General features: G+C 49.0%; 1 protein-coding gene across 1 annotated transcript; it reads right to left on the bottom strand.

The window, feature by feature from the left end:
• Window positions 1–57382: 57382 nt before the first annotated feature.
• LOC140428200 (von Willebrand factor A domain-containing protein 8-like) lies at window positions 57383–141028 on the bottom strand. Its single transcript, XM_072514384.1, has 8 exons — window positions 140918–141028; window positions 131749–131905; window positions 113438–113546; window positions 106412–106537; window positions 80271–80429; window positions 64323–64421; window positions 61947–62185; window positions 57383–58793 (listed from the first exon to the last, which is right to left on the bottom strand). Exons 1-8 carry the CDS (start codon window positions 140964–140966, stop codon window positions 58685–58687), a joined length of 1047 nt encoding a protein of 348 aa, XP_072370485.1. The 5' UTR covers window positions 140967–141028; the 3' UTR covers window positions 57383–58684.
• Window positions 141029–144179: the final 3151 nt, after the last annotated feature.

Here is a 144179-nt window from a genome sequence, read left to right as displayed (position 1 = left end):
AGTTTTAGGGTAAGGGAGAATGAGAGTATAGAGGTCAGGAGCACAGATTTGACGTCGCAGGAGGGGGCCAGTGTTCAGGTAGGTGGTTTGAAGTGTGTCTACTTCAATGCCAGGAGTATACGAAACAAGGTAGGGGAACTGGCAGCATGGGTTGGTACCTGGGACTTCGATGTTGTGGCCATTTCGGAGACATGGATAGAGCAGGGACAGGAATGGATGTTGCAGGTTCCGGGGTTTAGGTGTTTTAGTAAGCTCAGAGAAGGAGGCAAAAGAGGGGGAGGTGTGGCGCTGCTAGTTAAGAGCAGTATTACGGTGGCGGAGAGGATGCTAGATGTGGACTCTTCTTCCGAGGTAGTATGGGCTGAAGTTAGAAACAGGAAAGGAGAGGTCACCCTGTTGGGAGTTTTTTATAGGCCTCCTAATAGTTCTAGGGATGTAGAGGAAAGGATGGCGAAGATGATTCTGGATATGAGCGAAAGTAACAGGGTAGTTATTATGGGAGACTTTAACTTTCCAAATATTGACTGGAAAAGATGTAGTTCGAGTACAATAGATGGGTCGTTTTTTGTACAGTGTGTGCAGGAGGGTTTCCTGAAACAATATGTTGACAGGCCAACAAGAGGCGAGGCCACGTTGGATTTGGTTTTGGGTAATGAACCAGGCCAGGTGTTTAAGGCCAGGTGACGTTTACGTTAATGATGGAAAGGGATAAGTATACACCGCAGGGCAAGAGTTATAGCTGGGGGAAGGGCAATTATGATGCCATTAGACGTGACTTGGGGGGGATAAGGTGGAGACGTAGGCTGCAAGTGTTGGGCACACTGGATAAGTGGGGCTTGTTCAAGGATCAGCTACTGCGTGTTCTTGATAAGTATGTACCGGTCAGACAGGGAGGAAGGCGTCGAGCGAGGGAACCGTGGTTTACCAAGGAAGTGGAATCTCTTGTTAAGAGGAAGAAGGAGGCCTATGTGAAGATGAAGTGTGAAGTTTCGGTTGGGGCGATGGATAGTTACAAGGTAGCAAGGAAGGATCTAAAGAGAGAGCTAAGACGAGCAAGGAGGGGACATGAGAAGTATTTGGCAGGAAGGATCAAGGAAAACCCAAAAGCTTTCTACAGGTATGTGAGGAATAAGCGAATGACTAGGGAAAGAGTAGGACCAGTCAAGGACAGGGATGGGAAATTGTGTGTGGAGTCTGAAGAGATAGGCGAGATACTAAATGAATATTTTTCGTCAGTATTCACTCAGGAAAAAGATAATGTTGTGGAGGAGAATGCTGAGCCCCAGGCTAATAGAATAGATGGCATTGAGGTACGTAGGGAAGAGGTGTTGGCAATTCTGGACAGGCTGAAAATAGATAAGTCCCCGGGACCTGATGGGATTTATCCTAGGATTCTCTGGGAGGCCAGGGAAGAGATTGCTGGACCTTTGGCTTTGATTTTTATGTCATCATTGGCTACAGGAATAGTGCCAGAGGACTGGAGGACAGCAAATGTGGTCCCTTTGTTCAAAAAGGGGAGCAGAGACAACCCCGGCAACTATAGACCGGTGAGCCTCACGTCTGTAGTGGGTAAAGTCTTGGAGGGGATTATAAGAGACAAGATTTATAATCATCTAGATAGGAATAATATGATCAGGGATAGTCAGCATGGCTTTGTGAAGGGTAGGTCATGCCTCACAAACCTTATTGAGTTCTTTGAGAAGGTGACTGAACAGGTAGACGAGGGTAGAGCAGTTGATGTGGTGTATATGGATTTCAGCAAAGCGTTTGATAAGGTTCCCCACGGTAGGCTATTGCAAAAAATACGGAGGCTGGGGATTGAGGGTGATTTAGAGATGTGGATCAGAAATTGGCTAGCTGAAAGAAGACAGAGGGTGGTGGTTGATGGGAAATATTCAGAATGGAGTACAGTCACAAATGGAGTACCACAAGGATCTGTTCTGGGGCCGTTGCTGTTTGTCATTTTTATCAATGACCTAGAGGAAGGCGCAGAAGGGTGGATGAGTAAATTTGCAGACGATACTCAAGTCGGTGGTGTTGTCGATAGTGTGGAAGGATGTAGCAGGTTACAGAGGGATATAGATAAGCTGCAGAGCTGGGCTGAGAGGTGGCAAATGGAGTTTAATGTAGAGAAGTGTGAGGTGATTCACTTTGGAAGGAATAACAGGAATGCGGAATATTTGGCTAATGGTAAAGTTCTTGAAAGTGTGGATGAGCAGAGGGATCTAGGTGTCCATGTACATAGATCCCTGAAAGTTGCCACCCAGGTTGATAGGGTTGTGAAGAAGGCCTATGGAGTGTTGGCCTTTATTGGTAGAGGGATTGAGTTCCGGTGTCGGGAGGTCATGTTGCAGCTGTACAGAACTCTGGTACGGCCGCATTTGGAGTATTGCGTCCAGTTCTGGTCACCGCATTATAGGAAGGACGTGGAGGCTTTGGAGCGGGTGCAGAGGAGATTTACCAGGATGTTGCCTGGTATGGAGGGAAAATCTTATGAGGAAAGGCTGATGGACTTGAGGTTGTTTTCGTTGGAGAGAAGAAGGTTAAGGGGAGACTTAATAGAGGCATACAAAATGATCAGGGGTTGGATAGGGTGGACAGTGAGAGCCTTCTCCCGCGGATGGATATGGCTGGCACAAGGGGACATAACTTTAAACTGAGGGGTAATAGATATAGGACAGAGGTCAGAGGTAGGTTCTTTACGCAAAGAGTAGTGAGGCCGTGGAATGCCCTACCTGCTACAGTAGTGAACTCGCCAACATTGAGGGCATTTAAAAGTTTATTGGATAAACATATGGATGATAATGGCATAGTGTAGGTTAGATGGCTTTTGTTTCGGTGCAACATCGTGGGCCGAAGGGCCTGTACTGCGCTGTATTGTTCTATGTTCTATGTTCTATATTGTTCCTCAACTGTTCTACCCTCAATTATTTGTGCCCAGTCTACTTGGGCCAACTCTTTCCTCAGGCCTGTATAATTACCTCTGCCCAAGGCTAAAACCCGAGAATGGCACTCTGTCTTCTCCCGCTCAATCTGCATTTGAAATTCTAGCATGCTGTGATCACTTCTTCCAAGAAGTACCTGAACGACAAGACTATTTATCAACATTTCTTTGTTACATAATACTAAATCTAAAATAGCCTGCTCCCTGGTTGGTTCCATAACATATTGCTCTAAGAAACAATCCTCCACACTCTATGAAATCTCCCTTGAGGCTATCCTTGCCAATTTGATTAATCCTATCAATATGCATGTTAAAATCATCCATGATTACCCTTCTGCCCTTCTTACAAGCCCTTATGGTTTCTTGGTTTATGCTGTGCCCCATTTTTGAAGTATTGCTCGGGGGCCTGTAAATTACTGAGTTTTTTCCCCTCGTTCTTTATTTCCACCCATATCAATTCACCATCTTGGCCAATATCAGTTCTTAATCCAGTCTTGATGTCACCTTCAACCAAGAAAGCAAATCCACCTCCGGTTCCATCCTGTCTATCTTTTCAGAATACGGTGTACCCTTGGACATTTAACTCCCAGTCCCGGTCCTCCTGCAACCATAGAACATTACAGCGCAGTACAGGCCATTCAGCCCTCGATGTTGCGCCGACCTGTGAAATCACTCTAAAGCCCATCTACACTATTCCCTTATCGTCCATATGTCTATCCAATGACCATTTGAATGCCCTTAGTGTTGGCGAGTCCACTACTATTGCAGGCAGCTTATCTATGTCCCTCTGTAACTTGTAACATGTTTCAGTAATCCCCACCAAATCATACCCATTTGTCTCTATTTGTGCCGTCAGCACATTGACCTTATTCTGAATACTGTATGCATTTAGGTACAAGGATTCTAAACATACCCTATTGATTTGTCTTTCCCTTGCAGGATTTACTTGTGCACTATGCTTTTCACACATTCTGACCTCCTTTATTAAATCTCTGATAACACTCAGCCTCATCCCCAAGTTTCACTCCCACAGTCATCTTACATTTTGATTTTTAGGTTTCCTTTCCCCTCCGTAGTTGTTAGGCTGGCCTTGCCTGTTTATCCTATTAACCTCTACCTTCTCCTCACATGCCGACCTGCTGCTTTGGCTCCCATTAACCATCATACTTCTTGTCATTTTACCATTAGCTGCAGTTCCTAAAGTTAGGTTTCTATTTCTTGTATTTATTTGTATTTCTGATACTTGTATTTGGAACTATATTGAGTTCCCCCGAGGCCTCCCCCACACCCCATCCATTTGCTGTTGTTTTGAGGGAGTGCTGCACTGTTGGAGGATCATTACTGATAGAGTGCTGCACTGTGGGGGGGTCCACACTGAGGGAGTGCCGCAATGTTAGAGGATCAGTGCTGAAACAGTTTGGTAATTAGGAGCAGAATTGTCCCACCCATGAGTTAATTAAAAGGTTCAGTGCTTCTGATATCTGTGTGCGTGTGTTATTATTTATCTTAATTATTATTTTGGTTTAAAATACATTGAACATAATAAACACCAAACCTACAGAAGAATAAGTAAACATTGGAAACCTTTTTTCCCCCAAATTAGACAGAGGAATCATTTACAGCATCCTGTAGTTGTATTTATCAACTGTCTTTCCCACTTATTTAGTTGTTTATTAACTCGAATCAAAGATGATGGAAGGATCAAGGTTGAGCCGTCGGCAGGTGAGAAGTGGGAGGTATCACTCGGAATACAAGAACAGGGTATTAATTCTACTGCGTGTCAGTTGCATATTTCCCTTGAACTCTAATAGTGTGTCAGACAGCTGGGAGCATTGTTAATTAGGCAGTGATAAATGCTGCAATAACGTGTACTCTCTACAAATGCTGATCAAATACTACAGAAAGTTAATCAATTGCTATCTATGAACAGTGGTCAAATACAATGGGCAGAATTGAATCCAGATGATGAGGGTCTTGCCCACTAGTTGGAGAGCTGGCAAGTACCCTGCGTTACCTCCTTTGAAGAAGGCCCACCATATTAAATGCCTTAAAGTGGCTTGTGGTGGTCTTTCCCATGGATCAAGAACCCAGGAGACTGGGGGGAATTTCCAATTGCGACCAATCAGAGCCCAGCAGCTCGCCTTTGCAGGTAGTGCCACCAGGAGCTGTGGTAGCTGCCGGTATTGCACATACACAGAGGTCCAGGGCTGGTGAGGGACACAGGCCACAGATGGATGGGGGTCATGCTGGCTTGGCAGTCATGTTAGGGCAGGGTGCGGCTCTCAGTGTGACCCACCTTCCCAATGCTGGGCCTCTCAATCAGGCACTGGGGGACTGACTGCTCCACCCTCACCAGGAACCCACAAGTGACCTTGGCAGGGTATTCCTTTTTGGGCTTCCTGCGTGGCAATTGTCCATCTCCCACTGATTGATTGTACCGGTGCCAATTGAGGCCCTTAAGTGGGCATTAAATACCCATTCAAGGGCCTCAATTGTCAGCGGGGTGGGAATGCCGTCCACCAGGCAGGTGCGGACTCCCCCACATGCTACCCTCTAGCCTGATTAAATGCCCCTGCCACCAAACACACGTTGGGGGAGGGTATTACATTTTGCCCCATGTATTCTCTAGAAATAGTGACAAATACTGCTGGTTCTCTTTACACAAAGTAATCAAACAATTCTCTGTTATCTATTGTAGTGGATTTAACCAACTTACCAATTTCAAAATTTGACAAAAGGCCCTTGGCTTGAAAGGCCTGGCTGAATTTTCAAAACCCATTGACAGTGGCAATGGATAGGGACAATCCCACACTTTCCCACCAGAGGCCATAATTCCTGTTCACCGGCGTTTTCCCACTTCTCGGTTCTCCCTCCACAATCGTGGTCAGTTTTAATTTCATAGCTTTTGAAAGGTCCTGAGAAGGCGCTGCCATCTTAAAGCACAGGGGGCGGGATTCTCTGATCCTGAGGCTAAGTGTTGACGCTTCAGGAGCAGCAATCCTGCGCTGCACAGGGGGCCAGCACAGCACTGGAGTGCTTCACGCAGTTCCAGCTGCCAATACCAGCGTCAGGATGGGCACCGCGGGTCCGCGCTACGGCGGGGGCGAATTCACGCATGCGCGCTACGGCCGGCGCGAATTCGCGCATGGGTTACCATCTCCGCGCCGGCACTGACGCAACATGGCAGAGAGCTACAGGGGCCGGCGCAGAGGAACATAGGCTCCCACCAGGACAAGCTGGCCCGCCGATCGGTAGGCCTCGATCATGGGCCAGGCCACCGTGGAGGTCCCCCCCCCAGGGTCGGATCCCCCCCCCCCCCCCCCCCCCCCCCCCCCACCTCCACCAGGCCGCCCCCTGCAGCATGAAAGCCAAGGTCCCGCCGGGTAGGACCACATGTGAATGGTGAGACTCGGCCTATCTCGGCGGGCACTCGGCCCATCGCACGCGGAGAATCGCTTGTGGGGGTCGCATAGAGCGGCCCCTGACCGGCGCCACGCCGGCGCCAATGGCGCCGATTCTCCGGTGACTGGAGAATCAGTGGGCCGGCGTCGGAGTGGCGTCGCGTGAATTGCGCCCAGCACCCCCCCCGGCGATTCCCCGGCCCGGGGTCGGAGAATCCCGCCTGTAACCATAAGACCATAAGACAGAGGAGCGGAAGTAAGGCCATTCGGCCCATCGAGTCCACTCCACCATTCAATCATGGCTGATTTCAATTCCATTTACCCGCTCTCTCTCCATAGCCCTTAATTCCTCGAGAAATCAAGAATTTATCAACTTCTGTCTTAAAGACACTCAACGTCCCGGCCTCCACCGCCCTCTGTGGCAATGAATTCCACAGACCCACCACTCTCTGGCTGAAGAAATTTCTCCTCATCTCTGTTCTAAAGTGACTCCCTTTTATTCTAAGGCTGTGCCCCCGGGTCCTAGTCTCCCTTGCTAATGGAAACAACTTCCCTACGTCCACCCTATCTAAGCCATTCATTATCTTGTAAGTTTCTATTAGATCTCCCCTCAACTTCCTAAACTCCAATGAATATAATCCCAGGATCCTCAGACGTTCATCGTATGTTAGGCCTACCATTCCTGGGATCATCCGTGTGAATCTCCGCTGGACCCGCTCCAGTGCCAGTATGTCCTTCCTGAGGTGTGGGGCCCAAAATTGCTCACAGTATTCTAAATGGGGCCTAACTAATGCTTTATAAAGCTTCAGAAGTACATCCCTGCTTTTATATTCCAAGCCTCTTGAGATGAATGACAACATTGCATTTGCTTTCTTAATTACGGACTCAACCTGCAAGTTTACCTTTAGAGAATCCTGGACTAGGACTCCCAAGTCCCTTTGCACTTCAGCATTATGAATTTTGTCACCGTTTAGAAAATAGTCCATGCCTCTATTCTTTTTTCCAAAGTGCAAGACCTCGCACTTGCCCACGTTGAATTTCATCAGCCATTTCTTGGACCACTCTCCTAAACTGTCTAAATCTTTCTGCAGCCTCCCCACCTCCTCCATACTACCTGCCCCTCCACCTATCTTTGTATCATCGGCAAACTTAGCCAGAATGCCCCCAGTCCCGTCATCTAGATCGTTAATATATAAAGAGAACAGCTGTGGTCCCAACACTGAACCCTGCGGGACACCACTCGTCACCGGTTGCCATTCCAAAAAAGAACCTTTTATCCCAACTCTCTGCCTTCTGCCTAACAGCCAATCGTCAATCCATGTTAGTACCTTGCCTCGAATACCATGGGCCCTTATTTTACTCAGCAGTCTCCCGTGAGGCACCTTATCAAAGGCCTTTTGGAAGTCAAGATAGATAACATCCATTGGCTCTCCTTGGTTTAACCTATTTGTTATCTCTTCAAAGAACTCTAACAGGTTTGTCAGGCACGACCTCCCCTTACTAAATCCATGCTGACTTGTCCTAATCTGACCCTGCACTTCCAAGAATTTAGAAATCTCATCCTTAACAATGGATTCTAGAATCTTGCCAACAACCGAGGTTAGGCTAATTGGCCTATAATTTTCCATCTTTTTCCTTGTTCCCTTCTTGAACAGGGGGGTTACAACAGTGATTTTCCAATCCTCTGGGACTTTCCCTGACTCCAGTGACTTTTGAAAGATCATAACTAACGCCTCCACTATTTCTTCAGCTATCTCCTTCAGAACTCTTGGATGTAGTCCATCTGGGCCCGGAGATTTATCAATTTTTAGACCTCTTAGTTTCTCTAGCACTTTCTCCTTTGTGATGGTTACCATATTCAACTCTGCCCCCTGACTCTCCGGAATTGTTGGGATATTACTCATGTCTTCTACTGTGAAGACTGACGCAAAGTACTTATTTAGTTCCTCAGCTATTTCCTTGTCTCCCATCACAAAATTACCAGCGTCATTTTGGAGCGGCCCAATGTCTACTTTTGCCTCCCGTTTGTTTTTAATGTATTTAAAGAAACTTTTACTATCATTCCTAATGTTACTGGCTAGCCTACCTTCATATTTGATCCTCTCTTTCCTTATTTCTCTCTTTGTTATCCTCTGTTTGTTTTTGTAGCTTTCCCAATCTTCTGACTTCCCACTACTCTTTGCCACATTATAGGCTTTCTCTTTTGCTTTGATGCATTCCCTAACTTCCTTTGTCAGCCATGGCTGCCTAATCTCCCCTCTGGTAACCTTTCTTTTCTTTGGGATGAACCTCTGTACTGTGTCCTCAATTACTCCCAGAAACTCCTGCCATTGCTGTTCTACTGTCTTTCCCACTAGGCTCTGCTCCCAGTCGATTTTCGTCAGTTCCTCCCTCATGCCCCTGTAGTTACCTTTATTTAACTGTAACACCTTTACATCTGATTCTACCTTCTTTCTTTCAAATTGGAGATTGAATTCTACCATATTATGATCACTGCCTCCTAAGTGCTCCCTTACTTCAAGATCTTTAATCAAATCTGGCTCATTACATAACACTAAGTCCAGAATGGCCTGTTCCCTCGTGGGCTCCATCACAAGCTGTTCCAAAAAGCCCTCCTGTAAACATTCAATGAATTCCCTTTCCTTGGGTCCACTGGCAGCATTATTTACCCAGTCCACCTGCATATTGAAGTCCCCCATGATCACTGTGACCTTGCCTTTCTGACATGCACTTTCTATTTCGTGGTGCATTTTGTGCCCCCGGTCCTGGCCACTGTTAGGAGGCCTGTACATAACTCCCATTATGGTTTTTTTGCCTTTGTGGTTCCTCAACTCTACCCACACAGACTCCACATCATCTGGCCCTATGTCATTTAGTGCTATTGATTTAATTTCATTCCTAATTAACAAGGCAACCCCGCCCCCCTCTGCCCACCTCCCTGTCTTTTCGATAAGTTGTGAATCCCTGGATGTTTAAATGCCAGTCCTGAACCCCCTGCAACCATGTCTCTGCCACATCATACCTGCCAGTCACAATCTGGGCCACAAGCTCATCTACCTTGTTCCGTACACTGCGCGCATTTAAATATAGCACCTTTAATTCTCTATTGACCGTCCCTTTTTGTTTTCTTAGTGTGGTGGACCTTGGTTTACTGAGCCTTTCCATACACTGTGTCATATTTTGTGGGATGGGGACTATCGTAACCTCTCCTGAGTTTTGTCTTTTCGTGCTTTTTTGAATACCTAAGCAGCTACGCTTCCCACTGATTACTTCACCTCTTGGTTCCCTGACTTTCCCTTCCCCCCCCCCAATCTTTAGTTTAAAGTCCTATTGACCACCCTATTTACTCTTTTCGTCAGAACACTGGTCCCAGCTCGGTTCAGGTGGAGACCATCCCAACGGTATAGGCCCCCCCTGTCCCAAAACTGATGCCAGTGTCCCATGAAAAGGAACCCTCTTTCCCACACCACTCTTTCAGCCACGTGTTAACTTCCCTGATTCTTGCCTCCCTATGCCAATTTGCACGTGGCTCGGGCAGTAGTCCGGAGATTATGACCCTTGTCATAACGTTGTATATTGATTTAATTTCATTCCTAATTAACAAGGCAACCCCGCCCCCTCTGCCCACCTCCCTGTCTTTTCGATAGGTTGTGAATCCCTGGATGTTTAAATGCCAGTCCTGAACCACCTGCAACCACGTCTCTGTGATTTAAATCAATAAGTTGACCCTTATGTAACGTTGTCTCTCTCTCTCTTCCATCTCCTGACGTTGGGGGCAGCTAGGCTCTCAGTGCTGGTGAGCCTCCTCTTGGCACGTGTGGCACCAGGAATCCACTCACTGCCTCTATATTGGACAGCGAGTGATGCCTCTGGCCATCCATTCGTCCGACATTCAAAAACTGCTGTCAGGTATGTCAAGCTGTTTGGGATCTTTACCTCAGATGTAATGTCGGGATCCCCGCCCCAGAACAGAAATCCAGCCCATTCACTCTGTTTCTCCTTCCACAGATGCTGTCTGACCTGCTGAGTACTTCTGGTGCTTTGTTTTTATTCATGATTATGGTCAAATTCACAAATTCAATTCAAAAAAATGATGTGAAGAAGTGCTTTTGTTCCACAGATTAAACACTCTCCACTATGAATTGTAATTAAAGAACAGAACATTCAGCCCAACAGGTTAATGTTGGTATTTATACTTCACATTAGCCTCCTCCCACCTGACTTCATCTCATCCTATCGGAATCTCCTATTCCTTTCTTTCTTCTGTGTGTATCTAGTTATTCAAAGATGTACAGGTTAGGTGGATTGGCCTTGCTAAATTGCCCCTTAGTGTCCAAAAGGTTAGGTGGGGTTACGGGAATGGGGGGGGGGGGGGGGGGGGGGGGGGGGGGGGGGGGGGGGGGGGGGGGGGGGGGGGGGGGGGGGCAGCCTCGGTGGAGTGCTCTTTCAGATGGGTCAGTTCAGACAAAGAAAAGTACAGCACAGGAACAGGCCCTTCAGCCCTCCAAGCCTGTGCCAATCATGATGCCCTCACTAAAAAAAAAACCTGCCCTTATTTGGTCCTCTATTTCCTCCCTATTCGTGTATCTATCCATATGCCTCTTAAATGTTGTTAATGTGCCTGTTTTCGCCACATCCACTGGCTGCGCGTTCCAGACACTCACCAGTCTCTAGGTGTGAAACATACTCCGCACATCTCCCTTAAACTTTCCCCTCTCACCTTGATCCTGTGCCCCCTGTAATTGACACTTCCACCCTTGGAAAAAGTCTCTGACTAGCCTCCCTGTCTATGCCTCTCATAATTTTGTAGACCTCTATCAGGTCTCCCCCTCAGCCTCCATCTTTCCAGTGAAAACAATCCTAGTTTTTATTCAACCTCTCCTCATAGCCAACACCCTCGAGACCAGGCAACATCCTGGTGAACCCTTCTTTGCACTCTCTCAAAAGCTCAGGGATCAGGGGTGAGCTGGCAAGGTGGATACAGAACGGCTAGGTCATAGAAGGCAGAGAGTAGCAATGGAAGGATGCTTTTCTAATTGGAGGGCTGTGACCAGTGGCGTTCCACAGGGATCAGTGCTGGGACCTTTGCTGTTTGTAGTATATATAAATGATTTGGAGGAAAATGTAACTGGTCTGATTAGTAAGTTTGCAGACGACACAAAGGTTGGTGGAATTGCGGATAGCGATGAGGACTGTCAGAGGATACAGCAGGAGTTAGATTGTTTGGAGACTGGGGCGGAGAGATGGCAGATGGAGTTTAATCCGGACAAATGTGAGGTAATGCATTTTGGAAGGTCTAATGCAGGTAGGGAATATACAGTGAATGGTAGAACCCTCAAGAGTATTGAAAGTCAAAGAGATCTAGGAGTACAGGTCCACAGGTCACTGAAAGGGGCAACACAGGTGGAGAAGGTAGTCAAGAGGGCATTAGCTATGAGGAGCGGTTGAATAAACTCGGTTTGTTCTCATTGGAACGAAGGAGGTTGAGGGGCGACCTGATAGAGGTCTACAAAATTATGAGGGGCATAGACAGAGTGGATAGTCAGAGGCTTTTCCCCGGGGTAGAGGGGTCAATTACTAGGGGGCATAGGTTTAAGGTGAGAGGGGCAAGGTTTAGAGTAGATGTACGAGGCAAGTTTTTTACACAGAGAGTAGTGGGTGCCTGGAACTCGCTACCGGAGGTGGTGGTGGAAGCAGGGACGATAGTGACATTTAAGGGGCATCTTGACAAATACATGAATAGGATGGGAATAGAGGGATACGGACCCAGGAAGTGTAGAAGATTGTAGTTTAGTCGGGCAGCATGGTCGGCACGGGCTTGGAGGACCGAAGGGCCTGTTCCTGTGCTGTACATTTCTTTGTTCTTTGTTCTTCCATGTCCTTCTGATAATGTGGTGACCAGAACTGCACGCAATATTCCAAATGCTGCCTAACCAAGATGTTATACAGCTGCAACATGATTTCCCAACTCCTGTACTCAAATGCCCCAGCTGATGAAGGCAACCATGCCAAATGCCTTCTTTAACATCATGGCCACCTGTGTTGCCACCTTTAGGGTAGACCTGAATGCTCAGATCCCTCTGCATGTTAATGTTCCTAAGGGTTCGGTCATTTACCTTTGATCCTCCAAAATGCATCACCTCGCACTTGTCTGGATTAAACTCCATCTGCCATTTCTGTGCCCAAGTCTCCAATCTATCTCTATCCTGTTGTATCCTCTGACAATTCTCGGCACTATCAGCAACTCCGCCAATCTTCGTGTCATCCGCAAAATTACTAATCAGACCACCCACATTTTCCTCCCGATCATTTATCTGTACTTGATGGGCTCAATGGCCTCCTTTTGCACTGTAGGGATTCCATGATTCCCTTCAATGTATTGATACTCAACGACTCCATGTGATACGGCGGCATAGTGGTTAGCACTGCTGCCTCACAGTGCCAGGGGCCCAGGGTCGATACCGATTTTAGATCTTTATGGTGTTTGCACATTTTTCAGTATCTGCGTGGGTTTCCTCCGGGTGCTCCAGTTCCTTCCCATATTGCAAGGATGTGCAGATTAGATGGAGTGACCATGCTAAATTGCCCCATAGTGTCCAAAGGTTAGATGGGGTTACGGGAATAAGGTGGGGGACTGGGCTTGGATCGGGTGCTCTTTCAGAGGATCGGTGCAGACCCGATGGATCAAATGACCTCCTTCTGCACTCTAGATATTCTATGTAAAACTAAAGTAAGTAAGGGGGCCAGTTTAGCTCAGTTGGCTTGACAGCTGGTTTGTGATGCAGAGCAAGGCCATTAGCACGGGTTCAATACCCTTAGCGGCTGAGGCTATTCATGAAGGCCCCGCATTCTCAACCTTGCCTCTCGCACGAAATGTGGTGATCCTCAGGTTAAACCACCACCTGGCAGCTCTCCCCTCAAGGGGAAAGCAGCTTATGGTCAAGGGAGACTATAGCGACTTTACTTACCTTTTATTCTATGTAGTAGTGAGTTCAGAATCACACCAGGCTCTGGGGTAAGTTCCTATTGAATTCATTACTGGATTTCCTGGTGTCTCTTTTATATCGATGACCCCCACCTCCACACAAGTGAAATAACCCCTATGGGCATCAACTCTTTTATCAGGTCAACTCTCAGTTTCTCTTTTCTTTCATTGACTTCTGATTCAGTGAGAAGATCAGGCAGTTGAATTTAGCTGCTGGTTGTTTTGCTGAGTTTCACTATGGGTGGACCATTTAGGACTGAGGTGAGGGAGAATTTCTTCCCTCAGAAGGTGGTGAACCTGTGGAATGCTCTAGCACAGAAAGCTGTGGAGGCCAAATCAGTGAATGCATTCAAGAAAGAAATAGATAGTTTTGTGGATTTTAATGGCATCAAGGGGAATATGGCATTGAGACAGAGGATCGGCCATGGTCATAATGAATGGCAGTGCAAGCTCGAAGGGCCGAAAGGCCTCCTCCTGCTCCTAGTTTCTATGTTTTCCTGAAGGGTGTCTATATGTCACATGCAAAAAAAACGTTTTAAAGTTTTCATTTTATTAACTTTAAACTCTAACAGGTAAGCATCATCTTTTAAGAGATGCAAAGTTCTAGGTTAATGTTTCTGCCTTAAACTGATGGAGTCCTTAGGGTGGCACAGTGGTTAGCACTACTATCTCACAGCACCAGGGACTTGGGTTCATAGAACATAGAACATACAGTGCAGAAGGAGGCCATTCGGCCCATCGAGTCTGCACCAACCCACTTAAGCCCTCACTTCCACCCTATCCCCGTAACCCAATAATCCCTCCTCCCCTTTTTGGTCATTACGGGCAATTTATCATGGCCAATCCACCTAACCTGCACGTCTTTGGACTGTGGGAGGAAACCGGAGCACCCGGAGGAAACCCACGCACACACGGGGAGGATGTGCAGACTCCGCACAGACAGTGACCCAGCGGGGAATCGAACCTTGGACCCTGGCGCTGTGAAGCCACAGTGCTATCCACTTGTGCTACCGTGCTGCCCAATTCCAGTCTGTGGAGTTTACATTTTCTCCCCGTGTCTGCGTGGGTTTCCCCCCCCCCCCCCCCCCCCCCCCCCCCCCCCCACAGTCACAGATGTGGGTTAGGTGGGGATAGGTTGGGGGTAGGGTGCTTTTTCAGAGGGTCGGTGTAGATTTAATGGGCTGAATGGCTTCCTTCTGCACTGTGGGAATTCTATGGAACATGTCCCCGAGAATCCTCAATGGGCCAATACAGTCTTGGACAATTCTGTAATCCAAAAAACTTTTCCATTCACTACTGCAATACTTTACAATTCTCTTTCCCATGATCCTTTAATTGATCTAATAGTTCTCTTAACTTTCTTTAGCTGTTCCCAGTAATTAATTCTGTTTAGTTGACATTGAGACGCCTTTTGGTTTGTATCTCACCTGCCATTGTACATGATCATTTAGTTAATGAGACTGTACGTAACCACACTCTCATCCTTCTGAGCAAATCCATTTTTTAAAAGTTGCTCTTGGGAACTATTGATTTAATACTGTGCTCTAAAATTCTGAAGGGGGTGGCACAGTGGTTAGCACAGCTGCCAACAGCACTGAGGACCCTGGTTCGGTGTGTGTGGAGTTTGCACATTCTCGCCATGTCTGTGTGGGTTTTACCCTCACAACCCAAAGATGTGCAGTTTAGGTGAATTGGCCACACTAAATTGCCCATTAATTGGAAAAAAATAATTGGGTACACTGAATTTATTTTAAAAACAAATAAATAAATAAAATTCTGTAGGGAGAGGGAGAAAATACAAGATGAGTCACCCTTGTATTTCCAGCGCGCAGACAGTCATATCGGTTACACAGCAGAGGAGTCTCTGCATCATGAGCCTTGGTTTTACTGCAATGAGAACAAGTATGAGGTATTGAATACCAGGCTTATTTAAAAACTCTCTGGCACCCCCTTTTCTGTGTGGTGTAACAGATGACCTAATGGATCATTTTTGGCCCAGTCCGATCATGTGCTAGTGAGGTAATGGTAACTGTATCGATTGTGGGGAACTTTAAAAGCAGCTCGATAGACCTGTGTCCAGGAATATATTGTCCGTAGCCACTTGTTTGGCAATGATGCTCTTCCCCTGTAAATGAAATCCTGAGGCAAGGGCCTGTGCCATGCTATGGTTACCTTGTGGCTATGGTACCAAGCCAGAAACTGAAGAGGCTGAGTTTGTATCCCATTCAGAGCAAATTGTGAAACTCATTCCGGCAAATTTGTTTACTTTTAGGCAGGCACCAGAAAATTTACCATTGAATCTGCCAGGGTGTTTACAAAGACCAACTGGTTCACCAATTCCCATCAGAGGAGGGGAACTGTCACCCTTACCTGGTCTGGTCGACACATGCTTCCACTCTAATGCCAGTTGATTGATGTTTGATGACCTCAATACCAAACAACTTTGAAACGTAATTCAAATAGGAGGGAAAAAACCTTCAAAACAAAAGAAATACTGGTGACACTGACATTATTCGACCTGTGTCATTGGGTGCCAGCCCCGGCTCAGTGGTAGCACTCTCACTTCAGAATCAGGAGATTGTGGGTTCAAGCCTTATTCTGGAGCCTCAAGCTCAAACTCTTGAGCCCTTTGGATTTCGGCGGCAGCGGTGCGCAGGGGCCTTCTTGGAGGTGAGTAGTGAGTTTAAAAGCTCTTACCTTTACAGGAGCAGCCCTTTGGATTTCGGCGGGCAGCGGTGCGCAGGGGCCTTCTTGGAGGTGAGTAGTGAGTTTAAAAGCACTTACCTTTACAGGAGCAGCCCTTTGGATTTCGGCGGCAGCGGTGCGCAGGGGCCTTCTGGGAGGTGAGTAGTTAGTTTAAAAGCTCTTACCTTTACAGGAGCAGCCCTTTGGATTTCGGCGGCAGCGGTGCGCAGGGGCCTTCTGGGAGGTGAGTAGTTAGTTTAAAAGCTCTTACCTTTACAGGAGCAGCCCTTTGGATTTCGGCGGCAGCGGTGCGCAGGGGCCTTCTTGGAGGTGAGTAGTGAGTTTAAAAGCTCTTACCTTTACAGGAGCAGCCCTTTGGATTTCGGCGGCAGCGGTGCGCAGGGGCCTTCTTGGAGGTGAGTAGTGAGTTTAAAAGCACTTACCTTTACAGGAGCAGCCCTTTGGATTTCGGCGGCAGCGGTGCGCAGGGGCCTTCTGGGAGGTGAGTAGTTAGTTTAAAAGCTCTTACCTTTACAGGAGCAGCCCTTTGGATTTCGGCGGGAACCGGAAGTTCGACCTCTGGCAAGTCCCCCCCCCCCCCCCCAATAAATTCTGGTGGAGAGGAAGCCCGAGACACTACACGTGTAGTGTCTCCCACCCACCCTCCTCCTCTAACCTAATAATAAGACCCATTGGTGGAAGGTAAGTGCCATATTATATTATATATTATTAGCATTGTGCAGGCCAAGGATTGGAGGTGGAGGAGCAGTCTCTGTCAGCGAGAGAACCTGAGAACATCTCAGAAGGTAAGCAAGTGATTTTTACTTTTATACCTTTTTTCAAATTGTGTGTGTCGGGGGGGACAGAAAAGCTGTGACCTGAGTGGCTGGTTGGGATTCTAACCTAAATTTTTTTGACTATTTGGGAACTAATTAAACATAATAACTTAATTATAATTTAGAGGATATCTAAGCCAGAGATCGGAGGATATTATAGTTAGCTATCGCATTTCTATTAGAAATCTAGTGCTAGGAAACAGATAGTTGACAGTAACTTTGTAATTTAAAAAAAAAAAGTATTTATAAAAAAAAAGACAAATTTTAATTTTAATTAATTGACGCAATGTCAGTTAGAGGGGTGCTGTGCTCTGACTGTGAGATGTGGCAGGTCCGGGAGGCTTCCAGCGTCCTGGATGGCTTCATCTGCAGAAAGTGCACCCAACTGCAGCTCCTCACAGACCGCATGGTTCGGTTGGAGCAGCAATTGGATGCACTTAGGAGCATGCAGGTGGCGGAAAGCGTCATAGATCGCAGTTATGTAAGTGTGGTCACACCCAAGGTGCAGGCAGAGAAATGGGTGACCACCAGAAAGGGCAGGCAGTCAGTGCAGGAATCCCCTGTGGTTGTCCCCCTCTCGAACAGGTATACCCCTTTGGATACTGTCGGGGGGGATAGCCTATCAGGGGAAAACAGCAGCAGCCAGAGCAGTGGCACCACGGCTGGCTCTGATGTTCAGAAGGGAGGGTCAAAGCGCAGAAGAGTAATAGTTATAGGGGACTCTATAGTCAGGGGAACAGATAGGCGCTTCTGTGGACGTGAAAGAGACTCCAGGATGGTATGTTGCCTCCCTGGTGCCAGGGTCCAGGATGTCTCCGAACGGGTAGAGGGAATCCTGAAGGGGGAGGGCAAACAGGTAGAGGTCGTTGTACATATTGGTACTAACGACATAGGCAGGAAGAGGCATGAGGTCCTGCAGCAGGAGTTCAGGGAGCTAGGCAGAAAGTTAAAAGACAGGACCTCGAGGGTTGTAATCTCGGGATTACTCCCTGTGCCACGTGCCAGTGAGGCTAGAAATAGGAAGATAGAGCAGACAAACACGTGGCTAAACAGCTGGTGTAGGAGGGAGGGTTTCGGTTATCTGGACCACTGGGAGCTCTTCCGGGGCAGGTGTGACCTGTATAAGATGGACGGGTTGCATCTAAACCGGAGAGGCATAAATATCCTGGCCGCGAGATTTGCTAGTGTCACACGGGAGGGTTTAAACTAGTATGGCAGGGGGGTGGGCACGGGAGCAATAGGTCAGAAGGTGAGAGCGTTGAGGGAGAACTAGGGAATATGGACAGTGTGGCTCTGAGGCAGAGCAGACGGGGAGAAGTTGCTGAACACAGCGGGTCTGGTGGCCTGAAGTGCATATGTTTTAATGCAAGGAGCATTACGGGTAAGGCAGATGAACTTAGAGCTTGGATTAGTACTTGGAACTATGATGTTGTTGCCATTACAGAGACCTGGTTGAGGGAAGGGCAGGATTGGCAGCTAAACGTTCCAGGATTTAGATGTTTCAGGCGGGATAGAGGGGGATGTAAAAGGGGAGGCGGAGTTGCGCTACTTGTTCAGGAGAGTATCACAGCTATACAGCGAGAGGACACCTCAGAGGGCAGTGAGGCTATATGGGTAGAGATCAGGAATAAGAAGGGTGCAGTCACAATGTTGGGGGTATACTACAGGCCTCCCAACAGCCAGCGGGAGATAGAGGAGCAGATAGGTAGACAGATTTTGGAAAAGAGTAAAAACAACAGGGTTGTGGTGATGGGAGACTTCAACTTCCCCAATATTGACTGGGACTCACGTAGTGCCAGGGGCTTAGACGGGGCAGAGTTTGTAAGGAGCATCCAGGAGGGCTTCTTAAAACAATATGTAAACAGTCCAACTAGGGAAGGGGCGGTACTGGACCTGGTATTGGGGAATGAGCCCGGCCAGGTGGTAGATGTTTCAGTAGGGGAGCATTTCGGTAACAGTGACCACAATTCAGTAAGTTTTAAAGTACTGGTGGACAAGGATAAGAGTGGTCCGAGGATGAATGTGCTAAATTGGGGGAAGGCTAATTATAACAATATTAGGCGGGACCTGAAGAACATAGATTGGGGGCGGATGTTTGAGGGCAAATCAACATCTGACATGTGGGAGGCTTTCAAGTGTCAGTTGAAAGGAATACAGGACAGGCATGTTCCTGTGAGGAAGAAAGATAAATACGGCAATTTTCGGGAACCTTGGATGACGAATGATATTGTAGGCCTCGTCAAAAAGAAAAAGGAGGCATTTGTCAGGGCTAAAAGGCTGGGAACAGACGAAGCCTGTGTGGCATATAAGGAAAGTAGGAAGGAACTTAAGCAAGGAGTCAGGAGGGCTAGAAGGGGTCATGAAAAGTCATTGGCAAATAGGGTTAAGGAAAATCCCAAGGCTTTTTACACTTACATAAAAAGCAAGAGGGTAGCCAGGGAAAGGGTTGGCCCACTGAAGGATAGGCAAGGGAATCTATGTGTGGAGCCAGAGGAAATGGGCGAGGTACTAAATGAATACTTTGCATCGGTATTCACCAAAGAGAAGGAATTGGTAGATGTTGAGTCTGGAGAAGGGGGTGTAGATAGCCTGGGTCACATTGTGATCCAAAAAGACGAGGTGTTGGGTGTCTTAAAAAATATTAAGGTAGATAAGTCCCCAGGGCCGGATGGGATCTACCCCAGAATACTGAAGGAGGCTGGAGAGGAAATTGCTGAGGCCTTGACAGAAATCTTTGGATCCTCGCTGTCTTCAGGGGCTGTCCCGGAGGACTGGAGAATAGCCAATGTTGTTCCTCTGTTTAAGAAGGGTGGCAGGGATAATCCCGGGAACTACAGGCCGGTGAGCCTTACTTCAGTGGTAGGGAAATTACTGGAGAGAATTCTTCGAGACAGGATCTACTCCCATTTGGAAGCAAATGGACGTATTAGTGAGAGGCAGCACGGTTTTGTGAAGGGGAGGTCGTGTCTCACTAACTTGATCGAGTTTTTCGAGGAGGTCACTAAGATGATTGATGCAGGTAGGGCAGTAGATGTTGTCTATATGGACTTCAGTAAGGCCTTTGACAAGGTCCCTCATGGTAGACTAGTACAAAAGGTGAAGTCACAAGGGATCAGGGGTGAACTGGCAAGGTGGATACAGAACTGGCTAGGCCATAGAAGGCAGAGGGTAGCAATGGAGGGATGCTTTTCTAATTGGAGGGCTGTGACCAGTGGTGTTCCACAGGGATCAGTGCTGGGACCTTTGCTCTTTGTAGTATATATAAATGATTTGGAGGAAAATGTAACTGGTCTGATTAGTAAGTTTGCAGACGACACAAAGGTTGGTGGAATTGCGGATAGCGATGAGGACTGTCTGAGGATACAGCAGGATTTAGATTGTCTGGAGACTTGGGCGGAGAGATGGCAGATGGAGTTTAACCTGGACAAATGTGAGGTAATGCATTTTGGAAGGGCTAATGCAGGTAGGGAATATACAGTGAATGGTAGAACCCTCAGGAGTATTGAAAGTCAAAGAGATCTAGGAGTACAGGTCCACAGATCACTGAAAGGGGCTACACAGGTGGAGAAGGTAGTCAAGAAGGCATACGGCATGCTTGCCTTCATTGGCCGGGGCATTGAGTATAAGAATTGGCAAGTCATGTTGCAGCTGTATAGAACCTTAGTTAGGCCACACTTGGAGTATAGTGTTCAATTCTGGTCGCCACACTACCAGAAGGATGTGGAGGCTTTAGAGAGGGTGCAGAAGAGATTTACCAGAATGTTGCCTGGTATGGAGGGCATAAGCTATGAGGAGCGATTGAATAAACTCGGTTTGTTCTCACTGGAACGAAGGAGGTTGAGGGGCGACCTGATAGAGGTATACAAAATTATGAGGGGCATAGACAGAGTGGATAGTCAGAGGCTTTTCCCCAGGGTAGAGGGGTCAATTACTAGGGGGCATAGGTTTAAGGTGAGAGGGGCAAAGTTTAGAGTAGATGTACGAGGCAAGTTTTTTACGCAGAGGGTAGTGGGTGCCTGGAACTCACTACCGGAGGAGGTAGTGGAGGCAGGGACGATAGGGACATTTAAGGGGCATCTTGACAAATATATGAATAGGATGGGAATAGAAGGATACGGACCCAGGAAGTGTAGAAGATTGTAGTTTAGTCGGGCAGTATGGTCGGCACGGGCTTGGAGGGCCGAAGGGCCTGTTCCTGTGCTGTACATTTCTTTGTTCTTTGTTTGTTTGTTCTAGGCCTAGTCTCCAGTGCAGCACTGAGGGAGTGCTGCATTGTCGATGGTTCTGTCTCAGGTGGATGTAAACAATCCCATGACACTATTTGAAGAAAAGCAGGAAGTTCTCCCTGGTATTCTGTCTAATATTTATTTCTTAACCAATCTGATCATTATTACATTGCTGCGTGCAAGTATTTTGCCACATTTTTTGTCTGGGGCACAGTTGTTTCAAGAAGAGTGAAGGTCTTCTGAGTTCTTGGCCAAGCCTCATTATGTATTCTTGGCTGAGAGTCCAGACATGAATATTGCACCCTTTAAAGGCATTCCTGAAAATCAGACAGCCTGGCAATGGGGCCAATCCCAGAATTGGGACCAGCATGCCATTTTAAAGGGCTACTGAGTTATCCCGATTCAATAAAAATCCTGCCTTTCAAGTATGAATTACAGTTCCCGATCCATCATTTATACAATTTTACAGCACAGGAGACCATTCTCCCTGTGCTCATTGGTAGAGCTATCTAACTCCCTGCAAATCTTTCCTTTTCAAATTTTTATCCAATTTCCTTTTGAAATCACCACTGAATTTGCTTCCTTTTCAGGCTGTGCATTCTAGAACATAACAACTCGCTGCCTAAAGAAACCTCTCCTCAGCTGCAACGTGGCCATTCTATTGTTAGTGCAAAGAAGGAATGAGCTGCTCATAAAAATGTGATATTCCATCTATTTATGCTCAGGACGAAGTATGGTGTATCATTCTCTGGGTTCAACCAAACATATCCTAACTCACTGAAAACAAACCAACAGTCAGTGTCTGTGGAACTGAAACACATTCCACATGGACTGAGTCAAGAATAAAGCTATCCTATTTGGAGATACAACAAAACCCTGCAGGCATGAACATATTGACCGCATCCAAAAAATAGAATCATGAAATCACACAGCACAGGAGACGGCCATTTGGCCCATTGAGCCTGACGGTTGACTCTCTGATAAAGCTGTCCAGTTAATTCCACTGCTCTGCTCTTCGATGTCACCCTGCAGATCTCTCCTTGTCAGCATTTTTCAAATTTTCTTTTGAAAGTTACTATTGAATCTGCTTCCATCATCCTTCAACACGTCATTGATGACGATGAACATCTTGCCAAGGTCATCCCCACACCCCCACTACTTGCCTTCAAACAACCGCGCAACCTCAAACGAACCATTGTTTGCAGCAAACTACCCAGTCTTCAGAACAGTGACCACAACACCACACAACCCTGCCATGGCAATCTCTGCAAGACGTGCCAGATCATTGACATGGATACCACTATTACACGCGAGAACACCACCCACCAGGTACGTGGTACGTACTTGTGCGACTCGGCCAACGTTGTCTACCTCATACGCTGCAGGAAAGGATGTCCCGAAGCGTGGTACATTGGCGAGACCATGCAGACGCTGCGACAACGAATGAATGGACATCGCGCGACAATCACCAGGCAGGAATGTTCCCTTCCAGTCGGCGAACACTTCAGCAGTCAAGGGCATTCAGCCTCTGATCTCCGGGTAAGCGTTCTCCAAGGCGGCCTTCAGGACCCGCAACAACGCAGAATCGCCGAGCAGAAACTTATAGCCAAGTTCCGCACACATGAGTGCGGCCTCAACCGGGACCTGGGATTCATGTCACATTACATTCATCCCCCACCATCTGGCCTGCGAAATCCTACCAACTGTCCTGGCTTGATGCAATTCACACCTCTTTAACCTGGGGTTACCCCATCTCTGGATCTGTAAAGATTTAATCACCTGCTAATGGTCGCATTCCAAGCATTGTTTGGCATCTTTGAATTTGTCTATATATGTGTTTCTGGAACATACCTCTTCATTCACCTGAGGAAGGAGCAACGCTCCGAAAGCTAGTGACATCGAAACAAACCTGTTGGACTTTAACCTGGTGTTGTAAGACTTCGTACTGTGATCATCCTTTAAGGCAGCACTCTCCTGGTCCTAACAACTCACTCCCATCAATCATTTTAAATTATGTCTCTCTCTAGTTACTGACCCTCCTTCCATTCAAAATAGTTTCTGAAATGAAATGAAAATCGCTTATTGTCACTGATCTATCGGATACTGATCTATCCGATAGATGAGAATATTTATAGTATTAATTGATGGCAGTACTGTTGTATAACCAGGTTGTACGCCTGGTTTATTTGCTCCTGTTTGAAGTCCTTGTGTCTTTGTTGTGAATTTCCCTGAGCAACAAGTACACAATACTCAAGCCAAACTGGCTGAACTGTCATCTGTAACAGCTCCGAGGGAAGGAATGCAACTGACTGTAACTCTTCAACTGCAGCCTGGGACCAGAACTAAATTCTTCCACCCTGGATCTCTTCATTCTGACGCCTCCATACCCTTGAGCGCATCCAAAACTGTTGCTTGTATCCTTTTTAAAAAAAATAATTTTTATTGAAGTTTTCACAAAATATCAACAACAAAATGAAAAAGGAACCCAATAGAATTAAATACAAAACAAAATAAAACCCCCATGCCCCCCTCCCCCTATACATAAATAATAAATTAACACCCCGAATTAACACGTAGCAAACATAGCAAATATATACACCCCCTCCGATTCGCCAGTGTAGACAAACAAAAATAAAATAGAACCCCCCCCCCCCCCACACCGCTGCTGCTGCTGACCATTGTCTACCGTTCTGCCAGGAAGTCCAAGAACGGTTGCCACCGCCTGAAAAACCCTTGCACCGATCCCCTTAAGGCAAATTTCACCCTCTCCAATTTAATAAACCCCACCATATCGTTGATCCAGGATTCCACGCTTGGGGGCCTCGCATCCTTCCACTGAAGGAGAATCCTTCGCGGGCTACCAGGGACGCAAAGGCCAGAATATTGGCCTCTTTCGCCTCCTGCACTCCCGGCTCCTCTGCCACCCCAAATATTGTGAGCCCCCGGCCCGGTTTGACCCTGGATCCTACCACCCTCGACACCATCTTTGCTATGCCCTTCCAAAATTCCTCCAGCGCTGGGCATGCCCAGAACATATGGGTGTGGTTTGCCGGGCTCCCTGAGCACCGAACACACCTGTCCTCACCCCCAAATAACCGGCTCATCCTTGTCCCGGTCATGTGTGCCCTGTGCAGCACCTTAAACTGTATGAGGCTGAGCCTCGCACACGAGGAGGAAGAGTTCACCCTCCCAAGGGCATCTGCCCACGTCCCCGCCTCGATCTCTTCCCCCAACCCCTCCTCCCACTTACCTTTCAACTCCACCACCGAGGCCTCCTCCTCCTCCTGCATCACCTGGTAAGTTGCCGAGATCTTCCCCTCTTCAGCCCACCCCCCCCGAGAGCACCCTGTCCTGTACCGTGTGTGGCAGCAGCAGCGGGAATTCCTCGGGGGGAGCCCATACTTCTTGTCCAGCTCACCCAGGCTCGCGAACTTCCATCCACAAACAGGTGCCCCAACTTTCTTATCCCTGCCCTGTGCCACCCCAAAAACCCTCCATCTATTCTCCCTGGGACAAACCTGTGGTTCCCCCGTATTGGGGTCCACACCGAGGCCCCCACCTCCCCCCTGTGCCGAGTCCACTGCCCCCAGATTTTGAGGGTAGCCGCCACCACCGGGCTCGTGGTATACTTCATTGGAGGGAGCGGCAGCGCCTCCAGACTCGTACCCTCACAAGACGCCGTCTCCAGCCTCTTCCATGCAGCCCCCTCCCCTTCCATCACCCACTTGCGCACAATCGCCACATTGGCGGCCCAGTAATACCCACAGAGGTTGGGCAGTGCCAGCCCCCCATCCCTACTCTGCTCCAGTAACACCCTTCTCACCCTCGGAGTCCCTCGCGCCCACGCATACCCCGTTATGCTCCTGCTGACCCGCCTAAAGAAGGCCTTCAGGATAAGAATGGGGAGGCACTGGAACAGCAACAAAAACCTTGGGAGCACCGTCATCTTAACTGACTGCACTCTACCCGCCAGGGACAGCGGCAACGCGTCCCACCTCTTAAACTCCTCCTCCATTTGCTCCACTAGCCTCGTGAAATTAAGTCGATGCAGGGCCCCCCAACTCCTGGCCACCTGGACCACCAAATACCGTGAAGCTCCCCTCCGCCCTTTTTAGTGGGAGCTCGCCAATCCCCCTCTCCTGGTCCCCTGGATGAACCACGAGCAACTCGCTCTTCCCCATGTTGAGCTTGTACCCTGAGGAATCCCCAAACTCCCTGAAGATCCTCATTACCTCCGGCATTCCCCCCACCGGATCCGCCACATATAGCAGCAAGTCGTCCGCATAGAGTGACACCCTGTGCTCCTCCTCACCCCGCACCAACCCCATCCAGTTCCTCAACTCCCTCAGTGCCATAGCCAGGGGTTGATGCACGATCAATTGCACAAAGACTAAAGTTGGGTACAACTGTGGCTTTATCACAGTCAGATGCGTGCCCTCCTGTTGCAGCTGGCGAAATGGCAGGGCACTGGAGGTCATGCATATTTATACAGTTCTCCGTGGGCTGAGCCAGCCGGTAGGAGCTACCGGCGAACCTGTAGTGCAGGTCCTACCTTACATCTCCTATTACAGTGGTTCACCACGTTCACCCCCTGTTAAAAATGAGTCCGGCGGGGGTGACGTGAAACTATATACAATTAGTGCAATTATGTACAGTGGTAGGGAAAGGAAAGTCCATGTTGACGGTCCGGAGTCCGTCAAAGGTTCAGCCGGTCCGGTGCTTTGGTGCTTCGTTGGGAACGGCGTAATGGTGGCGGCGAAGTCGGTGGTGGAGGTGGCACCGATGGCGGTGGTGGCGGTTCTGGCCAGTCATCGGGGAACTCCGGGAGTTTGCAGAAGTCCTCTTCGTCCTCTTGTGCGGAAAATGGGAGGGGTGGGGGGGTTGGTCTGGTGAGGTCAATATTGGCGGCGTGGTGGGAGGTGGGGGGGGGGGCGCATTGGTGGGGTGGGGGTGTTGGGGTGGAACCTGACAGTGCCAGGTCCCTGAGTGAGACAGTATCTTGGCGGCCGTCGGGGAACTCAACTTAGGCATATTGAGGGTTGGCGTGGAGCAGGTGAACCCTGTCCACCAAGGGGTCCGCCTTGTGGAGTCGGACGTGCCTACGGAGAAGGACAGGTCCTGGAGCAGCGAGCCAAGTCGGGAGCGACACCCCGGATGTGGACTTCCTGGGGAAGGTGAAAACACGTTCATGAGGTGTATTATTAATGGCGGTGCACAATAGTGACCGGATGGAGTGTAGAGCATCAGGGAGGACCTCCTGCCAGCGAGAGGCTGGGAGGTTCCTGAACCGTAGGGCCAGCTGGACGGCGCTCCAAACCGTCCCATTCTCCTTCTACTTGCCCGTTTCCCCGGGGGTTGTAGCTGGTCCTCCTGCTGGAGGCTATACCCATGCTGAGCAGGAACTGACGTATCTCATCGCTCATGAATGAGGATCCTCTGTCACTGTGGATGTAGGCGGGGAAACCGAACAGGGCGAAGATGGTGCTGAGGGCCTTGATGACGGTGGCAGACGTCACATCGGGGCATGGGATGGCGAAGGGGAATCTGGAATACTCATCGACCACACTGAGAATGTACGTGTTATGGTCGGTGGAGGGGAGGGGCCCTTTAAAATCCATGCTGAGGCGTTCAAAGGGGTGGGAAGCCTTCACCAGGCGTGCACGGTCCGGCTGGTAGAAGTGCGCCTTGCACTCCGCACAGACCTGGCAGTCTCTGGTAACTGTCCTTACTTCCTCGACCTGGTAGGGCAGATTGCGAGCTTTGACCAGATGGTACAATCGAGTGACCCCTGGGTGACAAAGGCTGTCGTGTAGGGCCCGGAGTTGGTCCACTTGTGTGCTGGCACACGTACCTCGGGAGAGGGCATCTGGGGGCTCGTTGAGTTTACCGGGCGATACAAAATCTCGTAATTGTAGGTGGAGAGCTTGATTCTCCACCGCAAGATTTTATCATTTTTGATCTTGCCCCGCTGTGTGTTATTGAACATGAAGGCAACCGACCGTTGGTCCGTAAGGAGAGTGAATCTCTTACCGGCCAGGTAATGCCTCCAATGCCGCACAGCTTCAACGATAGCTTGGGCCTCCTTTTCAACGGATGAGTGTCGAATTTCAGAGGCATGAAGGGTGCGGGAAAAGAATGCCACGGGTCTGCCTGCCTGGTTTAGAATGGCGGCAAGGGCGACGTCTGAAGCCTCGCTTTCTACTTGGACGCTACTCGTCCATTGCGTGCATCCCGGCCTTGGCGATGTCTGCTCTGATGCGGGCGAAAGCGTGTTGTGCCTCGGCCGGGAGGGGGATTTGGGTGGACTGGATGAGTGGGCGGGCCTTGTCCGCGTAGTTTGGGACCCACTGAGCGTAGTAGGAAAAGAACCCCAGGCAGCGTTGGAGGGCCTTGGGGCAGTGGGGGAGGGGAGGTTCCGTGAGGGGGCGCATGCGGTTGGGGTCGGGCCCGAGAAGTCCGTTTTGGACTATATAGCCGAGAATGGCTAACCGTGTCGTGCTGAACACACACTTCTCTTTGTTGTAGGTCAGGTTGAGAAGAGTGGCAGTGCGGAGGAATTTATCGAAGTTGGCATCGTGGTCCTGCTGGTCATGGCCGCAGATGGTGACATTATCTAAGTACGGAAAGGTGGCCCGCAAACCGTACTGGTCGACCATTCGGTCCATCTCTCTTTGGAAGACCGAGATCCCATTTGTGACACCGAAAGGGACCCTAAGGAAGTGGTGGAGGCGACGGCCCGCCTCGAAGGCAGTGTATGGCCGGTCCAACTTCCGGATGGGGAGCTGGTGGTAGGCGGATTTCAGGTCAATTGTTGAGAAGACCCGGTACTGCACAATCTGATTGACCATATCAGATATGCATGGGAGGGGGTACGCGTCGAGCTGCGTGTACCGATTGATGGTCTGGCTGCAGTCCACGACCATCCTGAGTTTCTCCCCAGTTTTAACCACTACTACTTTGGCTCTCCAGGGGCTGTTGCTGGCCTCGATAATACCCTCCTTAAGCAGCCGCTGGACTTCGGACCTGATGAAGGTCTTGTCCTGGGTGCTGTACCGTCTGCTCCTAGTGGCAACGGGCTTGCAATCCGCAGTTAGATTGGCAAAAAGGGAGGGGGGATCGACCTTGAGGGTCGTGAGGCCGCAAACGGTAAGGGGGGGTAAGGGCCCGCCGAATTTGAGGGTGAGGCTCTGGCGGTTGCACTGGAAATCCAGGCCCAACAGGAGTGCAGCGCAGAGATTAGGAAGGACATAGAGGCGTAAGCTACTAAATTCTACGCCCTGGACCATGAGGGTGACTGTACAAAAGCCTCGGATCGGGACGGAGTGGGATTCGGAGGCTAGGGAGATCCTTTGATTGGCAGGGTGGACCGCGAGGGAGCAGCGCCTTACCGTATCTGGGTGAACAAAGCTTTCGGTGCTCCCGGAGTCCAGCAGGCACGAGGTCAAATGGCAGTTGATTTTAACTGTCGTCGATGCGGTGGCCAAGTTGTGCGGGCAAGATTGGTCCAGCGTCATCGAAGCGAGCTGCGGGTAGCCATCGGATGCTTCGGGTCGTGTGCGTGTGCGGTTCCGATGTCGGGATGTCCGGGGAACCTGTGGGGAACAAGATGGCGGCGCCCATAGTGCGCACATTGCGGGGTCGGGACAAGATGGCGGCGCCCATGGTGCGCACATTGCGGGGTCGGGACAAGATCGCGGCGCCCATGGGGCACAAGTGGCCGAAGGGGGACAAGATGGCGGCGCCCATGGTCGCACATGGACCCGGGAGGAGAAGATGGCGGCTCCCATTGTGCGTCTGGCGTGGGGGAGGGGGCGATAGCGGGCGCGATTGCAGCAACTACGCAGGCCTGGCACACAGCCGCGAAGTGGCCCCTTTTACTGCAGGCTTTACAAACTGCAGTGCGGGCCGGGCAGTTTTGGCGGGATGCTTCTGCTGACCGCCAGAAGTAGCAGCGAGGACCCCCGGGGTGCGCGGATCGGCGTGCAGCGCAGGCATATTGGGAAGGCAGGGCCCCGGCTGAGGAGGTCGTCGGCGGGGTCCAGGAGCGGTCGGAAGAGGTAGAAGGGTGGGCAGCGCGGCGGGAGAGGTAAGATTGTGCGTTACGGGATGTGACCGTCATGGAGAGCGCCAAGGTTTTCGTCTCCAGCAGTTCGAACGTGGCCCCTTCCAGTAATCGTTCTCGGGTGCGGTCCGACGCAATCCCCGTCATGAAGGCATCGCGCATGAGGAGATTCGCGTGTTCGGCGGCCGTGACGGCCTGACAGTCACAGTACCGGACGAGTGGAATTAGGGCCCGCCAGAAGTCTTCAATGGACTCACCAGGTAGTTGCGAGTGGGTGGCAGGTACATGCCTGGCGAAGAGCATGTTCGCCTTCTGCGCGTAGTGTTCTTTGAGGAGTTCCATCGCTTTTGTGTAAGTCGTGGCGTCTTGGATCAACGGGAACAGGCTGGAGCTCAGTCTGGAGTACAGGACGTTGATCTTCTGAGCCTCCGTTGGCGCGGGGGGACCGCCGCGTTGATATAAGCCTCGAAACATGCTAGCCAGTGAGTAAAGTCTTTCCTGGTGTCGGGCGAGTGAGGATCCAGCTGCAGGCGATCGGGCTTAATTCGGATATCCACTCTGTGGAAAATCTGATTGTAATAAATTGATGCACGATTAATTGCACAAAGACTAAAGTTGGGTACAACTGTGGCTTTATTACAGTCAGATGCGTGGCTTCCTGCTGCAGCTGGCGAAATGGCAGGGCACTGGAGGTCATGCATATTTATACAGTTCTCCTTGGGCGGAGCCAGCCGGCAGGAGCTACCGGCGAACCTGTAGTGCAGGTCCTACCTTACATCTCCTATCACAGTGGATCACCACATAGCAGCAAGTCGTCCGCATGGAGCGACACCCTATGCTCCTCTCCACCCCCCACCAACCCCTCCAGTTCCTCGACTCCCTCAGTGCTATAGCCAGGGGTTCAATCGCCAGTACGAAGAGCAGGGGGACAGGGGATACCCCTGCCTCGTCCCTCGATGCAACCGAAAGTACTCAGACCTCCTCTTGTTCGTGGCCACACTCGCCATCGGGACCACGTACAACAGCCTAACCCACCTGACGAACTCCTCCCCAAACCCAAACATCTTCAGCACCTCCCACAAGTACCCCCACTCTCCCCTATCGAAGGCCTTCTCAGCGTCCATCGCCACCACTATCTCCGCCTCCCCCTCCCTCGCCAGCATCATGATAACGTTCAGGAGCCTCCGCACATTCGCGTCAACTGCCTCCCCTTCACGAACCCCGTCTGGTCTTCGTGGATCACCTGCGGCACCCAGTCCTCAATTCTCATGGCTAAGACCTTCACCAGCACCTTGGCATCTACGTTTAACAACAAAATCGGCCTGTAAGACCCACACTGCAGGGGATCCTTATCCCGCTTCAGGATCTGGGAGGCAAAGCCCCCCCCTCCCTTGCCTCAGTGAAGGTCCTAACCAGCAACGGGCCCAACAGGTCCACATATTTTTTGTAGAATTCGACCGGGAAATCATCCGGCCCCGGTGCCTTCCCCGCCTGCATGCTCCCTATCCCTTTGGCCAGCTCCTCCAGCCCAATTGGGGCCCCTATTCCCGCCACCAGTCCCTCCTCCACCTTCGGGAACCTCAATTCGTCCAGAAAGCGGCCCATCCCTCCCTTCTCCAGTGGGGGCTTGGCCCAATACAGTTCCTCATAAAAGTCCCTGAAGGCCCTATTGATGCCAACCCCACTCCGCACCACACACCGTCCCCTATCCTTAACTCCCCCGATCTCCCGAGCTGCGACCCGCTTCCGAAGCTGATGCGCCAGCATCCGACTTGCTTTTTCCCCATATTCCTAAATCGCCCCCTGGGCCTTCCCCACTGCGCCTCCGCCTTCCTGGTGGTCAACAGGTCGAATTCGGCCCCCGGCCTTGCAAATCTCCAAGGGTCCACCCCTCCCATCTGGGCCATAAACCCCCTCAGCACTCTAGCAGCCGCCGGCTTCCTACCCGTCCTAGACCTGGAGCGGTCCAGTGCCGGATCCAACACCGTGTTCAAGTTCCCCCCCCAATTATCAGGCCCCCCACTTCCAAGTCCGGGATCCGACCCAACATGCGCCGCATAAAACCCGCATCGTCCCAGTTCGGGGCGTACACGTTGACCAGCACCACCCTTTCCCCTTGCAGCTTACCACTTACCATTACGTACCTGCCGCCATTGTCTGTCACAATGCTCGACGCCTCGAACGACACCCTCTTTCCCACCAAGATCGCCACTCCCAGATTTTTGGCATCCAGCCCAGAATGAAACACCTGACCTACCCAGCCCTTCCTCAATCTTACCTGGTCTGCCACCTTCAGGTGTGTCTCCTGGAGCATGACCACATCCGCCTTCAGGTGCGCGAACACCTGGGCCCGCTTGACCGGCCCGTTCAGTCCCCTTACATTCCAGGTTATCAGCCAGATGAGGGGGCTACACGCCCCCCTCCCCCGCCGACTAGCCATAATCCCTCCTCCGCCAGCCACGCGCCCGCACCCCACGCCCGGCCCGTTCCCCACGGCGGCAGATCCCCATCCCAACCCCCTCTACCCGCTCCAGCTCCCCCTTGACCATGCCAACAGCAACCCGGTTCCACCTCCCCCCCCGCCCCGACCCCCCCCACCCCCACCCCCAGCTGGGACCCCTCCTAGCTGCATTGCTGCCCCCATTGCGCTCCCGCAAGTCAGCAGGCTCTCCGCCTCCCCCTTCCATCCCAAGCACGGGAAACAACCCTCGCTTCCCCGCCCCGGCCCCACCCCCTCCAGCCTTCAGCGCGGGAAAAAGCCCACGCTGTCCACTTGCCCGGCCCCGCCACCTCTGACACAGCTCCTTTCACTGCCCCAGTCCCCTCACCCCCGACTCGGGCCTCCCCCTCCCCCGCGGGGCCCAATCCCCTCTATCGGCCATCCACCCCTACTCCTTTTACTTTCCCCCCTCCAAGAGCCCACCCGACAGACCCAACCAAAACAGTGTCCAACCCACCCTAACCACCCACACCGAATCAAAAAGAAACAAGAGCAAAGAACACCCCTCAAAATGTAACACACCAACAGCAATCCCCGACCACCCATCCCGACCCTCAGTTTGTGTCCAGCTTCCCAGCCTGAACAAAGGCCCACGCCTCCTCCGGGGACTCAAAATAATGGTGCCGGTCCTTGTAGGTGACCCACTGTCGCGCTGGCTGCAACATGCCAAACCTCACCCCTTTCCTGTGCAGCACCGCCTTCGCCCGGTTGTACCTGGCCCTCTTCTTCGCCACCTCCGTGCTCCAGTCCTGATATATTCGAACCTCCGCGTTCTCCCACCTGCTGCTCCTCTCTTTCTTGGCCCATCTGAGCACACGCTCCCGATCGGCGAACCGATGAAACCGCACCAGCGCCGCCCGCGGTGGCTCGTGAGCCTTGGGCCTCCTCGCCAGCACTCTATGGGCCCCTTCCAGCTCCAGGGGCCCCTGGAAGGACCCCGCTCCCATCAGCGAGTTTAACATGGTGACGACATAGGCCCCCACGTCCGACCCCTCCAGCCCCTCCGGGAGGCCCAGGATCAGCAGATTCTTCCGCCTCGACCGATTCTCCATCTCCTCGAACCGTTCCTGCCATTTCTTGTGGAGCGCCTCGTGCGCCTCCACCTTTATCGCTAGACCCAAGATCTTGTCCTCGGTATCGGAGATCTTCTGTCGGACCTTGCGGATCGCCACCCCCTGGGCCGTCAGGGTCTCCAGCAGCTTATCGATAGAAGCCTTCATCGGCTCCAGCAGGTCCGCTTTGAGCTCGCTGAAGCAGCGTTGGATAACCTCCTGCTGCTCCTGCGCCCACTGCATCCACGCTGCCTGGTCCCCGCCCGCTGCCATCTTGCTCTTCTTCCCTCGCACTTTCTTTCGGTTCACCACCACTTTTTTAGTCGCCCCGCTCCTGGTCCAAGCCATACACTGTCGGGGGAATGTTGCAGTCTTCTTCCCACACCGGGAAATGTCACAAAAATGCCGTTGGGGGCCCTGAAAAGAGCCCAAAAGTCCGTTCCAAGCGGGAGCTGCCGAACGTGCGACTTAGCTCTGCATAGCCGCAACCGGACGTCTGTTGCTTGTATCCTAACTCACACCAAGTCCCCATTCACCCATCACCATCACTGTCATGATCGACAAGGCTCCTTGATTTTAAAATTCCAATCTTTCCCTCCAAAGCCTCACCCCTACTCATTCAGCCTTCGCCAGTACTACAATTCTCCGCGATCTCTGGGTCAATCTCATTTTGGTCTCTTGCCCAACCCTGGTTTCCAATGCCCACCATTGGCGGCCATGCCTTCAGCTACCTGGGCCTCAAACTCTGGAATTCCCTCCTTAATATTCTCTCATGTCTTCCATAAAATCTATCTCTTTAAGCAAGATTTTAGTCCTAATATTTCCTCAGTGTCAAATGTTGCACAATAGTGTTCCTTTGAAGGGTTTTAGGGTGATTCTCAAAGGTGCTGAATAAATTCTGTTTTGTGATTGTACTGGTTACCCATCAGGACATTGTGGTTTTTGGGGGGGGGGGGGGGGGGGGGGGGGGGCATTGCCCATGTCAGCCTGGACGGTGACCATCACCATGGTGATTGGAAGTTCCGACACCTGCTCGGCAACTTTCCGGAAAATAATTAACATCAACAATCAGAAAGAAATGCTGAGTGGCTTACTTTCTTGAAAAATATCTCACTTCTGAAGAGTTGCCAGAGTTAGCGTTGGGGTCAGATTTAGAACATGACAGATGTGCGTTTTCTGTCACTACTCAACCAGCCCATGTTATCCCAGACGGGAACTTGTCAATTGGTTATTTTTAATTTGGGAGTGATGTCACACAATGTTTCACCTTCCAGCCCTATTTATAACTCCAATTCCCAACACTTCATACTGACAGTGACAATTGTCCTTGACAATCTTTGGGAGTAGTGCGGAAAGTAGACAACAACAGCTTGCATTTACATAACCTTTAAGGTACTGAGACCTCTCAACTTGATTCACAGGAGGATTATCAGACAGGATTTCACACTGAGCTACACTAGGCATATTAGGACGAGATAACCTAAAGCTTAAACCTTATATCTTAAAGAGGTTGGTTTTAACCTTAAAGGAAGAAACAGATGTTTAGGGAACAATTTCCAGAGGTTAGGGCCCAGCCTACTGACGGCATAATCTCCAATGGAGGAACAATGAAAATCAGCTAAGATTGGAAAAGTGCAGAGAACTTGCAGGGTTGGAGAAGGTGACTGAGATAGAGGGGGGAGGGGTCTGTGTGACTTTGCGGTGCACAAATTGGCTGTTGTGTTTTCCACATTACAACAGGGACTACAGAAGTACATTACGTAGTTTAAGGGTCTGGAATGTATAGCGTTAATATGGTACTGTGTACAGTACTGCCCATTCAGTAATGTAAGAGGCACATGACCTGCACCTAGGGTCCAGTCGCGTGTACAGACCGAGCCGTGTGTACCAGCAAACATGGAGACAGCTCCTGGCTTCTCCTACTTACTGTGTATTTGTAAATACTTTTAAAAGTCAATAGAGCCTTATAGTTAATCGACATATGACGACAATGACTTCTTCAGGTTGACCGAACTGGAACCAACATCCTACAACTCTTTATTGGCTGTAAAGCACTTTGGGAAGGCCTGAGGTTAGCACAGTTGCTATGTAAACACAAGTTTTTCTTTCTTTGTATCTCTCTGAACTGTTTGCACATCTCTCATTCATTATCGTTTAATTGCCAGGAATGCCCATTGTGAATGTTTCTTTCTTTTTTAATGGGACGTGGTCATCACTGGCTAGGCCAGCATTATGAATTAAACCATTTCTGTTCCTATTGCTTACCTCTATCCATGGTGGATTTAGTCTTTGGGCATCTTTATCTTCTCGGATAGCTCATGCCAAGTTGGACAAGAGGCTGTTTGACAAAAAAACAATATAACACTATGTAATGCAGAACGTTTGACCAGTGGTCTACCCTTTAAGGCCAGACAGCCTAATCGATAAGGAGATGGCTGTGTGGTCATTCAGAGTTTAATTGCTTTTTGGCCAGGAAATGTGGTGATTGGTTTTAGTTTCCAGTTGAGAATAACACGAAGATAAATTTATATTTGAAATGAAGTATGCTACCTGAGTGTTCAGAACAAATATTTATAGCGGTTCTCTCGCGAACTCAACTTGGCAAGACCAAAGTATGTTGTGTCCTAGTCTGTGAGTTGCTGTTGGCTGATGACCCTGTGCTGCTATCCCATGCTGAAACTGACTAGCAACACCTTATAGACCAGTTCTCTTGGGCCTGTGAGGAATTTGGACTGACAATCCACATCAGAAAGGCCAAAGTTATGGGCCAGGACAGAGAGACAGTCCACTATCAACATTAGTAACCTCACTCTGGAGGTTGTCAACAGCTTCACATCTCTTGGATCAACAATTACCAACAACTTGTCCTTTAGAACATAGAACATAGAACGATACAGCGGAGTACAGGCCCTTCGGCCCACAATGTTGCACCAAAACAAAAGCCATCTAACCTACACTATGCCATTATCATCCATATGTTTATCCAATAAACTCCTAAATGCCCACAATGTTGGCGAGTTCACTACTGTTGCAGGTAGGGCATTCCACGGCCTCACTACTCTTTGCGTAAAGAACCTACCTCTGACCTCTGTCCTATATCTATTACCCCTCAGTTTAAAGCTATATCCCCTCGTGCCAGCCATTTCCATCCACGGGAGAAGGCTCTCATTGTCCACCCTATCTAATCCCCTGATCATTTTGTATGCCTCTATTAAGTCTCCTCTTAACCTTCTTCTCTCCAATGAAAACAACCTCAAGTCCATCAGCCTTTCCTCATAAGATTTTCCCTCCATACCAGGCAACATCCTGGTAAATCTCCTCTGCACCCGCTCCAAAGCCTCCACGTCCTTCCTATAATGCAGTGACCAGAACTGTACGCAATACTCCAAATGCGGCCGTACCAGAGTTTTGTACAGCTGCAACATGACCTCCTGACTCCGGAACTCAATCCCTCTACCAATAAAGGCCAACACTCCATAGGCCTTCTTCACAACCCTATCAACCTGGGTGGCAACTTTCAGGGATCTATGTACATGGACACCTAGATCCCTCTGCTCATCCACACTTCCAAGAACTTTACCATTAGCCAAATATTCCGCATTCCTGTTATTCCTTCCAAAGTGAATCACCTCACACTTCTCTACATTAAACTCCATTTGCCACCTCTCAGCCCAGCTCTGCAGCTTATCTATATCCCTCTGTAACCTGCTACATCCTTCCACACTGTCGACAACACCACCGACTTTAGTGTCGTCTGCAAATTTACTCACCCACCCTTCTGCGCCTTCCTCTAGGTCATTTATAAAAATGACAAACAGCAACGGCCCCAGAACAGATCCTTGTGGTACGCCACTTGTAACTGAACTCCATTCTGAACATTCCCCATCAACCACCACCCTCTGTCTTCTTTCAGCTAGCCAATTTCTGATCCACATCTCTAAATCACCCTCAATCCCCAGCCTCCGTATTTTCTGCAATAGCCTACCGTGGGGAACCTTATCAAACGCTTTGCTGAAATCCATATACACCACATCAACTGCTCTACCCTCGTCTACCTGTTCAGTCACCTTCTCAAAGAACTCGATAAGGTTTATGAGGCATGACCTACCCTTCACAAAGCCATGCTGACTATCCCTGATCATATTATTCCTATCTAGATGATTATAAATCTTGTCTCTTATAATCCCCTCCAAGACTTTACCCACAACAGACGTGAGGCTCACCGGTCTATAGTTGCCGGGGTTGTCTCTGCTCCCCTTTTTGAACAAAGGGACCACATTTGCTATCCTCCAGTCCTCTGGCACTATTCCTGTAGCCAATGATGACATAAAAATCAAAGCCAAAGGTCCAGCAATCTCTTCCCTGGCCTCCCAGAGAATCCTAGGATAAATCCCATCAGGCCCCGGGGACTTATCTATTTTCAGCCTGTCCAGAATTGCCAACACCTCTTCCCTACGTACCTCAATGCCATCTATTCTAATAGCCTGGGTCTCAGCATTCTCCTCCACAACATTATCTTTTTCCTGAGTGAATACTGATGAAAAATATTCATTTAGTATCTCGCTACCTCTTCAGACTCCACACCAACTTCCCATCCCTGTCCTTGACTGGTCCTACTCTTTCCCTAGTCATTCGCTTATTCCTGACATACCTATAGAAAGCTTTTGGGTTTTCCTTGATCCTACCTGCCAAATACTTCTCATGTCCCCTCCTTGCTCGTCTTAGCTCTCTCTTTAGATCCTTCCTCGCCCCAACTGAAACTTCACACCTCATCAAAAATCAGCACCAGAATTGTCAAGGTTGCCGTGTCAGGTCAAAGTTGAGAAGTCGACTGTGGGCCAACAGCAAACTGACCGAAAATGCAAAGCTCCATGTACACCAGGTCTGTATTCACAGTATCCTCCTTTACGGTAGCGAAGCATTGACAACTTATGCAGGCTAAGAAAAGCGACTGAACAGCTTTCAACTCGACTGCCTGAAATGAACGTTGGGTACCTCGCAAAAAAGATGAATTGCTGAAAATGAACAGGAACCCTTACTATTTTTGCCCGCTCAAGTCAGTGGCAACTCTTCTATCTGGATCATGTGAGTCGAATGGATGACTGCCGAATCACCAAAAACATGCTCAATGGTGAGCTTGCCATCAGCATGAAGCCAACAAGCCTTTCATGTCTACAATACTGGCATATACCCGGCAATGTGACAAATTGCGCAGGTGTGTCCTGTACACAGGAAGCAGGTCAAATCCAACCCGGCCAATTACCGCCCCATCAGACTACTCTCGATGATCAGTAAAGTGATGGAAGGGGTTATCAGCAGTGCTATCAGGCGACACTTTCTCAGCAATAATCTGCTTCACGGGTGCTCTGTTTGGGTTCCGCCAGAATCACTCAGCTCGTGGGCAGCTCGGTGGTGCAGTGGTAGCACTGCAGTCTCACGGCGCTGAGGTCCCAGGTTCGATCCCGGCTCTGGGTCACTGTCCGTGTGGAGTTTGCACATTCTCCCGGCGTTTGCGTGGGTTTCGCCCCCACAACCCAAAGATGTAGGTGGATTGAATATGCTAAATTGCCCCTTAATTGGAAAAATTTAATCGGGTACTGTAAATTTATATAATAAAAAAAGAATCACTCAGCTCCTGACATCATTACAGACTTAATTCAAACATGGACAGAAGAGCTGAATGCCAGAGGTGAGATGCGAGTGACTGCCCTTGACATCAAGGCAGCATTTGAACAAGTATGGTATCAAGGAGCCCAAACTAAACTGGAGTCAATGGAAATCGCGTGAAAACTCTCCGTTAGTTGGAGTTATACCTGGCACAGATGAAGATAGTGGTGGTGGTTGGAGGTCAATCATCTCAGCTCCAGGATATTGCTGCAGAAATTCCTCAGGATAGTGACCCAGACTCAACCATCTTCAGCTGCTTCATCAATGATCTTCCTTCCAATGTAAGGTCAGAAAGGGGATGTTCGCAGATGAATGCACAATGTAGTTCATGTCAAAATGCAGCATGACCTGGACAATATCATGGGCAGACAGCTGGCAAGTAACATTTGCCCCACACACGTGTCAGGAAATAACCATCCCCAACAATAGAGGATCTAACCATCGTCCCTTGACATTCAATAGCATTACCATCACTGAATGCCTCACTACTAACGTCCTGGGGGGTTACTATTGATCAGAAACTGAACTGTCCTAGCCATATAAATACTGTGGCTACCAGAGCAGGTCAAAGGCTAGGCATCCTGCGGTGAGTAAGGCGAGGAATCCTGTGGTAACTCACTTCCTGACTCCCCAAAGTCTGACCACAATCTAGAAGGCACAAGTCAGGAGTGTGATGGAATACTCTCCACTTGCTTAGATGAGCGCAGCTCCAACAGCAACAAGAAAGTGGACATCATCCAGGCAGAGGCAGATTTAGAGTTCATGAGGTAGCGGCGGCACGGAAGCACAGTGGTTAGCACAGTTGCCTCACAGCTCCAGGGTCACAGGTTCGATTCCCGGTTTGGCTCACTGTCTGTGCGGAGTCAGCACATTCTCCCCGTGCCAACATGGGTCTCCTCCGGTTTCCTCCCACAGTCCAAAGATGTGCAGGTTAGGTGGATTGACCATGCTAAATGGCCTTGGTGTCCAAAAAAGATTACTTTTAATGTGGTTAGGTGGAGTTTTAAATATCTAAAACTCAGTTATGGGATAGGGTGGAGGTGTGGGCTTAGGTAGGGTGCCCTTTCCAAGGTCCGGTGCAGGATCGATGGGCTGAATGGCCTCCTTCTGCACTGTAGATTTTATGATTCATTTCTTGGAGTCCCCCAGCCTCAGGCCCCTCCACCCCACTCACCCTGGCCCCACAGAGTGCTGAGGCGCACGTCACAAAAATACAGAAATTGATCACGGCATTAACTTCTTTTTAACATATAGAAACAAGCCTGCATGAATGACGGTAAACAGTCAAAATTGCGATGTGAGTGTCTTCAGGCGAACCAAGACGAGGATGCATTTATCCTTTTCAAGGCTTTTTCCCACAGTTCAGTTTCCAGCTCCCCTCCTAGCTCCTCTTCCCACTTCCTTTTCACCTCGCTGATAGGGGCCCCTTCCCACTCTAAAAATTCCCTGTATATCTCCAAAACCCTCCCTCCCCCAACCTCTGTTTTTGACAGCACTTTATCCTGTAGTCCCTCAGCTTGGAACCTGCCTCCCAACGAAGTCGCCCACTTGAAGGTACCGAAACCCATTCCCACCCACCAAATCAAGCTCTTCCTCTCCTGCCCCCATGGTCGGAAAGCCCTCCTGGATGAATAGATCCCCAAATCTCTCAATTCCTACACGCTGCCATATCTTAAAGCCCCCATCCATCCCCCCCGGGGCAAACCGGTGATTGCCAGATTGGTGACCACACTGACACCCCCTCCAGTCTCATGTGCTGCTTCCATTGCCCCCACACCCTTAGGGCTGCCACCACAGGGCTTGTAGAGTACCGAGCCAGCAAAAACGGCAGGTGTGCCATCAGTAAAGCCTCCAAACTCGTACCTTTGCAGGATGCCGCCTCCATTCGCTCCCAGACCGACCCCTCCCCCACTACCCACTTCCTGACCATCGATATGTTGGCCACCCAGTAATACTTAATAAAGCTCAGAGGGCCAAACCCCCTCTCCGCGGATCCGTTCCAGAAGTGCCCTCTCGAGGTTTTACCTGGTCATACAAATCTCGATATTGCCGCGTTCATACTTCTGAAAAAAGCCTTTGGGCCAAAAATTGGGAGAGATTGAAAAAAGAAAAGCACTCTCGGAAGGACCGTCATCTTCACCGTCTGAATCCTCCCCACCAGCGTCAGTGGGAGCATGTCCCATCTGCGGAAATCCTTTCTCATTTGATCCATTGCTTTGCCCAAATTTAGCTTGTGAAGCTGCCCCCAATCCTTAGCCACTTGAATCCCCAGATATCTAAAACTCCACCCAACCACATTAAAAGGTAACTCCTTCAGTCTCCTTTCTAGCCCCCATGCCTGGATCATGAACATCTCTCTCTCTTCCATATTTAGCTTATAATCTGAAAATCGCCCAATTTCTCCTAATACCTCCATGATTTCGGTCATACCCCCCCCCCCACCGGGTCTGTGACATAAAGCAGCAAATCGTCCGCATAGAGAGAGACCCTGTGTTCCACCCCCCCACTATACCCCACCAGGCATTCGCTGCTCTCAGGGCCATTACTAAGGGCTCTCTGGCCAGGGCAAACAGTAATGTGGAGAGCGGGCATCCCTGCCTTGTCCCCCGACATAGACTAAAATATTCTGACCGACCTCTTACATTTGCCACCGGAGCCTGGTACAACAGCCGAACCCATTTCACAAATCCCTGCCCAAACCCAAACCTGCCAAAAATATCCCATTGGTACTTCCACTCCACCCGGTCGAAAGCCTTTTCCGCGTCCATGGCAACTACCACCTCAACCTCTCGCGCCCCTCCGCTGGCATCATTATATCATTGAGAAGCCGTCTAATGTTGGATGTCAGGTGCCTGCCCTTTACAAATCCCGTCTAATCCTCCCCAATTACCTCCGGGACACAATCCTCTATTCGAGTGGCCAGGATCTTTGCGAATAACTTAGCATCAACATTCAAAAGGGAAATTGGCTTGTACGATCCACAGCTTTCCGGATCCTTGACCCGCTTCAGGATGAGAGAAATTGATGCCTGTGATAACGTTGGGGGGAATACTCCCAGCTCCTTGGACTCGTTAAAAGCCTTAACCATAAGTGGCCCCAGTAACCCAGAGAACTACTTATAGAATTCCACTGGGAATCCATCAGGTCCCGGAGCTTTACCCGATTACATCGCCCTCAATCCGTCTATCACCTCCCCAAACCCAATCGAGCCCCCAAGGACTTCCACCAGCTCCTCATCTATTGTTGTGGGAAAAGTCAACCACTTCAAGAGTCAGACTTTCTGTGTTCAAATAAGTGCAATTTTATTGTTACACGAAGCTTCGGGAGAAAGCGTACGTACCCCACGGTACAGTAGCCAGCCTTTCTCCCGGTTTGAATGGCAGTCTTTCATTTTATACTTTGGGTTCACAATGAGCCCAGATACAAAACAATTATCACCTTGTTATCTTTAAACATTTTATAGATTGTACATCGCTATTTGTAAGCGTTTTGCCATTTACGCATGGCCACAGTCAAAGAGGTTTTACAGGTTACAGGCAGCAGCAGGAAAGTAGTATTGATTGTCCCTTTGTTTTAGGAAATGGCCCAAGACATTCGTATTAGCATATCATTGTGTACACCTTGGCTGAAGTCAGCTTTATTCAAGTGGTGTCCCGCATTTATGCATTTCTTAATCTTCCTGTCTGACTCCCTTTGTCCTGGATCTGTTCCTATCTGTCCTACTGGTACCCCGCTGGACTCCAGGCATCAGTTATGTCTGCTTTATTCTCTGTGTTTCCATCTTGTGTGTCAGTGTCCTTCTGAACCATTTCCCCCTTCATCTATCTTTGGAAACTCTAGCCTCCCCAGGAATTGATTCATGCCCTCCTCCCCAACGGGGAGTTCCGACTCATAAAGCTGGCTCTAAAATTTACGGAACACATCATTCACCACCCCCAGGTCCATCACTATCTTCCCCCTCATGTCCATTATTTTCCCTATTTCTCTCACCGTCTCCTGTTTCCTCAGCCGATGTGCCAGCATCCTGCTAGCTTTCTCCCCATGTTCATATATTGCCCCTTTTACCCTCCTCAGCTGACCCTTTGCCTTACCTGTGGAAAGGAGCCCAAACTCCATTTGAAGTCTCTGATGCTTCTTCAGGAGCTCCTCATTTGGAGACTCTGAATATCTCCTGTCCACCTGTAAGATTTTTCCTACCAACCTGTCCAGCCCCGACCACTCAGTTTTATCCCTGTGGGCTCGAATCGAAATACATTCCCCTCTAATAACCACTTTCAATGCCTCCCAGACCACCCTAGCTGCAGTTTCTCCCCTGTTGTTGAGCTTTATGTACCCCCGAATGGCCTCTCTCACTCGCTCACAGATCTCCTCATCCGCTAACAGCCCTGTGTCTCGTCTCCACTGTGGGCGCTGGGACATTCCCGTGTCTGCCCGTAGGTCTATCCAGTGTGGTGCATGATCTGAGACCACAATTGCTGAGTACTCCGTGTCCTCACCCCTGCTAACAGTGTTTTATCCAGTACAAAGAAATCGATCCTGGAGTATACCTTATGTATATGGGAGTAGAATGAATATTCCCTACTCCTTGGCCTCACAAATCTCCATGGATCCACCCCTCCCATGCGCTCCATGAACCCCCGCAGTTCCTTCGCCATTGCTGATAGTTTCCCCAACCTAGAACTCGACCGGTCCAATCTCGGATCCAGGACCGTATTAAAGTCACCCCCATAACCAGCCGGTGCGAGTCAAGGTCTGGGATCTTTCTCAGCACCTTCCTGACAAACGCTACATCATCCCAGTTTGGGGCGTGTATATTCACCAGCACCACTGCCATTCCCTCCAGCTTCCCGCTAACCATAATGAATCTACCTCCCGAGTCTGCCTCTATCCTCCCCACCTCGAATGTCACCCTTTTGTCAATCAGGATAGCCACCTCCATTGTTTTAAAGTCCAGTCCCGAATGAAACACTTGCCTGACCCATCCCTTCTTAAATCTAATTTGGTCTCCCAGCTTCAATTGTGTCTCCTGTAACATAGCCACATCCGCTTTTAACTGTCTCAGGTGTGTGAACACACATGCTCTCTTGACTGGCCTGTTCAGTCCACGAACATTCCATGTAACCAGTCTGGTCAGGGGGCTTTTTCCTCCCCCCCCCCCCCCCCAACCCCCACCACGTCGATCAGCCATGACCTTTTCTCTGCCAGCTCTTAGCCCATGTTCCACCCCTTGGCAGCGATTGCATCTGATCTTCATCTCCAGTCTCCTAGCTGTCTTACCCATCAGCAGTCCGCCCCCCCCCCCCACTTTGTCTCTCCTCAGCTCTCCCCCACTTTGGTCCCGTGAACCAGCTATCCAGCTAGCCGAGCAGCTCTCACCCCCCGGCGCCAAGAAACCTGCCATCTGCCAGATCCTACCTCCCCTAAACTTAACACAAGTACTCAACACAGTAACAATCCCAAAAAGCAAACAAACCGTCCCCCCAAAGCGCAGGCCAAACTGCCAACCCCTCCCCCTTTAACTGAATCTTATCAGTCCCATCACCTTCAAACAGAATCAAACACAATAGAAGAAGCCTCAAGCAGCTTAAGCAAAATTATGCATGTAAGAACTCAACCATCTTTTTTTAAACCCCCCCCCCCCCCCGGTCGCAACATAAACGTTTTTTCTCTGTGACCCAGCACATACAGCAATAAATCGAAATCAAATCACACAAGAAAAATCCTTTTCTTCCCGAACATCGCAACTTAGCTCACAGAATTGAAAGACTGAAATTTTAAACAAACAAAATACAGAACTACATTTCTCTCACCCTGCTTTTTCCCTTCCCCCAAACTCAGTCCACCACAGTTTGGATTTTGAAGTCATTCAGCCAGGTTATTGCCTTTCATGAAAGCCGCCACATCTTCCAGTGAGCTAAAGTGCAGCTCCCGGTTCTCGTAGGTCACCCAGAGACAGGCCGGATATAGCAATCCAAATTTTATGTCTTTCGCAGAGACGCCTTAACTTTATTGAAACTTGCCCTCCTCTTTTCGAGTTCTGCTCCCCAGTCTTGGTACACCCGGATCTCGGATTCTTCCCAAATGCATTGTTTCGTCTGCCTGGCCCACTTCATAATGCGCTCCTTGTCGCGGAATCGATGTAGCCTCACCACCATCACCCTCGGGGCCTCACAACCCTGGGTTTTACGCATGAGCACCCTGTGTGCCCGGTCCACCTCCAGCAGCTTGTCAAACACATCGGCCCGATCATCTTCTCTATCATCTTCCCCGCGTACGTACCGGCATCTGATCCCTCTTTTCCTTCTGGCAGACTGACGATTCGGATATTTTGCCTGCGAGATCGGTTCTTCACCTTCTCCAGCAGCTGTGTCTGGCTGTCCTGTAGAATGCTCATTTCCAAAGCCATCGCAGTGGACTCCACCTCTCGTTCAGTCGGCAGCTCCTGCAGCCTTTGGGTCTCCTGTCCCTAGGTCGTCATTTTCTCCACCCAGTCGACCACCTCCTTAATCGAGGCTACTGCCTGGGTCATGTCTTCTGCACACTCCTTACGATGCCGGGCGAACTTCTCATCCAGGTACTCAACCCTTTGCTCCATCGTCCATTGAGCTGGCGTGGGCGTGCTTTGGCTTGTTGCCATTGCACTCAATAACCTCTGAACCTTGCTTTCACTCATCTTTCGGTTTCTTCTTTTTCGACACTTTTTTGAACACGATTCCATCAATTGGGGGTCACCTCCTTTTCCTCTCACTTCTATCAACTTATGTTGAGAAATTTCCAGAAAAATCCAGCTTAAAAGCGGTTAAAAGACTACTAAGGGCGAGAGCTGCTAAATGTGTGACCGTTCACTCCATGGCCACCACCGGAAGTCTAAAGACGTACTTTCAATTGTCAATACTTCTGAACTTGTCAAATGGTCCTGACTCATCATACTTTGCAAATAATTTTCACTCTTTTCAATACAGGAAAAAAACGTTCCCCGGAAACATTGTGAGAACAGGTTTTTTGGGTCGGTCTTCACAGTGGAAGACACAAATAACATGCCAGTGACTGATGGAAATGAGGCTATGACAGGTGAGGACCTTGAGAGGATTGATATCACCAAGGAGGTAGTGATGGGCAAGCTAATGGGGCTAAAGGTAGACAAGTCTCCTGGCCCTGATGGAATGCATCCCAGAGTGCTAAAAGAGATGGCTAGGGAAATTGCAAATGCACTAGTGATAATTTACCAAAATTCACTAGACTCTGGGGTGGTCCCGGTGGATTGGAAATTAGCAAACGTGACACCACTGTTTAAAAAAGGAGGTAGGCAGAAAGTGGGTAATTATAGGCCAGTGAGCTTAACTTCGGTAGTAGGGAAGATGCTGGAATCTATCATCAAGGAAGAAATAGCGAGGCATCTGGATGGAAATTGTCCCATTGGACAGACGCAGCATGGGTTCATAAAGGGCAGGTCGTGCCTAACTAATTTAGTGGAATTTTTTGAGGACATTAACAGTGCGGTAGATAACGGGGAGCCAATGGATGTGGTATATCTGGATTTCCAGAAAGCCTTTGACAAGGTGCCACACAAAAGGTTGTTGCATAAGATAAAGATGCATGGCATTAAGGGGAAAGTAGGAGCATGGATAGAGGATTGGTTAATTAATAGAAAGCAAAGAGTGGGGATTAATGGGTGTTTCTCTGGTTAGCAATCAGTAGCTAGTGGTGTTCCTCAGGGATCAGTGTTGGGCCCACAACTGTTCACAATTTACATAGATGATTTGGAGTTGGGGACCAAGGGCAATGTGTCCAAGTTTGCAGACGACACTAAGATAAGTGGTAAAGCAAAAAGTGCAGAGGATACTGGAAGTCTGCAGAGGGATTTGGACAGGCTAAGTGAATGGGCTAGGGTCTGGCAGATGGAATACAATGTTGACAAATGTGAGGTTATCCATTTTGGTAAGAATAACGGCAAAAGGGATTATTATTTAAATGATAAAAAATTAAAACATGCTGCTGTGCAGAGAGATCTGGGTGTGCTAGTGCATGAGTCGCAGAAAGTGGGTTTTCAGGTGCAACAGGTGATTAAGAAGGCAAATGGAATTTTGTCCTTCATTGCTAGAGGGATGGAGTTTAAGACTAGGAAGGTTATGCTGCAATTGTATAAGGTGTTAGTGAGGCCACACCTGGAGTACTGTGTTCAGTTTTGGTCTCCTTACTTGAGAAAGGACGTACTGGCACTGGAGGGTGTGCAGAGGAGATTCACTAGGTTAATCCCAGAGCTGAAGGGGTTGGATTACGAGGAGAGGTTGAGTAGACTGGGACTGTACTCGTTGGAATTTAGAAGGATGAGGGGGGATCTTATAGAAACATATAAGATTATGAAGGGAATAGATAGGATAGATGCGGGCAGGTTGTTTCCACTGGCGGGTGAAAGCAGAACTAGGGGGCATAGCCTCAAAATAAGGGGAAGTAGATTTAGGACTGAGTTTAGGAGGAACTTCTTCACCCAAAGGGTTGTGAATCTATGGAATTCCTTGCCCAGTGAAGCAGTAGAGGCTCCTTCATTAAATGTTTTAAAGATAAAGATAGATAGTTTTTTGAAGAATAAAGAGATTAAGGGTTATGGTGTTCGGGCCGGAAAGTGGAGCTGAGTCCACAAAAGATCAGCCATGATCTCATTGAATGGCGGAGCAGGCTCGAGGGGCCAGATGGCCTACTCCTGCTCCTAGTTCTTATGTTCTTATGAGACAGGTATTGTTAAAAATATTTTCAGAACAGGGCAGCACGGTGGTGCAGTGGTTGGCACTGCTGCCTCACGGCACGAGGTCCCAGGTTTGATCCCGGCTCGGGGTCACTGTCCGTGTGGAGTTTGCACATTCTCCCCGTGTTTGCTTGGGTTTCGCCCCCACAACCCAAAGATGTGCAGGATTGGTGGATTCGCCACGCTAAAATTGCCCCATAATTGGAAAAAATGAATTGGGTACTCTAAATTTATAAAAAAATATATTTTCAGAATAGTTTCCACATTTGGAAAAGTTGCCTGAAAACCATCAGGTACAGGTCTGTACAAATCAACTGGTGATCGCGAAGCACAGAGATCATCATGTCAATGAAATGAATGAATTGTTGCACTCATCTACAAAAAGATTGGTGTCTATGTCCTCCTGGTAGAATTCACTTAATTTCTTATTGCAGTGGCTTTCAGCATTTTCATCCAAAAGTCTCAAAAAGCATGCATAATAAATCAACAGTTTTATTCAAAGGTTCACTTCTACACTGCAATTGCACCATTATTGTGTCACAAATAATATTGGCAGTCTCAACAATGGTCTTCTGTTCTCCCTTTAAAGTGCTTTCAGTGTCTTTGGTTTAATAGAAAAATAATTTTCTGAGTCCTGTATCCTTCTCATCATCAGAGGAACCTGTATTTTTTGTTAATATTAGTGCCTCTGCTTCCACGAGGTATAGCCATTTCGAACTTCCATGACAAAACTGAGGCTAACAATTGTGCAGCATTCAATTCGGTTGTATCAACGTTTGTCAGTGATTTTCTGATGGCATTAATTCTTTGAAGTAAATGGTACCACAAAAGAGTAAAAACAGCAATATCATGCTTTTTGTGGCATTGACGAGAGAGTTGAGGGGGTTCATGGAGCGCATGGTGTGGGGGGGGGGGGGGGGGGGGGGGGGGTGGCGGCACCGACCATAGAGCTTTGCGATATGCGGTTGACTTGTTATATATCTCGGACCCGGTGGGCAGCGTTGGAGGGATCTGGGGGGGGGGGGAATTTGGCTCTGGGAATGAGCAAGGTGTTCCCGATCAATGCTAAAGGGTAGGAGAGGAGGTTGGAGGAGTTGCCGTTTTAGGTGAATCCAGGTAGCACGGAGCAGGGCCCAGTTACACAAACTGAACTTGGCACAATTAGTAGAGGGAATGAAAGTGATTTCAAGAGGTGGGACATGTTGCCACTATCACTGGCTGAACACATGCAGATAATGATAATCTTTGTCACAACTAGGCTTACATTAACACTGCAATGAAGTTACTATGAAAGGCCCCTAATCGCCACATTCCGGCGCCTGTTTGGGTTCATTGAGGGAGAATTCAGAATGTCCAAATTACCTAACAGCAGAGATGGTGAAAATGACGGTGCTGCCCAGGTTCTTGTTCCAGAACCTCCCTATCTTTGTTCCCAAGGCTTTTTCAGGAAGTTAATGGCATAATTTTGTGGTTTGTGTGGGGAGGGGGTGGGAGAAGACTGCGCGGGTGAGACGGGTGTTCCTGGAGAGGGGAGGAGGGGGGCTGGCGCTGCCGAATCTGATAAATTACTATTGGGCGGAAAATATTGCAATGGTGAGGAAATGGGCTGTGGAGGAGAGATCGGTTTGGGGGTGGATGGCGGCGGAATCGTGTAGGAGAATGAGTTTGAGGACTCTGTTATTGTCACCTCTTCTGTTCTCAACACTCAGGTACTCCATGAGTCCAGTGGTAGTTTTGGCACTGCTGGGGCGGGTGCAGTGCAGGCAACATTTTGGGCTGGAGGGTATGTCGTTGTGGGCACCGATATGCGACAATCATAGGTTTGTGCCGGCAGGGCTGGATGCGAGGTTCCGGGGTTGGCGACAGGTGGGGATAGAGTATTTTAGGGACTTGTTTATAGAGGGTAAATTCACGGGCCTGGAGTTGAGGAATTGTATCAGTTGGCCAAAGGGAGCGGCTTTAGCTATCTGCAGCTGAGGACTTTTGTGAGGAAAGATGCTATCCTTCCTGGAGCTGCCGCCTCCGATGTTGCAGGACAAGTTGTTGTCGGAGGGTGAAATAGAGGAGGGTAAGGGTGTCGGATATTTGCAAGGAATTAATGGAGAGGGAGGGCGCTCCGGTGGAGGAGATTTGGGGGAGGAGTAAGGGGGTAAAAATTGGGTAGGCCAGGATGTGGTGGGGTGTTGGTAATGGGGAGGTTGGGGATTTGTAGTTGTTTGTTCAGGTTGATGTTTTGGTCTTCTGATATTTTGCATAAAAACCTTGAATAAAAATATTTTTTAAAAAGTTCATTTTCAAACCAAAACACCATCTGCACGAGCGGACCTCCTGGTGTCACAAATTCCTCTGACTGTCAAATGTTTTCCATTTGCCTGCTCCAAGTGTGGGTGCAACATATTCCACTGATGCGAAGAAACCGAAAAAAAGGCATAGATGTTTTAAACAAAGTGAAAAAAATGTATGGCTGCCTCATATGATTCAGCTACAGCATTGTTGACTAAATTACAGGATTCACTGGGACACGGGATAATAATACACAGGGGCTTGCCTGTTCATTGTTACATTGTTCAGTCTTGCTTCGAGTCCTGAATATTTTCCTGCCATGTTGGCGACATTATCGAAGCTCTGCCCACAATTTTTGATGTCCAAACTTAAATTTGCAGTGATTTCCAAAACTCTTGTTTCCAGAGTCTCAGAAGTGTGGAATTGTAGCTGGACAACACAAACATTTCTCCACAAATTCACGTTCACTGGTCACGGGGTAACACGGTAGCACAGTGGTTAGCACTGTTGCTTCACAGCTCCAGCGTCCCAGGTTCGATTCCCGGCTTGCGTCACTGTCTGTGTGGAGTCTGCACGTTCTCCCCGTGTCTGCGTGGGTTTCCTCTGGGTGCTCCGGTTTCCTCCCACAGTCTAAAGATGTGCAGGTTAGGTGGATTGGCCATGCTAAATTGCCCTTAGCGTCCAAAAAGGTTAGGTAGGGTTAATGGGTTACAGGGATAGGCTCTTTCCAAGGGCCGGTGCAGACTCGATGGGCCGAATGGCCTCCTTCTGCACTGTAGATTCTATGGTACCTTAAAATTAATGTTAACTGGTCCAAATGTCTCACTTTTCGTGTTGAATCTCCTATTCTGGAATAGTATTTGGCATCTTTTACTCTTTTCGTGAATTGATTTCTGAATCGCTCTGCCATTGTAGTGATGGAGTCATCGCAGATTCTGAGCATGTTATTATTAAAAAGTTGGTCCTCCCTGAGCCACAATACTGATAACTCAAATGATCGAAAAGCTCATCAAATTCACGGAGATATTCAAGGCAGGCTAAAAAATTACCTCTTCCAGGTGACACTGATGACTCATCATGTCATCTTCGAGGAAGTCCCAAGAAGACAGCAGTTTGACCTTGGCTGCAACACATCTCAACATTTTCCTCCAATAAGAACACTTCCTTTCAAACTGAGCCGATAACACAGAATCAATTGTTCCAGATAATTTACATCTTTGAACGAACACACACAAAGCTTTAATAAGAGCTTTGGAAGTTTCATGATAAGCAGCATCTCTTCCAACATTTCTCCAGTTAGAGTACCTGTCGACAAATGATTATTTCCCCTTACTAGGGTCAGGGAATAATCTGCAAACACTACAGTAAACTGCCTTAGTGGTTTCCCCAAAAAATCAACCAATTTATAATGTCTGTCATCCCATTTCTCTTCACCCTCAGTAAATGGGAGTTGTGAAGACGTCTAACCTGATTTCGGCCCTCAGCTTTTATCTTTTCAAATTTTCCATATTACCCAAGCTTTCTGCGTTATTTAGTACAAAATATTCTATCATACCCAGTGGAACAGATTTTGGCCATAGGGCAATGTCTTCAGGGTAGGTTTCTTCCCTCACTTCAACAATAGAATCAGCAATATCTTGTAGTTCTTTTGCATTTTAGAGTCCATTTCTTGTTCAGGCAATTTGGTATTTCTGGAAATCGTCAGGTTTAAGTCATCAGATAATTCACCCATACTTTCGGATGAGGACGAATGTGCAGTTTGTGCACTGTTCAATGCTTTGAATTTTTACAAGTTGAATGACAAACTGTATTTTTGCTTTGCTTCGTCCTCTTGCCTCATCTTTGATTGTCTGCGTTTTTGATAGCCAGATTGATCGCGTTGCTTCTTATTGCCAAATAAACTAGATCTTGATTTTAATGACGTGTCTGAAAAAGCAGACGCTTGCACAGTCAATCCCACATTTTCAGCAAGTTCAATTCAGGCTCTGCAAAAATTGGGAGTCATCTTTTAACTATGAAGCTGTGATTCTGGAACTCAAACAATGCTCACTCTATTCTTCAACTACCCATTCCGCCCTCACAAACTCTCCCTCCCCGTGAGCCACCAACCACATTACAAATGCTCTCTCCCTCCAAAATGCAACCTGGTCCTCACACACTTCCCCTCGCTGCAAGTCTGCAACTCTGGCTAACACCCTCATACACTCTGCTCCCCTACACCCTCACACTCCTCCCCTCAATCCCCTATCCCCTCACAGTGTCCCCCCATTCCTCACACTCTCCCAATCCCATTGCCCTCCCTCGCCTGGGGTCTTCAAGGCAACCTCCTGCCTCATTTGGTGTCTCGTGGTAGAGGCTTGATCTGGGGCATTGCACCTCACTGTTGGCCTGCTGTGGGTCAAGTCGGAAATCTGCTTGCCTTTCACAAAAATGGTAAAACCTCAGCAGCCTCTACCTCTCCCTCCTCGCCGAGTCACTTCTCCTCGTTCGCGCCTCAAGTTAACCGTTCGTACGGTTTGGTTTTCCTGCTCTTTCAGACTCACCAATCAGAGTCTGATTTCACTCTACATTGCCTGCTGACTCAAAATACAAATGAGACATTCAGCAAATGCAGAGCAATCGGGCTTTGGTTGGATGCCCAGTGCACTGGCTGGCGAGCTCCCCACCCGCATTGGTCAGGGCCCTTTATCAAGGCACAGTGTTTTTCATTGTAAATTCACTTCTACATCCAGGACAAAGCAGCCCGTTTGATTGCTACCCTTTCCACAAAGATTCACTCCCTCCACCACCGAGGCACTGTAGCAGCCATGTGTACCATCTTCAAGATGCACTGCAAAGACTCACCAAGGCTCCTTGGGCAGCACCTTCCAAACCCACAACCTCTACCATCTAGAAGGACAAGGGCAGCAAATATATGGGAGCACAACTACCTAGAGATTCTCCTCGTGATTTGGAAATATATCACCATTCCTTCCTGGAATTCCCTCCCTGACAGCACAGTGGGTGTACCTTCACCACATGGACTACAGCAGTTCAAGAAGGCAGCTCACCACCACCTTCTGCAGGGTAGCTTGGGATGATCAACAAATGCTGCCTTTGCCCGCTACACCCACATTCCGTAAATGAATTCTTAAAAAATCCAAGGAAGCCTGCAAGCAAGACCCCAAGTTAAACAGCACTGGAGTTAATACATGGAAAGTCCTCGCAGCAGATTGGAGTGCCACAAGACAAACAATCAGGAAGGACATGGAAGCAGGGGACAACAGAAATGACCAAGGTGGGAAGAGAGATCCAACCGGGAGGGACTACCACTCACAAATCAGTAAGAAGTCTTACAACACCAGGTTAAAGTACCACAGGTTTGTTTCAAATCACTAGCTTTCGGAGCACTGCTCCTCCCTCAGGTGAATGAAGAGGTGGGTTCCAGAGACATGTATATAGACACAGTCAAATCTGCAAGACGATACTTTGAATGCGAGTCTTTGCAGATAATTAAGTCCACAGGTCCAGACGGAGCAACTGGAGAGAGGGATAATCACAGGTTATCCCGCTCTCCAGTTGCTCCATTTGGACCTTAGACTTAATTACCTGCAAAGACTTGCATTCAAGTTATCCTCTTGCATCTTTGACTTTGTCTGTATACATGTCTCTGGAACCCACCTCTTCATTCACCTGAGGAAGGAGCAGTGCTACGAAAGCTAGTGATTTGAAACAAACCTGTGGTACTTTAACCTGGTGTTGTAAGACTTCTTACGGTCCAACGTAAGTCCAGTCCAACGCCGGCATCTTTACATCGTGACTCACAAATCAGCCACTGCAGTCACAACAATGTTCAATCCACAAGTGACAAACACCCGAGGCTCAGTCCATCATCTCCTATGATAGATGGATGCCGCACCAGTCATGTTCTGTAGACTGGCCAAAGTGAATGAACTACAGAACATCTAGTTTAAATAGTTTTTTATGAAACTTCTGCTGATAAAGATAACTAGGGTAAATAAAATAATAAACTCCTAACACTAATTAACTATTGTAGAGCTACAACAAAACACGTCTATCCTCCAACACGACCTACTCCCAACTCCTCAGCCACAGGTTCACGTGGTGGGTTCACACTATGGCAAATGCCGTTTGCCACATCGCAGACATAAGATGGAGGATCGGGTCAGCCTCTCAAAATGGCCGCCCTCACTGGGAGCAGTTTTTTTATACAGCTGCATCACCACACTAATGGCGTCTGCCGCCTCTTCTGCCACAATGCCGTGGATTTAGTGTGCTGATCTGCTTTGCTGCAAGCCCACTAGCGTGATATATTTGCAACGCACTTTCGAGTTGCAGGTCTGTTTCCTGCAAAAGCCGCTCGCACACTTTATCATTGGAGATCCCGAAAACTATTTGATCGCGTATCACTGACGACTAAAGTGGTGCTGAAGTTGCACGACCGCGGCTTCAATCGAAAGTCAGTGAGTAAGCCATCGAATGCCCCATTCCGTGTTCTGAGTGCGCTTCCGGCATATATAACGTTTGAATGTTTCATTTTTTGGGCTTTCGAAATCCTACCAACTGTTCTGGCTTGTGAAAATTCACACCTCATTAACTTGTGATTATCCCTCTCTCCAGTCGCACCGTCTGACTTGTAAAGACTTAATTTCTTTCAAAGACTCGCATTCAAAATATCATCTTGCATCATTGAATTTGTCTATATATGGGTTTGTGGAACCTACCTCTTCACTTACCTGATGAAGGAGCTGTGTTCCAAAAGCTAGTGACTCCAAACAAACTTGTTGGGACTTTAACCTGGTGTTGTAAGACTTCTTATTCTGCCCACCCCAGTCCAACGGCGGCATCTCCACACTTTTTTTTAAGGAGAGCAATGCCGGTCGAATTGTTTGAGAACTTCGTCGAAGCTTTTGCTGTTGGCCTCGTTTTCAAAAACAAAACTGTTGAAAATTTCAATTGCTTGGGGAACTGCTGCAGTGATATGCCTCTCGTCAGTCTTTGCCTGCAGACCAAGAGCTGAAACAGAGTTAAACTGTTGCTTAAACACCCTCCAATTCTCGTCTATGTTACTGGTAATCCGAAGCTATTTAGGTGCCATGATGCCTTCCATCCCTGGCTTTGAAGTTCTACCACGTGTTGAGCATCAGATGCCGGCCTCCTTCTGCACTGTAAATTCTATGATTCTATGAGTAGGTTGCAAGGTTAGGAGCAAAAAACACATTTTCTTTCTTTTCCTTCAAAGTTATCTTTAGTGGCTCGGAGTTTGTCTAGCAGGATCTTCGAGATCTTCATAAATCAACCATCCTGGTACCATGTCATGTTATGTAGACTGGCCAAAGTGAATGATGAATTACAGAACATCTAGTTTAAATAATTTATTATGAAACAACTGTGTGATAAAGGTAACTAGGGTAAATAAAATAATAAACTGCAAACACTAATTAACTGTTGTAGAGCCAAGGGGCGTAACAGTGATTATTACTGCTGCCTCACAGCTCCAGGGTTCAATTCCAGCCTCGGGTGGAGTTTGCACTTTCTCCGTGTCTGCGTGGGTTTCCTCCGGGTGCTCCGGTTTCCTCTCAGTCCAAAGATGTGCAGGTTAGATGGATTGACCATGTTGAATTGCCCCTTAAGAGTCCAAAAGATTAGATGGGGTTACTGGGATTTGGTGCAAGTATGGCCTTAAGTAGGGTGCTCTTTCTGAGGGCCGGTGCAGACTCGATGGGCCGAATGGCCTCCTTCTGCACTGTAAATTCTGTGATACTACAAAACATGTGTATCCTCCAACCCGACCTACTCCCAACTCCCCAGCCGCAGGGTCACATAGTGGGTTTACATTGCCATCTCGTGGTCGGAGGTCTTGTATAACATTATGTACATAATTGCTTTATACACATCATCACAACACCCACCTCTCCCCAGCCCCCCAGGATTTAGCATTTGAGACAGCCAAAGGTAACCAATACCGCACCTAGTGAATGTTTATAAGTGTTCCAACTTTCTAATTCCCTTGCCCATGGCATAAGAATTACTCAACATTTGATAATATTACGACAGTGGGACCTCCCAACGGACTAAGATGATTTTGAGTGGCCGAACTAAAGTCCTTAATTCTTCCGGAAAGAGGAATATTTATTGGCCAAACTAAGTTCTCCATAACTTCATAAATCTAAAACAGTAAGATTAATAATGACATCCAAAGGCAGTGAGATTGGGAATGGAGGTAAAACTTTTGTTATCTCTAGACTAGATAGGGGCCTGATGGCTGGCACAGACACGATGGGCCAAAGGGCCTATTTCTGTACTGTGAAACTCTGTGGCTGTATAACCCCTGACTGGTTCTCCCTTAATCTGTTCTCTGTGAACTTGACGCCATCAGAAAATCTGCTGTCATGTCTGAACTCACACCAAGTGCTGTTCGTCTATCATCCCTGTGCTCACTGACCTATGCTCCAAGTCAAACAGACCCATCTCAGACCCAATTTCTCACTGTATCTGAAATCTCCTTCAGCCCGAAAACCCTCCAGGTTATCTGTGCTCATCTGTGGTTATCTGTGCTCATTCCAGCCTCTTCAGCATCCCCGATTCTTATCACTCCATCATTGGTCACTGTGCTTTCAGCTGTTCTAGTCACAAGGCTCTAGTGTCTCCTCCTTAATCTCTCAGCCTCAATTTCTTCCTTTTAAAAAAAATAAATTTAAAGTACTCAATTCTTTTTTTTTCCAATTAGGGGCAATTTACTGTCGACAATTCACCTATCCTGCACATCTTTAGGTTGTGGGGGTGGAATCCTTGCAGACACGGGGAGAATGTGCAAACTCCACACAGACAGTGACCCGCGGCCGTGATTGAACCTGGGTCCTCGGCGACGTGAGGTAGTACTACCCACTGTGTCATCGTGCTGCCCATCAATTTCCTCCTTTAAGATGTTCTTTAAAACCTACTTCTCTAACCAAGATTTTTTAGTCATTTGCCGTAATATCTTCCTATTGAGCTCGGTGTCAAACGTGAATCACCCCTGTGAAGCACGTTGGGGCATTTTACTACATGAAGGCTGGGATTCACCATCTGATCACGCTGGCAGGATTCTCCGGTCCCGCTATCATGAATGGACTTTTGGCTGAGCGCCAAATTCGCCTTTCTCACTGGCAGCTCAAACTCAGAAAGGAGAATTCCAACCTAAAGTAGCTACATAAATACAGGTGTTGTTGTTGGACTTATAGGAGGGTAAACACTCCCTATATTGGTTGGTAATAGGGAGCCATTGATTCCAGAAATAAAGAGTTGCACTTTTGATGAGCTCAGGATGATTGAGGGCCCTCTTGCAGCCAGTGAGATACTTCATGGATCGTAGTCGCTGTTGTAATGTGGGAAAGGCGAGGATCGATTTCTACACTGCAAGACTATACAAGCAGGAATGAGATAAGAGCAGGGTTTTTGTGATGTTGTTGGAAGATTAAACATTGGTCCGGACACTGTGGGTAAGTTTCCTTCTCTTTAACGTCCCATCTACCTTTGAGCATCCAGCACCTCACTGAGAAACGGCTGCGCTGCCTCAGGATGCACTGGAGCAGGGGCCTAAGCCTCAGATATCTGGACTGAGCCACGGCCTGAAACTGGAAAGATTTTTAATTTCATACCCATGTGATAGAATGGCAGAAACTACAGTCCTTTAAATGGAACTGTAGAACTGTTTGAAGGAAAAGGAGAAAAAAGATGTGAAATGGGTAGGGAAATGAGATTACACGAGGTGGTAGTGGAATGAATGCCCTTCTTCTGAGTCATAAATGACTATATGAACAGGCACAAGTATATCTGACTAACTGACTTTCAACGTACTATGAATTCCACAAATCTACAAACACCTAAATGTGGTAACTCTTCCTTGAGCTTTGAGGAGTGATACCCAATCAAGCCTAGTCGCAAGCATTGGTGTTTACATGGCACATGAAATGATGATAATCCTTAGGGAATAATAATTAATTGTGATAATATATCTGAGATGATAAACATATTGAACTTTATTCTGTATGTATATACATATATATTACAATTGAAATCATCTTTTGACCAATATATCACTTATATTCACCTTCCTAATATTCCAAGCAATCTTGTGCAGAAATTACATCCTAATTTTTTTTTACAAATTAATTCCGGAGTCTATCTTCATGCATTGGATTTAGTAGAGATCTAACTCACTGCAGATCATTGATAATCAGTGGCTATGCTTGGAAAGAGTCTCGTCAGCATCGACTCTCTCGAATATTCAGCCAGAGCTTCTCAGGAGCTACTCTGCACATGCACATATTCTGAGAATAACATTTGAAAGAGGAGAGGCAGAAAGGGACGTGTGGAGAGCTGATCTATCAGTAGACAGCTACCCTGGCAGTGGATAGTCACCGAGTCATCCAGCACAGCTAGTATAGGAAGAGCCATGCAGAATAAGAGTGTCTAGATGAACCTCAGCCAGTTCTTTTCATATTAATTTTACTTTGACACCATTCCTATTTTAGAGTTACTTGTGTAGTTCTCAACTTCTGCCCCTATCAGCGACACCAACCCTTGCTGCCAGTGTGCTTGACAATATCATATCTCTTTCACTTAGCTTTATGTACGTTTTCACCAGGTTTCACTTTGAGCGGAGGAAATTCTCCCTGTCCTTCAGTGGCTTGGAAATGGGGTGGCTTTTGGTAAAAGGTCAAATCCACCAAATGTGGGTGCAGACTCGATGGGCCGAATGGCCTCCTTCTGTACTGTAGGGATTCTGGGGTTAAATGCCCTGAAAGTCTTTCCAAATCAGCTTCTGGCTGCAGAGACGCATCTCATTCTGAAATCAGAGTACTTCAAATTGTTTTTCAATTCATCAAAATCAAAATAAGGGTTTAATACTCTTTCTCCAGGAGATTGGAGAAATCTACTAAAAGGAGTTTGAAGTGAGATTATATTTTTGCAGTGATTACCAGCGGTGTTTACGTGTATCTATTTTCTGCTGGTGCTCTTTAAAACAATCTGTTTGGAAGGTTATAGAGATCATACGCAGAAAAATAAAAATCACCCCTCCATATTTAGCTGAGAGCCCTCAAGTCCTCACTTCTGTGTAAAGCATGTTTCGTCACAGAGAATCTTCCTATCATTGTCCCAAATCCCTCGGGGATGTCCACCAACTAAACGTGATGGAGGGGTCATTGCACTCATTGTATAGATGTCCAGCCGCTGCCTGCAAACACAGATAAATCAATTCTCGGTGTATTTTTTCCACCATCTCCTGGTGCACATCACTACCACTGGGATAAATCCTTAGGCCGTTGACAGCATTGTGGATGTGAAGATCTGTTGCAGAATCTGCGGGATTTGCTTCGTGTCCATGGCGACAAAGGACCTCCCAGCTGGCAGAGTCTGCTGCAGCCTAAGATTCAGGACAAATTAACATTGCAAATTACACAGGAAAGTGAAAGAGCTTTGAAAGGGTTTTTTGGGGGAAAAGGAAGTTTTTTGGGCTATTGTATAACTTACAATACATGCCATTATATCACATGTTATTCTGGCAGTGATGAGCATCAGTGAGGGGAAGCACTCAGAGCACTGAATGGCAAATTCCTTTCAAACAACTCTGCCTCTACAGAAATCACTCAACATGGTTCAATTCACAAAGGGCCAGTGGCAGCCTTTGACAAGAGAAGCTTAAGTACTGTTCAACTACGATTGAAGATAGGAATCCTGTATTGGTTACATCGAATCATTGTATATTATAAAACCCAATGTTTTTAACCAGATCTATGAACCGAAACAAAACTACCTCGAATATCAAAAGAATGTTGATCGTTCCTTAACCAACAATTGACACAGTTTCCTCAGTTAGGGCTCTGATCACCTTAGTCATTAAGGTGCAACACTGGATACAAATGAAAATTGAACCATTAAGCAAAAAACCCACAAAGGCTTACACAGCAAGGAGCCTTTTTGACCAACAATTACACCGAGTTGCGATTTGCACCCAGTTTTTTATCTGAGCCCCTCAGAATGTAAAACCAGAGTTCACAGGAACGGGTGAAGCCTGTTTCTGCACTTGGTAAGTTAGGAGCATACGAACAGGTGAAGGCCATTCAGCCCCTCAAGCCTGTCCCACCATTCAATGAGGTCATGGCTGATCCGTACATTAACTCTATCTACTTGCTTGATTCTCTAACTGCCTGTGACATCAAGGCAGCATTTCACCGAGTGTGGCATCAAGGAGCATTAGCAAAACTGGAGTCAATGGGAATCACTCTCCATTGGTTGGAGTAATACCTGGCACAAAGGAAGATGGTTGTGGTTGTAGGAGGTCAATCATCTCAGTCCTAGGATATTGTCACAGGGTTCCTCAGGGTAGTGACCTCGGCCCAACCATCTTTAGTTGCTTTATTAATGAGCTTCCCTCGATCATAAGGTCAGAAGTTAAGATAACAAAGGGTTGTGAATCTATGGAATTCCTTGCCCAGTGAAGCAGTTGAGGCTACTTCATTAAATGTTTTTAAGATAAAGATAGATAGTTTTTTGAAGAATAAAGGGATTAAGGGTTATGGTGTTCGGGCCGGAAAGTGGAGCTGAGTCCACAAAAGATCAGCCATGATCTAATTGAATGGCGGAGCAGGCTCGAGGGGCTAGATGGCCTACTCCTGCTCCTAGTTCTTATGTTCTTATAACAACACGTTCAGTACTATGCACGGCTCTTCAGATACTGAAGTAGTCTGTTTCCATGTGCAGCAAGATTTGGATAATATCCAGGCATGGACTGATTAGTAGCAAGTAACATTCATGCTACACAAGTGCCTGGTAATGATCATCTTCAACAAGAGAGAATCTAACCATGATCCCTTGCCATTCAATGGCATTGCCATTGCTGAATCCCCCACTATCAACATCCTGGGGTTACCACTGACCGGAAACTGAACTGGACTAGCCATATAAATACAGTAGCTGCAAGAGCAGGTCAGAGGCTGGCTCCAAAGCTCGTCCACCATCTACAAGTCATAAGCCAGAGTGTGATGGAATACCCTCCACTTGCCTGAATGAGCGCAACTCCAACACTCAAGAAGCTCTACACCATCCAGGACAAAGTAGCTTCTTGATTAATAGTCCAACGTTTTATGGAGTCAGGAGGTGAACTATGTGTTGTAGAATTTTCATGTGGCTGGTCCATTTAAGTTTTTGTTAAGTTTTTGGTCAATGGATGTTGGTGAGAGTTTCAGCGCTGGTAATGCCACTGACTGGTCAGGGGAGATGTTAGATTCACTCTTGTTTGAGATGGTCATTTCCTGGTACTTTTGTTGCATGAATTTTACTTGTCACTTATCAGCTTAAGCCTGAATGTTGTCCAGATCTTTCTGCATATGGACAGAGATTAATTCAATGTCTGAGGAGTCATGAATGGTACTCCGCAACAGCGGAGATGATTGGCCTCCAACAACCACAAACATCTATCTGTGTTCGGTATAACTCCAACCAGTGGAGGATTTTCCTCCTACGAATCTCATTGACTTCAATGTTGCCAGGCCTCACCACACTTGGTTAATAACTAGACTCACTTTTTATTTTATATGTATCAATTAAATTTAAACTCCCGCCTCAGCCATGGTGGGATTTGAACTTATTTCTCGGAGCATTAGTCTGGGCCTCTTGATAACTAGTCTAGTAACATTACCGCAATGCTACCACCCCGCAGAGTGCTGACTCAACACTCTGGGCTGAAGATGGTTGCAAATGTATCAGCCTGGTCTTTGCACTGATGTACTGGGCTCTGCCATCATTGAGGATGGGGAAATTCAGGTTAGTTGCTTAACCGTCCACCACTTTTAAGACAGTATATAGTCAGGCTGGAAAGTTTTGACCCGATCGATTAGTTGTGGGATTCTTAGCTCTGTCTGTTGCATGCACCTTCTGTTGCTTAGCCTACTCTATGCCAAGTTTAGCCTGATTCTATGATACTTAAACTCCTGAGTTGCAGATTACCAGGTAAAGCCCACATTTTTAGGGGGCCTGGTGTTGCTTGAGACAACTCCAACACTTCAGCTCCAACACTTTTCACTGAACCAGGATTGATCTCCTAGCTTGAAGGTCATGGTAGAGTGGGGGATACGCTGGGCCATAAGGTTACAGATTGTGGTTGTGTACAATCTGCTGCTGCTGGTGGCCCACAGCGCCCTTGGGTGCCCAGTCTTGAGTTGCTGCTTTGCCTCTATCCACTTTAGAAATGTGATGCTTCCACACAATACAATGGAGGGTTCCCTAGTGTGAAGAAAGGACTTTGTCTCCACAAGAGTTGTGCGGTTGGTCACTCAGACCAATGCTGTCACAGATAACTGCATCTGCGACTGGTAGATTAGTGAGGATGAGGTCAGGTCGGTTTTCCTTCTCACCACCTGCCATAGGTGCAGTTTGGAAGATGTGTTCTTCACCACTTGGCCAGAAGTGGTGTTACTGAGTCACTGTTGGTGATGGACATTGGTGATCACCATATTTTGCGTATATGTGAAATATGCTGAATAACAACATTTCAAGTTCATAATGTTTGTGCACATACCTTTCTGCTTGGTCGCCCAGGGATCCAATGAAAATGGCGAAAGCATTAACCTGAGGGTTGCAAGTCAAGGCTCGGGCAAATCTTTCAGGGTTTATGCCGTACCGCTCCAGGTTAGCGTCACTCAGAACAATAACAAAACGTTCATCTGCCTCTTCCCTGGCAATCTCCTGGACTGCATGTGCTGTTCCTTCAAGGGTATGGTCGCCACTCATACAAAACTGGGCATGGGCATGCATCGTCTAAAGAAGGAAAACGTTACATTTATCAATGTCAGACCACATGCACAATCTCAACAAAAACAGTAAGCAGGCCTGGACCATGTTCTCAAAAATCCTGGTTTTGCAAATATAGTTTAACCATCATATTCCACCATATGTTGCAACCACAGAAAAAAGTATTCTTGGGAGGTGGCTAACTTCCAACAATATTTACACGCTATCTGCTAATCTTAATGAACTGCGACTGAATAAATGCTATCAGTCTCTTGCAGCAAATCCTGACTGTCAATGAGCATTGATCAGGAATCACAGAGTGTAACTGGCAGATAGTTGATTGGGAAACACAGAAAGATTTGTGAAGATTAGTGATTGGGAATCAGAGTGAAATCGATGGAGATTAGTGATTTGGAATCAGAGTGAAATCAATGGAGATTATTGATTGGAATTCAGAGTGAAATTGATGGAGATTATTGATTGGAATTCAGAGTGAAATTGATGGAGATTATTGATTGGAAATCAGTGTGAAATTACGAGTGATTATTGATTGGGATTTAAAGTGAAATAGATGGAGATTAACCATTGGGATTCAGAATGAAATTGCTGAACATTATTGATTCCACAAAAGTCTGACTGTTTCTTTCTTAAATGTCTAAATTTCTGTAAGTCTACGACAGTAACTGATAGGCATTGAGAACAGTCATTTTTCACTGTATCATTGTCACCCAAAACATTTTGCAACATAATAGTCCAACTTTCATTTGGCCATTGCAGTTTACAGCAATTTTCTCAAAGGACAAAAAGTACATTTCAACCCGTTCCTCAACAATAATAATCGTTATTATTGTCACAAGTAGGTTACACTGCAATGAAGTTACTGTGAAAATCTCCTAGTTGCCACACTCTGGCACCTGTTCGGGTACACTGAGGGAGAATTCAGAATGTCCAATTCACCTAACAGCATGTCTTTCGGGACTTGTGGGAGGAAACCGGAGCACCCGGAGTAAACCCACGCAGACGCAAGGAGAACGTGCAGACTCCACACAGACAGTGGCCCAAGCCCAAATTGAGGCACTAAGTGAATATTCCTTGCCAAATCAAAACCAGGATTTAAATCAGAGTCATCCTCAAGTTATACTGTCAACCTGTTGGTGTAATCTGAGCCTTTCTCTATCGAGTTCAAATTTCCTCGCTCCTCTCTCATTTTGAAATACAAGGGGCTGAATTCTCCACCGTCGGGATGCTCTGTTTTGCCGGCAGCCCGGGGGTTTCCCGACGGCGGGGGGCTGTCCCACAATTGGAAACCCCATTGACCAGCTGGTGAAATGGAGAATCTCAACTGCACGCTGAACCAAAATTCTGGCATGGCGGGACGGAGACCCGGCCAAGGTTTTTTCTTTTTCTCTCTGAAATTCAAGTTAAGATTTAAAATTCTTTCTTTCTCAAATTCAAGTTTCTTCATTCCTGATTCCAACTTAAATTGCTTCATTTGTAATTGAATTCTAGCTACCTTAACCTGAGTGCCATTAGGATCAACCTTCCCCTTTCTCAAGGTTCAAGCGCTCTTCAACAATCTCTGCCGCTTTAGACGTTACGTTTAAGTCAACTTCTAATTTCTTTGTCACAGCATTCAAATTAACCTTTGCTATCTGTTGCAAGGCACCAACAGCCAGGTTGTCTCTCTCCAGAAATGGTCTCATCATTCCCCCTATCCAGGACAATCTATTTCACCTTAAATGAAAGGAAACATTTTAAAACATGACTGTCTTATAAAGTCTCACTTTGTGACAGCAAATATCAAAAAAGCTCCAGGGCCTCAATGGCCAACACCTATTTCTATGTCACATAAGCTCTACCTTCCCTCTTTGCTGGGTGTAGTACGTTGGTACACAGAGGAACAGGATGAGGCCATTCTGCCCCTTGAATCATGCAATTCTACCATTCAATAAGATCGTGGCCTATCTGTATCTTAACTCCATTCACCTGCCATTGATCCATAGCCTTTTATGCCCATGTCGAACCAAAATATCCATTGATCTCAGATTGTAAATGATTCATTGAGCCAGCTCCTGGTGCTTTTTGTCATGTTGGTCCAGTGACCAATGAAGTGACTCTTCGTAAAAGAAACCCACTTCACTGATTATCAAATAACAAAAATTACCTTCATAATTTGCAGTCTCTCCTTGTTGTTTTTTGGAATTTTTTCACTTCTGACCAACTCGATGTTGAATCCATCTCCCGAGTGACCAACGATGTCATACTGAAAAGATGAAACAGACCATCAAATCAGATTGAATAAATTTGAATAAGCCACCAGGGTAATGGTACTATTGAGCGAACTTCAGCAATACTATCATTTAGTATAAACCCCTGGCATAAAGGTTGTGTTGCCAATGAACTGTTCTGATTTTAACTCCCAGTAACTGTCTCTGTTAAAATTGAGTAAACAAAATGCTGGCGTAGTCATATTGCCACTGGCCCAAAGAGACCCAGGGAAATGCTCTAGAGTCCCAGATTCGAATCCCACCAGGATTGCGCTCCCCTGCTCACATCACTTGACCCCCATTATAGTGCCTTTTAGTAAAATCACAACTTCACAGGAATGATATCAGACATACTTTGACAGAAAGACTCAAAAAGAGACATTAGGATATTCCGGTTGCTGGACCTAGTTTATAGCTGTAATGAAGAGTAACTCTGCAGTTTGGTGCTGCTCGGCCCTCCAATCACTCATTGTTTCATTCCCTATTTCCTGATGAGCTGGGATCTGATGTGCAGTGTCGGAGTTTGACCAACATGTTCCTCCTCTTCAGGATTCAAGTTTTTCTGCTTATATTTCAAGCAACATTTTTTTAAAGAGAGTAAAAATAGAACTACAAGTTTCAAAAAAAGGAGGCAACAAATGGGAACAAATGTCAGAATCAGTGTTAACACTCTCGACTCTGAACGCTATGGGTTTAAATTCCACTCCAGGTCCTTGAACACATAATCGTTCAGTGCTGAGGGAATGCTGCCCTTCTGAGGTGCCTAATTTTCAATGAGATGTCAATCTGAGGCCCTCTCTGCTCATCCAGCTGGACATAAAAGATCCCATGGTGTTGTTTTGAAGAAGAACGGTGATTTCTTACTGGTATCTTGGTCAAAATTAATTCTGTAACCAACATCATCAGATCGCTGTTTGAGGGAATTTGCTGCGTGCAAATTGCCTACATTACAACAGTGATTACACTTTTCCATTTTAATAATCTTTATTGTCACAAGTAGGCTTACATTAACACTGCAATGAAGTTACTGTGAAAAGACCCGAGTCGTCACATTCCGGCGCCTGTTCGGGTACACAGAGGGAGAATTCAGAATGTCCAAATTACCTAAAAGCACATCTTTCGGGACTAGTGGGAGGAAACCGGAGCACCCGGAGGAAACTCACGCAGACACGGGTATAACATGCAGACTCCCCACAGAGAGTGACCCAGCCAGGATTTGAACTTGGGACCCTGGCGCTGTGAAGCAACAGTGCTAACCACTGTACTGCCCATTCATAAAGTATCAAATGTTTCAGGATGTCCCAAGGCCTGAGAGGTACTATATAAATGTAAATTGTTCATCCTTTCCATCGGTAAAAAAACAGAAAATCAAAGGTGAAGGTAATGAGGTGATTTAGAGTCAAATTAAAACTAAAGTGAGGTGCAGAAAAATTAGATTGAGAGAGAAAAAGAGACAATGGAAAAGTAAGTTTTTAAAATTAAGATTTAAATGCCTCTATATGCCACCAACAGAGTTGAGATTCCCCAGTTTTAATTGTCCCCTTTGTGGGTCAGAGAGGTTGAATGCATAATAGAAACATAAGTTCAAATATTAAAAAGGTCCTTATGTTCTTGAATACTAGCCCTAACTTTCTGTTGAGTGTTTAATTGCCAATTAACATTCAAATTGAGAAACTTCATGACTTACTGTTTTATGTGAGGTTAAAGGTGGAACAGCTCAAATCATTTAACACCTTGGGGCAATTCACAAATCATGAAGCATTTCTTCCTCGCCACAAATTGCCAGGCTACTTAAGACACTAATAATGGTACAGTAAGAAGTTTTACAACACCAGGTTAAAGTCCAACAGGTTTATTTGGAATCACTAGCTTTCAGAGCACAGCTCCGTCATCAGGTGAAGTTTGCATTAATAATGATAACCGTCAAACTACTGGATTGTTGTAAAAACCCATCTGGTTCACTAATGTCCTTAAGGAAAGGAAATCTGCTCTTCTTACCTGGTCTGGCCTACATGTGTCTCCAGACTCACAGCAATGTGGTTGATAACTGCCCGTTGAAATGGCCTTGCTAGCATTCAGTGTTATTTAGGAAGGTGGGTCACCGCCATCTTCTCAATGGCAAAGAAGGATGGTCAATAAATACTGGCCTCTCCAGCAAGTTCCACATTCTGAGAAAGAATTTTTAAAAACTCTCTACCCCCTACAATAGCCTCCAGCTACACAGTAATTACAGGTGGAGGAAACTTCAGTATAAACAGTAAACTATTATCACACAGCTTTCCTTCAGGCATCTCACAGGATAAATCATTTATTGTCTGCACACGTGCTGAGCTAAACACCAACATGTGCCAATAAATTGTGCAGCTGAGCCTGGGTGGGGTCATTGGGCACACACTTCACAGTGTAGTCTGTATACAATAGACCTGATTAATTTAAATATCGGCCTTGTTAGGATTCATCCATCCTGGGTGTTCTGGCTGCATCAGTAACATATGACTATCCATTCAAACAACTTCTTTAGAATTGCAGAGTGTTCCAGCTCAGAAACAGGCTATTTATCCCATGCAATTATGTGCTGGATTGTGTCGACACAAACAACCCAGTTAGATCCTTCTGTCTTTAAACCAGTGTTGGTGGGAATGTGTGTGCAGATGGGGATTGGGGTGTGTGTGTGGGGGCTGGAGTGTATATGCGGCATGTATGTTGGAGTATGCGTGTGTGTGGGTTGGAGTGGAGTGCGTGTGTGTGGATTGGTGTGCGTGTATAGGTCAGAGTTCATGTGTGTGGATTGGCATGCATGCGTCTAGTTTGGAGTGCGTGTGTGTATCGATTGGAGTGCGTGCGTGTGTGTGGACTGGAGTGCGTGTGTGTGGGTGGGTGTAGATTGAGGTGTGAATGTGGGTGGGTGAGGGAGTTGGTGTGTATTGTCGTGTTGGGTATTCCGCTATACAAACGAACCAACACGGTTGTAGATGGTACAACTCTGTTTTATCATTCTTGATAACAACAACTGTTAACTTCTGGCTGTGGTTCGTACTTTACTCGTTAACCTGTGGACCCAGCCCTAACACTATCTTAGTGAGGCACTCAGCACATGGTGTATGTCTGAGTGGCACGCTGTGAGCTCTGTGCTCTGAGCTATCTCCTGCTGGAATGAGCGGGAACTGTGGTGTTCCCTGTTTTATAGTTCGTGTGCTCTCACTGGTGATTGGCTGTGATGTTGCGTGTGTGTTGATTGGTCCGTTGATATGTCCATCAGTGTGTGTGTGTGATTGCACCATGATATGTTTATATGAATATCATGACATCCCCCCTTTTTACAAGAATATGTGCCTATATGGTAATAAATATTGGTGTGTACTGAGTGCAGCTGAATATGTGTGTGCAATATCTACAACATGTACATGAGGCTAAACTATATACATAGGAAGGTGTCAGGTGCAACATAGCAATGAGGTTGTACCATAAACAAAACAAGTGCAATCATCAAACATCGAAAGCGAACTCCTGTAACGACAAAAAGAGAAACACATTAACATTGTTGCACAACAATCCAATGTGCAAACAGGCTCATAAGTCCAGCCTAGTAGGTGGGCGACGAATTCGGGGTGACCGCCTTAAGGGTGGGTCAGGATCCACCGGCTGAGGTAGAGGATCCACTGGCGGTAGAGGAATAGGCATAGTGGCAGGAAGCTCCACAAAGTCGACATCAGGGACAACAGGAGGGCGTGGCACTGGTGCATGATCTCGTAGCGAGCGCAGAAGCAGCCGAAGGGCCCGCCGATTATGCCGGTGAATGGAGCCATCAGGCAAGCGAACCAGGAACGAGCGGGGAGCCACGCGGCGGAGAACTTCGGCAGTTGCCGACCAGCCACCCTCTGGTAGGTGTATGCGGATGTTGTCTCCAGGTGCCAGGGCAGGAAGATCAGTTGCCAGAGTGTCATGTGCCACCTTCTGCTGAGCACGCTGCTGTCGCATCCTTTACAGTACTGGAGCATAGTCGGGTTTAGGAACATGAATGGACGGTACAGTGGTCCTGAGGGCGCGACCCATCAACAGCTGGGCTGGTGAGAGGTCTGTGGACAGTGGGGCCGAGCGCTAGGCCAGCAGGGCTAAACAGAAGTCAGATCCGGCATCAGCAGCCTTGCAGAGGAGCCGCTTCATGATATGGACACCCTTTTCCGCCTTGCCATTTGACTGGGGATGCAGAGGGCTGGACGTCACGTGTGTGAAGCCATACGAAACGGCAAAAGAAGACCATTCTTGGCTCGCAAAACAGGGCCCATTGTCCGACATGACGGTAAGCGGAATGCCATGGCGAGCGAAGGTTTCCTTACATGCTCTGATTACAGCTGATGATGTCACGTCGTGCAGGCGTATGACCTCCGGATAATTTGAAAAATAATCAATTATGCCGAGTGCATGAAAGAGATCCAAACCCACCTTTGCCCAGGGGGACGTTACCAATTCATGGGGCTGAAGCGTCTCAGGGGGTTGCGCCGGCTGAAACCATTGGCAGGTGGGGCAGTTAAGCACCATGTTGGCGATGTCGTCGCTGATGCCCGGCCAGTACACAGCTTCTCGGGCCCTCCTCCTGCACTTTTCAACCCTGAGATGGCCTTCGTGTAATTGTTCGAGGACCAGCCTGTGCATGCTGTGTGGGATCACAATCCGGTCCAACTTTAGAAGGACACCGTCAATGACGTCCAAGTCATCCCGGACATTGTAGAATTGTGGGCACTGTCCTTTGAGCCACCCTTCCGTCACGTGGCGCATCACACGTTGTAGAAGGGGGTCAGCCGCAGTCTCACGGCGAATACGGGCCAGACTGGCATCATTAGCTGGCAGATTGGCTGATGTGAAGGCCACATGCGCTTCGACCTGAAAGACGAACCCCCCCGATTCGGGCGGTGTGCTCACTGCTCTGGAAAGGGCATCCACGATGATGAGGTCCTTTCCCAGGGTGTAGACCAGTTGGAAGTCGTACCTCCGGAGCTTGAGCAGAATGCGCTGGAGGCGAGGTGTCATCTCATTAAGGTCCTTTTGTATGATGCCGACCAGAGGGCGATGGTCGGTTTCCACGGTGAACTGAGGGAGACCATACACATAGTCGTGGAATTTATCTATGCCGGTTAACAAACCCAGGCACTCCTTCTCAATCTGCGCACAGCGCTGTTCTGTGGGGGTCATGGCCCGCGAGGCATAGGCGACCGGGGCCCATGATGCAGTGTCGTCCCGTTGCAGGAGTACCGCCCTAATGCCGGACTGGCTGGCATCAGTCGAGATCTTTGTATCTCGAGCAGTGTCAAAGAACGCCAATACCGGGGCTGTGGTGAGCTTGATCTTGAGCTCCTCCCATTCCTTCTGGTGTGCGGGCAGCCACTGGAACTCCGTAGTCTTCTTCGCTAGGTGGCGAAGAGCCGTTGTGTGGGTGGCTAGGTTGGGAATAAACTTCCCCAGGAAGTTGACCATCCCGAGAAAGCGTAGCACTGCCTTCTTGTCTGCCGGCTGCGGCATGGCTGTAATAGCTGTCACTTTGTCTGCACCCGGACGCACCCCTGACCGGGATATGTGGTCCCCCAGAAACTTTAGCTCAGTTTGACCAAAAGAACACTTGGCTCGGTTGAGGCGCAGGCCGTGATTTCGTATCCGAGCAAAGACGCGCTGGAGACGACTGATGTGCTCCTATGGTGTGGTGGACCAGATGATGACGTCGTTAACATAGACGTGCACCCCTTCGATGCCCTCCATCATCTGTTCCATGATTCTATGAAACACCTCGGATGCCGAGATGATGCCAAACGGCATCCTATTGTAGCAATACCTGCCAAAGGGAGTGCTGAAGGTGCACAGCTTCCTGCTGGACTGATCCAGTTGAATCTGCCCCAAACCCTTTGAGGCATCAAGCTTTGTAAAAATTTTATCCCAGGTCTTTTCGCTCGTGATCTCTTCCCGTTTGGGTATGGGGTAGTGTTCCCTCATGATGTTATTGTTCAGGTCTTTCGGGTCGATGCAGATCCGGAGTTCGCCAGAGGGCATGGAGCTGACCCATGGCTTGGGCTCCGTGACCCGGCAAAGCACTCCTTGGTCCTGGAGATCCTGCAGCTGCTGCTTGAGGCGGTCCTTGAGTGGTGCTGGGACTCTACGAGGTGCGTGAATGACCGGGGTGGCGTCCGGTTTGAGACGTATTCTGTAAGTGTAGGGCAGTGTGCCCATGCCCTCGAAAGCCTCTTGGTTGTGGGCGAGAAGCGAGTGGAGCTGTGCCCTAAAGTCTGCATCTGGGAAATCGGACGCGCCTTCTGGAGACAGAGTGTGTACCCGCTGAACGAGGTGGAGAACCTTGCACGCCTGTGCGCCTAACAGAGAGTCCTTCGATGATCCAACTATCTCAAAGGACAGTGTGGCTGTGTATGCATTGTGTGTAACCTCGAGCTGGCAGGATCCCATGGCCAGGATAACATTACCGTTGTAATCGACCAACTGACAGCGGAATGGCCAAATCGGTGGTTTGACCTTCAAGGCGTAGAAGGCAGACCATGCAATGAGATTGGCGGAGGCACCAGTGTCTAAACGGAATGTGATTGGTGATCGGTTGACCGTTAGGGTGGCACACCATTCATCACCCGGATTAATGCTGTGCACTGGCATCGGCTGGTGGGTCCTACTTGGGGACATCCGATTTCTGTCAATTACCGCAACGCGGAAGGGTTCCCGGTCGTCGGTATCACCGGTCTGCACGTCGTCCGGGTATGACTCGGTGTATGGAGGCTGAATGGCCCGCACGTCCCTGCGAGGCTGGTGGAATTGGGGAGCGTTGGCAGGTTGAGCTGCTCGACAGCAGGCAGCGTAGTGGCCCATCTTGCCACAGCGGAGGCATTGTCGATTTTTTGCTGGACATTGGCGCTTTAAATGTGCGGATCCACAGTTGCCGCACGTCGTGACGTCATGGCGTCCGTTGGCCACCGCGCAGGCGCAGTTCGGTCCTGCGTCGAGCGCGCCACGTCCCTCTGCGTCGACGTCTCTTTTGGCGCGTACAAGCGCGGGAGGCCGCAGAAAGCGCGCGAAATGGCCGCCCTCGTCCGGGCCGCGAGGAACTCGATCGACTGGACCCGCTCGGCCTCGTAGGACGCCTGCCGTGCCGATTCGGCCGCCTGGAATTGGGAGTACCGGCTGGTCGCGTTTTCGTGGAGGACGCAGGTTTCGATGGCGGTGGCTAGGGTGAGGCTCTTAATTTTGAGGAGCTGCTGGCGTAGGGTGCCCGTGGTGACCCCAAAAACTATCTGGTCCCGAATCATGGAATCGGAGGTGGCCTCATAGCCGCAGGACTACGCGAGGATACGGAGGTGTGTCAGGAAAGATTGAAAAGGCTCATCCTTACCCTGCAGGCGCTGTTGGAAGAGGTACCTGTCGAAGCTCTCATTCACCTTGACGCTGAAGTGTTGCTCAAGGTTTGGAAGGACCGTCTTGTACTTCGTCTTGTCCTCGTCTTCCGCGAATGCCAGGGAGTTGTAGGTGTGGATGGCGGGTTGCCCTGCCGTGGAGAGGAGGAGGGCGATCTTCCTGGTATCCGATGCCTTCTCCCTTTCTGTGGCTTCTAGGAAGAGCTGGAAGCACTGTTTAAACAGCTTCCAGTTGACGCCGAGGTTTCCAACGATTAGGAGCGGCTGCGGCGGGCTGATGGTGTCCATGGCCCAGGATGGCGGATCTCTGAAGATGTGCAGGTGGATCTCACAGTTGCTGGGTTCCATCCTGATACTATGTCGTGTTGGGTGTTCCGCTATACAAACGAACCAACACGGTTGTAGATGGTACAACTCTGTTTTATTATTCTTGATAACAACAACTGTTAACTTCTGGCTGTGGTTCGTACTTTACCCGTTAACCTGTGGACCCAACCCTAACACTATCTTAGTGAGGCACTCAGCACATGGTGTATGTCTGAGTGGCACGCTGTGAGCTCTGTGCTCTGAGCTATCTCCTGCGGGAATGAGCGGGAACTGTGGTGTTCCCTGTTTTATACTGCGTGTGCTCTCACTGGTGATTGGCTGTGATGTTGCGTGTGACTTGATTGGTCCGTTGATCTGTCCATCAGTGTGTGTGTGCTTGCACCATGATATGTTTATATGAATATCATGACATGTATGTGTGTAGATTGGAGTGTGTGTGGGTTGGAGTGTATGTTTGTGTTGAAGTGTATGTGTGTGTGGTGGTATGTATTAGGGGTAATGTGGTACCTGTGAAGCCGAGAGGCTATTGGCTGACAGGTCTCGGGTCCTGGTTGGATCTGCCGACTTCTGGCTCCGCCCTGAAGGCGGAGTAGAAGAGCTCGAGCTTTTCCCCGCAGCCTCATTCTGTTGCTGAGCAAACTAAACTACCACTATTACTAAGGCCTATACTTAGCTTCGGGCGCCCACTCAGTCAGGGGAACAATGGCCATTGCTCGGTTCTGAGGCTGCTGGGTTGAGCAGTTTACAGGGTAGCAAATAGGAGCGTCTATCTCATAGCGTGCGTTGACTTGGAACTTACTTGGTCTGCTGCAGCTGCTAGGCAGGTCTCTCTCTTCGGTGAGAGCCAAAGCCAAAGGAGAAAGATTCTCCCTTGGGGAATATCTTTTATACAAAAAAGGGCTTCGCGTTCCTTTGGGCAGGCCTTGAACTTGGCCACAACTAACAGGGTCTTTCCCAATCATCGGTATCGATTTTCCTCCAATAGAGGGGTGGTTCCCCGATCGCTGGGCGTGACCTGGTGACGTCAGTCTGCTTTGTCTTAGCATCTTCTGGCGCCGGGGAGTCTGTCCTAACATTGTGTATCTAAATGTTTCCCTTTTGTCCCTGGAGATGGCTCATTAGTATGTAAATCGTTTGGTAGTTTCTGTCCTGTCTGAGCGTTTAAGGTAGAGCTTGCACCTGCTTGTTTCTTAGCAATGTCCAATTTTCCCTGCAGTCTTTTCAAGTGTCCATTTTGTAATCGGGACGTGGCCATCCCAGATGGCTACAGTGTGTGTGTGGGGGTTGGAGTGTGTGTGTGGGGGCTGGAGTGTGTGTGTGTGGGTTGGAGTGTATGTGTGGGGGTTGGAGTGTGTGGGTGTGTGGGTTGGAGTGTGTGTGTGTGGGTGGGTTGGAGTGTGTGTGTGGGGGTTGGTGTGTGTGTGGGGGTTGGAGTGTGTGTGGGGGTTGGAGTGTATGTGTGTGGGTTGGAGAGTGTGTGTGTGTGGGTTGGAGTGTATGTGTGGGGGTTGGAGTGTGTGTGGGGGTTGGAGTGTATGTGGGGGTTGGAGTGTATGTGTGTGGGTTGGAGTGTGTGTGTGGGGGTTGGAGTGTGTGTGTGGGGGTTGGAGTGTGTGTGTGGGGGTTGGAGTGTGTGTGTGGGGGTTGGAGTGTGTGTGTGTGTGGGTTGGAGTGTGTGTGGGGGGGTTGGAGTGTGTGTGTGTGTGGGTTGGAGTGTGTGTGGGGGGGTTGGAGTGTGTGTGTGTGGGTTGGAGTGTGTGTGCGTGGGTTGGAGTGTGTGTGTGTGTGGGTTGGAGTGTGTGTGTGTGGGGGTTGGAGTGTGTGTGTGTGGGTTGGAGTGCGTGTGTGTGGGGGTTGGAGTGTGTGTGGGGGTTGGAGTGTGTGTGTGTGTGGGTTGGAGTGTGTGTGTGTGGGTTGGAGTGCGTGTGTGTGGGGGTTGGAGTGTGTGTGTGTGGGTTGGAGTGTGTGTGTGTGTGTGTGGGTTGGAGTGTGTGTGTGTGTGGGTTGGAGTGTGTGTGGGGGGGTTGGAGTGTGTGTGTGGGTTGGAGTGTGTGTGTGTGGGTTGGAGTGCGTGTATTGGTTGGAGTGTGTGTGTGTGGTGGTTGGAGTGTGTGTGTGTGTGGGTTGGAGTGTGTGTGTGTGTGTGGGTTGGAGTGTGTGTGTGTGGGTTGGAGTGTGTGTGTGTGTGGGTTGGAGTGTGTGTGGGGGGTTGGAGTGTGTGTGTGTGGGTTGGAGTGTGTGTGTGTGGGTTGGAGTGTGTGTGTGTGGGTTGGAGTGCGTGTATGGGTTCGAGTGTGTGTGTGTGTGGGGTGGTGCAAGTCTGAGTTTGAATGTGTGTAAGTATGGGTTAGAGTGTTTGTGAGTTGGAGAGTGCATGAGTGCTCAGTGGTGTACCTGTGTGTGTACATGCTGTGTGATGGTTGGATTGCAGGTTGGGATAAAATACAGACCAAGAAGGATTGGAGAATGAGAAGATTTAGCGAGATGAACTGAGTTAATAGCTTCCTTTCAAACTCTCTCTGGGTCTCAGCTTTTCTTTCAATCCAGTCCTAGCTTGCTGCCAGTTATTAAATGGAATCTCTTGGAGTGTATGCCTTACTGTGTGAAAGCTCTGACTGTCAATGCTGAAAGCTGCAAATAGTTCTGCTCAATTGCTATCCAGCACAAGATGTGCACAGCCCACTATTCATTTGCCACAGCACCCATCCGAGCAGAGTGCAAAAGGAGCCACTTCTCTCTTCCAAACGCTTTTGCAGATGAGAGAAAAAGGGGTTGATACTTCTGGGAAATTTCTGACCAGTGAAAACAGCCAACACATCCACGCAGATTGGAGTGAAGCAGACTAACGAGAATACAGCCCGGGCCAAAGAACTGGCAGCGATTTGCCACCTCTAGTTTTTATCCTGGTAGACTGCTTGAGTGAAACTAAAGGACTAATTCAATTGGCTGGCTGGTACTGTGATGCCTTTCAACAACTCCACTCAGTTGATCAACGGCTGTCAAGCGAGAAGGGAAAGATTATCCGATTTGAACGTTGGGATCTGTCATCTTACTGGTCTGTAACTTCATCAGAGTGGCAGTCTCCGGCGGATTGCCACTCTCGATGGACTTAACTACGTTGTAATTGTAAAGCTTCTCCGTCGGCCGACGGCAAAATTGGAAAATGCGTTTGGGCAGTGAATCGGTTCCTACTTCAAAATTGCGGCGGGGGCTGATTTCACGCCAAACTGCAATTCTCCGTCGCCTCGACAGTGTCATCAATGCATTCCAGAACGCATGTACAGTAAATGCCATGGGCATATTTTAGCGAGTCCGACATGGTATTCTCCGGGGCCTCCGTGATTCTCCGCCTCCAATGGGCTGAATTCCTGACGGCGAGGTTCACTTGTGCTGCTGAGGGAGAGAGGGGGAGTACGGAAAGTGTCCAACATTGCCATAGCTTGCTGATAGTTGTGCCGCTGGCCTGCGGGCCGTGGGTAGGGTGGCCAGGAGGTGGGTTGTGGGGTCGGGGTGGATGGGCAAGGAACACCATTGCCACAGCCTGCGAGGCAGCCATGCAGCTACGCACACCTCTGACTGTCCACTGTGAACTTCGGGCCGAGTCGTATGAGTCGTATGGGGAGGGGGGGATGGAGGGGAGAGGGGGGGAGGGGATGGAGGGGGGGAGGAGGGGGGTTGGAGGGGGGGAGGAGGGGGGGTTGGAGGGGAGGGGGGTGGGGAGGGGGAGGGAGGGGGAGGAGGAGGGGGGGAGGGAGGAGGGGGGGGGACTGGGAGATGCTGAGGTGGGGTAATACTATAAGGGGGATTTTGGGACCGGGAAAGGGGTTGGGGGAATCAGACTTGGAAGAGGGTGTGGGACCGGGAGGTGCTGGGGTGGGGTTGAACTGGAGGGCGTAGTCAGACCGTGTCTCACCTGGAGGGGTGTGGAGGTGGGGAGGGCGTGTTATGTCGGGCAGGGGGAGGGGCTCAGACCGGATCAGGGGCGGGGTGGTTTGGTGGCTCCGGGGTGTCCTGTGCGAGGCTGGGTCAGGGGTTTATAAACAGTTATTCTGGAGTTAGAAGTGATTTTTTTTCCTTCCAACTCTTTCAGAGTAACAATCAGGTTAAAACTGGCAGAACCATCCGAAGGTTGCAATTTAAATCGCCTCTGTTGAATAGTTCCCAGCGCAATTGTCCAGAGGCAGTTATCGCTTCCGGACAAGTGCCAGGGAAACCCTCAGTGGGAATGTGACACTGGGGAACCAGGAAGTTATGGGGTTTGTCTCCATCTCACTGCTGCTGCACCTCCAGTCATTTTTAGGAACAAAATATTTCTGGCTGCTGCCTTTTTTGGCTGGGGTCCCGGGATTGAGTAGCAGAAAGTCTCCTGTGTCAGACATTAATTTTTCACCCAATAAGGTTGATGGAAATCAAAGCCTGCACCCAGTGCAATTTTCAAATCAGGATCTGCAAAGTGAGGGTGGAGCCAGTAATGGAAATGCTTGGGTGTGTTTAGCCGCATGTTTCCCAGGGCTTGCAGCGCTGAGAATCACAAGGTTATAAAACGCGACTTGCGTTTGAGAAGGGGCCTCAACGGGAACACGCAGCCAAGGCTGCACATAGTCTCATTTTGTACACTGAGGAGCTCCGCTCGCTGAACTCCTCAGTGTAACAAGAGATCGGGACGCCATTTAAAAATGCCGTCCTGATCTCCGAAGCCCCCAAAGCGATCTCAAACTACTCCCAAGCCCCAACACACTATGGGAGGGTCCTTGGCCCCCTCCTGCACCTCCCCCACCCAATACATGTGTAGGGTACCCCCAGCCTGATCACACCCATGCAAAAGATGTCAGTTTGGCCCCGCAACCTTACACCCTGACAGTGCCACCTGAGCACCTTGGCAGTGCCAGTCTGGCACCCAGGTGGCACTGCTAGGATGCCACCCTACCCAAAGGGCATGTCGCTCCATCTGTCTATTTGTGGAGACTTTGGGTAACTCACGAATCCACACAATAAAGTGAGACTAGCTGTCTCGCTTTTATATGCAGATTTGCTAAAAAGTGATCCCGTCCACAATGGGCGGGTTTTACATCGCAACGTCTCGCAAGATCACGCTAGATCTCGCGAGGCATTGCGAGCCGGTTAGATCCCAGGAGTAGGGTCACCTGACTATTATTGACCATCCTGCTCTGCGGCGAACTGCTTTTTGGGCGCAGTGTGACCATTGGATGACGCCCCTTGTGTTTGAATTTCAAAGTGCACACATGACTGAGATTGGCCTCTGCCACAGAATCTTACAAAGGACTGAGTATTTGGCCCAATAATAATAATCGTTTGTTGTCACAAGTGGGCTTCAATTAAGTTGCTGTGTAAAGCCCCTAGTCGCTACATTCCGGCGCCTGTTCAGGGAGGCCGGTACGGGAATTGAACCCGCGCTGTTGGCATTGTTCTGCATTACAAGCCAGCTGTTTAGCCCACTGTGCTAATCCAGCCCCTGGTTTATGTGGCTCGATTGGCTTTGAAAGAGCTGTCTAAATCAGATTCCGATTTTCCCCCATGCCTCCACAGATTAGGTCTCTTCATGCAACCCTCTGTGTGAAAAAAATTCTCCTTAGTTTAAATCTATGACCTTCAGTTACCGACCCGCTCACCAGAGTAAATTGCTTCTCCCTGCTTACTTGAGCAAAACCTCCCATAATTTCTGACACCTCTCTGAGGTCTCTCCTTTAACCTTCTCTGCCCTAAGGAGAACTTCTCTCCACACGAACTGAAGTCCCTCATCACTGGTATCATTCTGGTAAATCTCCTCCATAGCCTCCCCTGACACCTTGGTGCCTAGATTAGTACACAATACACTAGCTGAGGCCCAACTGGTGATCTGTAAAGGTTTAACATCATTTCCTTGTTTTTGTACACATTACTCCTATTTACAAAGCCAAATATCTCACACATTTATTTACTGCCTTCTAAACCTGTCCTGATACCATCAAAGTTTTCTGAATATAGAAATGAATTTGATCCTCAAAAAGAAAAAATATCATTTGTAATTTATCCATGGGGGGGGGTTGTGAGATTAAAATCTTTAGAAATCCAATTGTTCATTATTTGGATCTGCACTCGGCAGACATCGCTGACACAGCTGCAGGAGACACCAAGTCCAATCAGATAATAGGGACTCCAATTAACTTGTGCATTAAGGACCCTGAGGGAACATCTGGCTGGCAGCATTTCATAATCTTTGAGACTGAGATTCCAAGATGCTTCACAGTGAGAACATCACTTTCGATGTGCATTCATTGCTATTTTGGGGGTAAACATGACACCCAATTTGTACAAAGTAAGCTCCCAAAAATAGCAATGAGGTGGAAAAGCAGTGAATTGGTTTTGGTGGTGTGGGTTGAGGAATATGGTTAACAAGGTCCCTGTTTTTCTTCAAATGGTACACACTAGAAAACAGGGGCATCATCTGCTTAACATCTGATCTGAAAGAGATAACTTCATCCCCATTATTGGAGAGAAGGAATGTGATGTATGATGAAGGCTGAGAACAGTCATTACCACCTCACCAACCATAGAATCATAGAATTTACAGTGCAGAAGGAGGCCATTCAGCCCATCGAGTCTGCACCGGCCCTTGGAAAGAGCACCCTAATTAAGCCCTCACCTCCACCCTATCCCTATTACCCAGTAACCCCACCTAGCCTTTTGGACACGAAGGGGCAATTTAGCATGGCTAATCCACCTAACCTGCACATCTATGACTGTGCGAGGAAACCGGAGCACCAGGAGAAAATCCACGCAGACATGGGGGGAAAGTGCAAACTCCACACTGACAGTCACCCGAGGCGGAATTGAACCCGAGTCCCTTGAGATGTGAGGCAGCAGTGCTAATCACTCGGTAGCAAAAAGGGTAGGGAGAATTTAGGGAGGAAATTCCAGTGCTCAGGGTCCAGGCAGCTCAAGGTACAGACACTAATGGAGGAGTGAAGCAAATTGAGATTGTACAAGATCCAGAATTGTAGGAGCACAGATATTTTGGGAGGGTTGTAGGGTTGTAGGAGAATACAGAGATAGGGCGAGGTGAGTCCACAGACGGATTTCAAAACAAAATTGAGAATTTTAAATCATGGAAGCTGCCAAACCGGGAACAAATGTAAGCCAGCGAGCCAAGAAGTAATGACTGAAGCGAGCTTGGTGAGAATTAGGATACTGACTGCACGTTTTTACATCAGCTTCAAGTTTACAGAGGGTGCAAGGGTAGGAGACACCAACCAGGAGAGCATTGGGACAGTGGAATCTGGAGGTATCAGAACGTTTTCTAAAACATCATGTCATTTGAACCGGTCACTTATTACAATTTAAGTTTTTCCCCCCCCCTAAATTGTAGTTTGGTAGTACCGAACTTAAGTTGCTGAAAAAAGAGACATGTCGAAGCTTTCCGTCTTGTACTCATCAGGACACTTCACGAGAATACCGATACAAGAGGAAAACAACAATTTATACGTTATGAGAAGAAAGTCCTATTGTAGAGGTGTTGCCATGCAGAATGCATCAGGTCACTGACAGTTAACTGCCAAGCATCTTTTGATATTCTAGCTCGGCAGTTTGACTGGTCAAGACATTGCCCCGAGGAATGAGCCAGTGTCAATCAGGTAAAGTTGGCAGCCAATTAGCCCGTTATTTTCGTACAGAACAAATTGTTGTTTTCCCCTGACTTTGGTGTTCTTGCGAAGTGTCCTGCTGAGTGCACGATGAAAAGCTTTGACATGTCTCTTTTTCCCCAAATTACTCATAGGAAGAAAAGGAGGTCATTCAGTCCTTCGAACCTGTTCTACCATTCAGTTAGATCCTGGCTCAAATGTATCTGAACTTCATTTTCTGCTTTGGTTCAATGAAGAGATGGTAGAAGCAGATTCATTAGTAGCATTCAAAAGGACAAACACTTGAAGGGAAGTATTTGCAGGGCTAGGGAAAAGAGCAGGGTGGTGGCACTAATCGGAAAGTTTTTTCAAAGAGTCGACACAGGCACAAAGAACTGAAAGTTTTCCTCCATCGCTGTTGGATTCAAAGCTTCTCCCTTGTTAGCCTCAATTTTCCAAAACATTACATCAGCTGGTTGTGTTTAAGGATGACCTTTACCTTAAATTTATGCTCATAATGTTCAAAGGCTTCCAGAACCATGCAGACAGCTTCCATGGAGCGTTCCAGTCTGCCATCGAGTCCGTTGAAGCGGTACATGCTGCCAGAGACATCCACTAGCAGCCGCAAACGCTTGGGTTTCTGCTGGGGGCTGCCAAGCTGAAGAGACAAGCGAAATGTGTTCAAATAGCGCAGAATCCAAATCAATTCACACAGCAAAGGGCATTTCCTTTAAAACAGACAAGCTGGAAGAGAGGAGAAATGTAGCAGACTCCCTCCTCCCTTGATTTGTTTACAAGTGGCCAAAAACACGAGGAACAAATTCTGTTTTTAGTTGACCAGTTTGGAATGGAGTCCCCAGTGGGGATTAGCATTTCCTCTTAAAGGGATAAAACCACTTAGATTACATACTCACCACCCAAACAATCTCTCCCTCAATGCCAGCAAAACTAAAGAGCTGGTCATTGACTTCTGGAAGCAAAGTACTGTACACACCCCTATCAGCATCAACGGGGCCGGGGTGGAGATGGTTAGCAGTTTCAAATTCCTAGGGGGGCACATCTCCAAAAATCTGTCCTGGTCCACCACGTCGACGCTACCACCAAGAAAGCACAACAGCGCCTATACTTCCTCAGGAAACTAAGGAAATTTGGCATGTCCGCATTAACCCTTACCAACTTTTACAGATGCACCATAGAAAGCATCCTATCGGGCTGCATCACAGCCTGGTCTGGCAACTGCTCGGCCCAAGGCCGCAAGAAACTTCAGAGAGTCGTGAACACCGCCCAGTCCATCACACGAACCTGCCTCCCATCCATTGACTCCATCTACACCTCCCGCTGCCTGGGGAAAGCGAGCAGCATAATCAAAGATCCCTCCCACCCGGCTTACTCACTCTTCCAACTTCTTCCATCGGGCAGGAGATACAGAAGTCTGAGAACACGCACGAACAGATTCAAAAACACCTTCTTCCCCGCTGTCACCAGACTCCTAAATGACCCTCTTATGGACTGACCTCATTAACACTACACCCTGTATGCTTCATCCGATGCCAGTGCTTATGTAGTTACATTGTATATGTTGTGTTGCCCTATTATGTATTTTCTTTTCTTCCCTTTTCTTCCCATGTACTTAATGATCTGTTGAGTTGCTCGCAGAAAAATACTTTTCACTGTACCTTGGTACACGTGACAATAAACAAATCCAATCCAATCCACTCATATTGCAACAAAAAAAAATCAAATTACAGCTATGAGGCCTGAGGCAATTAGAAAGTAACTTCACCTGGTGCCTCTGGGATTATGCTAGACATCCGAAAAACATCCAGAGATCACATGTTGTTCAGGTTCATCTCGGTGCAAGCTACCACTCTGAAATGGGCAATCACTCTGGCAAGGTTGGCGCAGTTATCTGACATGTCTGGATTTGTGAATGACGGAACTGTGAGGCCCAGTTTCAAAAGTGAATGAAACATAATGAAAGGGCTTTCCAATGAAAGACTTGGGAGACAATTATTGACCATTGGTTGGAAGTTTCCAATCGATTGGCACCTGCTGTTTAACAAACACTGGGGAGAGCAAAGCGATCACCATGAACATAGGAACAGGAGGAGGCCATTCAGCCGTCGAGCTTGCTCCGCTATTCAATAGAATCATTTAAAAAAAACAAATTCTCCTTTTTCACATTTTCATCCAAATTTAAACCCATCAATAAACAATCAACAATAACAAATACAATGTCAATCCCCTAGCCAACAATTCCCTCCTCCCACCAACCCCCAAACAATTTAAATACAACATCAAGGAAAAGGAATCAGGAATCGACCATCCACCCTCATACATAGTCATCAACAACAGACACAGTCCAAATACCTCCCCCGCAACCCCAAACACCCCTCATGATCGATGTCATCAAATTCTTGAAAGTGCATAATAAACAAAGCCCATGAATTGTGGAACCCTTCCATCCTTCTCAACTCAAACTTTACCTTCGCGAATGTTAAAAACTCACAATAGATCCCCTCGCTACACCAGGGTACAGGGTGGAGCGGCTGACCTCCACCCCAACAAGATCCGCCTTCGGGCGATCAGCGAGGCGAAGGCTAAAACATCTGCCTCCGCACCCGCTTCTAACCCCTGCTGATCCAATAGCCCGTATATGCCCCAACCACCCACTCAAAGAGCCGGCTCAAGCTCGCCTTTGTGAGGTCCGCCCTATACACCCTTCAGCTGTATCAGCTCCAACCTAGCACACAAAGTTGAGGCATTCACCCTCCGGAGCACCTCTCACCACAACCCTTACTCCATGCCCTCTCCCAGCTGCTCCTCCCACTTTGTCTTAATCCCCTCCAGCGGTGCCTTCTCTTCTCCCAGAATCGCCCAATAAATCACCGACACCACCCCCTTCTCCATTCCCCCTGTCGTCAGCACCTCCTCCCAACAGTGTGGAGGCCAGCGCCACCGGAAAGCTCTGTATCTCCTGAGCGAAATCCCACACCTGCATATACCTCCATATTTCCCCCTGCCCCAACCCATATTTCATCCCCAGCTCCTTCAGTCCCGCAAACCGGCCCCCCAGAAACAAATCCTTTAGTGCCCTAACTCCCTTTTCCTCCCATCTCCGAAAACCTTCATCCCACTTCCCTGGCTCAAATCTGTAATTTCCCCGAATCGGTATTTCCCTTGACCCTGCCCCCAGCCTAAAGTGCCGGCGCAACTACCTCCAGATTTTCAATGTCGCTACTACTCCGGACTCCCTGAGTATTTCCCCGAGGCCAACGGGAGCAGCGCTGTTGCTAACGCCCTCAGCCCTAACCCCCGCCACAGACTCTCCTCCATTCTAACCCACTGGGAGTCCCTCCCCTAACCCAGCTCCTCACCTTCTCAGCATTCGCCGCCCAGTAATAATATAGTAAAGTCGGAAGACCCAATCCCCCTGACTGCCGTCCTCTCTGCAACAACACCTTCCTAATCCTGACCACCTTCCCCCCCCTCCTCCCCTATATAAACGAGGTAATCATCTTTTCAATCTCCTTAAAAAAAGCCTTTGGCAGGAAGATCGGCAGGCACTGAAAAATAAACAAGAATCGCGGCAACACGTTTATTTTAATTGCCTGTACCCAACCTGCCAGCGACAGAGCAAGACCATCCCACCTTGTCAGATCTGTTTTCACCCTCCCCACCAAACTAGTAATGTTATATCTACGGAGCCGCCCCCCCCATCCCGTGCCACCTGCACCCCCAGATAGCTAAAGTGAGTCCTCGCCCTGCGGAATGGTAGCCCCCCCCCCCACCCCTGGCCGAGACACCACATAATATTCACTTTTCTCTCAATTAAGTTTATATCCTGAAAAAGACCCAAATACCCGAAGCAATTCAAATATGCCTCCCATCGACGCACTCGGTTCCGCTACATACAACAGCAAGTCGTCCGCATACAAAGATACCCGATGCTCTATCCCCTCCCCCGCCCCAGCACTATCCCTTTCCACACCTCCAAACACCTCAACGCGATGGCCAACTGCTCAATCGCGAGTGCAAACAGCAGGAGGGCACACAGGACATCCCTGCCTGGACCATGGTGCAGAGCAAAATATCCCGAATTCATGTTATTTGTGCGGACACTCGCCCTTGGCTCCCTATACAGCAGCCTTACCCAATCTACAAATCGTGGCCCAATCCCAAACCGCTCCAGAACTGCCATCAAATACCCTCACTCTACTCGGTCAAACGCCTTCTCGGCGTCCAATGCCACAACCACCTCTGTCTCCCTCCCCTCCGCCGGTGCCATAACCACATTCAATACCCTCCTAATGTTCGAAAAGAGCTGCCTCCCCTTCACAAACCCCGCCTGATCTTCCCCTATCACCTTTGGGTGGCACTGCTCCAACCTACCCACCGATACCTTCCCCAACACCTTTGCGTCCACATTCAAAAGTGATATGGGTCTATACGACCCACATTCTGTCGGATCCTTACCTTCTTGAGCAACAGGGACATCGATGCCTGCCCCAAAGTCTGTGGCAACACCCCCTTTCCCTATCGCCTCCTCAAACACCCCACCATCAGTGGCGCCAATCTATCTTTCAATTTTTTGTAATACTCCACCGGAAACCCATCAGCCCTGCTACCTTCCCCGACTGCATCCTCCCAATCGCACCTTTTATCTCCTGCTCCGTTATCACCTCATCCAATATGGCCCTGTTCTCATCCCCCAACCTCGAGTATTCCAAACCATCCAGGAATTCCTGCATCTCCCGTTCCCAGACAGGGTGAAGTTGCTGAACACAGCGGGTCTGGTGGCCTGAAGTGCATATGTTTTAATGCAAGACGTATTACGGGTAAGGCAGATGAACTTAGAGCTTGGATTAGTACTTGGAACTATGATGTTGTTGCCATTACCGAGATCTGGCTGAGGGAAGGGCAGGATTGGCAGCTAAACGTTCCAGGATTTAGATGTTTCAGGCGGGATCGAGGGGGATGTAAAAGGGGTGGCGGAGTTTTGCTACTGGTTAGGGAGAATATCACAGCTGTACTACGGGAGGACACCTCAGAGGGCAGTGAGGCTATATGGGTAGAGATCAGGAATAAGAAGGGTGCAGTCACAATGTTGGGGGTTTACTACAGGCCTCCCAACAGCCAGCGGGAGATAGAGGAGCAGATAGGTAGACAGATTTTGGAAAAGAGTAAAAACAACAGGGTTGTTGTGATGGGAGACTTCAACTTCCCCAATATTGACTGGGACTCACTTAGTGCCAGGGGCTTAGACGAGGCGGAGTTTGTAAGGAGCATCCAGGAGGGCTTCTTAAATCAATATGTAGATAGTCCAACTAGGGAAGGGGCGGTACTGGACCTGGTATTGGGGAATGAGCCCGGCCAGGTGACAGAAGTTTCAGTATTTCGCGAACAGTGACCACAATTCAGTAAGTTTTAAAGTGCTGGTGGACAAGGATAAGAGTGGTCCTAGGGTGAATGTGCTAAATTGGGGGAAGGCTAATTATAACAATATTCGGCAGGAACTGCAGAACCTAGATTGGGGGCGGATGTTTGAGGGCAAATCAACATCTGACATGTGGGAGGCTTTCAAATAATAAAAGCTAATTACTGCGGATGCTGGAATCTGAAACGAAATAGAAATTGCTGGAAAATCTCAGCAAGTCTGGCAGCATCTGTAGGGAGAGAAAAGAGCTAACGTTTCGAGTTCGATGACTCTTTGTCAAAGCTTTGTCAAATTCCTTTCAAATGTCAGTTGAAAGGAATTCAGGACCGGCATGTTCCTGTGCGGAAGAAGGATAAATAAGGGCAAATTTCAGGAACCTTGGATAACGAGAGCTATTGTAGGCCTCGTCAAAAAGAAAAAGGAGACATTTGTCAGGGCTAGAAGGCTGGGAACAGATGAAGCCTGTGTGGAATATAAGGAAAGTAGGAAGGAACTTAAGCAAGGAGTCAGGAGGGCTAGAAGGGGTCACGAAAAGTCATTGGCAAATAGGGTGAAGGAAAATCCCAAGGCTATTTACATGTACATAAAAAGCAAGAGGGTAGCCAGGAAAAGGGTGGGCCCACTGAAGGACAGGCGAGGGAATCTATGTGTGGAGCCAGAGGAAATGGGCGAGATACTAAATGAATACTTTGCATCAGTATTCACCAAAGAGAAGGAATTGGTAGATGTTGAGTCTGGGGAAGGGTGTGTACATAGCCCTGGGTCACATGGAGATCCAAAAAGACGAGGTGTTGGGCGTCTTAAAAAATATTAAGGTAGATAAGTCCCCAGGGCCTGATGGGATCTACCCCAGAATACCGAAGGAGGCTAGAGAGGAAATTGCTGAGGTCTTGACAGAAATCTTTGGATCCTCACTGTCTTCAGGTGATGTCCCAGAGGACTGGAGAACAGCCAATGTTGTTCCTTTGTTTAAGAAGGGTAGCAAGGATAATCCAGGGAACAACAGGCCAGTGAGCCTTACGTCAGTGGTAGGGAAATTACTGGAGAGAATTCTTCGAGACAGGATCTACTCCCATTTGGAAGCAAATGGACGTATTAGCAAGAGGCAGTACGGTTTTGTAAAGGGGAGGTCGTGTCTCACTAACTTGATAGAGTTTTCGAGGAGGTCACAAAGATGACTGATGCAGGTAGGGCAGTGGATGTTGTCTATATGGACTTCAGTAAGGCCTTTTACAAGGTCTTGGTACAAAAGGTGAAGTCACACGGGATCAGGGGTGAGCTGGCAAGATGGATACAGAACTGGCTCGGTCATAGAAGGCAGAGAGTAGCAATGGAAGGGTGCTTTTCTGATTGGAGGGCTGCGACGAGTGGTGTTCCGCAGGGATCAGTGCTGGGACCGTTACTGTTCGTAGTATATATAAATGATTTGGAGGAAAATGTAACTGGTCTGATTAGTAAGTTTGCAGACGACACAAAGGTTGGTGGAATTGCAGATAGCGATGAGGACTGTCAGAGGATACAGCAGGATTTAGATCGTTTGGAGACTTGGGTGGAGAGATGGCAGATGGAGGTTAATCCGGACAAATGTGAGGTAATGCATTTAGGAAGGTCAAATGCAGGTAGGGAATATACAGTGAATGGTAGAACCCTCAAGAGTATTGACAGCGAGAGGGATCTAGGTGTACAGGTCCACAGGTCACTGAAAGGGGCAACACAGGTGGAGAAGGTAGTCAAGAAAGCATATGGCATGCTTGCCTTTATCGGCCGGGGCACTGACTATAAAAATTGGCAAGTCATGTTGCAGCTGTACAGAACCTTAGTTAGGCCACATTTGGAGTATGGTGTTCAATTCTGGTCGCCACACTACCAGAAGGATGTGGAGGCTTTAGAGAGGGTGCAGAAGAGATTTACCAGGATCTTGCCTGGTATGGAGGGCATTAGCTATGAGGAGCAGTTGAATAAACTCGGTTTGTTCTCATTGGAACGACGGAGGTTGAGGGCCGACCTGATAGAGGTCTACAAAATTATGAGGGGCATAGACAGAGTGGATAATCAGAGGCTTTTTCCCAGGGTAGAGGGGTCAATTACTAGGGGGCATAGGTTTAAGGTGCGAGGGGCAAGGTTTAGAGGAGATGTACGAGGCAAGTTTTTTACACAGAGGGTAGTGGGTGCCTGGAACTCGCTGCCGGAGGAGGTGGTGGAAGCAGGGACGATAGTGACGTTTAAGGGACATCTTGACAAATACATGAATAAGGTGGGAATAGAGGGATATGGACACCGGAAGTGCAGAAGATTTTAGTTTTGACGGGCAGCATGGTCGGCACAGGCTTGGAGGGCCGAAGGGCCTGTTCCTGTGCTGTACTTTTCTTTGTTCTTTGTTAGATGCGTCAGCACCCTTGATTTCTTGACTGGGGCGCCCATCCCCTCACGTTCCACGTGACTATTCTATCGTAACTATGTCTCTCACCCCCCTCCCTTCTTATCCACCATCATCGTAACACCGGGGCCTGCCCAATGAGCCTGACCCATCCCTATCCATTGTTTTTAAAAAAAATATTTCTTTTTTATTCTACATTTTCACATTTTCCTTCAAACATTTACACCACACCCACAAACAGTAAATGGTAACAAATACAAAATCAATCCCCTTAACAATACCAATGATCCCATCCTCCCACCACCCCAAACAACGGCCCACCTGTCAATATATGCACCCAATAAACCAAACCCTCCCACGGTGGAAACAGAAAACAAAGGAGAAAAAGAAAAAGGAGTCCGGGACCGCCCATGGTCACCATTGACCTATAGAGTCCACTCCCCCCTCCCCCCCCCTACACTCAACGCCATCCAACCTCTGAAAGAGTACCGTACATGATACCCAAGAGTTGTACAACGCCCACCCCCCCCACCCCCCCAGTCTCCAGCTCCTCCTGTCCACTGCCTCTTGTAAAACTCCTCCTCCCAACCACGGTTCCTTCCCCCCAACTTTCCACCCCGGCTAGTCAACTCGGACCCTGTTCTGCCAGGCTCCGATGGCCACAGCCCCTCCCCCACCTCACTCCCGTTCACTGGCCAGCTCAAACCGGCCAGCGTGGAGGCCCCCGCCCGGGTCCTTTTCCCCCTTGCCCGGCCCTAGGAAAGCCCAGAGATCCCCTTTTAGCACACACACCCCGCATATCCACCTACACACCAAAGAGCCCTCATTTCGAGTGAAAGTCCCATCCCTTCCCTTGTCCAAATATATACAACATTGGCTCCTTTAGCCCCTACACCCGCACGCAGTAAAACAAAAAAAGAAGAAAATACAGTCATGAGGTTACATCGGCACATGGCCATTTCTCAATTTGTCCGTTCTGCCACAGTCCTTCTGCCTTCGCAAACTCCTCCGCTGCTTCCACCGTTCCAAAATAAAAGTCCCTGAGCTTATAAGTCACCCTCAGCTTCGCTGGATATACAATGCCGCACTGCACCTTGCTAATGTACAGTGCCCTCTTCGCCCGGTTGAAGGCAGCCCGTCTCCTCGCCTGCTCCACCGTAAAGTCCTGGTATACACGTATACCAGCTCCAGCCCACTGCACCACCCGCTTCTGCTTGGCCCAGCTCAGGACCTTCTCCTTCACACTGTACCTACGGAAGCACAGAGTCACTGCCCTTGGCGGCTCACTCGCCTTTGGTACAGGCCTCCACGACCGATGAGCCCGATCCAGTTCATATCGGGAGGGATTCTCCCCCTCCCCCAATAGTTTTGCCAGCATTGCGGCAAAATACTCAGTCGGCTTCGGTCCTTCAACTCCTTCAGGCAGCCCCACAATCCTCAATTTCTGTCGCCTGGATCTGTTTTCCAGGTCTTCCATTTTTCCTCGCAGATCCTTGTTCATGTCCATCATCTTCCGCATCTCCTTCCCCATCGTGGCAAGTTGATCACCGTGCTGCAATAACGTCTCCTCCACTTCCTTCAGCGCCTCCCCTTGCTCTCGCACCTCCGCCACTGCGCTCGCCACCGCAGTCATCACCGGGGAAATCGCCTCCTCCACCAGCGCACTCAAAACCTCCCTCATCTCCTTCCTCACCGTCTCCATGCATTTTGCAAACTGCCTTTCGAATTCCGCAGCCATCACCTTAGTTATTCCTTCAGCCGTAAGCACTGCGGCCTACCCCTATCCATTGTTAACATCAAACCCCCTCCCCCCTTGCATTTCCTCTCGAAAAACCCTCACCCAGTATCGATCTCTTTTCCCCTTCACACCTCATAGGCCAATCGAAATGTGCTCGCCAGGCTCCAATGTCCGCAGCCCCTCCCCCCACCTCACCCCCGTTCACTAGCCGACTTAAGTTAGCTAGCGCGGGACCCCCACTCAAGGCTGGCCCTCTCCTCCCCTCCCGCCCTGTCCCAGGAAACACCATACGCAAACATATCAATAAAATAACATAAAACCATCGCAACAAAAATGACAACCAAAAAACTTGAACTCTATCACAGCATGAACTAAATAAAGAATGATGTAGATCAAAAAAAAACCTTTAAAACATTTCTACACTCTCTCAACTCCCCATTCGCAGTCCACAACCCCTCTTCAGTTCCAGCCTTCTGCCTTCACGAATGCCTCCGCCGCCTCCATCGTCTCAAAGTAGAAATCTCTGGCGTTGTAGGCCACCCTCAGCTTCGCTGGATACACCACACCAAATCGCACCCCACTGTTGTATAATGCCGTCTTAACTCGGCCGAAAGCCACTCGCCTCTTTGCCAGCTCCATTGTCAAGTCCTGGTATATGTGAACTCTAGCCCACTGCACCTCCCGCTTCTGTTTCGCCCAATTCAACACCTTCTTCTTCATGTGGTACTTGTGAAAGCAGACGATCACTGCCCTTGGCGGCTCATTTAACTTTGGCTTTGGCCTCAGCGGCCGATGGGCTCAGTCCAGTTCATACTGGGTCCTTACCCTCCCCCATCAATTCCGCCGACAGCTTGGCGAAGTACTCCGTCAGCCTCGAGCCCGCTACCCCTTCAGGCAAGCCCACAATCCTCACATTTTGACACCTCGAGCAGTTCTCCAGGTCCTCCAGCTTTGCTCGAAGCCCCTTATTGGCCTCGACCACCCTCCGCAGCTCATTCCCCCATCGAGGTGAGCTGATTGCTGTGCTGCGACATGGCCTCCTCCACTCCATTCACCTTTTCGCTCTGCTTCCTCACCTCGGCCGATTCCTTCGCCACAGCTACTCTCACCGGGACAACTGCCTCTTCCACCAACATCTTCAAAGCCACTGCCATCTCCTTCCTCAATGCCACCATGTGCTTCGCAAACTGTTTCTCCAGCTCCAAAGACATCACCTCAGTCATCCTCTCTGCGTAAACAGTGCGGCCCCACCCGGCAGCCCTGCCTCTGCCATCTTGCTAGTTCCCTGGCTGGCCCTCTCACTCTACAGTGAACACTCACTCCCTCCCTTCTTCCCGGCTTTTTTTCTTAATCCTTTTGACATTCTTTACCTTCCTTGTATATTACTTCATTCATCGTTCACAAATTGCTCCCAGGGCCGGACATTAAAATTCCTAAAAACACGTCTCAAGCAGGATCCACCCAGCATGCGACTTCCCCACTACATACCGCCACCGGAACCATTCAATACAATCATGGCTGATTGGACACTTCAATGCCTTTACCCTTACTATCCCCAAAACCCATTACATTGGGCACAATTCACCCAAAAAAATGACCAAGTGTCAGTTTAAGTGGGTTTCGCAGGGTGACTCCAGCTGGCTTTTTGGGTGAGGTTGAGATCTGTATTCACCCACACTTCATCATTTTTTAGGGGCTGGGGGAGTTTCTCGCTGGTGAATCCCACATTTAGAATTTGTTTCTGCAGTGGGAACTAGCCAGACCAACTCGTCCGAGATTGAGGCGCCATTTTGAAAGTGTGCCCCCAATCTCAATGTGAGCTTAATGGTCCCCAACACTCACCACCCATGGGCAGTACCCCCAACCCTCGACCCCCGAGGGCAACCTCCCCTCACCATCAATAGAAGTTAGCGTGTGCCAGCCCCCTCCACCGCAACTCCCCCCCCCCAACCACCCAGACACGAGGGTGACACTGCCTCACACCCATCCGTCCTCGTGGGCATCGCCCTCTCCCCCACACAAGTGAGCAGACCTTCTATCGGGTCACTGAGGGCCCACCACCTTAGAAACTCCCAACAAAGCCCCAACTTTCATGGTGCCCCTTCATTTTAAAAAAAAATGTAAAGTACCAAATTATTTTTTTTTCTAATTTAGAGGCTATTTAATGTAATTATGATGCCCTCGGAGGGTCAGGAGGTAGAAGTGGAGTTGGCAATGGGCACGGAGAAGGCTTTTGACTAAGTGGAGTGGTCGGTTCGGGTTTGGACAGGGGTTTGTGAATTGGGTTTGGCTGCTGTATAGGGCGGCGGTGGTGAAAGTCCGGACGAACCCGATGAGTTTGGGGTACTTTGGGTTACATCATGGGACGAGACAGGGGTGTCCGCTCTCCCCGCTGCTTTTCGCCTTGGCGATAGAGCCGTTGCCAATGGCGCTAGTCGTCGAGAGATTGGAAAGGGATCGAGCGGGTTGGGGCTGAGTATAATGTTGCGCTATATGCGGATGATTTGTTATTGTATGTCTCAGACCCGGTGGGCAACACTGGAGGGATTATGGAGATTTTGGGGGAATTTCTCCGTTTATCGGGGTGCAAATTGAACATGGTAAAGAGCGAGGTGTTCCCGATGAATGCTAGAGGGCAAGAGAGGAGGTTAGGGGAGTTGTCGGAGGACAGAATAGGGGAGGGTGTCAGATATTTCCAAGGGATTGATGGAAAGGGAGGACATTCCGGTGGAGGAGATTAAGTGCAAGTGGGAGGAGGAGCTGGGAGGGGAGGTGCGGGCTAGGACGTGGGCGGAGGCCTTATGGAGGGTGAACGTGTCCTCCTGTGAGGTTAAGACTCATCCAGTTTAAAGTGGTGCATAGGGCCCATATGAGGGTGGAGCAGGTTCTTTGTGGGAATTGGGGGGGGGGGGGAAGACATGTGTGGGCAGTGTGTTGGTGGGGGGGGGGGGCGCGAATTACGTCCACATGTTCTGGGCGTCTCCAAGACTGAGGGGGTTCTGGCAAGGATTCTCGGATGTCATGTCCGAGGTTTTGGGTGTGGGGGTGGCCACGAGTATAGAGGTGGCGATATTTGGTGTGTTGGAAGATCTTGGGGGGGCCGATGTATTGGCCTTTGCCACCCTGTTAGCACGGAGGCGGATTCTGTTGCGTTGGCCGGATTCGGAGCCGTCAAAGGCAGGGGTGTGTGTGAGTGACCTGGCAGAATTCCTGTGGTTGGCGAAGGCCAAGTTCACTTTGCGGGGGTCAGAGGAGGGGTTCACCCGGAGGTGGAAACTGTTCATTGATTTCGTGAAGGAGGATTGAGGGGTCAGCAGGCTCTTGCTCCCCGTGGGAATACCCTTGGCCTACCTTCTGGGCGACTTTGTAACGCTGGTTAAAGAATGCTAATTTTAGCTGACATGGCACTGGCAATATGATGAACTCCTTTAGAAACAGAACTTCAAAGATGAAATCTTGACAAAAGGAGTGAGGCTGTTCTGTCAACTCAGTGTGTCACTGGGGGTCAGCTTCAATGAGAATAAGCAGTTAGGACTCTTCTGATGGGTCTCACACTGGAGTGAGCAGAGCACTGTGTCAAACAAACTAAAGACAGACAATAAATAGACATCAGAGGAAAAGAAAAACCTTTAGACACTAATCCATAGCCAAGGAATGCAACTAGAAACATTAAATCATACAATTTACAATTTTAAGATGCCTACAAAAGGGTAGTACATTTTCCAGCTATTGGTTGGTAACTTAATAGGAGGCACTCTATTAAATGGGCCAATTATTAAAACATTTCACTAACTCTTGAGCCTCTTTAACCTGAAGCAAATACCAAGGAATTAAATAGCCTTATTTGAATTACTTGAGAAACGCCTCGACTAGAAATTCCAGCTTTCAGGAGAGTTTGATATTAAAGCCCTTCCAGATGTTCTGTTCACATTCGAAATGGTGAATATTGCTCAGTAGGAATTGATAGTTCTGCTGGTTAATTTTAAGGCCGACGTTTGTAGTGAACAGTTTCTTAGAGAAACAATGGAATGCTGGAATGAGGCAACTCATGGGATGGCACTCTTCAATTCGAAATCTTTTCCCCTTTTGGTTAAGGAGGAAACGGGGGAATGACAGAGAAGGAGATCAGGTGAATTAGAGTCGAACCAAGTATATGAAGTGAAATGGAGAGAAAGAAAGATGGATTGAGAGAGGCAGACAAGAAAAAGAGAGAGGAAAGTAAGAAACAAAATCACAGAATTGTTAAGAGTGCAGAAGGAGACCATTTGGCCCATAATGTCTGTGCCAGCTCTCCAATCAGCAATACCTAGTGCCACTTCCCTGCCTTCTCGCCGTAACCCTTAAAGATACTAAAGTTAGTGTGTGCCGGCCCCCTCCACCGCAACTCCCCCCCCAACTACCCAGACACGAGGGTGACACTGCCTCGTTAGGTTCCAACACTTACAATGGCGAGTTTATTGAACAATTAATGTACAAATCCAACAAGCTCTTAAAAATAGTAAGGATGTTCAGAGTGAGATGCTATTTGCATGGAGTGGAGTAAATCAAGCAGCAGGTTCTTTCTTTGAACAGACTTGTCGATTTACACATGAATAATTTCAAACATCATTAACACACTTAAGTTTCCAACAAGATTTGGTCCTCTGATTTAAAGACTGATTACCAAATTGACAAAATATTTAAAAAGGTCCTAGTATATTCTACAGAATAATAATTATCAGGAGCAAAGGGTGAGGGGTCAAGGGACAAATAGTGGGGGGGCAGTTGGTGGGGGGCAGTCAGTAGGGGGACAGTATATCGGAGGGTCAGGTGTTGAAAACAAAGTGATCGAGGAACAATTGGTGGGGAGACAAACCCCCACAAACCCCCGTCCCCCCATCTCCCCACCAACCCCCGGCCCCCACAAACCCCCGCCCCCCACCAACCACTGTACCCCCCACATCCCAATCCTACTTCCCCACCCCATCATAACTTAGAACATAGAACATTACAGCGCAGTACAGGCCCTTCGGCCCGCGATGTTGCACCGACCTGTGAAACCACTCTAAAGCCCGTCTACACTATTCCCTTATCATCCATATGTCTATCCAATGACCATTTGAATACCCTTAGTGTTGGCGAGTCCACTACTGTTGCAGGCAGGGCATTCCACACCCTTACTACTCTGAGTAAAGAACCTACCTCTGACATCTGGCTTATATCTATCTCCCCTCAATTTAAAGTTATGTCCCCTCATGCTAGACATCACCATCCGAGGAAAAAGGCTCTCACTGTCCACCCTATCCGATCCTCTGATCATCTTGTATGCCTCAATTAAGTCACCTCTTAACCTTCTTCTCTCTAATCAAAACAGCCTCAAGTCCCTCAGCCTTTCTTCATAAGATCTTCCCTCCATACCAGGCAACATTCTGGTAAATCTCCCCTGCACCCTTTCCAATGCTTCCACATCCTTCCTATAATGCGGCGACCAGTATTGCGTGCATGCATTATAGGAAGGATGTGGATTGCACTGGAGCGAGTGCAGAGGCGATTCACCAGGATGTTGCCTGGGATAGAACATTTAAGTATGAAGAGAGGTGGGAGAGGTTTTGGTTGTTTTCTCTGGAGCAGAGAAACTTTAAAAAAAAAAATTTTTTTTTTTAAATTCTCCTCTTTCACATTTTCTCCCACATTTACACCCATCAACAATAAACATTAATTAGCAAGATATGTCAATCCCCATATTAACAACGATCACATCCGCCCACCAACCCCCAAACCTCAGCCCACATGTTTACATAAACAAATGACAAAAAGGAATCAGGGATTACCCATAGTCATCCTTTATATACACAGCCCCCCTCCCCCCCAACCCCCCCAACTAATGTTCGATGTTATCCAGTTCTTGAAAGTGCATAATAAATAGTGCCCATGACTTGTAGAACCCCTCCGAGCTTCCCCTCAGTTCGAACTTAACCTTCTCAAGGGTCAAGTATTCCAACAGGTCCCCCCGCCACGCCAGGGCACTGGGTGGAGAGGCTGCTCTCCATCCCAGCAGGATCCGCCTTCGGGCGATCAATGAGGCGAAGGCTATGATATCTGCCTCCGCTCCCGTTTCCAACCCTGGCTGGTCTGACACCCCGAATATGGCCTCCTGGGGACCCGGGTCCAGTTTCACACGCACCACCTTGGAAATTACCCTAAACACCTCCTTCCAGTACTCCCCTAGCTTTGGCCAGGACCAAAACATATGAACGTGATTCGCGGCCCCCCCCCCCGCAACGCTCGCACACATCCTCTACTCCTTCAAAAACCGGCTCATCCTCGCCCTCGTGAGGTGCGCTCTATATACCACCTTCAGCTGTATCAGCCCCAACCTCGCACATGAGGTGGAGGCATTCACTCTCCGGAGCACCTCACACCAGACCCCCTCCTCTATAACCTCTCCCAGCTCTTCCTCCCACTTTGCTTTGATCCCTTCCAGTGGTGCCTTATCCTCTTCCAGAATAGCTCCATACGCCGCTGACACTGCCCCCTTCTCCAGTCCCCTTGTCGTCAACACCTCCTCCAGCAATGTGGAGGCCGGTTCCTCTGGGAAGCTCTGTATCTCCTTCCTGGCAAAATCCCGAACCTGCATGTACCTAAACACTTCTCCCTGCTCTAGCCCATACTTCGCTTCCAGCTCCCTCAATCCTGCAAACCGACCCCGAAGAAACAAATCTTTTAGCGTCTTAATCCCCTTCTCTTCCCATTTCCGAAAACTTCCATCCCACCTCCCTGGCTCAAATCTGTGGTTCCCCCAAATCGGCATTTCCCTTGACCCTAAACCCAACCCGAAGTGTTGGCGAAACTGCCTCCAGATTTTCAATGAAGCTATTATTACCGGACTCCCTGAATATTTCCCCGGAGTTATCGGGAGCGGCACTGTTGCTAGTGCCTTCAGCCCCGACCCCCTGCACAAACTCTCCTCCATTCTGACCCACTGAGAATCCACCCCTCTGACCCAGCTCCGCACTTTCTCCACATTCGCCGGAGCAGAGAAACTTGAGGGGCAACTTGATGAAGATGTACGAGATTATGAGGGGCATGGAAAGAGTGGACATGGGACAGTTGGTGGAGGGACAGTCTATCGGGGGGAGGGGGTCAGGTGGTGGAAGTAATGTGGCAGAGGAAAAGGTGGTGCGTGGACAGATAGTGGTGGGGACAGGTGTTGATGGGGGGGGGCAGGTGCTGATGGGGGGGACAGGTGCTGATGGGGGGGACAGGTACTGATGGAGGGGCAGGTGCTGATGGGGGGGAGGTGCTGATGGGGGGGCAGGTGCTGATGGGGGGGCAGGTGCAGATGGGGGGGCAGGTGCAGATGGGGGGGCAGGTGCTGATGGGGGACAGGTACTGATGGGGGACAGATAGTGGTGGGGGACAGATAGTGGTGGGGACAGGTGCTGATGGGGGACAGGTGCTGATGGGGGGGACAAGTACTGATGGGGGACAGGTGCTGATGGGGGACAGGTGCTGATGGGGGACAGGTGCTGATGGGGGACAGGTGCTGATGGGGCACAGGTGCTGATGGAGTGGGGGCAGGTGCTGATGGGGGGACAGTTGCTGATTGGGGGGCCAGGTGCTGATGGGGGGGGGGCAGGTGCTGATGGCGGGGCAGGTGCTGATGGGGGGGGACAGGTGCTGATGGGGGGGGACAGGTGCTGATGGGGGGGGGGACAGGTGCTGATGGGGGGGGGGGGGAGGACAGGTGCTGATGGGGGGGGGAAGGTGCTGATGGGGGGGGGGGGGAGGACAGGTGCTGATGGGGGGGGAACAGGTGCTGATGGGGGGGACAGGTGCTGATGGGGGGGACAGGTGCTGATGGGGGGGACAGGTGCTGATGGGGGGGCAGGTGCTGACGGGGGGGCAGGTGCTGATGGGGGCGGGGCAGGTGCTGATGGGGAGCCAGGTGCTGATGGGGGGGCAGGTGCTCATGGGGGGGACAGGTGCTGATGGGGGGGGCAGGTGCTGATGGGGGGGCAGGTGCTCATGGGGGGGGCAGGTGCTGATGGGGGGCAGGTGCTGATGGGGGGACACGTGCTGATGGGGGGACAGGTGTTGATTGGGGGGGACAGGTGCTGATGGGGGGCAGGTGCTGATGGGGGGCAGGTGCTGATGGGAGGGAGAGGTGCTGATGGAGGGGACAGGTGCTGATGAGGGGGACAGAAGCTGATGGGGGGGACAGATGCTGATGGGGGGGACAGGTGCTGATTGGGGGACAGGTGCTGATGGGGGGGACAGGTGCTGATGGGGGGGCAGATGCTGATGGGGGGGGGGACAGGTGCTGATGGGGGTACAGGTGCTGGTAGGGGGACAGGTGCTGATGGGGGTGACAGGTGCTGATTGGGGGAAAGGTGCTGATTGGGGGAAAGGTGCTGATGGGGGGACAGGTGCTGATGGGGGGACAGGTGTTGATGGGGGGGGACAGGTGTTGATGGGGGGGGACAGGTGATGATGGGGGGGTGACAGGTGCTGATGGGGGTGACAGGTGCTGATGGGGGTGACAGGTGCTGATGGGGGTGACAGGTGCTGATGGGGGTGACAGGTGCTGATGGGGGTGACAGGTGCTGATGGGGGTGACCGGTGCTGATGGGGGTAGACAGGTGCTGATGGGGGTAGACAGGTACTGATGGGGGGGACAGGTGCTGATGGGGGGGACAGGTGCTGATGGGGGGGGACAGGTGCTGATGGGGGGGGACAGGTGCTGATGGGGGGGCAGGTGCTGATAGGGGGTCAGGTGCTGATGGGGGCGACAGGTGCTGATGGGGGTAGACAGGTGCTGATGGGGGTAGACAGGTGCTGATGGGGGGGACAGGTGCTGATGGGGGGGGACAGGTGCTGATTGGGGGACAGGTGCTGATGGGGGCATGTGCTGATGGGGGGCAGGTGCTGATGGGGGTGCAGGTGCTGATGGGGGGCAGGTGCTGATGGGGGGGACAGGTGCTGATGGGGGGGATAGGTGCTGATGGGGGGGGACAGGTGCTGGTTGGGGGGCAGGTGCTGATGGGGGGGACAGGTGCTGGTTGGGGGGCAGGTGCTGATTGGGGGGCAGGTGCTGATGGGGGGGACAGGTGCTGGTGGGGGGGACAGGTGCTGATGAGGTGCTGATTGGGGGAGAGGTGCTGATGGGGGGACAGGTGCTGATTGGGGGGGGCAGGTGCTGATGGGGGGGACAGGTGCTGATGGGGGGGACAGGTGCTGATGGGGGGGACAGGTGCTGATGGGGGGGGACAGGTGCTGATGGGGGGGGACAGGTGCTGAAGGGGGGGGCAGCTGCTGATGGGGGGGGCAGGTGCTGATGGGGGGGACAGGTGCTGATGGGGGCGACAGGTGCTGATGGGGGGGACAGGTGCTGATGGGGGCGACAGGTGCTGATGGGGGGGCAGGTGCTGATGGGGGTGGGCAGGTGCTGATGGGGGGGCAGGTGCTGATGGGGGGACAGGGGCTGATGGGGGGACAGGTGCTGATGGGGGGGGGCAGGTGCTGATTGCGGGGCAGGTGCTGACGGGGGGGGGCAGGTGCTGACGGGGGGCGGACAGGTGCTGATGGGGGCGGACAGGTGCTGATGGGGGCGGACAGGTGCTGATTGGGGGACAGGGGCTTATGGGGACAGGGGCTTATGGGGGACAGGGGCTTATGGGGGACAGGGGCTTATGGGGGACAGGTGCTGATGGGGGTCAGGTGCTGAAGGGGGGGACAGGTGCTGATGGGGGGGGCAGGTGCTGATGGGGGGGGCAGGTGCTGATGGGGGGACAGGTGCTGATGGGGGGGACAGGTGCTGATGGGGGGACAGGTGCTGATGGGGGGACAGGTGCTGATCGGGCAGGCAGGTGCTGATGGGGGGACAGGTGCTGATGGGGGGGCAGGTGCTGATGGGGGGGGACAGGTGCTGATGGGGGGACAGGTGCTGATGGGGGGTCAGTTGCTGATGGGGGGACAGGTGCTGATGGGGGGGGCAGGTGCTGATGGGGGGACAGGTGCTGATGGGGGGGCAGCTGCTGATGGGGGGGGCAGGTGCTGATTGGGGGACAGGTGCTGATGGGGGGACAGATGCTGATTGGGGGGGCAGGTGCTCATGGGGGGGCAGATGCTGATTGGGGGGTACAGGTGCTGATGGGGGACAGGTGCTGGTGGGGGGGACAGGTGCTGATGGGGGGACAGATGCTGATTGGGGGGGCAGGTGCTGATGGGGGGGGGGGCAGGTGCTGGTGGGGGGACAGGTGCAGGTGGGGGCAGACAGGTGCTGATGGGGGTAGACAGGTGCTGATGGGGGGACAGGTGCTGATGGGGGGGGACAGGTGCTGATTGGGGGACAGGTGCTGATGGGGGCATGTGCTGATGGGGGGGCAGGTGCTGATGGGGGTGCAGGTGCTGATGGGGGGCAGGTGCTGATGGGGGGGCAGGTGCTGATGGGGGGGACAGGTGCTGATGGGGGGGATAGGTGCTGATGGGGGGGGACAGGTGCTGGTTGGGGGGCAGGTGCTGATGGGGGGGACAGGTGCTGGTTGGGGGGCAGGTGCTGATTGGGGGGCAGGTGCTGATGGGGGGGACAGGTGCTGGTGGGGGGGACAGGTGCTGATGAGGTGCTGATTGGGGGAGAGGTGCTGATGGGGGGACAGGTGCTGATTGGGGGGGGCAGATGCTGATGGGGGGGACAGGTGCTGATGGGGGGGACAGGTGCTGATGGGGGGGGACAGGTGCTGAAGGGGGGGGCAGCTGCTGATGGGGGGGCAGGTGCTGATGGGGGGGACAGGTGCTGATGGGGGCGACAGGTGCTGATGGGGGGGACAGGTGCTGATGGGGGCGACAGGTGCTGATGGGGGGGACAGGTGCTGATGGGGGGGCAGGTGCTGATGGGGGTGGGCAGGTGCTGATGGGGGTGGGCAGGTGCTGATGGGGGGGCAGGTGCTGATGGGGGGACAGGTGCTGATGGGGGGGGGCAGGTGCTGATTGCGGGGCAGGTGCTGACGGGGGGGGGGGCAGGTGCTGATGGGGGGCGGACAGGTGCTGATGGGGGCGGACAGGTGCTGATGGGGGCGGACAGGTGCTGATTGGGGGACAGGGGCTTATGGGGGACAGGGGCTTATGGGGGACAGGTGCTGATGGGGGTCAGGTGCTGAAGGAGGGGACAGGTGCTGATGGGGGGGGCAGGTGCTGATGGGGGGGGCAGGTGCTGATGGGGGGACAGGTGCTGATGGGGGGGACAGGTGCTGATGGGGGGGACAGGTGCTGATGGGGGGACAGGTGCTGATCGGGCAGGCAGGTGCTGATGGGGGGACAGGTGCTGATGGGGGGGCAGGTGCTGATGGGGGGGGACAGGTGCTGATGGGGGGACAGGTGCTGATGGGGGGTCAGTTGCTGATGGGGGGACAGGTGCTGATGGGGGGGGGGCAGGTGCTGATGGGGGGGCAGGTGCTGATGGGGGGACAGGTGCTGATGGGGGGGCAGCTGCTGATGGGGGGGGCAGGTGGTGATTGGGGGACAGGTGCTGATGGGGGGACAGATGCTGATTGGGGGGGGCAGGTGCTGATGGGGGGGCAGATGCTGATTGGGGGGTACAGGTGCTGATGGGGGACAGGTGCTGGTGGGGGGGACAGGTGCTGATGGGGGGACAGATGCTGATTGGGGGGGGCAGGTGCTGATGGGGGGGGGCAGGTGCTGGTGGGGGGACAGGTGCAGGTGGGGGGACAGGTGCTGATAGGGGGACAGGTGCTGATGGGGGGGGCAGGTGCTGATGGGGGGGCAGGTGCTCATGGGGGGGGCAGGTGCTGATGGGGGGCAGGTGCTGATGGGGGGACACGTGCTGATGGGGGGACAGGTGTTGATTGGGGGGGACAGGTGCTGATGGGGGGCAGGTGCTGATGGGGGGCAGGTGCTGATGGGAGGGAGAGGTGCTGATGGAGGGGACAGGTGCTGATGAGGGGGACAGAAGCTGATGGGGGGGACAGATGCTGATGGGGGGGACAGGTGCTGATTGGGGGACAGGTGCTGATGGGGGGGACAGGTGCTGATGGGGGGGCAGATGCTGATGGGGGGGGGGGGCAGGTGCTGATGGGGGTACAGGTGCTGGTAGGGGGACATGTGCTGATGGGGGTGACAGGTGCTGATTGGGGGAAAGGTGCTGATTGGGGGAAAGGTGCTGATGGGGGGACAGGTGCTGATGGGGGGACAGGTGTTGATGGGGGGGGACAGGTGATGATGGGGGGGTGACAGGTGCTGATGGGGGTGACAGGTGCTGATGGGGGTGACAGGTGCTGATGGGGGTGACAGGTGCTGATGGGGGTGACAGGTGCTGATGGGGGTGACCGGTGCTGATGGGGGTAGACAGGTGCTGATGGGGGTAGACAGGTACTGATGGGGGGGACAGGTGCTGATGGGGGGGACAGGTGCTGATGGGGGGGACAGGTGCTGATGGGGGGGGACAGGTGCTGATGGGGGGGCAGGTGCTGATAGGGGGTCAGGTGCTGATGGGGGCGACAGGTGCTGATGGGGGTAGACAGGTGCTGATGGGGGTAGACAGGTGCTGATGGGGGGGACAGGTGCTGATGGGGGGGGACAGGTGCTGATTGGGGGACAGGTGCTGATGGGGGCATGTGCTGATGGGGGGGCAGGTGCTGATGGGGGTGCAGGTGCTGATGGGGGGCAGGTGCTGATGGGGGGGACAGGTGCTGATGGGGGGGACAGGTGCTGATGGGGGGGATAGGTGCTGATGGGGGGGGACAGGTGCTGGTTGGGGGGCAGGTGCTGATGGGGGGGACAGGTGCTGGTTGGGGGGCAGGTGCTGATTGGGGGGCAGGTGCTGATGGGGGGGACAGGTGCTGGTGGGGGGGACAGGTGCTGATGAGGTGCTGATTGGGGGAGATGTGCTGATGGGGGGACAGGTGCTGATTGGGGGGGGCAGGTGCTGATGGGGGGGACAGGTGCTGATGGGGGGGACAGGTGCTGATGGGGGGGGGGACAGGTGCTGATGGGGGGGGACAGGTGCTGAAGGGGGGGGCAGCTGCTGATGGGGGGGGCAGGTGCTGATGGGGGGGACAGGTGCTGATGGGGGCGACAGGTGCTGATGGGGGGGACAGGTGCTGATGGGGGCGACAGGTGCTGATGGGGGGGACAGGTGCTGATGGGGGGGCAGGTGCTGATGGGGGTGGGCAGGTGCTGATGGGGGGGCAGGTGCTGATGGGGGGACAGGGGCTGATGGGGGGACAGGTGCTGATGGGGGGGGGCAGGTGCTGATTGCGGGGCAGGTGCTGACGGGGGGGGGCAGGTGCTGATGGGGGGCGGACAGGTGCTGATGGGGGCGGACAGGTGCTGATGGGGGCGGACAGGTGCTGATTGGGGGACAGGGGCTTATGGGGGACAGGGGCTTATGGGGGACAGGGGCTTATGGGGGACAGGGGCTTATGGGGGACAGGTGCTGATGGGGGTCAGGTGCTGAAGGGGGGGGCAGGTGCTGATGGGGGGACAGGTGCTGATGGGGGGGACAGGTGCTGATGGGAGGACAGGTGCTGATGGGGGGACAGGTGCTGATCGGGCAGGCAGGTGCTGATGGGGGGACAGGTGCTGATGGGGGGGCAGGTGCTGATGGGGGGGGACAGGTGCTGATGGGGGGACAGGTGCTGATGGGGGGTCAGTTGCTGATGGGGGGACAGGTGCTGATGGGGGGGGCAGGTGCTGATGGGGGGGCAGGTGCTGATGGGGGGACAGGTGCTGATGGGGGGGCAGCTGCTGATGGGGGGGGCAGGTGCTGATTGGGGGACAGGTGCTGATGGGGGGACAGATGCTGATTGGGGGGGCAGGTGCTGATGGGGGGGCAGATGCTGATTGGGGGGTACAGGTGCTGATGGGGGACAGGTGCTGGTGGGGGGGACAGGTGCTGATGGGGGGACAGATGCTGATTGGGGGGGCAGGTGCTGATGGGGGGGGGGGCAGGTGCTGGTGGGGGGACAGGTGCAGGTGGGGGCAGACAGGTGCTGATGGGGGTAGACAGGTGCTGATGGGGGGGACAGGTGCTGATGGGGGGGGACAGGTGCTGATTGGGGGACAGGTGCTGATGGGGGCATGTGCTGATGGGGGGGCAGGTGCTGATGGGGGTGCAGGTGCTGATGGGGGGCAGGTGCTGATGGGGGGGCAGGTGCTGATGGGGGGGACAGGTGCTGATGGGGGGGATAGGTGCTGATGGGGGGGGGACAGGTGCTGGTTGGGGGGCAGGTGCTGATGGGGGGGACAGGTGCTGGTTGGGGGGCAGGTGCTGATTGGGGGGCAGGTGCTGATGGGGGGGACAGGTGCTGGTGGGGGGGACAGGTGCTGATGAGGTGCTGATTGGGGGAGAGGTGCTGATGGGGGGACAGGTGCTGATTGGGGTGGGCAGATGCTGATGGGGGGGACAGGTGCTGATGGGGGGGACAGGTGCTGATGGGGGGGGACAGGTGCTGAAGGGGGGGGCAGCTGCTGATGGGGGGGCAGGTGCTGATGGGGGGGACAGGTGCTGATGGGGGCGACAGGTGCTGATGGGGGGGACAGGTGCTGATGGGGGCGACAGGTGCTGATGGGGGGGACAGGTGCTGATGGGGGGGCAGGTGCTGATGGGGGTGGGCAGGTGCTGATGGGGGTGGGCAGGTGCTGATGGGGGGGCAGGTGCTGATGGGGGGACAGGTGCTGATGGGGGGGGGCAGGTGCTGATTGCGGGGCAGGTGCTGACGGGGGGGGGGCAGGTGCTGATGGGGGGCGGACAGGTGCTGATGGGGGCGGACAGGTGCTGATGGGGGCGGACAGGTGCTGATTGGGGGACAGGGGCTTATGGGGGACAGGGGCTTATGGGGGACAGGGGCTTATGGGGGACAGGTGCTGATGGGGGTCAGGTGCTGAAGTGGGGGACAGGTGCTGATGGGGGGGGGCAGGTGCTGATGGGGGGGGCAGGTGCTGATGGGGGGACAGGTGCTGATGGGGGGGACAGGTGCTGATGGGGGGGACAGGTGCTGATGGGGGGACAGGTGCTGATCGGGCAGGCAGGTGCTGATGGGGGGACAGGTGCTGATGGGGGGGCAGGTGCTGATGGGGGGCGACAGGTGCTGATGGGGGGACAGGTGCTGATGGGGGGTCAGTTGCTGATGGGGGGACAGGTGCTGATGGGGGGGGGCAGGTGCTGATGGGGGGGCAGGTGCTGATGGGGGGACAGGTGCTGATGGGGGGGCAGCTGCTGATGGGGGGGGCAGGTGGTGATTGGGGGACAGGTGCTGATGGGGGGACAGATGCTGATTGGGGGGGGCAGGTGCTGATGGGGGGGCAGATGCTGATTGGGGGGTACAGGTGCTGATGGGGGACAGGTGCTGGTGGGGGGGACAGGTGCTGATGGGGGGACAGATGCTGATTGGGGGGGGCAGGTGCTGATGGGGGGACAGGTGCTGATGGGGGACAGGTGCTGATGGGGGGGGCAGGTGCTTATGGGGGGGCAGCTGCTGATGGGGGGGCAGCTGCTGATGGGGGGGGGCAGGTGCTGGTGGGGGGACAGGTGCAGGTGGGGGGACAGGTGCTGATAGGGGGACAGGTGCTGATGGGGGGTCAGGTGCTGATGGGGGGACAGGTGCTGATGGGGGACAGGTGCTGATGGGGGGGGCAGGTGCTTATGGGGGGGCAGCTGCTGATGGGGGGGCAGCTGCTGATGGGGGGGGGGCAGGTGCTGATTGGGGGACAGATGCTGATTGGGGGGGCAGGTGCTGATGGGGGGCAGATGCTGATTGGGGGGTACAGGTGCTGATGGGGGACAGGTGCTGGTGGGGGGGACAGGTGCTGATGGGGGGACAGATGCTGATTGGGGGGGCAGGTGCTGATGGGGGGGGGGGCAGGTGCTGGAGGGGGGACAGGTGCAGGTGGGGGGACAGGTGCTGATAGGGGGACAGGTGCTGATGGGGGGACAGGTGCTGATAGGGGTGCCAGGTGCTGATTGGGGGACAGGTGCTGATGGGGGGACAGATGCTGATTGGGGGGGCAGGTGCTGATTGGGGGGTACAGGTGCTGATCGGGGACAGGTGCTGGTGGGGGGGAGAGGGGCTGATGGGGGGACAGATGCTGATTGGGGGGGGGGGTAGGTGCTGATGGGGGGGGGGCAGGTGCTGGTGGGGGGACAGGTGCAGGTGGGGGGACAGGTGCTGATAGGGGGACAGGTGCTGATGGGGGGACAGGTGCTGATAGGGGTGCCAGGTGCTGATGGGGGTGACAGGTGCTGATGGGGGGACAGGTGCTGATGGGGGACAGGTGCTGATGGGGGACAGGTGCTGATGGGGGACAGGTGCTGATGGGGGGGGGGACAGGTGCTGATGGGGGGGGGGGACAGGTGCTGATGGGGGGGCACAGGTGCTGATGGGGTGGGACAGGGGCTTATGGGGGACAGGGGCTTATGGGGGACTGGGGCTTATGGGGGACAGGTGCTGATGGGGGACAGGTGCTGAAGGGGGGACAGGTGCTGAAGGGGGGGACAGGTGCTGATGGGGGGTCAGGTGCTGATGGGCGGACAGGTGCTGATGGGGGACAGGTGCTGATCGGGGAGGCAGGTGGTGATGGGGGGCATGTGCTTATAAGGGGGGCAGGTGCTGATAGGGGGGAGAGATGGAGGCATGTGCTGATGGGGGTGCAGGTGGTGGGTGGGGGAACAGGTGCTGATGGGGGGGGCAGATGCTGATGGGGGGGCAGTTGGTGGTGGGGGGACAGGTGCTGATGGGGGGCAGGCTCTGGGTGATGCTGACAGGTGCTGATGGGGGGGCAGGTGGTGGGCGTGGAGGAGCTGGGTGATGCTGACAGGTGGTATGGGGGGACAGGTGCTCCTGAGAAAATTACAGCCTATTCCTAACCAGGGCGTGGAATGCCCTGCCCGCAACAGTAGCGGACTCACCAACACTAAGGGTATTCAAATGGTCATTGGATAGACATATGGATGATAAGGGAATAGTGTGGATGGGCTTTAGAGTGGTTTCACAGGTCGGCGCAACATCGAGGGCCGAAGGGCCTGTACTGCGCTGTAATGTTCTATGTTCTATGTTCACCAATCAAAACTGGTTTCTTTCCCCTCAGACTCACTTCAGGCTCCACTTCTCCTCGACGCTTATAAATTGCCTTCTCTCCTGTCAGGCCATCGATTATTTTGGTGTCATCGAGTTCTCCAATAGACTGGTGTCGTAGCCATTGTCTCTCTTTGCCTTTAGCCTGTTAAAAACGTGAAGAAAATGAAATCCATTTGGTGAAGATTTTATTCAGCTACACATCCACATCCCTTATTTCAATTAGGAATATCTTATAAAAAGTTTTGGTTCTTATTTATAATTAAAACCGAATTCACCTATGGGATTGTTTAAAGTTACTCTAGGCATCCCGAATACATTTTTATGTGTTGTGATGTTTGCAATGTCCACATAAGCACTGATTACATAGAACGTGTAGTATTCAAATGAGCAACTCGGTCCATCAGATCTATGTTGCTGCAATCGAGCTTCCTCCAATCTTACTTTATCCCACTATCGCCATATCTTTCTAGTCTTTTCTTCCTAACGTACTTGTCTAGCTTCACCTTACTCTACATTGTCACCATTTCTTTCTCGTCTTTTCTTCCTAATGTACTCGTCGAGCTTCACTTTACTCTACATTGTCACCATATCTTTCTCGTCTTTTCTTCCTAATGTACTCGTCTAGCTTCACCTTACTCTACATTGTCAGCCTCCATTACGCTCTGAAGTAGCGAATTCCATGTCCTCATCATTCCCTGCATAAAGAGGTTTCTACTCAATTCCCTATTGAATTTATTGGAGTCTCTCTGTTACTTTGGTCCCTAGCTTTGGATTCCCAAACAACCGTTAACAAATTAGTTGATTAGATGTTGGTAACATTTAACATCTAATGCATGAATGTCTACAAGTGAAGTTCACAAGGAGCTGCCTATTTCCACTGAGCAAATCAAAACTGAACAAAGGCAGGTCATGGAGATGTTCTTGGTAATACTGGAAAGCAGCAAGCAAGGCAGCGGTCATTCCGGCTGAATTGTAGGATGGGGTAAATTCAGCACTCTCAGATCACAGCAGGAAGCAGTGCACAGCTCATAGTCAGGATTTCAGAGCTGTAGCCTTACCTGCGATGGATGCTCACTCAGAGGTTTGCTGTCCATTGGGAGGGCTGAAGTTGGCAAATTGGACTGTTGTAGCCCCCTGTAAAAGGGGAATGTACTGTCTGAAAAGATGGTAGGAGCAGCTTCAACAATACCCTTCAAGAGGATATCGGAGAAACACCCTATGGGGATTGGCATGATTGGAGAGATCTTTCAAAGGGTCTGCACAGGTAAGATGGGTAGAATGGCCTTCTTCTATGCTACAGCATTCTATTTCTAAAGGAAGTTTCCCTGGGATGGAGGAGTGGGAAACAAAGAACTAATTAACACAAGACAAAAAAATGCTGTTGCAACTATAATTATTTTGCATTGAGTTTGGTCACGATTGAAAGAAATGTTTAAAACATTTAATTCCCATTATATAGAGCAGGTGGGTCTGACTGCAGTCTCCCAGCTTTGGGAGGGTGAAAGCACAGGGAGGGAATATATTAACTGATGTGTGTATTTAGGCAGCCTCCTTCCTGTTTCGGGTGGTTCTGCTGCTTAACAATTCACAGCTCATCCTCTGATCAATCGCACCTAGGGCGCCATAAAGGAGTTCCCATGACTTGCTATTGCCTGATTTTTAACTGATTGTTATTTGGCAGTTGAACCCCCCTCCCCCACCCCATATTCAGAAATAATACACATTAATTTGCAGAGAGCCTCATTCTCCCTGGTGCCCACTGATCGACGCTGGGACTGCCTTGATTTTAATATTCTCATCCTTGCTTTCAAATCTCTCCGTGGCCTTGCCCCTCCCCATCTCTCCAATGGCCATTAACCCCACAACCCCCTGAGATCTCTGCTCTTACAAATCTGGTTTTAATCGCTCCACTGTTGGCAGCTGAGCCTTCACCAGTCTGGGAGCTTCCTAAAACCCTCCACTCCTCATTTAAGACATTGCCTAAAACCTATTTCATTGATCAAGTTTTTGGAAATCTGCCCTAACATATCCTAATGTGAGTCAATGTGAAATTTCATGTTAGAATTAATGACTTAGGATGTTTTACATTGTTAAAGGCACCATATAAATGCAAGTTGTGGTTTCTACACTTTTATATTAATTAGACGATTGAATACAACCATGCAGGTAGTATTAGCTGAGCTGAGAACAGCCCAAGACCGAGTTAGTAATGGTTGTTTTCCGAGCACCTTCCTTTGGGAGAGTTGGCATTAATCTGTGTATGAGAAGGCTACCAGTCTTCAATGGAATAAAATTAACTTTAACCCTAATTAAATAAAAAGAATGCATCTCCTTGGGCAGTGCTCATCGTCATGTGGAGCCTGCATTAAGGCCATGTGTCAGTGTGGCTCAGTGGGGAGCGCACTCACCTTCAAGTCAGCAAAGTGTGGGTTCAAATTCCACACCAGAAACCTGAGCATACAATCTACACCTACACTTGTAGTGCAGTCCTGAAGCAGTGCTGCACTGTTGGAGGTGCAGTCTTTCAGATGAGACTTGAACCAGAGGTGGATATAAAGAAACTGATTATCTGGTCATTATCATATAGCTGTTTGTGGGAGCTTGCAGTGTACACATTGGTTACTGCATTTCCTACCTCACAACGACTACATTTCGAAAGTACTGAACTGTCTGCAAAGTGAGACACTAAGGCTGTGAAATGGGGTTATATAAATGCAGGTCTATCTTTCTTTCCTGACAATGACTAGGCATGGGCTTTAAGCTGATGGTGCCAGATGTCGATGGCAGCTACCCTTCTTCTGACCGTAGTCATTTAATATTTATTTGTAGTATGCTGCATAGCTGGGTAGAGGCTCCTTGAGAAGATACAATCGAAGTTCACCAGCAGTGCCACCCACAAGCAAAATGGGAACCAGGGACCTTTGGTGAATTGGATAAATATTTGAAAAGTAAGAATATAAAAGGACATGAAGAAAGGGTGGGAAATGGGACTGGATTACATAGCATAGCTCCAGTTAATAAGCTACTACTGGTACAGGTTCGATGCAGAGTGACCTCTTCCTTTGCTGCAGGTTCTACGGCGGAACAAAGATAGACCATTCAGAAGTTGATGCTCGAGGTTCATCATTCTAAGGTCAGATATGAAGGCTTAGAAGGGACTGTGAGCTATCATGTTTCAGCTTATCTGGATTGGCTGTATGGGCTGGGGTATAACCTGCCTGATGACACTCGATATAAAATGGAATTGTCCACTCTTGTTTTACTCATCTTGCTTGGAATAAAAATAACATTGTAATTTATTGTCAGTCATTATCATTGTTCAAGTGATCAGCAATGCAATGGAAACAACTGAAACATAAATATATCAGCTGTCGGATTGTGTGTTCTCTGCTCCTTAATGGAAATTGGTTGCAGCTGACTGTACTCAGGATTACATCAAGGGGAGGAGGAGGTGCAATGGAAAGAATTGAGAAACTCAGACTTCAGGGAAGTCGCACTCTCACAAACTTCAACAATCCGAGTCACTCACTGCTTCAAAATAAATTCATGATAGGTGAGCTTGCTTCTTATGTTAGAAGTTACTGAGTGCTGTAATATGGTGAGGCAGGTAGGGTGTTATGGCAAGAATTTCAAGAGATGACAGATTCACTGTTAACTGGAGTTGAGTAGGTGATTATTTCTCAGCTGCACACTGCTCCCAGAACTGAGCCGGTGGTCGCTCCAGCCTGAAGGCACTTTCTATTCAAGAATTACTTTTCATCACCTAGGTGTATGAACATTACATTCTGTCCTACCATTTACCTCCTCAGCTTCAAAACACTCATTCTTTAGTGCTGACTTCAGTACAATTACCCAGTCTATATATTTATCTGTGTGCTAATGATATGTAGACATCCAGCTACCAAAAGACATCCAGTTGGCTGTCTTGATCTGACAACACCTGCACTTTTATGCAATGATGAGAACACTTTGAAAATGTGCTGTGCATTTTCTTAAATAAGGCACATCACAGCTTGAACCCTTTAGTTCCTCACTCTGTCAAGGGACTGAAAAACAACTGCTGAAACAAGAAGTGAATTGGAATATGAGCCTACAGATTCCGCAAGCATGAAGCATGCAAACAATGGAAGGAAAAGCATGTGTTCACGAATCTGCTGCCTCTCCATATGCTCTGGGCTTTGAATTTACCTTTTCTTTCCTAATGACCATTGAACTCTCCCACATAAGACTGTGGTTGTGAGGGCTGCCCTCTCCAGCAATGTGCAGCTGCACACTGGGCAGATCAATGACCCATTCCCAAGCAGGAGTGCAGATGTTTTCACTTGAAGACTGTGGACCAAACACCAAATTTATCGAAAGTGAAGTTGGAATGGAGGGAAGGCTCTTTGGGGACAAACACTGTCCCTTTTCAATTGTTTTTGTGTACTGGGCAGAGGCAGAGCCGGACACAAGGTGGCAAAGACCATTATAGAACAAACTGTTGGCATCCTCAAATGGTGCTTTGAATGCTGTGCTATGACAGGTTAGTGGTGTCGTACAGTACAAGATCTCAAACATTTGTACCATTACTTGCACAATGATGTTTCTAGAACACAATCAGGAATTACTTCTCCATACCAACATATTCTAAACCCTTGTGTGGAAAAAAGATTTTAATCTCTTTATGCTTCGAGCACAAAATTGATGGGCCTTTGTTATTGTTTCATTGACCAGCAATTTTTTGTCATAAATTACCCTTTCATAAATATCTCACTCATTATCCGCATACTTTAATATCCCAAAGAGTTTAAACTTAATCCACCTGCACTCCCTGCACCCTTTAATATCACACCCAGTCTAATCCCACCCCTCATTCACCACACTCTTTATTATCTCAACAACTCTAATCCCCATCTATCCTTCACTCCCCACAAGCGTAAAATACCACCCAATCTAATCGTATTCTCCTCAATCTCTGTACCCTTTAATATCCCACCCAGTTTAATCCCTTCTCCATTCACTCCCGATGCTCTTTAATATCCCATCCAGACTAATCTCACTCTCCTCCTCATTCCCCACACCATTTAATATACCATCCAGTCTAAACCCACTCCCCCCTCACTCCCCAGACCCTTTACTATCCCATCTAGTTTAATCCCAATCGCTCGGTCACTCCCGCATCTCTAATATTCCACCAGTCTAAACCCTTCTCTCTTCACTCAGGATATGCTTTCATAGACCACCCAGTCTAATCCCTCCCTACACCCTTTAATAATCCCTCTCTCCTCCTCACTCAGCACACCCTCGCATCTCTCACCCAGCCTAACCCTACTCTCCCCCCACCCATTAAAATAATAATAATAATATTTTTTTATTGTCACAAGTAGGCTTACATTAACACTGCAATGAAGTTACTGTGAAAAGCCCTAGTCGCCACATTCCGGCACCTTTTTGGGGACACAGAGGGAGAATTCAGAATGTCCAATTCACCTAACAGCACGTTTTTTGGGATTGTGGGTGGAAATTGGAGCACCCGGAGAAAACCCACGCAGACACAGGGAGAACGTGCAGACTCCGCACAGTTATCCAAGTGGGAATCGAACCTGGGACCCTGGCGCTGTGAAGCAACAGTGCTGACCACTGTGCTACCGTGCCGCCCTAATATCTCAACATCTTAATGTCTCATCCAGTCTAATCCATCTCTCCCCTCACTTATCATACCCTCTAATATCTCACCCAGTTTAATCCCATCCTCCCCACACACTTTAACATCTCATCCAGTCTAATTCCACTCTCCTCCTGAACTTCCCACACCCTTCAATATCCCACCCAGTCGAATCCCATTCTCTCCCGCATTCCGAGCAGGTTTTAATATCCCACTCAGTTTAATCCCACTCACTGCCACACCCTTCAATATCCCACCCAGTCTAATCACCCTCTCCACACCCGATAATCTCCCACCTATTCTAATCACCCATTCCCCTCAACCTTTCATATCCCATCTAATCTAATTACTCTTTCCCCCTCTCATCAGATCTTCTAATATCCCTTCCAGTCTAATCCCACTCTATCCCTCACTGCCCACACTCTTTAATGTCACATTCTGTCTAATCCCAATCTCCCCACACCCTTTAATATCCCACCCTATTTAATCCTACTCCCCATCACACCCCACATCCTTTAATATCCCACCCAGTCTAATCCTACTCTCCCCATCACACCCCACATCCTTTAATATCCTACCCAGTCTAATCCCACTCGCCCCCTCACTCCCAGTCCCCTTTAATATCCCACCCAGTCTAATCACCCTCTGCCCTCTTCTCCAGACCATTTTATATTCCATCCAGTCTAATCCTACTCTCCCCCTCACTCCCCGCATCCTTTAATATCCCACCCAGTCTAGTCCCACTCTCCCATTCACTCCCTACACTCCCCGCAGTTCCCACACTCTTTAATATCTCAATCAGTCTAATCCCACTGTCCTCACTCTCTACGCTCTTTAATATTCCACCCAGTCAAATCCAATTTTCTCCCTCACTCCGAGCACCTTTTAATATCCAAACAGCCCAATCCCACTCTGCCCCTCACACCCCGCGCCCTCAAATATCCCACTCAGTGCCATCCTCTCGCTCCCACTCTCTCCCCACACCCTTATATGTTTCACCGTGTCTAATCCTATTCTCCCCCTCACACCACGCACTCTTTAATATTGCATCCTGTCTAACCCCATTGTCCCCTCACTCCCTAAACATTTAGATATTTCACCCAGTTTAATCCCACCCTTCCCCTCGCTCCCCACACCCTTTAATATCCCATCCTGTTGAATTCCACTCTCCCCCTCACTTCTTGCTCCTTTTAATGTCCCACCCAGTCTAATCCCACTGTCTCCCTCACTTTCCACACCCTTTAATATCCCACCCAGTTTAATCTCACTTTCCCCTCATTACCTACACCCTTTAACATCCCGCTCAATCTAATCCCACTCTCCTCCTCACTTCCCATACCCTTTGATATCCCGCCCAGTGTAAGCCCTTCTTTGTAAAATGTTGAACTTGGCAGATACCTGCAGGCTGTCGAGAATGACTCGTATTGATTGGACCTGTCTCCGTATGGCTCCTGAAAACCTCTCGTATGTTGCAGCATCATATTCACTCATGTGAATTTCCTTTAACCTGCAGACAAAACAAGGGAGTATATTGGCTGAGTGCTTCTCCGGTCATATTTGTCTAAAATACTAAAGGAACAGAAAAGAAATGTAAAGGTTGGTTTAAAATGGTGCTGACCTGACCCGTTTTAATTAATTACTGCATTAAAACTCTGATTCAGGTAATGTACTTGACAGGGATTTGGCCCTTACTAAATAATGATGAGAGTTAAATCACCATCAAATCATGGAGCCAGAAGCACAATTCTGAGCTGGCTCCGGTACAATTCTGTTTTTCTGAGTTGTTGACCAATATTTGTAACAAGCAGTACTTGAACTTTGAAACAAGGGTAGGCCATTCAGCCCTTTGAACCTGTTGTGTGAGCCATGTAGTTGACAGATCAGGGCACCTCAATTCCATTTACCCAGATTTGCTCCATATCTGTCAATATTCTTGCCGAATGAAAATCTATCAATCTCAACGAAGTTGGAATTTGAAGTTAGAAAAGTAGTGTTGCTGGGAGCTGTGAAGGATTGAATGACTCAGGAATGTCTGATTCAGCTGGCTTGCACCTCTGCCTCTGAGACATAGGCTCCGGGTTCAATTCCCACTCCATGTTGTGTTGGTCATGGAATGAGTATTTGTAACACCGGTTCAACAAGTTGACGGTGAGCCTGCTTATCCAACACGTTCAACACTATTCCCCAAAGGGGGAAAAATGTGCGTGAAGGTGCAAGACAAAAAAATAATTCAAATCTTAAAGGGGTTAATTACAAGTAAAATACACCATCCCCCTTTAATACTCAAACACACTGTACCCATTAAACGTGTGTAGTGTGTTTGAATATTAAATGGGCATGATGTTGGAGTACTAAAGGCATATAGTGTGTTTCAGTGTTTAAGGGGTGTTGTGTGTTTGAGTATTAAAGGGGTGTGGTGTGTTTCAGTATTAAAGGGATGTAGTGTGTTTTAAGTATTAAAAGAACATAGTGTGTTTTGAGTTCTATAAGGATGTGCTGTGCTTGAGTATCAAATGGATATTGAATGTTTGAGTATTAAAGAGGTATAGTGTGTTTCAGTATTAAAGAGGTGTAGTGCACTTGAGTATTAAAGGGGTGTAGTGTGTTTGAGTATTAAAAGGGTGCTGTGTGATTAAGTATTAAAGGGACATAGTGTGTTTTGAGTACTAAAGTGGTGTAGTGTGTTTGAGTATTAAAGGTTTTTAAAAAATTTTTTTTTTATTGAGGCATTTATATATTAACACAACAAACATAATCACTAATCAAGCCAACAGGGCTGCAAATAGCCAACTCAACAAAATACCCTACCAACCTGCTCCCCCCCCCCCCCCATTTCCCAACTCCCCTGCCCCCCCCATTTTAACCCCCCCGTCCCCACCCTGAGTCCCTTAATTCCAACAATATCCGTCTCTATATTTGCTACCAGGGAGGCAAAGGTCAAGACATCGGCCTCTCTTGCCCCCTGAACTCCTGGATCTTCTGACACTCCAAAGATCGCCACCTTTGGACTCAGGACCATCTTCACCTTCAGGAACTCCGACATAACGTCAGCAAACCCCTGCCAGAATCCCCCAAGCTTCGGACATGCCCAAAACATGTGGACATGATTCACGGGCCCACCCACACACATCTACCCTCCACCCCTTCAAAAAACTTGCTCATCCGGGCCACAGCCATATGTGCCCTGTGGACCACCTTGAACTGAATAAGGCTAAACTCAGCGCACAACGACAATGCATTCACTCTCCTCAGGGCCTCCTCCCACAATCCAGCCTCCAACTCCCTACCCAACTCTTTCTCCCACTTGCGTTTCACTGCCCCTATTGGGGCTCCCTCCCGGTCAATCAGTTCCTTGTATATATCCAACACCTTTCCCTCCCCTACCCCTGTTCTTGACACCATCTTGACCTGTAGCCCCTGGGGCGGCAGGTGAGGAAAGAATGGTTTGTGCCTTCGAACAAAGTCCCTCAGTATTAAACGGGTATTGAATGAGTATTGAAGGGATATAGTGAGCTGGATTCTCCATTTCAGAGACCAAGTGCTGACTCCAGGACTGAATCGGTGGTGCTCTGTGACCACAAAAGTGGCGCCGGTCCCGGAGCAATTCAGAATCCGTTAATGGCCGTGCACCGGCATCACGTGGAACTAGAGCAATTCCAATAAAAAATAGTGTCTGATTCGCCAGGATCGGGATTGGCACTCGAGAGGCTGACAAGCTGCAGCTGCATATCAGCACTCCACACCCATTCATTCCAGCCAGCACAATAGAAGCTCGAAGAGCGGCAGCGCACTTCGCAGATGCGGAGCTTGAGACCCTGTTGGACACCGTGGAGAAGTGGCGGGGCACTCTGTTCCCTGGGGTGTGAAGGAAGCTGCCACCTGCCGCTGTACACCCCGCCTGGGGGCAGATAGCAGGGGCTGTGAGCCCAATGCCAGGACCGGCCAGCAGTGTCGCAAGATGCTGCACGACCTCCTCAGGGCGGCCAGGGTGAGAAGCCAGCACCGTGTCCCTGGCACCAACAGTCGTCCCACACATCCGTAATCACCACACCCCCAAACCGGAGGGTGACCGAACTCCACCTGCCAGCAGTCTGCTTGCACCCCACCCTGTGCCACATGCCAGCACCTATTCTGCCCACCATGGCCGGGTGCCCTGTTCACAAAGGCCACCAGCTGCCCACCTCTGTACTGGCCGTGTCCGACTGCCTAACACTGTGCATTTTCTGTGCCCCCCCACCCCACCCCATCCCCAGAAGGCGGCGCATAACAGCAGGGAGAGGGAGAAGACTGGAGGGGGCTCGCATGACCTGCTGCCCCTCACTATCACAGGAGCAGCAGGCACTGGATCTAGTTGGTGGGCCTGGGGAGTGGGCAATCGCTGAGGCGAAGGTCAGCATCAGGGTACCAAGTCAGCCCCCATTGAGTTGTGGTGTCCCTATGGCATGTGTGGCAGACTACACCCCTTTGATACTCAAACACACTACACCCCTTTAATACTCAGACACAATAGATCTCTTCAATACTCAAACATGATACACCCCTCTAAATATATGAGGCAGGATTCTCCGTTGGCCACGTCGGAATCAGGAACACGATTGGGTGGAGAATTCAGCGGTAGCTGAAAATAGAGGTTGGCATTGGCGCCCTACGGAATGCCATGCTCCAGTGCCTCGACAGCGGTGTGAATGCACTCTACACTGCGCGTACAGTAAAAGCCATTGAAATATTATTAACGGGCCGGTCCCACTTTTCTCCAGGACTCCTGTGCGTCAGGAGGAATTACCGACAATGAGGTTCACTTGTGGTTTTACAAGACTCATTTTTAGAACTTCATCCTTATTATTTTCCCCCTCTGTGTTTGTCTGTCTTGTGTGTGTGGGTAGAGGGTGGGACAGTTAAAGGGGGTAGTAGGTATTAGCTTGTTATCCAGTTGTATTTACTGCATATTTCATGATAGTTCTTGGTATAAATAAGCAGTAATTGTCTTTCAACGTACAAACCTGGTGACTGTGGTTATTGGGCAGCCAAGGGTCAAAACACTTCTGGAATTTTTATATGAATTATTGGTTAATTCATATGTGTTGTGACTCTAGGGCACTTGCCCAGGGTGGCATAACAATAGTGTGTTTGATTATTGAAGGGGTATAGTGTGTTTGAGTATTAAAGGGGTGTAGTGTGTTTGAGTATTAAAGGGGTGTAGTGTGTTTGAGTGTTGAAGGGCTGTTGTGTGATTGAGCATAGAAGGAGTACAGTGTGTTTGAGCATTAAAGGGGTACAGTGTATTTAGAGTATTAAAGCCATGATGTGGAGATGCCGGCGTTGGACTGGGGTGGGCACGGTATGAAGTCTTACAACACCAGGTTAAAGTCCAACTGGTTTGTTTCGAATCACTAGCTTTTGGAGCATTGCTCCTTCATCAGATGAGAATAATGGATCACCTGATGAAGGAGCTACACTCTGAAAGCTAGTGATTCAAAACAAACCTGTTGGACTTTAACCTGGTGTTGTAAGACTTCTTACTTGAGTATTAAAGGGGTGCAGCGTATTTAAGTATTAAAAGGGCATAGTGTGTTTAAGTAATAAAGAGGTGCAGTGTGTTTCGTGTTGCTGAATTGGGCAATAATGTGCAAGGTCACAGCAAATCAAGATGACCAATAGTCCATCATTCTCAGTTTACTGCACTACAAAGATTGGACAGTTGTGAAGAGTTTCTATGATAAAATGCGAATTGCCCTGCAGCTGTCAGCATTCGCTGACATGAATTACTTGCAGTTCGGGAAAACGAAATAGAAGCTGCTTTGATTTCAACACAATGAACAAACTCTGAATGGTCTTTACAAAACTCACACTCAGAATAGACTCTGCTTGCATTTTCTAGACTTTGCAAGGCTCATTTCTTTTGTCTTACAGCTTGTCAGATGTTTCAATAGTAATCAATACTTTTTGATTGATCTTAAATGGAGGCTTTCCTCGTTCATGATTCAGCTGAGATTTAGTAAATGGCCCCCTTCATGCAGTCAAACAATTAACAGAAAATCCCAAAAGAAGTGATGTGTTGACGTTGACAAGAAATTGGATGAATTTTGTGCAATGACAAAGAAGGGTTTGTTCATGCTTTTGAAATTGGCCATTTCCACCGAGAACTATTTGTGGAGAAATGCTTTTGGAAATCCTGTACTCACAAGAGTTGTTTACACCAGAAAGGAGCTTACTTGTCTCTTCATTTTGCTTAGTGATTTTCCAACACTCTGGCCACTTCTGGTGGAAGTTCATTGACCTGATATGTTAACTCGCTCCACAGGGGCTGCCTGACCTGCTGAGTATTTCCAGCATTTTCTGGTTTTATTTCAGGTTTACAGTGTCTGCAGAAATTTACTTTCGCATTGGGATAGATTTAAATCCTACAGTGCAGAAGGAGGCCAGTCGGCCCAACGGGTCTGCAACTCCAAAGGAGCACCCCACCTTGGCCCAGTCCCCCGCCCTATCCCTACAAGACCATAAGAATTAGGAGCAGAATTAGGCCACTCGACCCATTGAGTCTGCTCTGCCATTCAATCATGGCTGATATTTTTCTCATCGCCATTCTCTTGCCTTCTCCCCAAAATCCCTGATCCCCTTATTGATCAAAAACCTATCTATCTCGGTCTTAAAGACACTCAGTGATTTGGCCTCCACAGCCTTCTGTGGCAAAGAGTTCCACAGATTCACCACCCTCTGGCTGAAGAAATTCCTCCTCATCTCTGTTTTAAAGGATCGTCCCTTTAGTCTGAGACGGTGTCCTCTGCTTCTACTTTTTCCTACAAGTGGAAACATTCTCTCCAAGTCCACTCTATCCAGGCCTCGCAGTATTCAAGTAGAACCTCCTTCATCCTTCTAAACTCAGAGTACAGGCCCAGGGTCCTCAGCCGTTCCTCATACGACAAGCTCTTCATTCCAGGGATCATTCTTGTGAACCTCCTCTGGACCTTTCCAAGGCCAGCACATCCTTCCTTAGATACGGGGCCAAAAACTGCTCAGAATACTCCAAATGGGGTCTGACCAGAGCCTTATATATCGTCAGATGTACATCCCTGGTCTTGTATTCTAGCCCTCTCGACATGAATGCTAACATTGCATTTGCCTTCCTGAACTTGCACGTTTTAAAAAATATAGATATTTTTTATTCTCCTCCTTTTTCACATTTTCTCCCAAATTTACACCCACCAACAATTTAAACAATAATCAGTAATAAATATGTCAATCCCCATATCAATATCAACGATCCCATCCTCCCACAAAACCACAAACATTAGCCCGCATGTTCAGATAAATAAATGACAAAAAGGAATCACCCATAGTCACCATTAACACACACCGCCCCCCTTCCCCCAACCCTTCCACCCACCCGCCCAACTAATGTTCGATGTTATCCAGTTCTTGAAAGTGCATAATGAATAATGTTCATGAATTGTAGAACCCCTCCATCCTTCCCCTCAGTTCAAACTTAACCTTCTCAAGAGTCAAGAATTCCAACAGGTTCCCCCGCCACGCCAGGGCACAGGTTGGAGAGATTGCTTTCCAACCCATCAGGATTCACCTTCGGGCGATCAACAAGACGAAGGCTACAACATCTGCCTCCCCATCCGTTTCCAACCCTGGCTAGTCCGACATCCCAAATAGGGCCTCCCGGGGACCCGGGTCCAGTTTCACGTGCACCACTTTACAAATTACCCTAAAAACCTCCTTCCAGTAATCCTCTAGCTTTGGACAGGACCAAAATATATGAATGTGATTAGCGTCCCCCCCCCCCCCCCCCCGGCAACATTCACACACATCTCCTTTAAAGAATCGGCTCATCCTCGCCCTCGTGAGGTGTGCTCTGTATACTACCTTCAGCTGTATCAGCCCCAACCGCGCGCACGAGGTGGAGGCATTCACTCTCCGGAGCACCTAACACCAGAACCCCTCCTCCATATCCTCTCCCAACTCTTCTTCACACTTTGCTTTGATCCCTTCCAGTGGTGCCTTCTCCTCTTCCAAAATAGCCCGTAAACCGCTGACACTATCCCCTTCTCCAGTCCCCCTGTCGTCAGCACCTCCTCCAGCAATGTGGAGGCCGGCCCCACGGGAAGCCCTGTATTTCCTTTCTGGCAAACTCTCGAACCTGCATGTATCTAAACATTTCCCCCTGCTCCAGCCCATACTTCGCTTCCAGCTCCTTCAGTCCTGCAAACCCAACCCCGAAGAAATAAATCTTTTAGTGTCTCAATCCCCTTCTCCTCCCATTTCAGAAAATTTCCATCCCACCTCCCTGTCTCAAATCTGTGGTTCCTTCGAATCGGCATTTCCCTTGACCCTCCCCCCAACCCGAAGTGTTGGCGAAACTGCCTCCAAATTCTCAATGAAGCTATTATCACCGGACTCCCTGAGGACTTCCCCGGGGCTATCGGGAGCGGCGCTGTTGCTAGTGCTTTCAATCCCGACCCCCTGCACAAACTCTCCTCCTTTCTGACCCACTGGGAATCAACCCCTCTGACCCAGCTACGCATCTTCTCCACATTCGCCGCCCAGTAGTAATACATCAGGTTCGGGAAACCCCCTGCCTGCCTTCCCCTCTGTAGCAGCACCTTTCTAACTCTGGCCACCTTCCCTCCCCATATGAACGACGTAATCCATCCCTCAATCTCTCTGAAAAAGGCCTTTGGCAGGAAAATCGGCAGGCATTGAAAAATAAACAAAAATCGTAGCAACACGTTCATTTTAATCGACTGTACCCAACCCGCCAGTGACAGAGGGAGACCATCCCACCTTGCCAGATCAGCTTTCACTCTCCTCACCAAACTAGAAATGTTGTACCTGCGGAGCACCGCCCCCCCCCCCCCCCCCCCCACTCCCGGGCAACCTGCACCCCCAGGTACCTAAAGTGAGTCCCTACCCGACGGAATAGCAGCCCCCCCCCCCAGCCCTGCCCCACCCCCGGCCGAGAGACTACAAAATACTCACTCTTGTCCTGATTTAGTTTGTACCGAGAAAGACCCAAACACTCGAAGCAGCTTCAATATTCCCCCTATCGACACACTCAGTTCCGACACGTATAACAGCAAGTCATCAGCATATAAGGACATCCTATGCTCTATCCCCCCTCGCACTATTCCTTTCCATACCCCCGAACTTCTTAATTGGATGGTCAACGGCTCAATCGCGAGTGCAAACAGCAGGGGCGGACATAGGACATCCCTGCCTAGTCCCATGGTGGAGATAAAAGTATCTCAAGCTGATGTTGTTTGTGCAGACACTCGCCCTCGGCTCCTTATATAGTAGCTTTACCAGTGCACAAATCTTGGTCCAATCCCAAACCGCTCCAGAACTGCCATCAAGTACCCCCCATTCTACCCGGTCAAACGCCTTCTCAGTGTCCAATGCCACAACCACCTCTGTTTCCTTCCCCTCTGCCGGTGCCATAACGACGTTCAATACCCTTCTAACGTTTGGAAAGAATCTCACGAATCCCGTCTGATCTTCACATATCACCTTCGGGAGGCACTCCTCCAGCCTACCCGCCAGTACCTTTGCCAATACTTTTGCGTCCACATTCAGAAGTGATATGGGCCTATACGACCCACACTCCGTCGGATCCTTATCTTTTTTTAGTAACAGGGAAATCGATGCCTGCCCCAAAGTTTGTGGCAATACCCACTTCCCTATCGCCTCTTCAAACATCCCCACCATCAGGGGTGCCAGCTTATCCTTGATTTTTTTATAATATTCCACCGGAAACCCATCCGGCCCTGCCACCTTCCCCGACTGAATCCTCCCAATCGCATCCTTTATCTCCTGCTCCACTATCACTCCTTCTAATGTAGCCCTGTCCCCCTCCCCTAACCTTGGGTACTCCAACCCATCTAGAAATTCCTGCATCTCACGGTCTCCCCCAGGTGGCTCTGACCTGTACAACCTCTCATAAAATTCCTCAAAAACCTTGTTAATCAGATCCGGAGCCACCACTAATTCCCTGCCCTATCCCTCACCTGCACAATTTCCCTTGCCTCTGCAACCCTCCGGAGCTGACCTGGTATCATATCTCCATGTTCGTAAACTGCACCCCTTGCTCGTCTCAGTTGGCGCACCGCCTTCTTGGTAGATAGTCGGTCAAAGCTCGCCTGTAGTTCCTTCTTCTTTTCCAGCTTCGCTGGGTCCCCATCTTCTGCATAACTCCTATCTACCTCCAACATCTCATCTATTACCCTCTGCCGCTCCAACCTCTCCTCTTTGTCCACCCTGGCCTTAAATGAAATCACCTCCCCCCTCACCATTGCCTTTAGAGCCTCCCAGACAACTGCCTTCAACACCTCACCCATACAGTTGAAACCTACATATTCCTTAATTACCTTTTCAATTTTGTCACAGGCTTGGTCCCCCAAACGTCCCACATCTAATTTCCACCCCAGCCTCTGCGCTACCCCCTTCTCCAGCACTATATCCACCCAATGCGGAGCATGACCTGACACTGCAATTGCCCAGTATTCCGACCCCTTAATCCCAGCCAACAAAGCCTTCCCCACCACGAAAAAGTCGATCCGCGAGTAGACCATTTGTGCTGCTGAGAAAAATGAGTACTCCCGCTCCCTCGGGTGCAGAAACCTCCAAGGGTCCACCCCTCCCATTAGCCCAACCAACGCTTCCCCCCTCCCCCCCCCCCCCCCTGAAGGGACCAGCGAGCGCGGCCGTGAATAGTCCAACCATGGCTCCTGCACCAAGTTCCAGTTCCCCCCCACTGTCAGTTCGTGTGTGTCCAAGTCGGGGATGGCCCCTAACGCCTTCTTTGTGAATCCCACATCGTCCCAATTGGGGCCGTATACACTTAATAACGCCACTAACCTTCCCCTGATCTGCCACTAGCTTCTCCATCTGGAAGAGTACTCTTTTGCTGACCATTACCACTACCCCTAGAGCCCTTCCGTCAAATCCAGAGTGAAACACCTGACTAACCCAACCCTTTTCAAGTCTCATCTGGTCCTTCACCCTCAAGTGAGTCTCCTGCAGCATTGCTACTGGGCTTTCAAACTTTTAAGATGCGCAAACACCCTTGACCTCTTAACCGGACCTCCTAACCCCCTCACGTTCCACGTGACTATCCTAACTGGGGGTTTCTCACCACCCCCCCCCCCCCCCCCCCCCCCACCCTTCTTATCCACCATCATCATACCACTGGGCCCTGCCCCATGAGCCTGACCCACCCCTATCCATTATTAACATCGAACCCCTTCCCCCCCTCCCAAAAACTCCTACATTTCCTCTCGAAAAAACATCTCCCAGCATCAATCCCTTCCCCCCCACCCGCTCGCTCACCTCGTAGGCCCATCAAAACCTGCTAACCAGGCTCCAATGTCAGCAGCCCTCCTCTCACCTCACCTCCGTTCACTAGCCGATTTTAGTTAGCTAGTGCGGGTGGCTCGCCCCGCCAAGATATACCATCCCTTCCCACCCAGTGAACCTGCACGTTAACCTCAAGAGAATCGTGAACAAGGACTCCCAAGTGCCTTTGTGCTTCTGATTTCCTAAGCATCTTCCCATTCAGAAAATAGTCTATGCCTCCATTTCTCCTTCCAAAGTGCATAACCTCACACTTTTCCACATTGTATTCCATCTGCCACTTCTTTGCCCACTCTCCTAGCCTGTCCAAGTCCTTCTGCAGCCTGCCTGCTTCCTCAATACTACCTGCCCCTCTGCAGATCTTTGTATCATTTGCAAACTTAAATGAGTATGCCACCACCATCACAGACTTCACCAGCAAATGTGTGGACAACTGCGTGCCAAAGAAAGCAGCGCGTACGTTCCCCAACCAGAAAACATGGCTCAATCGCGAGATTGACTCCCTACTGAAAGACAGGTCTGAGGCATTCAAGTCAGGCGACCCTGACCTATACAAGAAATCCATGTACGACGACCTCCGCAAAGCCATCCAAGATGCCAAGAGAGAATATCAGACCAAGCTCTAGTCACAGACTAATTTAACAGACACTCGGCGGTTGTGGCAAGGCCTAAACAACATAACGGGCTACAAATTGAAGCCGAGCAGTGCCTCCCTGATGAACTCTATGCTCGGTTCGAGCAGGAAACCAACGATCTGCTGTCGAGTGCCCCAGCAGCCCATAACTCACCCATACCCACCATCACAGCTTCCGAAGTCAGATCGGCTTTCCTGAAAGTGAACCCTCAGAAGGCGACAGGTCCGGACGGGATCCTTGGTCATGCATTCAGAGTCTGTGTGGAACAGCTGGCAGATGTGTTTGCAGACATCGTTAACCTGTCCCTACTCCGCTCCGAGGTCCCCACCTGCTTCAAGAATACCACCATCATACCGCTGCCAAAGAAGAACCAGGCAACGAGCCTCAATGACTACCGTCCGGTGACCCTGACTTCAGTCGTGATGAAGTGCTTCGAGAGGTTGGTCATGAAGCACATCACCTCCATCCGGTCCACAGCAGACGCCATCTCCCTAGCCCTACACTCATCCCTAGAGCATCTCGACAACAAGGACTCCGAGATCAGACTCCTATTTATGGACTACAGCTCCGCCTTCAACACCATAATCCCAGCCAAGCCCATATCAAAGCTCCAAAACCTAGGACTTGGCTCCTCACTCTGCAACTGGGTCCTCAACTTTCTAACCCACAGACCACAATCAGTAAGAATAAGCAACAACAGCTCCACCACAATAGTCCTCAATACCGGGCCCCCGCAAGGCTGCGCACTTAGCCCCCTACTATACTCCCTGTACACACACGACTGCGTGGCAAAATTTGATTTCAACTCCATCGACAAGTTTTCTGGCGTTACGACCATAGTGGGCCGGATCTTGAGTAACGACGAGTCAAAATACAGGAGGGAGATTGAGAACCTAGTGGAGTGGTGCAATGACAAACAATCTATCCCTCAATGCCAGCAAAACTAAAGATCTGGTCATTGACTTCAGAAAGCAAAGTACTGTACACACCCCTGTCAGCATCAATGGGGCCGAGGTGGAGATGGTTAGCAGTTTCAAATTCATAAGGGTACACATCTCCAAAAATCTGTCCTGGCCCACCCACGTTGATGCTACCACCAAGAAAGCACAACAATGCCTATAATTCCTCAGGAAACTAAGGAAATTTGGCATGTCCACATTAACCCTTGCCAATTTTTACAGATGCACCATAAAAAGCATCCTATCTGGCTGCATCACAGCCTGGTATGCTCGGCCCAAGACCGCAAGAAACTTCAGAGAGACCTGAACACAGCCCAGTCCCATCCATTGACTCCATCTACACCTTTCGCTGCCTGGGGAAAGCGGGCAGCATAATCAAAGACCCCTCCCACCTGGCTTATTCACTCTTCCAACTTCTTCCATCGGGCAGGCGATACAAAAGTCTGAGAACACGCACGAATAGACTCAAAAACAGCTTCTTCCACGCTGTTACCAGACTCCTAAACGACCCTCTTATGGACTGACCTCATTAACACTACACCCCTCTATGCTTCACCCGGTGCCGGTGTTATGTAGTTACATTGTGTACCTTGTGTAGCCCTATTATGTCTTTTCTTTTATTTCCTTTTCATGAACTTAATGATCTGTTGAGCTGCTCGCAGAAAAATACTTTTCTTTGTACCTTGGTACACATGACAATAAACAAAATCCAAATTCAAACTTAGCAACAATGCCTTCTTCCAGATCATTAATGTATGTTGTGAAAAGTTGTGGTCCCAGCACCGACCCCTGAGGCACACCACTCGTCACAGGCTGCCATCCTGAAAAAGACCCCTTTATCCCCACTCTCTGCCTTCTGCCAGTAAGTCAATCCTCTACCCATGCCAGGATCTTACCCTAAACACCATGGGTTCTTAACTTATTTAACAGTCTACTATACGGCACCTTGTCAAAGACCTTCTGGAACTCTAAATAAATCACGCCCACTGGTTCTCCTTTGTCTAACTTCCTTGTTACTTCCTCAAAGAAATCTAACAGATTTGTCAGACATGACCTCCCCTTGACGAAGCCATGCTGACTCAGTCCTATTTTGCCATGCACTTCCAAGTACTCCGCGATCTCACCTTTAATAATGGACTCTAAAATCTTACCAATGACCGAAGTCAGGCTAACCGGCCTATAACCCCACCTAACCTCCACATCTTGGAACACCAAGGTCCAATTTTAGCAATGGTTAATCCATTTTGTGGTGTCAGCCACATAGAACCATAAAATATAATCCCTACAGTGCAGAAGGAGACCATTCAGCCCATCAAGTCTGCACCGTATCTGAAAGACCACCCTACTTAGGACCACTCCCTGCCCTACCCTGGAACCCCACCTAACCTGCACATCCCTGGACTCTAAGGGCAATTTATCATGGCCAATCCACCTAACCTGCACATCTTTGGACTGTGGGAGGAAACTGGAGCACCCGGAGGAAACACACACAGAAGTGGGGAGAAAGTGCAAACGCCACACAGACAGTCAACTGCCGCCAGAATTGATCCCGGATCTCTGGCACTGCGAGGCAGTTGTGATAACCATTGTGCCGCAATCTTATCTCAGTCAGAGGTTGCGGGGTCAAGTTCAATTCCAGAAACCCGAGTAAAAATCCAGGCTGACACTCCAGTGCAGTAGTGAGGGTCTGACATGCGCTCTTTCAGAAGGAGACATAAAAACGAGGCCCCCTCTACCTTCTCAGGTGGACAGTAAAGGTCCCACCATACTAGTCCCGAAGGGTGAGTGAATTGTCCTCATCTGTGTACAGGTCCATGTCCATCGCTCAACTGACATCGCTAAAAAAAAGAAGCCTGTCCATTATCACATTGCGCTTTGCGGGATCATGCTGTGTATCAATGACAATGTTTCCTCCATTACTATAAAAAGTGGAGGGGGTTGCTTAACTCAGTTGACGAGATGGCTAGTGTGTGATGCAAAATAACACCAATCCCCATACCAGCTGTGGTAGTTCATGGAGATCTGCCTCCTCACCTCGCCCCACCCTTGTAGACTGTTCGTTCCTCAAGTTGTGTACAAACAATTCTGTCTCTATCCCTAATGGAGAGAGATTACTTTTGTCTGTAAAAGTACACCATTGGCTGTATAGCACTGTGGGACGTCCTGTGGTTGTGAGAGGTGCTATATATATGCACATTTGATCTTACCTCATGTAGAATTAGATTTTTATTTTATTCGTTCATGGGATGAGAGAGTCGCCAGCTGGGCCAGCATCTATTGCCCATTCCTGAGGGAATTTAAGAGTCAACTACATTGCTGTGGATCTGGAGTCACATGGTGACCAGACCAGGTAAGAACGACAAAATTCCTTCCCGAAAGGATATTAGTGCCATCACCCTCTGCTTCCTGCCACTCCGCCAATTTTGGATCCAATTTGCCAAATTTCCTTGAATTCCATGGGCTCTTGCCTTCGCTATCAGTCTCCCATGTGAGACCTCATCAAAAGCCTTGCTGAAGACCACAAGACTACATCAGATGCATTTCCCTCATCTAAACACCTGGTCACCTCTTCGGAAAATTCAATCAAGTTGGTGAAACATGACCACGCCATAACAAATAAATGCTGACTGTTCTTGATTAACCCCTGCCTCTCTAAATGCAAATCAATTCTGTCTCTCAGAATTGCTTTCAACAGTTTCCCCACCACTGAGGTTAGACCGACTGAACTGTAGTTTCCTGGTTTTGATCCCTTCCTCCCTTCTTGAATAATAATAACCTTTATTAGTGTCACAAGAAGGCGTACATTAACAGTGCAATGAAGTTACTGTGAAAATACCCTCGTCTCCTAACTACGCGCCTGTTCGGGTATACTGAGGGCGAATTTAGAATGTCCAATTCGCCAAACAAGCACATCTTTCGGGACTTGTGGGAGGAAACCGGAGCACCCGGAGACACAGAGAAAACGTGCAGACTCCACACAGACAGTGACCCAAGCTGGGAATCGAACCCGGGTCCTTGAAGCTGTGAAAGCAATGGTGCTAACCACTGCACTACCGTGCCGCCCACACTGTCCTCCAGTCTTTCAGCACCTCTCCTGTGGCCAGAGAGCAATTGCAAATTATTACCAGCGCCTCTGCTATTTCCTCCCTTGCCTCACTCAGCGGCCTGGGATATATTTCACCTGGCCCTGGAAGATTGTCTATCTTTAAGCCTGCCAGACCACTCAGAACCTCCTCTCCGGGGTTGGCACGGTGGCGCAGTGGATATCACTGCTGCCTCATGGCGCCGAGGTCCCAGGTTCGATCGCGGCTCTGGGTCACTGTCCGTGTGGAGTTTGTACATTCTCCCAGTGTTTGCGTGGGTTTCGCCCCCACAACCCAAAGATGTGCAGGGTAGGTGGATTGGCCACACTAAATTGCCCCTTAATTGGAAAAGATGAATTGGGTACTCTAAATTTATCGAGAGAAAAAAGAACCTCCTCTCTGTCTATGTTAATCTCTTTGAATTTATTCCAGTCCTTCTCCCTGATTTCTATACCCATGTTGTCCCTCGAATGAACACTGACACAAAGTATTCATACAGAACCCTACCTACATCCTCCGGCTCCACACATAAATTAATACTGTGGTCCTTAATTGGCCCTACTCTTTTGCTAGTTATCCTTTTACCCTTAATGTACTTGTAACACAATTTAGAATTTTCCCTTATTTTACCTGCCAGTCTCCTTTCATGTCCCTTTTTTGTTTTCCTAATTTCCTTTTTAAGTTCCCTCTTGCACATTCTATGCGCCTCGAGGGCTTCTGCTGTTTGAGCCCTCACTATCTGCCATAAGCCTCCGTTTTTCTTTTTATCCAATGCTGTACATCTCTTGATATCCAGGGTTCACTGGAATTGTTGGTCTCACCCTTTTTCTTGATTGGCCCTGTACTCTCCCTATTTCCTTCTTGAATGCGTCCCACTGTTCTGTCACAGATTTACCTAAAAGTGTCTCCTCCCAGTCCACTCTGGCCAAATCATATCTGATATCATTAAAATCAGCCTTGCTCCAGTTTAGAATTTGATCTCAGGCCCATAGTTGCCCTTTTCCATAACAGGAAATTAAGTCTACAAGTCCAAGCCTTACCTGCAAAGGTCTTGCCTGCGAAGACTTGCATTCAAAGTATCGTTTTGCATCTTTGACTTTGTCTATATATGTGTTTCTTGAACCTACCTCTTCATTCACCTGAGGAAGGAGCAGTGCTCCAAACGCTAGTGTTTGAAACAAACCTGTTGGACTTTAACCTGGTGTTGTAAGACTTCTTACTGTGCCCACCCCAGTCCAACGGCGGCATCGCCACATCATAGCTGTAATATGTTCTCTAACCAGTATTGCAACGACCCCACTTCTTTTACCTTTTCCTCTGTCTTGCCTAAAACACCTATGTCACGGAATATTTAACTGCCAGTCCTGTCCCTTTTTTAACCAAGTCTCCGTTACCGCAACCACATCCAAATTTTGCGCATGAATCAGGGCTCTAAATTCATCTGTCTCACCTGTTATACTCCGTGCATTGAAGCAGATGCCCTCCAGACCTCCTATTTCTCTCCTCACTGGCACGTGGCCCAGACGTAATCCAGAGATTACTATCGTCTGGGTCCTGTTTTTAAACTACTTTCCCAGATCCCTAAATTCTGCTTTCAGAGGTTCCCATAGTTTATCCAATTCTTAGCCTAAAGAGTTATGCAAGATTGTGGAGAAATTAAAAGGTATTTGAAGTAAAAGGGTGTTTGTGAAAATAGAGAGTTATTACTGCATATTCTATCAACTTTCTAATACAGAAACAGGCCAATTAGCTCAACAGTCCATGTGTGTGGGTGGTTATGGTCCACATGAACCTCTTCCCACCTGACTGCAGCCATGTGTTTATCCAGCTTCACCTTAAAGACTAATCAATTCAATGACTCCCTCTAGTCGCAAGTTCCACATTCGCACCACTCTCTGGGTAAAGAGCTTTTCTCCTGGATTTCCTGCTTGGTTTATTAGTGACTATATTATATTTATAACTCTTGTTTTTTATGTTTGCCCACACACAGAAACAGTTTCTCTACATTTTATTAAGAAGCGTGAAAAACTTGGGCCAAAGAACTCACCTTTACCTCAGAAAATTCCTCCTTTTTCCTCCCCCTCTGTCTCCTTTTTCCTTCCACCCCGCCATATGTTCACCGCCTTCTTTTACCCCTCATTTGTGCTAATATCTTTCCTCAATATTGTATCAATAGCTTCTTTATTCAACAATGCAACTCCACCACCTTTTCCTTTCTGCCTGTCCTTCCTAAAAACTGAATAGCCCTCAATGTATAGTTCCCATCCTTGGTCACCTTGGAACTATGGCTCTGTAATCTCAACCATATCATATCCCTTTATATCTATCTGTGCAACTAATTCATCCATTTTATTTTGAATGCTCCGCGTGTTCAGGTAGAAAACTTGAAGGCCACTACTTTTTAAAAAATAAATTTAAATTACCCAATTAATTTTTTCCGATTAAGGGGCAATTTAGCATGGCCAATCCACCTACCCTGCACATCTTTGGGTTGTGGGGACGAAACCCATGCAAACACGGGGAGAATGTGGAATCTCCACACCGACAGTGACCCAGAGCCGGGATCGAACCTGGGACCTCGGCGCCATGAGGCTGCAGGGCTAACCCACTGTGCCACCGTGCTGCCCTAAGGCCACTCCTTTTAACGTACCTTGTCCTGTCCCTACTATTTTTTAAAGTGTTATTATCTGATACAGGCCCTTAGTTTCTCTGACTATCACTTTTCTTATTCTCCTTTTTGTCTTTTTATCTTGTTCTTGATTCCCCTGCTCTGAATCCTTACAAAGGTTCCCATCCCTCCACCATATTAGTTTAAAGCCTCCCCAACTGCTCTAAGATGAGAACTTGTGTGAAGATGCAGAGGATTTGGGAAGTTTTAAACAACTTTTTTGTCTCCCTATTCACAAAGGAAAGAATTGATGCGAATATAGTAATCCAAGAGGAGCAGTGTGAAATATTGGATAAAATAAATAGAACGAAAGAGGAAGTGTTAGAGGTGTTGAAAGTGGATCAGTTGTCAGTGGCTGATGGATTGTTTCCCAGGATATTGAAGGAGGTCAGAGAGGAGATAGCAGATGCAGGGAGGATTATTTTCCAAATGTGGTTCCATTGTTTAAAAAGGATATGAAGGAAATGCCAAAAAATTATAGGCCGGTTCGGGGTGGCACGGTGACACAGTGGTTAGCACTTCTGCCTCACAGCTCCAGGGTCCTGGGTTCAATTCCGGCCTCGGGTGACTGTCCGTATGGAGTTTGCATTTTCTCCCCGCGTCTGCGTGGGTTTCCTCCCACAGTCCAAAGATGGGCAGGTTAGGTGGATTGGCCATGCTAAATTGCCCCTTAGTGTCCAAAAGGTTAGGTGGGGTTACTGGGTTACGGGAATAGGGTGGTGGCGTGGGCTTAAGTAGAGTGTTCTTTCCAAGGGCCGATGCAGATTTGATGGGCCGAATGGCCTCCTTCTGCAGTGTAAATTCTATGAAATCGCTCTGAAAGGCAAGTGGAACCAGCTGTGTGCTGTGGCCTTACACTTGACTCTCCATACAACAGGACATCATTCCTTAAAATTGCAGCTGTTGTTGGGCCGCAGACCTGCATTTGATGCTTTAATCAACTTCATGTTTAGTGGATGAAAGAATAAACATGCACAGTGCAGTTACAACAGTAAGTTCAGCTCACACACACCTTTCCTTGAATGCTTTCTCAGCCATTTCTCTTGCTGCTCTTCTTACTTCTTCAGGCACTGCATCCTTTTCAGCCTGAGACACCTGGTACACCTTGTGCCCTGCATCCAAACGATAGGGACCACCTTTCCCACCGAGTCCGGCAGTATCTCTTCCACCTGGAATAAATAAACAGGTATTGATTATAAAAGCAAAAGTGTGGACTCTTCATCCAACTCCTGCTTCAGGCTGCCTTTGTAGGTGAGAGGAGATACCATTATTACAAAATAAAATTTAGCGGGGCAGCATGGTGGTGCAGTGGTTAGCACTGCTGCCTCACGGCACCAAAGTCCCAGGTTCGATCCCAGCCCTGGGTCTCTGTCCATGTGGAGTTTGCATATTCGCCCCGTGTTTGCGTGGGTTTATTCCCCACAACTCAAAGATGTGCAGGGTAGGTGGATTGGCCACGCTAAATTGCCCCTTAATTGGAAAAATGAATTGGGTACCCGAAATTTCTGAAAAAATACAAAATAAAAATTTTCAAGGCTTCTGCTCCTATCTAGGGAGCCGTGCTTGGGTGATGAATGGATTGGATTTGGCTTTGGCGCTTTCTCAAATCAAATTGCTTGAGGAACAGGCTCAAAGGGCTGAATGTTTCTGCTATTCATATGACACACTCTGCCCATGGGAGGCTTTAGACAAAATGGGCTGAAGGATGGATATAAAACTCTTGAATTACCCATCCGGACTGTGGAAAGGCTGTTTCATTTTAAAGATGTGTCAGGGGACTAAGACCTCTTTACTTTTATAAAATATATATAGATAACCTCATTACTAACTCCTAAAATATTAAAAACAAACAAAGATCTTTTTGAACAACTGAAGTTACGTCTGCATGCAACCTTGTTGTATTGAGCGTGTGCGAATAAATTAACCCTCTGAGTTTATTCCATCGCGGATCAATGTAAGAAAGTATTCATGCAAGCCAAGGAGGCATTGCTCCAGTCAGAAGTCCTGATACATTTTGATCTGAACACACAGCTGCAGTTGGCGAGACGCATCACCTCATTGTGTAGATTCCCACATCACGTTTACAGGTGAAGAGAAGCTGATAGCTTTTGCATCCTGAACATTGCATAAAGCCGAAAGCAATTATGCACAGATAGAGAAATAAGCTGTTGGAATCATCTTTGATATAAAATGGTTTTATCAATTCCTGTATGGGAGGAAATTCACATAATTGATGGGCCATTGTCATGAATGACAGTTTTTGGACAGCATACTGAGATTCCAACACTGGCAGTGAGCAGAATGCAGATATGGGCATTGCTGTTGTCAGCACACATGTATACTATCAAGTATCATCAGTCAAACCTTCATTGTAATGCAGATGAACCTTCCTAACTACCCTTAGCAGAAAGTTTGTCCGGCATTGCTCATGGTTAAATGTCAACTTACTAAATCCACCAAAGACAAAAGACATTGTACGAAAAAAGCAACAGGATCAAGTCATAAAGTAGGAAAACAAAGCGTAAAGTGGTGTTTTTCGTGAGGGACAAGTTCTGGCAAGAAACTATACCGTAGGTGAATAATAGATTCCTGCCACCATTAAAGCACAGACTATGATGGTCTCCTACACCGTCCAAACCCAAGGTGTAATCTGAAAGAGGCACACGGATCAACTTTTGGTGACAAGAACCAATCCACCAGAGGCAGAAATGACAAGAGTCCAAATCCAGATGTGCCGAGAGATGACCTGGACCGTCTTGAAAACCTGACACGAACAGAACCAATCGGGGAAAGCAGCACTGCAATTGCCAATCAAACATCGTGTCAACCTCAGATCATAATGTCGACTCCGGTTAAAACAACTGCAGATGACGTTCACACCAGGCTAAAGACACCAGAGGTTGCAGCAAATACTAAGAAGCAGATGCCTGAGGTTCGTCGCTAACCATTCAGAGAACGACGACCTCCAAAACGCCTGACTTTTTGACTGTTGTTGTCAATTGATGCTTCATGTTTTACTGTTGAATACGTTGGGGAAGTTTGATTTAAAGGGGGAGGAAATGTTGTATATCTATAGCATTTTCAGTGATTCCTTACCAGCAGCCTTGCAGCTAAACAGGGGCACTTTACAAGAATGCTTATATGAGGCCATTGGAGATGACACCATTGGCCGTTTGCGCAGGAGCAGTGTAGCATCGCAGCCATGATGTTACCATCTTCAAAATAAAGCTCTTAGTTTTGTTGAACCTCTACAGCCTCCCAAAGCCAATCTTGCAAACACCGCAAGTTATTTATTGGGAAATGGCACAACAGCCCAGTAAACCCAGATTTTCACAAGTTGCTGTCTTGAGTTGCTCCACTCCGTGATTTGTTTAATCAAAATGGCATTGCACCCTTAGCCTCTCCGTTCTGCTTTATGAATCTTGCTAAATTTACCCATGAAATACACCCATGATTGCCAATCAACCTCTCTGGCACTTAAAATGTACTGCTGTAAGTGTCAAGTATCATCTTCAGGTTTTGAATCATTGAAAATGTCAAAATGTTATTTATTCGCTTCTTTCTGTCTCCTTTTTCTTAATCTAATCTTTTCCTCTCTAATTCTCTTTCTGATTTGATACCAAATTCACCCACACTCCAATTTACATTTCCTTCTCAGTCCTTTCCTGTTCATTTCACATTTCATCAATCTGATTGGTTAGGGAGATACCCTGTTGCTCGTCCTGTTTCCACACTGCGATGTTAGCAGCTCCACGTTTCCAACAGCTTTATGGGCAGAAATGTTTGGGCTGAAGGCTGCAGAATCAGATGGCATTAGCTGCAGTGCTACCAAGAAACTTGGCCCAGTCACAACTTTCCTATAAAAATGCCTTCCACATTCACTAGCGGTATGGAGCTGGTTCAGGGTGATTTCTACGGTGTAAACTATGAAATGAAAAGGATTGCACCTCCTTCACAATAACTAACAACACATGTGTCCAGGAGCAATGAAGATCAGATTTCTTGTAATGAATAAAAGATGCTGGAATCTGAAACAAAAGCAGAAAATGCTGGAAAGCCTCGGCAGGTCTAACAACATCTATGGAGAGAGAACCGAGCTGGACGTTTTGAGTCTGGATGACTCTTTGTCCGAGCTTCGTCGGTGTTTGTATTGCTTGCAATCAAGGCACTTTTTGAGTGGCCTAACTCGAAATATTATGTTACCCTCTTTCAGACTGACAGATTTAGTATGAGCTCCTCCTGCAACACAGACAAGTATCTGGTCGCAAGGAATGGTATTTATTTTTATGAAAGATTAGCGAGATCAACAACACCCCACAGAGTAGGAACACTTTGTCAGCTGCTCTGTAAATGTAGCTGAGGCTGGGGTAAAGAATATGGAGAAGGAGTTGCTGCAAAAACACACTTCACATTAATGTTTGTCTTCTCGCCTTTGTTAGACATTACTGCAGATTACTACAGTGGGAGCCTAGATCCAAGAGGAGAGGGAGAATTCTATTTATATCTCTTTGGCTTTTGATGAGTCTCGTTCCAAACAAGGTTTCAATCACATGGAATCCATCATTTGTTTTCACACATGCCCTGGGTCTATTGATTCAGCTTTCTTTCTTTGGCACATGGCTGCTCTCTTTTTCCTCCTCTTCAGACACAGTCAAAAACAAAAAGCATTGTATTTGTATGATTCACCTTTATTTTTGAATGGTTTACAATTTGTTTGCCTTTCAAAATGATCTTTCCACTGCCAGCAATTATGACCACAGGATGAAAATTGACAGGACCTGGCGTGACGCTTGGAGACAAACCGTGTTGGGACAGGGGGAAGAGAACATTTTCTACAAAAATAGAACAAAGCTTTTCACAGCGAACAACTAATGAATAGGTTACTTCTATTCTTGAACTTTGTTTCTCTGCATAACTGTTTCTGTTATGTGAAAACCCGCAGTGTAAAATGCAAGAAGATAATGGGGCGTGCGAGCCAGTTCCCATAATCATAAGATGCTCAGACTGCTGAAGGCAGTGATGTCACCACTGAATCTGAGAAGGGGTCTACAGCAGACCCAAATCTGTTATACTTCAAAATGCCTTCTCTGCTTCAACAGAAATAGTTCCAATATCTCAAACACCTCCTCATAACCAGTTTCTCATTCTTCAGAACATCCTGGACAATCAATGTATGGCCATGACCATGTGCAAATTGATACTTCTTCACTCTTTGACTCTATAGACCTATGTAAGGGTAAGGTTAAGACCCATTTAAGGGTACTTTAGCTGACTGAGGTGTAAATCTTTCATCCATCAGTCTTAGAATGACATGAGACTAGTTCCCAAATGTAACTACGTAACTGACAGCAGTCCTAATCCCCATAATGACTATTTTTGGTTGTTTTCTTATTTCCTTGGAAATTAATGACATGACCAAAAAGAATTTCAGGCAACACAGATGGTGCTTCACACTCAGTGTCGCAGAAGGGTTTCCAAGAGAAATATAATAACTATTTCCACTGGAAGGAGGGTCAGTAACTAGAAGCTGAAAGCTTAAAACAATTGGCAAAGTAGTCAATGGGTTGGGGAAAGGGGTAGAAGAACTCTTTTTACTCCATGAGTTATCATGATCCGAAGTCAATGTGTGAAGGGGTGGTGAAAGCACATTCAATATTTCAAAAAATAGATTTGGAATACTTGGAAAAGAAAGAAAATTGCTAAGTGATTGGGTAAAGGTTGGGATTGGGATTAATAGGATAGCTCTTTCAATGAACTAGCACACGAAGAATGGACTGAATGGTCTCCTTCAGCACTGCATGAATCGTTACGGAGCAGAAGGAGGCCATTCGGCCCATTGTGCACTGGCTTTCCATATGAGTATTATGCCTCAGTGCAATTTTCCTGCCTGTTCCCCATACCCTTGCACATTGTTTGAATAGAAGTAATCATTTAATGCCCTCTTGAATATCTCGATAAGTGTATAATGCAGGATTGTTTGCCTGACTCTGAGTTCAGGAATGGGGTTTTGAGCCAGCTGAAACATGGCAGAGGTGGAAGATTAGAAAACAGAATGTCTTGGATGAATGTGGAAACAGTCCAACTCTTACCAAGACTGAGTAAGGGACATCTTCTGTGAGAAGCAGCTTGGCTGGTATTAGTGTGACCACTTTACTTCTTTGTTAAGCAGATGAAGGAGGCCCTTCAATAATCAATTTAGAGGGATGTGAGAGGATAATGAAGCCATAAACCCATGGAATGTGTCCAGAGGTCAGATGAAAATTCCTGAGAAGCAGTTAGCTTCTCTTTTAACCGTTTACTGATGTGGTTTTAATCAAAAACCGCACAGCACTGAGACTCATCATATTCATGTGTCAGTTATGGTCTGTCTGGGAAGCACAGCAGATGGGTAACATCACCATACGAAACATAACACCACATCCTTATTACTGCTTCTGTCAAGTTACTAGACACATCTACTGCCATTTCAATTCACTTCAGCATTTTACTGTGCTGGAGCACCATTCATATTAACCCTAAGGTCTTGTTAAAAATATACAAATAAATCCAAAACACTTGGTCATCTTTTGGTTTCAAGCACCTCATCAGTCACTATTGGGAGGATGTGGTGTGCTGGGCAGGAGCAGGTTGATAAATTACTCGGATAATGTGTAGCTTAATGTCTACCTTGCAGAAACTGTTACTGGTTTAAGAAGCAGTATCACAGAATTGTTACAGACCAGAAGCAGGTCATTCGGTCCATTGTGTCTGCAATGGCTCTCCAAATGAGCATTATGACTTGGTGCAATTTTTCTGCCGTTTCCCCATACCACTGCACATTGTTTCTATTTAAATAATCATCTAATGCCCTCTTAAATACCTCGAGTGAACTTGCCTCCTCCACATTTCCAGGCAGTGCATTCCAGACCCAAACCACTTGTGTGTGAAAAAGTTTTTTCTCACATCACATTTGCTTATTTTTAAAATCCCTTTAAATCTGTGCCCTCTCGTTTTTGATTCTTTCACGAGCGGGAACAGTTTCTCCCTATCTACTCTGTCCAGCCCCCTCATAATTTTGAACACCTCCATCAAATCTCCACTTAGCCGGGCAGCACGGCGGCACAGTGAATTGGGTACTCTAAATTTTTTTCAAAAAATCTCCTGTTAGCCTTCTCTCCAAAAAGAACAGTCCCAACCTTTCCAATCTATCCTCATCCCTGAAACCATTCTTGCAAACGTCTTCTGCACTCTCTCCAATGCGTTCACATCCTTCCTATAGTGTGGCGCCTAGACTGTATACAATATTCCAGCTGAGATCTAACTAGCGTCTTGTGTAAGTTCAGCATAACCTCCTTGCTCTTGTACTCTGCCCCTATTAATAAAGCCCAGAATACTATATGGTTTATTAACTCTCTCCACCTGTCCCCTACCTGCAAAGATCTATGCACGTATTACACCCAGGTCCCTCTGCTCCTGTACCTCCTTAAGAATTGTACCCTTTACTTTATATTGTCTGTCCTTGGGGTGGCACAGTGGTTAGCACTGCTGCCTCACAGCGCCAGAGACCCGGGTTCGATTCCCAACTTGGGTCACTGTCTGTACAGAGTCTGCACGTTCTCCCCATGTCTGCATGGGTTTCCTCCGGGAGCTCCGGTTTCCTCCCACAAGCCCCGAAAGACATGCTTGTTAGGTAAATTGGACATTCTGAATTCTCCCTCAGTGTACCCAAACAGGCGCCAGAGTGTGGCCACATTGCAGAGTTAATGTAAGCCTACTTGTGACACTAATAAAGATTATTATTCCGACCAAAATGTAGCATTTCTCCGCATAGAATTTCATCTGCCACCTATCTGTCCACACCACCAACTTTATTATGTCCTTTTGAAGTTCTACACTGTCCTCCTCACAATTTACAATACTTCAAAGTTTTGTGTCATTTACAAGCTTTCAAATCGTCCCCTGCACACCAAGATCTAGATCATTAATACATATCAGGAATTGCAAGGGTCCCAATACCAATCCTTGGGGAACTCCACTACAAACTTTCCTCCAGTCTGAAAAATATCCATTGACCATTACTTTTTTTCCTATTATTCAGTCAATTTTGTATCCATGTTGCTACTGTCTCTTTTATTCCATGAGCTATAGTTTTTCATGCAAGTCTGTTGTGTGGCATTGTACCAAATGTCTTCTGAAAGTCCACATACATCACATCAACAGCATTACCCTCATTGACCCTTTCTGTTGCCTCTTCAAAAACCTCCAGCAAGTCAGTTAAACATAATTTCCCCTTTAGAAATCCATGCTGGCTCTTCCTAAACAACCCAAATTTCCCCCTGTGACTATGAATTCTAGCCCGCATAATTGTTTCTAAAAGCTTTCCCATCACTGAAGTTAAACTGACTGGTCTGTAATTGATGGGCGTATCCTTACAATCCTTTTTGAACAATTCTCCAATCCTCTGCCACTTCCCCTGAGTCTAGGGTAGACTGAAAACCTATGGCCAGCACACCTGCAACTTACATTCTCACTTACTTCAATATCCTTGGATGCATCTCATCCACTGTCACCAACTTTCAATACCAACACTCTACTCAATTCTTCTTAGTCGTTATCTCCACCATTCACATTCCCTTTGTCTTTCTGTGCATGAGGTCTTTTGTCAATTTCCACCTATCACTGATCCTCTATCCAGCCCCACTGCTCTACGCCAACAACAGTATTAATCTGACCCTATTTCTAGTTCTCTCCAGCTTTGACAAAGAGTCATCCAGACTCGAAACATTAGCCCTCTTCTCTCTCCACAGAGATGTTGTCAGGCCTGCTGAGATTTTCCAGTATTTTCTGTTTTTGTTAATCCAACACTTCCTGCTTACCCATTTTGAACCCCTTTTAGTGACAGTGATTCCTCTTCTGCTACCCTGGCCTGGAAAACATTCCTTTGTATTCAGCACGCCAGGATGTATGAAAATAATTGCCAACCAGTGTCAGAATGAGACTTTTATAGGATTATCTCCGATGTTATGTCTTAAGAGTAATAATTCTAATCATATCAAAGTTCAATCTTTGACATATTGGCAATTCTGGATCCGCTCACACCCGGTGTGTGAAGCTCAAAGTTAATTGTGAGACACATACATGGGAGAGACAGGCTCGTGAGTCACATGGAGGTGAAAATTCTGTGATGAGGGGAGGCGAGGATAATAATAATAATCACTTATTGTCACAAGTAGGCTTCAATGAAGTTACTGTGAAAAGCCCCTGGTTGCCACATTCCGGCGCCTGTTCGGGGAGGCCAGTACGGGAATTGAACCCGCGCTGGTGTGGCCTTGGCCTGTTAGGTTCAACCCAGGCAAAATACACCAAGCATGGACACTAACACAATATAAATGTTGTGTCTTCAAAGGTGATGTGTTGGGTGTTCTTGATCACATACAGGTCACCAACACTTGAAATAGTGCAACACTATTTTATTGAATCATTAACTGTTTAAACATACTCAGACTGTGGGTTAATACGATACCAGCTTTAACTAAAGACCTTTGCCTTGTCCTAATCAGTCGATGCACTCAGCACATGGTGAATGTCTGTGTTGCAGGCTGTGAGCTCTGTCCTCCTAGCTAGCTGCTATTCGAATGAGCGGGAACTCTGATGCTCCCTGTCTTTATAGTGCGTGTGCTCTCACTGGTGACTGGCTGCGATGGTGTGCGTGTTGATTGGTCCCACTGTGTGTCCATCAGTGTGTGTCTGCACCATGATATACTGGTGTATATTATGACAAAAGGAAATGAAATCTGTTGTTATCTTTATTGTTTTGTTTAGAAACCAACTTCTTCACCTGGCAGCACGGTAGCATAGTGGTTAGCACAGTTGCTTCACAGCTCCAGGGCCCCAGGTTCAATTCCTGGCTTGGCGCACTGTCTGTGCGGAGTTTGCACGTTCTCCCCGTGTCTGCGTGGGTTTCCTCCGGAGACTCCGGTTTCCTTCCACACTCCAAAGATGTGCAGGTTAGGTGGATTGGCCATGCAAATTTTCCCTTAGTGTTCAAAAAGGTTGGGCGGGGTTACGGGGAGGATGGGGGTGTGGGCTTGGGTAGGGTGCGCTTTCCAAGGGCCGGTGCAGACTTGATGGGCTGAATGGCCTCCTTCTGCACTGTAAATTCTATGAATTCTATGATAATTCTCTGAAATCGGGCAACTCACCAGTTCCTCCTGCCCACGTGCTGCCCCCAATATGAGGGTTGTTGAACATATCAAATCTTCCATGTTTTGGGGCGGTCACGTCCAATTCACTGTCCTTCTCAACTGTAATCTGAATGGTGAAAAGACAAAATATTCCAATTATTTATCTGCCCGAGGCTATGGTCACTCCTTGAAGGATAAGAGCAGAAGCAGTTTTCAGAACAGCTTATTGGTTTGAACAAATTTACTCCTTTGGAGGGGATCAGTTTTACTGTGTGGAATTGCCGTTTTTGTATCCCCCATTGCATAGCAGACTCCCCTGAGAATCAAAGGTTTGTGGGTTCATGGGAACCCTCCAGAAACCAGGCTGACACTCCAGTGCAGTGAGCAAAGTAAAGTCATGGTCTCAGCTGACCATAGGCTGCTTTCCCCTTTTGAGGGGGAGAGCTGACTGGTGGTGATTTAACCTGAGGATCACCACACCTCAGGCGATTGGCAAGGTTGAGAAGGTGGGAATTGAACCCACACTGTTGGCCTTGCTCTACATCACGAACCAGCTGTCTAGCCAACTGAGCTAAACCAGTTTCCCTGAGGGAGCACTGCAATGTTGGAGGCACAGTCTTTCGAACAAGGTATTAAACTGGAGTAGTGTCTACCCTCACAGAGACTGTAAATGACCCTATCACATTATTTTGAAGATGAGCAGGGGAGTTAACTCTAGTTCCCTGGCCAACTTTCATCCCTCAATCAACATCACCAAAAACAGATTGGTTGGTTATTGCCATATTGCTGTGTGCAACTTGGCTCGTGTGTTTCCCACTTTACAATGGTGACGACACAACAAAAGTGCTGATTGGCTGTAAAGTGCTTTGGGATGTCCTGAGGTCATGAAATACGCTATATAAATGTAAGTTTTTCTTTCTTCATCTTGAATTGTGATCAGACAAGAGGTTGGGAATTTTCAAAGGGAAGAGATGGAGAAACATGCAAGGGAAATGTGGTTTCCTCCATCACTACCCGTGGGTGGTCTACTGAGGAAGTGGTTCAACATACTACTGTTTCTGCACATATAATATGAGGTAGTACCAGCAGCATTGTCCAATACTGAGGGGCAACAAGGCTGTAAAATAAAACCAAGCAGCGCAGGACACCATTCCATTTATTGTGTAGACACTGGCTCTTCGAAAATTAATCCAATTAGTCCTACTCCCCTGACAATGGAAAGGGACTTTTTTTTTGGCTTTCTCACAAAGGAATTTGTATAAAACAAACACTCAAAAATTAACTTTTGCATAAACAATAATGTTGATAATTGTACATGTTCAATCTACTTACTGTCTTTGTTAACAAAGCCAAAGATCTGGGCAAAATGTCCAGTTCGAACAATGGCGGCTCAAATGGGTTGTATTTTGTCATGTTTGGATTGGCTGTTATAAATTTTAATTCTTGAGGAAAAACTGGCATTTGGAGGCGTTTTTATTGGAATTAAAAAGCCTAATGATGATCAGAGTCAATTGTTGTGAAAACATCTGGTTCACTCATGTCCTTTAGGGAAGAAAATCTGCCGTCCTTACCTGGTCTGGATTACATGTGACTCCAGATCTACAGCAATGTGGTTGCCTCTCATATGCCCTCTGAAATAGAGGGTAGTTAGCGATGGCAATAAGTGCTGGCGCAGCCAGCGATGTCCACATCCCGAAAATTAATTTTAAAAGGTTAATTCTCTTGAATAATCATTCAGGGTTAGGCTGTGTTCAGAGCAATTTCCTTTGGATTGGGGATTGGGGTCCGACATAAATAAATCTGTCCTGAGAATACATAGAATTTACAGCATGGAAAGAGGCCATTTCAGCACAACCGACCTAGGTCAGTGTTTATGCTCTGTGCAAGCCTCATCCCATCCTACTTCATCTCACCCTCTCAGCATATTTTCTATCTATTCCTTCCTCACATACTTGTCTAGCTTTCCCTGAAAGGAATCTATATTGTTCACCTATTTTCCATGGCGGTAACATTCTCAGTAGTCTCCGAGTAAAGATGCCACCTTTCCGGTTTTATTTTTGCAGCAGACAGAAATTCTATCATTTTTTTTTTAATAAACATTTTATTGAGGTATTTTTGGTATGGTAAGAACAACAAAATAAACAATATACATGAAACCATAAACGTAGTACAAGAGCCGTTTACCTTCTGCACAGGTCCCACCCTTATTACCCCCTACTCTAACCTAAACTACTCTTTCCCCCCCCCCCCCCCCCCCCCCCCCCCGTCTGCTGACAATTAATTTTCCGCATAGAAGTCGACGAACAGTTGCCACCTCCGGGTGAACCCTGACAGTGAACCTCTCAAGGCGAACTTAATTTTCTCCATACAGAGAAAGCTAGTCATGTCAGATAGCCAGGTCTCCGACTTCAGGGGCTTTGAGTCTCTCCATGCTAATAGTATCCGTCTCTGGGCTACCAGGGAAGCAAAGGCCAGAACGTCTGCCTCTCTTTCCTCTTGGATTCCCGGGTCTTCTGACACCCTGAAAATCGCCACCTCTGGACTCAGTGCCACCCTTGTTTTTAAACCTTGGACATGACGTCCACAAACCCCTGCCAAAATCCCTTAAGTTTTGGACATGTCCAAAACATGTGGACATGATTCGCTGGTTCCCCCGGGCATTTTGTGTACCTGTCCTCCACCCCAAAGAATCTGCTCATCCGTGCCACTGTCATGTGAGCCCGATGCACAACCTTAAATTGTATCAGGCTGAGCCTGGCACATGTTGCAGATGCGTTGACTCTACTCAACGTGTCTGCCCATAGACCATCCTCTATCTCATCTCCCAGCAGCTCCTCCCACTTGCGCTTCAGCTCCTCGGTCTGCGTCTCCTCCGACCCCATAAGCTCCAGATAGTTGTCCGAGACGCTCCCCTCCCCTCCCCATCCTCTGGAAATCACCCTGTCCTGAATCGCCCTCAGCGGTAGGAGCGGGAAGGTCGAGACCTGTTTACGAAGGAAGTCTCGCACCTGCAGATACCTGAATTTGTTTTCCCTCGCCAGCCCAAACTTTTCCTCCAATGCCCTCATACTCGGAAAGCTCCCCTCTATAAACATATCCCCCATCCTCTCAATTCCTGCTCTCCGCCATATCCGGAACCTCCCATCCATACTTCCCAGGGCAAACCGGTGATTATCACAAATTGAGGCCCAGACCGATGCTCCCACTGCTCCCACATGCCGCCTCCACTGGCCCCAAACTCTCAGGGCCGCTACCACCACGGGCTGGTGGAGTACTGCGC

The sequence above is a fragment of the Scyliorhinus torazame genome, chromosome 8, assembly GCF_047496885.1.
Source record: "Scyliorhinus torazame isolate Kashiwa2021f chromosome 8, sScyTor2.1, whole genome shotgun sequence".
NCBI lineage: Eukaryota > Metazoa > Chordata > Chondrichthyes > Carcharhiniformes > Scyliorhinidae > Scyliorhinus > Scyliorhinus torazame.
The sequence above is the reverse complement of the archived record's forward strand: the minus strand, read 5'-3'. Positions and strand labels throughout refer to the sequence as shown.

Coding starts and splice junctions, on each gene's coding strand:
- LOC140428200 (XM_072514384.1), bottom strand. CDS start 140,966: ATGTTCAACAACCCTCATATTGGGGGCAGCACGTGGGCAGGAGGAACT. Junction 113,547..131,748: donor GAGAAAGCATTCAAGGAAAG/GTGTGTGTGAGC, acceptor TTTTGTCTGCAG/GTTAAAGGAAATTCACATGA. Junction 58,794..61,946: donor CTGGGCGACCAAGCAGAAAG/GTATGTGCACAA, acceptor CCTGAATCTTAG/GCTGCAGCAGACTCTGCCAG.